Source organism: Esox lucius, chromosome 11 (assembly GCF_011004845.1).
Source record: "Esox lucius isolate fEsoLuc1 chromosome 11, fEsoLuc1.pri, whole genome shotgun sequence".
Taxonomy (NCBI): Eukaryota; Metazoa; Chordata; class Actinopteri; order Esociformes; family Esocidae; genus Esox; species Esox lucius.
In genome coordinates this window covers 18,817,602-18,961,780 of record NC_047579.1, presented here as the reverse complement: position 1 = coordinate 18,961,780, position 144,179 = coordinate 18,817,602, and the positions used below count along the sequence as shown (strand labels likewise).

The 144,179-nt window shown below is 42.6% G+C and overlaps 4 protein-coding genes and 3 long non-coding RNA genes across 14 annotated transcripts in view; 5 read left to right on the top strand and 2 right to left on the bottom strand.

Moving 5' to 3' along the window:
- The window catches only part of eps8l1a (eps8 like 1a), an 18,570-nt gene extending 1,983 nt beyond the window's left edge, over nucleotides 1-16,587 (top strand). For 3 of the 4 annotated variants that reach the window (XM_029123073.2, XM_029123072.2, XM_029123071.2), the window contains exons 2-16: nucleotides 29-128; nucleotides 1,961-2,066; nucleotides 4,147-4,205; nucleotides 4,355-4,493; nucleotides 6,413-6,501; nucleotides 7,579-7,653; nucleotides 9,143-9,291; nucleotides 10,238-10,382; nucleotides 10,487-10,521; nucleotides 10,722-10,830; nucleotides 11,131-11,268; nucleotides 12,177-12,294; nucleotides 14,911-15,076; nucleotides 15,557-15,689; nucleotides 15,976-16,583. In XM_029123073.2, the coding sequence (XP_028978906.2) occupies nucleotides 1,961-2,066; nucleotides 4,147-4,205; nucleotides 4,355-4,493; nucleotides 6,413-6,501; nucleotides 7,579-7,653; nucleotides 9,143-9,291; nucleotides 10,238-10,382; nucleotides 10,487-10,521; nucleotides 10,722-10,830; nucleotides 11,131-11,268; nucleotides 12,177-12,294; nucleotides 14,911-15,076; nucleotides 15,557-15,689; nucleotides 15,976-16,062 (1,548 nt within the window). In that variant the 5' untranslated portion in view covers nucleotides 29-128 and the 3' untranslated portion in view covers nucleotides 16,063-16,583. Of the gene's footprint in view, nucleotides 1-28; nucleotides 129-1,960; nucleotides 2,067-4,146; nucleotides 4,206-4,354; nucleotides 4,494-6,412; nucleotides 6,502-7,578; nucleotides 7,654-9,142; nucleotides 9,292-10,237; nucleotides 10,383-10,486; nucleotides 10,522-10,721; nucleotides 10,831-11,130; nucleotides 11,269-12,176; nucleotides 12,295-14,910; nucleotides 15,077-15,556; nucleotides 15,690-15,975 lie in introns of all 4 variants that reach the window. The other variant, XM_029123074.2, reaches the window with a different exon arrangement.
- Nucleotides 16,588-31,617: 15,030 nt separating this feature from the next.
- Nucleotides 31,618-52,405, bottom strand: LOC109616279. Its single transcript, XR_002197389.2, has 3 exons — nucleotides 52,301-52,405; nucleotides 51,785-51,874; nucleotides 31,618-31,927 (listed from the first exon to the last, which is right to left on the bottom strand). It is a non-coding gene; the product is annotated as an uncharacterized LOC109616279 (long non-coding RNA).
- LOC105029061 (immunoglobulin lambda-1 light chain-like) lies at nucleotides 36,752-77,616 on the top strand. Of its 2 annotated transcripts, none has more exons than XM_029123086.2 (4): nucleotides 36,752-36,917; nucleotides 37,011-37,333; nucleotides 45,529-45,562; nucleotides 46,189-46,693. In XM_029123086.2, the coding sequence occupies exons 1-4, from the start codon at nucleotides 36,878-36,880 to the stop codon at nucleotides 46,512-46,514; spliced, it is 723 nt and encodes a 240-aa protein (XP_028978919.2). In that variant the 5' UTR covers nucleotides 36,752-36,877; the 3' UTR covers nucleotides 46,515-46,693. The 2 variants fall into 2 exon arrangements, with proteins under 2 accessions (XP_028978919.2, XP_028978918.2); XM_029123085.2 differs by lacking the exon at nucleotides 46,189-46,693 and adding an exon at nucleotides 77,287-77,616 and having other exon boundaries at nucleotides 36,768-36,917.
- On the bottom strand, nucleotides 53,469-75,061 carry LOC105029060 (NACHT, LRR and PYD domains-containing protein 12-like). 2 transcript variants are annotated; one of them, XM_029123063.2, is made up of 12 exons: nucleotides 74,996-75,061; nucleotides 73,713-74,000; nucleotides 69,897-70,010; nucleotides 69,607-69,720; nucleotides 67,264-67,310; nucleotides 64,880-66,722; nucleotides 64,446-64,619; nucleotides 60,672-60,845; nucleotides 60,087-60,260; nucleotides 59,745-59,918; nucleotides 57,242-57,288; nucleotides 53,469-54,148 (listed from the first exon to the last, which is right to left on the bottom strand). In XM_029123063.2, exons 2-12 carry the CDS (start codon nucleotides 73,976-73,978, stop codon nucleotides 53,610-53,612), a joined length of 3,666 nt encoding a protein of 1,221 aa, XP_028978896.2. In that variant the 5' UTR covers nucleotides 73,979-74,000; nucleotides 74,996-75,061; the 3' UTR covers nucleotides 53,469-53,609. The 2 variants fall into 2 exon arrangements, with proteins under 2 accessions (XP_028978896.2, XP_034151144.1); XM_034295253.1 differs by lacking the exons at nucleotides 73,713-74,000; nucleotides 74,996-75,061 and adding an exon at nucleotides 70,140-70,171.
- On the top strand, nucleotides 61,762-66,020 carry LOC109616278. 3 transcript variants are annotated; one of them, XR_004576427.1, is made up of 5 exons: nucleotides 61,762-61,922; nucleotides 64,527-64,598; nucleotides 64,954-64,992; nucleotides 65,797-65,837; nucleotides 65,930-66,020. It is a non-coding gene; the product is annotated as an uncharacterized LOC109616278 (long non-coding RNA). The 3 variants fall into 3 exon arrangements; XR_004576426.1 differs by lacking the exons at nucleotides 65,797-65,837; nucleotides 65,930-66,020 and adding exons at nucleotides 65,080-65,132; nucleotides 65,227-65,317; XR_003782492.1 differs by lacking the exons at nucleotides 64,527-64,598; nucleotides 65,797-65,837; nucleotides 65,930-66,020 and adding an exon at nucleotides 65,227-65,317.
- A 3,757-nt stretch (nucleotides 77,617-81,373) lies between the features above and the next one.
- LOC117595247 lies at nucleotides 81,374-97,516 on the top strand. Its single transcript, XR_004576425.1, has 3 exons — nucleotides 81,374-81,499; nucleotides 81,581-81,697; nucleotides 97,477-97,516. It is a non-coding gene; the product is annotated as an uncharacterized LOC117595247 (long non-coding RNA).
- Nucleotides 97,517-139,611: 42,095 nt separating this feature from the next.
- On the top strand, nucleotides 139,612-142,234 carry LOC105029058 (ladderlectin-like). The gene is made up of 6 exons (XM_020050862.1): nucleotides 139,612-139,684; nucleotides 140,452-140,532; nucleotides 140,758-140,876; nucleotides 141,470-141,604; nucleotides 141,822-141,933; nucleotides 142,005-142,234. Exons 2-6 carry the CDS (start codon nucleotides 140,466-140,468, stop codon nucleotides 142,073-142,075), a joined length of 504 nt encoding a protein of 167 aa, XP_019906421.1. The 5' UTR covers nucleotides 139,612-139,684; nucleotides 140,452-140,465; the 3' UTR covers nucleotides 142,076-142,234.
- Nucleotides 142,235-144,179: the final 1,945 nt, after the last annotated feature.

Below are 144,179 nucleotides of genomic sequence, written 5' to 3'. Positions count from 1 at the left end.
TGTTTTTCTTGTTCTTGAATATCTCCAGAAGGTGGGACGAAGTGTTGTGAGGAGCGGAGGATCTGGCAGTGAAACAAGGCTATGTAGACTGTGAACAGAACACTGAAAACACACTGACAACCTGAAAGGTATAGTCTTTATTCATTCTACCTTGTGAATTTCTCTATATGTGTGTGTGTGTGTGTGAGTAAAAACATAGAAATGTATAAGAGTGATTTTGTACGCTTCAAGTATCTATGTTGCAGTTGAATCCTCTTTCTTCATTTCAACACCATAATTAGCAGCTTTGTATGTCTGACAGGATTTCTGGTTGTGTTTCGTTGTTGCAGTGCTGTTTGTGTCTACTCTTTATTTTAATCAGACAATGTAGGCAGTGGGAATGTGTTTGTGTAAGTGTTAATTTGCCAGACAGAGAAAGAGATGAGCACAGACTATGCGCAGCACATTAAAGAAACTGCATTATTTGTTCAATCAGTGTATCATAACAGCGCCTTCTAGTTTACTCAGGAGTTTGCATTGAAATACCTAAAGATAAAGACACCTTATGGCTATGCAAAATCTTCATTAAAATGACAACCGGACAGCTGTAAATTACGCAGATTACATAAAAATATACAGAATTCAAGCTTAACAATTAGTAAAACGCTATGGGTTTGGTCTCAGGTGTTGATGCGCTCAACCTGTTAGTGACACATACTCACACCTCGGAATGCTGAGCCACATTCTGTCATCCAAAGGAACGTGTCACAGTGATGCATACATTTGGCTTCCGTTTTGTACAGTACAACACAGTTGCACTGTAGCTGACCTATCCCTCCCGACCCTCAGGGTGTGTGTGTGTTTGTTTAAAACATCTTACTGTATACTTTTGTATTGAGGTGCTTTTGACCAAATGTGATACAGTGGATTCAACCCCTAAACTAGTGGCTAGAGATCTGCTCTCTATTATACTATCAGTAACATTTTAACCATCTACTAATGTTAACCTGTACCCTAAACCTTAGCAAGCAGCTACTATCCACAGTTTGTTGAAAGTTTGTTGATAGTAGTACTATCTATAGAACATATACAAATGCTAATTTGAACTCTTAAAATAAAGTTTAACCTTAATAGCGCATCTTACAGTTTTCCTAGAATGCTTGAGCACTTTTGTCCATGCGGAATTCACATTTCAAAACAGTTAATAACTCGCTGGTCCAAAAGAAACACATTGTTGACCAGAATGACACATTGAATGTGCAGAATGCACCAAAACAATCAAGACATTACATAGAGTATGAGACACAAAATCAAATACCTCAAAGATACAAATTGTCTAATGAAAAGTTATTTCAATTAATCACAATGGCCCACTAAAATGCTAACTACAACTATCAATAGACCATAGCATGGTTAACCCTCTTTTATAGTTATGTTTCTTTTTTCAAATGTTTTTTAATGAAAGAAGACAGATGCATATTGTCAGTAAAGAGCATGAACATCCAGAAACCAAAAGCTTGACAGTCTTTTTTCCCTTTTGCACATGCCTAAGAAATACCCTCTTCTCCACACTCTCGTTTACTTTTACTAGCGATTTCTTCTACTTTCTAATTGGCTGAGAGCTGGCGTCAAGCGAATAGCAATTCAATAAGATGAAATGATAAGAGTGTGACTCTAGCCATGGGCGGTCGCAGCACGCGGTGAGTTAGTGATCAGAGGTAAAATAAGCTACAAGTGGTCTGAAGGAGTACGATTGCTACGGTGTACTACAGCTACAGATTGCTAAGAGTGTAATCTAGCCAGTGGGCCATTTACAGATCTGAAGAATATGGATGGACATAATAGAGGCTCCTGGAAGTCCTTAGTGATTAACTTCTCACTTTGGCGCCCCTTTCGTCTCTGTTCCCCTTATTCCCTCTCGGTCTCTCTATCTCCTGCCTCTGTCTTTCTGCCTCTGTCTGACCTGATCTCTTCCATACAGATGTCTGGGACACCTCCCCCAGTGCGCCCTAGGAATGCATCAGGTATTCGAGTCATGCCCCATAATAGGCACCGTCATTCTCATGACCTCCCTGAAAATGTCAAAGGTGAACCATGCCCCCTTTGTGTTTGTATGTTTGTGTGCATCTGTGTGTGTGTGTGTGTGTGTGTGTGTATCTGAGAGTCTATATGTGTGCACACATACACTGCCAATTTTGCAGGTTTTCCCACTTACAAAGCATGTAGAGGTCTGTCATTTTTATCATAGGTACACTTCAACTGTGAGAGACGGAATCTAAAACAAAAATCCAGGAAAATCCCATTGTACGATTTTTTTACATTTTATTTGCATTTTATTGCATGACATAAGTATTTGATCACCTACCAACCAGTAAGAATTCTGGCTCTCACAGACCTGTTAGTTTTTCTTTAAGAAGCCCTCCTGTTCTCCACTCATTGCTTATTAATTATGTATTAATTGCACCTGTTTGAACTCGTTACCTGTATAAAAGACACCTGTCCACACACTCAATCAAACAGACTCCAACCTCTTCATGATGGCCAAGACCAGAGAGCTGTGTAAGGACATCAGGGATAAAATTGTAGACCTGCACAAGGCTGGGATGGGCTACAGGACAATAGCAAGCAGCTTGGGGCATCGTGGGGCATCAATGATCATGAGGAAGGTGAGGGATCAGCCCAGAACTACACGGCAGGACCTGGTCAATGACCTGAAGAGAGCTGAAACCACAGTCTCAAAGAAAACCATTAGTAACACACTACGCCGTCATGGATTAAAATCCTGCAGCGCACGCAAGGACCCCCTGCTCAAGCCAGCGCATGTCCAGGTCCGTCTGAAGTTTGCCAATGACCATCTGGATGATCCAGAGGAGGAATGGGAGAAGGTCATGTGGTCTGATGAGACAAAAATAAAGCTTTTTGGTCTAAACTCCACTCGCCGTGTTTGGAGGAAGAAGAAGGATGAGTACAACCCCAAGAACACCATCCCACCCGTGAAGCATGGAGGTGGAAACATCATTCTTTGGGGATGCTTTTCTGCAAAGGGGACAGGACGTCTGCACCATATTGAGGGGAGGATGGATGGGGCCATGTATCGCGAGATCTTGGCCAATAACCTCCTTCCCACAGTAAGAGCATTGAAGATGGGTCATGGCTGGGTCATCCAGCATGACAACGACCTGAAACACACAGCCAGGGTAACTAAGGAGTGGCTCCGTAAGAAGCATCTCAAGGTCCCGGAGTGGCCTAGCCAGTCTCCAGACCTGAACCCAATAGAAAATCTTTGGAGGGAGCTGAAAGTCTGTATTGCCCAGCGACAGCCCCGAAACCTGAAGGATCTGGAGAAGGTCTGTATAGAGGAGTGGGCCAAAATCCCTGCTGCAGTGTGTGCAAACCTGGTCAAGAACTACAGGAAACGTATGATCTCTGTAATTGCAAACAAAGGTTTCTGTACCAAATATTAAGTTCTGCTTTTCTGATGTATCAAATACTTATGTCATGCAATAGAATGCAAATTAATTACTTAAAAATCATACAATGTGATTTTCTGGATTTTTCTGGAATCTGAAGAGTACCTATTATAAAAATTACAGACTTCTACATGCTTTGTAATTGGGAAAACCTGCAAAATTGGCAGTGTATCAAAAACTTGTTCTCCCCACTCTATTTAAGTGTGAGCGTGTATGTGACTGTGAGAAAGTGTGTACTATTACTATAAATGTAAGAGACAGTCCTTGCAAGTGCAGTAACCCATAGCAAAGTGAGAACATTTTGCAGGGCTTGGGCTTAAGGTTAGGGTGTAATGAGATTTATGGTGGATATTGAAAGGGTTTATGTTACGTGTTAAGGATTAAGGTTTGGGTTTTATTAAGAATTATAGCTAGTTTTAGACTTAAGGGTTAGGAAAAATATAATTTTTTATGGGAATACATTTTGGTCCTTAAAATGTCCTCCGAAGTACATTATTAACTATTGTTCAATTGATACATTTTTTTACATTTTGGGGGATTTTCTGTATATTTCTGATAACCTGCATGAACCAAAAATTTAACGCAAACAAAGCTCTTGTAGAAAATTATACTGTTGAAGTGGTAAATGTAATAGCAGTGGTAAAGCAATAGTCTCTGTCTATAGTTAATGTCTATGTTACATTTCATCTCCCATCAGTGAATGGTAGCAGTAGTGTGCCAAAACCCACATCTTCAGTGAATGCAGAGAGAGAAGTGGTAAGTACAGTATCAGTGTGTGGGTTTGTGTATGCATGCATTCAGTGTGGACGTTTGTGTGTACATTTGCGTGTAGTTGTGTGTGTGCCACTTGAATAACACTCCTACATAATAACCACTACATTGATGTAACTGCACTGCGCCTTTAGGAGATCCTGAACCACTGCTTTGACGACATAGAGCGATTCATGGGACGCCTACAGCAAACTGCAGAGGCTCAGAGCATCCTCAACCAGAACGGAACCAGGAAGAAGAGTAGGAAGAGCAAGAAGAAGAAGGAGCAGGACGGTAAGATAGAGGCTATGCAATTCACAATACACCATGGTTCAATGTCATTACCGTCGTTAATATCATTTACGTCGTTACCATAATTTCTCTTCATAATTACCATCATTACTATCATTTACATTATTGCCATCATTGTTCAACATCATTACCATCATTTACATCATTGCCTTCATGGTTGAACATTATTATCTTTACTATCATTTAAATCATTGCCATGATTGTTTACCCTAATTTACCAACATTAATATCCTTTATCTCATTACCAAATAATATAATTGTTTACCATAATTTGCCATAATTACACTTTCGAGACAGATACTCCCTGTGGGAGGTCTGAAGACGATGCCCTCATTGTGTATTGATGGAATTAGCGGTGATATACGTAAGTAGCCAGGTTCTCAAGTCCATCTGGCTCCATATATAAACAGAATCAAATAAAAACTATCCATTTTTGTTTGATAAAGAGTGGCATGTTAGTTACCAGGTAGACATAGTCAGTGAGTGTATACATTTTCCAGGTTAGGAGTCTGGCCAAAATGAGAGTTTCTTATTGCAAGTGTTTATAGAAAACTGTATTTACATATTTAAAATAAAATGATCATGTAAATGTTATTTAGACTAAATTGTTGTCACAACAATTGTTGTAGTCTAAATAGGCTTGTTTTTTGACATAATTTGACATCATTACCATTATTTACATCATTACCACCAATGTTTACCATCATTATGTGGTATGGGTACAACTATACTACATACAATATTTCATTCATCAGTTTTTTGGGGGGATTTAATGGTGATATCCACTATTTACTCACTACCTGTGGGCATTAGCTGAATTACTGCAGCAGTATATTCAAATGAGATTTTCATCAACAAGCTTATAAAAGCAGGTGTAACAATTTTTTATATTGTAAATATTTTCTAAATGATAAACCAGCGATTTAGATGCCATAGTGATTCCCTACATTATTCAGTGCTTGTTCTCTCACCTGTAAATACATTTATTGAACTGGGTAAAGTTTTTGTAACACGGACATTTCACTCGTGCCTTTGCTTGTTTGGGGAGCGATTATCTTGTGCTTAGTGAAGCCGATGGAAGATAGGAACCAAACATTTAGACATTCTTCCCCCTTTAATGTGTAGATTGAAATGAAATAAGAAATGTGGGATGCTACTAAAGCCGTGTTGTAAGGTCAGGGCTTTGTATTCAGTGAGGGACGAATTGTGTATAGGAGAGTGTCATCTAAATTGGATGTGGGAGTTATCAGCAGAAAGTGCAACATCAATATACTGCGTGACTCTAGGGAATCAGATTGGTGGTGTGAATAGCGGACAATACAAACATAAAATCTGAATTTCGTCAGGGGCTCCAACAGCACCCCTACTTCCCTCTACCACGGATGTAGCAACTGCACATTGACCAGTGATGCCCAACGGCACTCATACAGCTCCAGAAGGAATTAAGAGACCACTGCACCTTTCTCTTTCCTTTCCGAAAAAGTCGAATAGGAAGGTTTTGAGTGAGGAACAGAAGGGTTCAAATTAAAAGACCACTGGAAATTGAATGCTTCTGTTCCTCACTCAAAACGTTCCTTTTCAACTTTTTGGAATGGAACAAAAAAGGTGCAGTGGTCTCTTAATGTTTTCCAGAACTGTGTACAGGCCCTTTGTTACTGTCAGCCCTTCACAGTGGCCACTGGTGTCTGAACCGACATTCCCTCATGCTACCACAGGCGGTGCCATCGTGCCGGGACATAATGTCCTCCTGCCCTAGGGTCCCTTAGGCCGTCGCAGGACGAACGGATGTCCAATCCTGGCTAATGCACAACTGAAATCTATCATTGACTCTTTGTTTTATGGTCGGTCCGTGAGAGATGAATCTCCATCAGATCAATTGATCCGTGTCTTCTGTTTTGCAGATGATTTGCTGGCCCTGAAAGCCAGCTGTCCAGCTGATGAGGAGTTTGTTGACATCTTTCAGAAGATCAAATACTCCTTTAGTCTGCTGGTGAGTCAGTTTAGAGGCGTCTGTTTCAGTGCAGTGGAGTCGTTAGGCCTGGGCTTATGGGGGTTAAAACCCAGGTCCCTGGTCTTTTGATTGAATTCCATAAACGTAAGATGACAAGGTCTACTTGTTTTGCGAGCTGACATTAATGCACCTGGATGGTGTTAAGAAATGTGTTTTCTCGCACCACTGGATGCATGGATGACTGTAAGTGTCTATAGATAAAAGCTTAACAGCGTGGCGGTTATGTCTTTTATTGGTAAACGGTTCATAATGGCAAAAAGGAATCTCAAGTGTTTGTTGTATATCGTTAATATATCATGGCTAGGTGGTATCCAGGCACACCATGTATGTGTCGTGCCTATGAACAACTTTTAGCCAGGTCCGTGGTATTATGGCCATATACCACACCCCCTCATGCCTTATTGGTTAGTTATTCGTACGTGTGTAGTGACCTCACGTAGGTACTGATAAGAGCTAAAAAATGTCTCATTGGTTAAGGTGCAATCTTATATCCTTTCTGACCATCTCTCTCTTTCTGCCCTAATCAGTTCCTCCATCTGTCATTACAATCATGCCATTAAATATCCAGTTTCCATTTATTTTAAGAACTTTACCTCCTCAACTTTAGTATTGCTTCTCAAACTTTGCTTAAAGGATACATTTATTGGTTAATTGGTTAAATGACGGTTATTCTCGTGCTTTCAGAAGTCATTGATTGATAATTGTGCTTTCAGGAATCATTGATTGATTCTTGTGCTTTCAGGACTCATTGACCGAGTGATTCTTTACTTTCAGCACTCATTCATTGATTGAATAATTCTTGTGCTTTTGTAACAGAGTTAAGAACATATTATAAACTCACTTCACAGCTAGCTTGAAATGATACCAAAGGGGTACATGTTCACATCATTTGTATAGCTCAAACAGTAAGAACATTGCCAATGAGGGCAGGCAAGTGTGTTGTTAAGCTGCATGTTCATGCCCAATCAGTACAGGATGCTTGACTGTTAGAAACAGCATGTTTGACATTTGTCACAATTTTAGGAATCATTGATTGAGTGATTCTTGTGCTTTCAGGATCGGCTGAAATCATCAATAACAGATCCATCCTCTGAGGAGCTCCTACATCACATCTTCATTCCTCTGGACCTGGTAGGTACTACCTACTACCTGATCCCAGATCTGTATGTGATCTATAGCTGATTTACAGTGGTCCTTGAAAATACATAACCAACAGATCTGGGACCAGCCGTCTAGTTGTTCACCCCCCTAATCAGCACAGCCACAGGCCACCCAACCAACTAGTAACTAGGACACTGATACTGTTTTCTGCCAGTTGTCTGTCTGTGGTCATTCAGTTGTCTGCCAGTTGTCTGTCTGTGGTCATTCAGTTGTCTGTCTGTGGTCATTCTGTTGTCTGCCAGTTGTCTATCTGTGGTCATTCTGTTGTCTGCCAGTTGTCTGTCTGTGGTCATTCTGTTGTCTGCCAGGTGTCTGTCTGTGGTCATTCTGGTGTCTGTCTGTGGTCATTCAGTTGTCTGCCAGGTGTCTGTCTGTGGTCATTCTGTTGTCTGCCAGTTGTCTGTCTGTGGTCATTCTGTTGTCTGCCAGTTGTCTGTCTGTGGTCATTCTGTTGTCTGCCAGTTGTCTGTCTGTGGTCATTCTGTTGTCTGCCAGTTGTCTGTCTGTGGTCATTCTGTTGTCTGCCAGTTGTCTGTCTGTGGTCATTCTGTTGTCTGCCAGTTGTCTGTCTGTGGTCATTCTGTTGTCTGCCAGGTGTCTGTCTGTGGTCATTCTGGTGTCTGCCAGGTGTCTGTCTTTTATCTGTCTTGTAATCCTTTCTCTGTGATTGTTTGTTGATCATTAGTTTTGTTATACATCTCTCCCCCTCTCTTTTTATCCTCCCTCCCTTCCCTGTCTCTCCCTCCCTCCCTTCCCTGTCTCTCCCTCCCTTCCTTCCCTGTCTCTCCCTCCCTCCCTTCCCTGTCTCTCCCTCCCTCCCTTCCCTGTCTCTCCCTCCCTCCCTTCCCTGTCTCTCCCTCCCTCCCTTCCCTGTCTCTCCCTCCCTCCCTCCCTCCCTTCCCTGTCTCTCCCTCCCTCCCTCCCTCCCTTCCCTGTCTCTCCCTCCCTCCCTCCCTCCCTCCCTTCCCTGTCTCTCCCTCCCTCCCTCCCTCCCTTCCCTGTCTCTCCCTCCCTCCCTTCCCTGTCTCTCCCTCCCTTCCCTGTCTCTCCCTCCCTCCCTTCCCTGTCTCTCCCTCCCTCCCTCCCTCCCTCCCTTCCCTGTCTCTCCCTCCCTCCCTCCCTCCCTCCCTCCCTCCCTCCCTCCCTTCCCTGTCTCTCCCTCCCTCCCTTCCCTGTCTCTCCCTCCCTCCCTTCCCTGTCTCTCCCTCCCTCCCTTCCCTGTCTCCCTTCCCTGTCTCTCCCTCCCTCCCTCCCTTCCCTGTCTCTCCCTCCCTCCCTTCCCTGTCTCTCCCTCCCTCCCTCCCTTCCCTGTCTCTCCCTCCCTCCCTCCCTTCCCTGTCTCTCCCTCCCTCCCTTCCCGGTCTCTCCCTCCCTTCCCTGTCTCTCCCTCCCTCCCTCCCTTCCCTGTCTCTCCCTCCCTCCCCTGTCTCTCCCTCCCTCCCCTCTTCTCTAATCTCAGATGGTGAAGACCACCGGTGGACCAGAGATGGGGGGGATTGTGATCAGTCCGGCTCTTACCAGTGGTGCCGTGTCTCTACTGCAGAAGCACTTGACAGATAAAGAAAAGGAGCTTTGGACGTCACTAGGACCTTACTGGACCTTACACCGGTGTGTTTGATGTACTGTCTATGAGTGTCTGTGTTTAATGGTGGTTGTGTGTGTGTGTGTGATGTACTGTCTGAGTGTGTCTGTGTTTAATGGTGGTTGTGTGTGTGTGTGTGTGTGTGTGATGTACTGTCTATGAGTGTCTGTGTTTAATGGTGGTTGTGTGTGTGTGTGTGTGTATGTGTGTGTGATGTACTGTCTGAGTGTGTCTGTGTTTAATGGTGGTTGTGTGTGTGTGTGTGTGATGTACTGTCTCTGTGTGTCTCTGTTTAATGGTGGTTGTGTGTGTGTGTGTGTGTGTGTGTGATATACTGTCTGAGTGTGTCTGAGTGTGTCTGTGTTTAATGGTGGTTGTGTGTGTATGTGTGTGTGATGTACTGTCTGAGTGTGTCTGAGTGTGTCTGTGTTTAATGGTGGTTGTGTGTGTGATGTACTGTCTCTGTGTGTCTGTGTTTAATGGTGGTTGTGTGTGTGTGTGTGATATACTGTCTGAGTGTCCATCCATCCATCCATCTTCTTCCGCTTCATCCGGGGCCGGGTCGCGGGGGCAGCAGTCTAAGCAGAGATGCCCAGACTTCCCTCTCCCCAGACACTTCCTCTAGCTCTTCCGGGGGGACACCGAGGCGTTCCCAGGCCAGCCGGGAGACATAGTCCCTCCAGCGTGTCCTAGGTCTTCCCCGGGGTCTCCTGAGTCTGAGTGTGTCTGTGTTTAATGGTGGTTGTGTGTGTGTGTGTGTGTGTGTGTATGTGTGTGTGATGTACTGTCTCTGAGTGTCTGTGTTTAATGGTGGTTGTGTGTGTGTGTGTGTGTGTGTGTGTGTGTGATGTACTGTCTCTGTGTGTGTCTGTGTTTAATGGTGGTTGTGTGTGTGTGTGATATACTGTCTGAGTGTGTCTGTTTAATGGTGGTTGTGTGTGTGTGTTGACATTGTCACACTGCCTCCCTCAGTTCACAGCTAGATGAGTCCGTCCCTCCATACACACCCGTTTTTCTAGATGGGTGGAAGCCTGACCACTTTGACCTGGGAGGCCAACTTTGGGGGGACCCGGTCGAGTCGCAGCACAAACAGGACGCTCTCCCAAACACAGCAGCGGTACGCTAACGAAATAGTGAAGCATCGGCTAGTAGACGTGTTGGAATGATTTGATCTAGTCTATCTAATTCTAATATTATTGTTGCTTCTTATTCCGCTCTTAGAAGCCTTTGGACCAGACTAATGAGGGACACCCCAGGTCAGTACCCTCCTGAGGCCCTGAATAACTGCTGTTATGCTTGTTGTTTACTGACTTGACACACGTCCCCGCCTCCTCACAACCCATTGGAGGAGAAGGTCAGAGGGGCGGGACAACGAACCATGTCGTCCGATCTGGTTGAGGGTAACCGAGGACACATCATTAGGTTGACCCCAGGACTATGTCTGCTTCCCCTACAGAGATGGCAGTGAGCTCCCTCCTGAGGGCGAGAGAATGTTCACCTGCAGCTACGACTTTGTGGCCAGGAACAGCAGTGAACTCTCGGTGCTGCAGGGAGAAACCCTTGAGGTTAGGATTCTAGAACCTTTCCTTACATTCTAGAAGGTTTGGCAATTACATGACAACATTCAAATAATGTCTGAAACGTAAGAATATTATTCCAAATGGAGCCTGTATCGTATGGGGTCATCTATTTGATCATGGCACAGAGTGTTGACTGGTATCTCAACTCATTAACCCTACTTGTATGCTTCAATATAACCTATACATCGCCAATGACAGAAAATGCACTGTGTGTTTGTATATCAAGTGTATCCCAATTTAGTGCTTTTATTGAGTCTTTTTCTGCGTGCAATCTTTTTCTCTCAGGTGATTGAGTCATCAAAGCGTTGGTGGAAGTGCCGAAATCGATTTGACCAGATTGGGTTTGTGCCCTTCAACATTCTGGAGCCTCTGGCAGGAGGCGGCGATGAGAGCGATAGCTCAAAGGTACTCGTACAGTCCAAGGTAACAGACTCTCTCTCTCACACACACACACACACAATAATGTCGAGATCTTGCTCATTGAAATTGAACACACAGTCTTAAATACTGTTTTTCCGCAGGTCAAGGCACTATTTTCTGGTCTTAGTAAGAAACCAACTCATCCACCTGTATTTCAGACAGTTTTTATAGATCCATTTGGCTAGATAATGAGTCACTTCACTAGTGAATGAGGCTGTAAACTGTGGTGCAAAAAATGAAATTACAATTGTTTTACTAAATATTCCACTCGATTTCGATTAAAATACTTGTATTTGTATATGAATTGTTGGACTTTAAGAAAAAAAGTGTCAAGCAGTTGTTTGGACCAATTTTTTACTGTATTTGACCTAACAGAACAGCATGCTTGTACTTACGATACATTTAAAAGAGAAGAGGAGAAACCTTACTGCTGAAATGACAGGGACAATGACTTGCATCGCTTGTTCTTGTGATGAGAGTATTTCACATCCTTATTGCGATTTCATTCCACCCTTACTGGATCCCATCTACCCCTGATGCTTGCCCCCTAAAGAGGTGAAGGGCTTTCGATGTTTTCATAGGTTATTTACTCAACAAATTTCTCATACAATCTTAGTTAGTGAATGTAAAAAGTTTAGGCAGAACGCTTTGTGAGCAGACACAAGTAACCTGGGGAGAAAGGACACGTTTGGAATGGTAAAGACGAGGTGAGCACTCAGTTCATCCAGTCAACCCAGATTTCTCTACCAACCTGATAAATGGATTTCCGATCCCGCCCACTGGCCTGCTCTGTCCGTGTGAAAAGTACCTTTGTCATGTCAAGTTTGGGTTCCGGTCTGTGATCCGGTGTTTATGAAACCCGGTTCTAACAGACACATGAGTTACTCTGGATTCCTGTCTCTGTTTGACAGAAGGAGCCCCTGGCTCCTCTGAAGCAGTTCTCCTATTCCTTCTCCGGTCCTGAAGGGCCCAACCCCACTGCCGTGCCCCGCCGTCACCCAAGCATGAACATGGAGGTCCGAGACCAAGGTCAGTCTGGACCTGGACAGCATGCAGTCCTTTCTACTAGTCAATGGTTCTTCATGTTGTTGGTTGTTCCGTTCAGGCTCTGAATGAAACAGATTATAACATTGTGAAATGACTGAAACATGACTGAAAATGTGAAACAGAAACAAAACCAGACTGCGGGTATGGATTTTTAGGCTTTAGAGGAACAAACAACCAAATAAGAATCATTGATTAGTAGAACTTATTTTGGTTTATATTGGTTGCTACCAGTCATGCGACCCAGTCATTAAATCTGTTTGTTGCTAGGAGTCCTTATAAAATTCACTCAGTCTGAAATCAATGGGATGTCTAACCCCAAAGCTGTGTAATCCTAACCAGCACTCGGAATGCTGACCTAAATATTTCAAAACAAGCTTTCCCATGACAAGCCTGGTATGTCACATGAGATTGGGTGATATGGCTTGCCCACTCTGAGTCTGTTATGATGTACACAGTATTGTGTGTGTGTGTGTGTGTGTGTTTATGTGTGTGTGGTGTGTGTGTGTGTGATAGAGTGCATGTGTATTTGAGAGAATTGGCTTTTACCAGGCCGTAAAGACGCTAATGAAAATCTAAGCACTTTTGCTGTCATTATATTTTTGCTGCCATTGAATGGGGTATAGAAAGGGAATACATACATTTCCTTTTATATAGATGTGCATAACCTACCCACCTCTAAACTGTGAAATAAACTTAACAATATATAATGAATCTAATGTACTATATCTTGGGATAAAATGTTAAAATGCTGCAAAATTTTAATAATGTGCAAGGGGTAAGTTATCTTTCAGCAGATGCTGTTTCCATTTAATTTAACTACACGCTGCCAAACACTGACATTAACCACACACTATCTCCATTGACATTAATGAGACACTGTCTCCTCTGATATTACTAAACATTGGCCCTCATTTATCAAAAGTGCGTACACCAAATTTCCAGCGTACACCTGGCGTACACCCAAAACCACGGTGACTTTGAGATTTATCAATATGGACGTTGGCGTACGGCACTCTCAAATCCTACGCCAGCTCAGGAGGTGGTGTACGCACGTTTTGTGTTAGTGCGGAAATGTGCAGAAAAAAAAATCCTAACGCACTGACAAACTAAAAGATATGATATATTATGACCCACTGTAAAAAAAAACAACAACATAATTACAAACTTCAGTGTTTATTTTTGTGCAACATGGACTTCAATGTTTAATTTGTGTGACTTTACCAAAGCATTTGATTTATATGTATTCCTTCAGATACGAGCCTGTGCGCTTTACATTACGTTTGAGTGTTAGGCCCGGCAGTTGCGCACGGACTGGGTTCAGTAATAAAAGGCTTTTAATGACCAAAATATAATTCAGACTGACAAAATAATAAAAATGACATTCTTCTTCTTTTAAATAATAATAATAATATTAGAAATAATAATAATAACGACATTGACAGACGGATCGGTGCAGCTTCTGCAGTAATGCAGTCGATGTATTGGTCTGTCGTGGTGAAGAAAGAGCTTTTTTTACCAGTCAATCTACGTTCCTACTCTCACCTATGGTCATGAGCTTTGGGTCATGACCGAAAGGACAAGATCCCGGATACAGGCGGCCGAAATGAGCTTTCTCCGCAGGATGGCTGGGCGATCCCTTAGAGATAGGGTGAGAAGCTCGGTCACCCGGGAGGAGCTCAGAGTAGAGCCGCTGCTCCTACACATCGAGAGGGGTCAGCTGAGGTGGCTTGGGCATCTGTTTCGGATGCCTCCAGAACGCCTTCCTGGGAAGGTGTTCCGGTCCCGTCCCACCGGGAGGAGACCCCGGGGAAGACCTGGGACACGCTGGAGGGACTATGTCTCCCGGCTGGCCTGGGAACGCCTCGGTGTCCCCCCGGAAGAGCTAGAGGAAGTGTCTGGGGAGAGGGAAGTCTGGGCATCCCTGCTTAGACTGCTGCCCCCGCGACCCGGACCCAGATAAGCAGAAGATGATGGATGGATGGAACGACATTCTTCTTCTAAATAACAATAAACGTAATTTATAATAAATATAATAAAATAATAAGACGAATATTACAAATTGTAATGGAATTATTAATGTGAATGAATGGCACTCCACATCACATCATCATCTTTTATTCCGCTTTTTTAAACTGCTTTCTACCTCCCTGGTGATCGTCTCAATCTCCACGTCAGAGAAGTTTCTCTTTTTTGCCGTCTTCCGTGTGTCCATGGCATAAAATGAGGGCGTGGGGGATGCGGAGACTTGAATATATAGGGGCGTGTTATTCTAATGACGATCGTTTTCAGCCGCGGCATTTATCAAGGGAAGGTGTTGCGTACACCTGGATTTTAAAGGTACGCACAGCTTCATAAATCAGGCGGTGAGAGTAGTGTAAGCAAAATCGTAAGCCAACATATACGCCCGTTTCTACGCAAGAATGATAAATGAGGGCCATTGTCTTCGCTGACACTACCAAACATTTTCTTCCATGACACTAGTTAGACATTTAACTACACTGTCTCCACTCACAGTAACTAGCCTTTGTCTCCACCAACATTAACCCGACACTTTCCCCTCTGACATTATCTATGTGTGTGTGATAATCCTGTTCCCAGGCTTTATGGCGAACAATGAGCTTCTCCAGCGGCTAGCCAATGGACGACCGGCATCCGTCCGTCCCCTGGTCATCCCCCGTACCACAGACACCTTGGCCCCGCTGGACTTCCACTCACCTCCTGCTGAGGTGGAGGACTGGCTGAGGGGGAAGGGCTTCACTGAGTCGTAAGTGATGCTAGTTGTGAACTACAGCAGTGGCCCTTATGCCGACTTCACAACCAAGTGGGAGGTGTGGAATTACCAGTTGAGATGTTTTGAATCACGACTACTGTGTCAACTGCCAACTAAAAATGAAGGCATCATGCTTGTGAACACGTTATAATGTTCAGGCTGAATGCTGTCAGTGTTTCTATTCTTATTTCTGGGTGTTCAACAAGGCCTTTCAGGCAGTGGATGTAGATATTATTATTTATTTTTTTATATAAAAAATTCATAAAATGGACCAATAAATACAGGCCGTACTTGAAGTGTCACTTCCTTTTAAGGTTTAAGCATCAGCCAATCAACATGCACTCTATCACCTTGCGCTACGTCAGACATGTTAATCGGCTGATGTTAGAGTGTGAACGGTCATCACACTGTCACATACATTTTATATGAATTTGATATAAAAGTCTGTTTACATCCCCTCTCTCTCCACCTCAGGACAGTCACTCTGCTGGGCAGACTCTCTGGTGCTGAGCTCTTTGCATTGAACAAAGCGGACCTGCGTATGTTTTCACCAGAAGAGGGCGCCAGAGTCTATAGCCAGATGATGGTACAGAAGGCTCTACTGGAGGTACTGGCAAGACACTTTTTACTGGTGACCCCGTTCCAGAAATGAAGTGGTCAGCCGGCAAATGATCCCACACACCATGTTACTATGTTAAAATGACTTCACTGAATGAATGACCATTTTTGTAATTTGGCCAATGTCAAAAGTGGTTCACATTTTTTTATTTGTCAAAAGAATGAGTATGGGCCATCACAGTATTAAATCAACATTATTCTACTTTGCTACGGACAGTGCAAGCTGAAATGTCCATTGCCCATCCTAAAAACCTTCTTCTATTCATCTGTTACAGGATGTGCATAAAGCCACTGAGCTGGAGACCATGATGGAGAAACAGAAGCAGAAGGTGGATTCAGAGTTGGAGAGTGGAACACTGTGACCATCACCAACAAGATACACACAGACTCTGTATCACTGATCCACAGATATCCCTGATTGATGAACGTAAATGCAATAATATCACCATCCTCGATTATAAGGACACAAACTCACTCCATAGGTGTGTATGGATGCTCTGATAAAGATTTGACTTCTGAAGGGTTCCCCGATATTAAATGTTTGTTATATTACCTTGTAAGTAGTTTATGGACATGGTAACACAACTATTCATGCATTGGTTTTGTTTACATAGCCACTGTCACCTAAGGAATACATATCAGGATGGCAGAAGACCAGAACCAAGTCAATAGCCTTTTATAAAAACAACTTTGTATTACTCATTGTCTTATTATTCTGTCTTATATATATGCAGCAAACATAGCTGTGACAAACATAGCTAAGCACATTCTAACTAATCTGTGTAATCAGTTGATTTGACTTTAAAATAATAAATAAGTCATTTGTTTTTTCTGAATATCAATAAGAGCAACACTCACAGAACACTACACTGGGTTCTGTGGTAATGTGGTTTAACTGTAGCCAACACATCAGGATGAGAAACTGAAATCCAACTGGATTTCTGTCAGATATTGGACCATAGAAAAAGAACCCACATCTTGAATGTAATTAAATCATGTTTTGATTAAAGAAAATACGGTGTAGATTGGGTAGGCCTCTTTCAGGAAGAAGAACCATCTAACATCAGTTCGACTGTCATTTGCCAACGAAGACCAAGTGTGATGAATTGTTCTAGCAGACCTTCTAATCTATGGATGGAAGATCAGACTTTCACATGGATATTACACTTTTTATGAACCAAATCCTCCACTGAGATGGGGTGCCGACATTTGAGCTCATCAACCGGCAGCGTATTATGTTTTAGCGTAACGTTTTTACTAAAAAGAATACCCAGACATGTTTATAATCTGTGTGAGGAGCAGGTCCAGACCGTCAGTCTACTACCGTATGTAAACCAAGATAATCGTCCTGTCAGTCGATTATGTTTTATAACCAAGCCGAGTCTATTCAAAGTCAGATCTGGGCTTGACCCTTGTTTGAAATCTGTCACATGCATGCACACACATCCCACCTGACAGAATATTATGGTACGGAGTGTAACCAGGCCTGTGAGGACATGTTGAAAACAAGTAATGGGAACAAAAGCAGGGGGAGAGAGACTGAGTCACATGGGCCATTGCATCAACAAGTTAACATGAACCATGGGAAAATGACAGGGAAATGAAGGACTTGGAAGTGTCAGGAAGGATTTCTCTTGTTCAATGGCACCCCTATGGTAGAATACCATGGAGGAAATCATTGGGCTCAATAAAGACATTGCTACCTGTCTCAGGTTTGTGGATAACAACACTACAGGAACATGCTCATCTTGGAATGGTGAGGCATGACCAGAAGCGAGTGCTTCATGCAAAGATCTGGTGGAACATCTCAGAACTAATTAGGTCAATTGGCAACAGGTCAGTAACATGATTGGATGTAAAAAGAGCCTCCCAGAGAGGATGTGTTTTTCAGAAGTAAAGATGGGGAAGGGTTCACCACTCTGTAAAAAACTGTGCAGGCAAATACTGCGACAATTTAAGAATAACGTTTATCAACATAAGTTTGGGGATCTCATCATCAATTGTACATCATTTCATTGAACGATTCAGAGAAATTTCTGTAGGTAAGGGACAAGGCCGAAAACCAATATTGGATGTCCGTGATCTTCGGGCCCTCAGGCAGCGCCACATTATAAACACATGATTCTGTAGTGGACAGCACTGCATAGGCTCAGGAACATTTCCGAAAAACATTGTGAACACATTATGTCGCTGCATCCGCAAATGCAAGCTAAAACTCTACCACGCAAAGAAACCATATATAAACAAGATCCAGAAACGCTGCCCCCTTCTCTGGGCCCAAGCACATTTAAGATGGACTGTGGCAAAGTGGAAAACTGTCCTGTGGTTTGACGAACTAAAATGTGTAATCATTTTTGGGAATCATGGACGCCACGTCCTCTGGTCTAAAGAGGAAAGGGAACATACGACTTGTTTTCAACACTGTTCAAAAGCCAGCATCCGTGATGGTGGGGATGGGAATGCATGGGTGACTTGCACATCTGTGAAGGCAGAATTTTATTTTAGCGCATTGTTATGCTGCCATCCAGACGACATCTTCTTCAGGGAAGGCCTTGCTTATTTCAGCAAGACAATGCCAAATCATATTCTGCACATATTACAACAGAATTGCTCCATAGTAAAAGAGTCTAGATGCTAAACTGACCTGCCTGCAGTCCAGACTTGTCACCCACTGAAAAAATTTGGCGCATTATGAAATGACAAATATGACAAAGGAGCCCCCGAACTGTTGAGCAGCTGAAATCCTATATCAAGCAAGAATGGGAAAACATTTCACTTTCAGATGGTCTCCTGAGTTCCCAAAAACAACCAAGGTGATGCAACACAGTGGTAAACATGGCGCTGTCCCTACATTTTTGAAACGTGTTGCTAGTATTAAATACAAAATGTATTTTTCCAAAAACAGTAACATTTCTCAGATTTTAAACATTTGACATGTTGTCTTTGTACTATTTTCAATTAAATATAGGAATACATAATTTGCACATTAGTGCATTATGTTTTTTTCCACATTTTCCACAGCGTATTAACTTTTTTGTAAACAGGGTTGAATAAACTGGTCACCAATGCAATTAAATGGGTTCCTGCCAATCAGCATGCAGGATTTGAACCTACCTGTTTCTATTTCACATTATACTCCAGTGAGGAAAGTCAAATTCTGAGGCTGTGTATGTGAGCATGTAGGAAGAGACTTATGGAGATTCTGATTCTATACATAATGCATGAGAGAGCAGAACAGAGCTTGCAGTTGCATGGAAGACCACCAGAGGGCGATATATAATCACCAATAAAGACTAGGAAAAGATCTACATGTACTTTACAATAGACACAGCTATCTGTAGACCACTGGTTTCAGTCCCACCCAAAGACCTGCTGATGGTTTCATATCTACTATCTGTATTCATCAGAGTAATTCACCAGGGACGTGTTCTAGTTCTGATACTGAGTTACAAACAGTGATGTGTTGATCTGTTTCTCCCCCAGGATACATCTGCTTGCTCCCCCCCCCACCCCCCGCCCCTTATTATTTATAGCTTCATGTAAATTGTGTTCTTTTGTAAGTAAATGGAAATATACTCTGATACTCTGCTATTTATTCCCATGTTGATTTAAATCTAAATTATAACAGACAACATAAACCCCCAATTTAAACACCCATTCACAGTTTTTTTTTCAGATGCTTTGGTACAATTCTGTGTACCAAAACTGTGTGGTAATATTTCTTATAGTACAAAAAACAAAACAGATTATCAAAGAAACATGTTTTAACAACTCTAAGTACATCTGACATTGACTGAGTATAAAAACCTAGAAGGACATGTTTCACATTGAAATACATGTATATGTTCATATAAAGTACATGCATAACATTGGATAATAGTTTCTTCTCTATTGTTAAAATAACGTTTACTATCACTATGCTCATTGTTCACAATTGATCATTGCTCAACCATTTGTTGAATATACTGTATGTACTTTACATTGTATTGCCTACTATGTTCAGATTGAAAAGTACAGAATCACCACCCTAAGGCCATAGATTTGTATGTGACCTCTGTGGGATTCAAACCTACAACCTTGGTGTTGGTGGTGTGAGCCACAAAAGATGTACAATATAATGCTCTCATAAACAGGATATGATTGCAGGATATGATTGACATCCATAAACGTTACCACGAATGGTAAATATACACTCACCTAAAGGATTATTAGGAACACCATACTAATTCTGTGTTTGACCCCCTTTCGCCTTCAGAACTGCCTTAATTCTACGTGGCATTGATTCAACAAGGTGCTGAAAGCATTCTTTAGAAATGTTGGCCTTCTCGCCCACAGGACTGCCGCATACTGGATGTTTTTCCATTTTCACACCATTCTTTGTAAACCCTAGAAATGGTTGTGCGTGAAAATCCCAGTAACTGAGCAGATTGTGAAATACTCAGACCGGCCCGTCTGGCACCAACAACCATGCCACGCTCAAAATTGCTTAAATCACCTTTCTTTCCCATTCTGACGTTCAGTTTGGAGTTCAGGAGATTGTCTTGACCAGGACCACACCCCTAAATGCTTTGAAGCAACTGCCATGTGATTGGTTGATTAGATAATTGCATTAATGAGAAATTGAACAGGTGTTCCTAATAATCCTTTAGGTGAGTGTATAACTACAGTTTTTTTCCCGATGCTTTGGTACTATTCACACAATTATATTTCACCACTCTTAGCACAAAGAACACATCATATAATCAAAAATATAGTTTTTTCACAACTTGAAAATAATACAAAGACAACATATCAAATATTGAAATTGCGAAATTCTATAGTTTTTGAGAAAATACATGCCCTATTTGAATTTGATGCCCACAACAAGTTTCAAAACAATTGGGACAGGGGAATGTTTACCATTGTGTTGCATCACCTCTTCTTTTACAGTTTTTCTTGATTGCTCAAACACATTTGTCCACTCTGACATCACAGTTTCAAAACAGTTAACACAGGCTGAAACTGAAGCTCACTAGTCAAAATGACTAATTTTGTCAGCAAAATGCTCCAACACAAACAAAACATAAAAAACATGCAACAAAAGCAAATATTTCCATAACACACCACAACTTATGGTCAAATAAATATATTCTTTCAATCAGCCATTACACAACAGACAGCAAAATGCAAAATACAGCTGTCAGTATGAACCAATTCAACCTTGGTAATTTGTGCTATATGCCTGTGCCAATTGTTGATACTTTACATAGTTATAGTATGTGCCAAATGTCAAACAAGCATATCACAGCATGAATTGTAGCATTGTCTCCAAAGATGATTTTACTACAGATAAAAACACTTGCTACACTCTGCACCTGCACCTTTTTCAGATGCCCTGTTGAAATACTGTAACAAGGCAACCAATGGATACTTATGGGTGGAAATATCCAAAAAACTAAATAGAGTTACTCAGATCTTCACCTTTAGCGTATCCATCCTTGGCAGTCCTCTGCACCTACTGCCAGGGAACCAGCAGTGGTCATACACCTTCCATCTCCAAGCAGAGAAGAAATCCTCCTGGGTTCAGAAAAGGAGAGTACGTAGAGAGGAATCGTATCACCATACGGGCTGTGCGGCAAACCATTCATTCACAAGGCTAGAGTGGCGGAAAGCAACCTTGTCCCAAATGATGACATACAGAGTCATGCCAGGTCTCAACAGCCCTTTGTCTTTGGGTGGAACCAGTCTTTCATTCAGTGCATCCAGAAATGTGATGAGGTGTTCTGTATCGTATGGGCCAATAGTTGGTATGTGGCAAATGACACCATCATTGGCGATGGCAGCACACATGGTGATATTGGCACCCCTCTGACCTGGCACTGTAACAGTGGCCCTCTTCTTTATAATACTTTACAAAGAAGTGTCAGAGTCCAGTAGTACAAAGAGAGTAGTGCAACAAGGTCCCTGAAAGGCAGTACTCAGTGGTGGGCGGACCACCACCTCAGTGCCATCGATGAGAGCCTGGGCTTGATGTAGCCTTTAGACTTCTTGTAATCCCTAGGTTTTCTTTGCATTGATACAGACGTTTGTGCAGCAGTTTGATATTTCTATATTGTAATTACTCAACTACAATTCTGTTTTCTTCTATAATACAGTTGTGCTCAAAAGTTTGCATACCCTGGCAGAAATTGTGTAAGTGTTGGAATTGATTTTGAAAATATGACTGATCAAGCAAAAAATATATGTAAGGATAGTGAACATATGAAGCCATTTATTATCACACATAGTTTGGCTCCTTTTTAAATCATAATGATAACAGAAATCACCCAAATGGCCCTGATCAAGAGTTTACATACCCTTGAATGTTTGGCCTTGTTACAGACACACAAGGTTAAAATGGCAATTAAAGGTGAATTTCCCACATCTGTGGCTTTTGAAATTGCAATTAGTGTCTGTGTATAAATAGTCAATGACTTGGTTAGCTCTCACATGGATGCACTGATCAGGCTAGATACTGAGCCATGGGGAGCAGAAAAGAACTGTCAAAAGACATGCGTAACAAGGTAATGGCACTTTATGAAGATGGAAAATGATATTAGAATATATTTAAAACCTTGCAAATGCCACTCAGTACTGTTCAATCACTTATTAATAAGTGGAAAATTCAGGGATCTCTTGATACCAAGCCAAGGTCAGGTAGACCAAGAAAGATTTCAGCCCAAACTGCCATAAGAATCGTTCGGGATACTAAGAAAATCCAACTGATAACCTCAGGAGAAATACAGGCTGCTTTGGAAAAATATGGTATGGTTGTTTCAAGGAGCACAATACAACGATACTTGAACAAAAATGAGCTGTATGGTCGAGTTTCCAGAAATAAGTCTTTACTGCACTAATGGCACAAAAAAAGTCTGGTTACAAAATGCCCGACAACACCTTGACACCTCTTACAGTTTCTGGCACACTGTAATTTGGAGTGACAAGATTGAACCTCCAGTGGTTACAGCAGAAAAAGTTGAAGGTTCTGGACTGGCCATCACAGTCTCCTGACCTTAATATCATCGAGCCACTCTGGGGAGATCACAAACATACAAGACAACCAAAGACTTTCCATGACCTGGAGGCATTTTGCCAAGACGAATGGGCAGTTATACCACCTGCAAGAATTCGGGGCCTTATAGACAACTATTAAAAAAGACTGCACACTGTCATTGATGCTAAAGGGGGCAACACACAGTATTAAGAACTAAGGGTATGCAGACTTTTGAACAGAGGTCAGTTACTTTTTTTCTTTGTTGGCATGTTGTTTCATGACTATGCAATTCTGTTATGACCAATAGTTGAATGGGAATCCCATAAGAAATAAAAGATGTGTTTTGCCTGCTCACTCATGTTTTCTTTACAAATGGTACATATATTACCAAATTCTCCAAGGTTATGCAAACTTTTGAGCACAACTGCATCTATGAACTCTTTTCTGATGTAGATGGAGATCTTGGTACACCTGCTGTGACCCTGTTCCCTCCATCCACTGAAGACCTCAAGTCCAGTAAAACAACCCTGGTGTGTCTGACTAGTAACCTGTCTGAGAGGTCCAAGAGGTTTGTAGATGTCAGCTGGACTTAAAGTGTCATTCTGACTGTTAACACTGCAGAGTGGGACAAGGATGTCCTGTTCACATGTAAAGTATCATTCGGGTCAACATTCTCTGAGAAAGAGATCAGAAAGTCTAGTTGCAGTGTGTAAAGCTCTAGATAGAGTATGAATGTAGCCGCTATTGGGTAGGCCGTTTCTTTATATTTTATCATTGCTTTATTGTCAAATAGGTGTTGAGAAGGAATTTACATGGATATATGCTGATGTCAAAATGCATTACTCAATAAGAGAAAAATCATTGTAATATCAAATGGTTTTAGCTTTAATACAACTGATTTTCCCAAAATTAAATATTTAAATGATATGTAGGCATTTAATATTTGCCGTATTGTAAGGCTATTGAAAAACTGAACCAGGATAGAAGAGAGGATTATCAGCCAGCAGAGATGATTTAGTTTACTTAAAGAATAAAGAGACATAAGCTATTACTGTGATATAAGTGTAGGAATTCAGAAAAGACACAATACATCATGCAGACTTGCAGAATCTTTGAATAATTTTAGGCAGATGCTAGTAGTAAATGTAGGGTATAATGTGTCAGAATGGTGATTCATGACCCAGGAGGGCGGGACTCCCAGATTGATGTGACAGGTGGGCGGGGCATCCGGTTTGTAGGGTGGGACTTCTGGTGTGACGTATGGACTTCCTGTATGACGTGTGTTAGGGTGGCGTATGCATGTCCGGTGACTTTGTAATTTATTATTACATTGATGTGTCCGTGTTTGATGTTTTACGACTGATGAGCAACCCAGACTAGTGTTATAACAGGGGGGCTATGTTTGATTATTCACAAATGGGCCTTAGGGTTCCGGAATGTTAATTAACAAATGGGCCTTAGGGTTCCGGAATGTTAAATTCCCATGCAATAAACAAGTGTTGTGTCAGTGGTAAGATGAATGGTGTTCAACAAAAGGGTGACAGGGTCAACCCTTTATCTTTATCCACCATACAACCGGTGGGTTTTACAATGTGCGTGTAGCATGGTCTTCCTCCACAAGCACAGAACTACATGTGGGAAGCAATCTTTAAAGATATAAAGAAGGGGTCGGGACTTACGATTAGGAGTTTCAGCCCATTTTAACAAGAGATGGGCCTAAAATCAGATCTCCCCTGTAGCGATGGTCCCTTAATGACCACTAATACAATTAATGCCGACTTAAAACAACAGTTTTTATTACAAAATTCACCATTGCACATACATACACATTGTTTTTATTTTAAACAATATTTTAAACTCCAAACGCGACACAATCAACCTATGCATATTGTCTGGTTGGCCCAGGCCATGACTGTTATTTCAAAACAATAACATTGCTCATGCAATGTTTATGTACTGTACTTTAGTGCTGTGTTGGACCACAAACCGTGAAACACGGTTGCATGAACCACAGTGAATTGTTGACAGGTCAAGATATGTTATTTCAGGTAATCAAAACATCCGTAAAGGCGTCTTTTGAAATTAAAACGGAGATCAACGCAAGATTGTTTTCCTCACATTGGTAGAAATGTTTAATAGGCAACGTTGGTTAAAAAACTGTAGTATTTGCGAATACCGGTTTGTGTTAGTGTTGGTGGATCCTGTGACTTCCGGGTAAGATGTGCTGCATTCTCGTAATGACCAACTTGTGAAAAACAATTTTTGATTGCTGTATTATGGTCTTGTGTTTGTTAAATGTTGAAGAGATTAATGGCGATATGGTGACAATAGCCAGCGAATTAAACCCAGACGTATTTGGTAAACACATTTTTGGGCTTTTTGACATTATTGTTAATCAGCTTTATTTACCCGTATACGCTTGTTAACCCGCTTTGTATTTATTACAGACCGAGTGACCAGCATCAGTGTCAGTTGGACTGGGCGGCTGTGATCTTACACAACCTGAGCAGATACTTTTGTAAGTCTAATTATTTACAGACATTTTCAGTCTAAAATGTTATTAACAATTATGACAATATGCATACAGCTGAACCTTTGTACTCTATTTAACAACCAACAGATTGAGGACCCCTGGTGATGATACAGAGTACATCACCATAAAGGATTCAGTTACGGACACCCAACCTTGTGGCTGCACAGCGTGAGGGGATTCAATGTTTTATTGTTTTCTTTCATGCTTGAAAGCTGAAGGTGGTACATATTTTACCGTCAACTCATCTAAACTGTGATGTATGTTTGAGTTAGAATATTTTAACCTGTAAGTGGATCTGTATTTACACGTTATAATGCTAACAACAGACCAGACACGGAACAACCAACACATAATCAACCGACGTCACCCCAAAATACAAATGAACCAACCATTACTTTGTTAAACAGCAATGCACACAATAATCATCAGATGCACCGAGCTTAGCAGCCCCATTTTCCAAATGATCTAGTTGACACACTTCCGAGATCTCTGATGCAAACTCATTGCACTGATGGTAATATTAGAGTTATACAGTGTAATGTGCTTGACAACGTTGAATTACGACAGTTCATACATTTACATAATACTGGTGAAGTTGGTGATTTTGGTGCATTCTATGCAATCATTATGGCAGGCATGGATACTTTGATTGTTAGTGCTTCAGACTGTACACGGGCCTGGTGATCGTCTGCAGATAGAGTTGATTGGTGAATCTCTGATATCCCCTGTACATGTGACCATGATTAATATAATGAACACACATTTGGTAATTTACTTGAAAGTGTTATGCAGAGTAATGCTGAGATTATGATGGATGAATCACTAGAGCTGGTGGTACAAATTATCAAAAATGTGGTGCCCTGTGACATAAAGCTCAAACACTGTTGATAGAGCAGATTATCAATAAAAAAGGAGGCATTTATATGTGGCTGTGAATAATGATTCTACATGTTTTTCCATTTGTTTGATGGGTATGTTGAACCCAGAGTACACATATCCTGAGGCCCTGGTTAGTGGTCGTGAGTTACATACGGGCGCTGGTTTAGCGTTAGTTGATGGTGTGGCTTTCACAGATATTGTTCGGTTTGAAGAAATGACAGGGTGTAAAATAGTTGTCTTTCATCGAACTCGGGATGGTCACTTTACCAAGTTTCAAAACAGCAAGGATACCCACCCTAGAACCGTCTTTATGTACTTACACATTTCTCTGGCATCATGAATCTGAAGGGTTTTTCTGGGTGTGTCGTGTTTGTGAATGGTGTTATACAGAACTCAACACCGTGGTGATCATGGTTGTAAACATAGCTGTAGTGTCTGTCTTCATGAAAATTGGCATACCCAACCCCAGACTGTAAGCAGATATGTTTTCAGACTTTTGTTATAGACTACATAAACGCTTGAAGCACCACAAAGGTGTGGGTCGTTGGGTTAGTAGGTGTGACCAGAAGAAACACTGTGTCGAATGCGGACGTTATTACAATGTTAGTATTATCAACTATAGAGCGCACAAGTGCAGGGCTAACATGTGTCCCAATTGTAATGTGAATCTGGCGGTTGAAATGAATCAAGAACCGCATTACCACGGTGTGAATACCATGATGGCTAAAGAAAGAGATGAGTTTTTGCAATGGTATGCAAATGTCTCCACAGACCCCTTTGTCATGCAGACCCCTTTGTCACGCTTACTGCGTGAATGATGTGGTCATCTTGAGAGAAGGTTGTATGCGCTACAGACTCGAGTTCCTTGAGTATGGTGGTGTTGACCCATTCCGGTCAATTATGATTGCTTCGGCTTGCATGAAAGTCTTTTGCAACAGATTCCTCACCAAGGACACCATTGCATTGGTCCCCTCAGACAACTACAACCGTTGTCAGAAGAAATTCTCAAACAGCTCAATCCAATGGCTTGAATATGTGGCTTCCAATGAGAATATATCAAAACACCACGCCCTGAACAGGGGTGAAGTTAAAATCGGTACCTACTACATTGAAAGATATGCTGAACGTGATGGGTTGAGCACAGTATTTCTAGGCTGTTTCTGGCACGGTCACCCAAAGTGTCTTTGTTCAGCAAGCATCAATCCGGTGACAAAGATTTAGTATGGGTTGATGCACCAGCAATGGCTGACAAAGCTAGAGGCTTTAAAAGAACAACACAACGTACATGTTCATTACATATGAGATTGTGAGTGGAATCAGCTAAAAAAAACACATCTGCAGATGTCAAAGCTTTCTTGAAGACCTTTGATGCTCCAGAGCGCCTTGACCCTCAGGATGCTCTTTTTGGTGGTCGTACTAATGCGATTCATCTGAAGTTTACGGCTCGAGAAGGGGAGACGATTCAGTATAACGATGTCTGTAGTCTTTACCCATTCTGCAACAAGACAAAGAGATATCCGATTGGGCATCCAGACATAATCTTTCGAGATTTCAAACCACTAGACACCTACTTTGGTATTGTTAAGGCTACAGTGTGTCCACCGAAAGGCCTTTATCACTCCGTTTTACCGCACAGGATCGGCGTTAAACTGTTCAATCCCTGGTGTAGAGTCTCAATACCAGGTAACTGATTGTTCACATACTGATTCAGAAAGATCTTTAACTGGTACCTGGGTTTCTCTTGAGCTGGTAAAGGCTGTTGAGAAAGGTTATCACATTGTGAAAATATTTGTCTGGGATTTCACCAGGACATCAGATTATCTTTTTGCAGATTACATGAGAACATTCCTGAAGCACAAGCAGGAAGCTAGTGGATTCCCACCATCTGTGGTTGACGATGATGCTAAAGACCAGTACATCCATGAATATCATGAAAAGGATGGTGTGCAGCTTGACAAGGAAATCATTGTTGTAAACAGTGCTAGGCGATATTTGGCTAAATTGGCAATGAATAGTCTTTGGGGTAAGATGGGTGAGCGGACTAACCTTATGAACACAATGCTAATTACAGATCCGGAAGAGTTTAGCCACTAGCTTTTTTCCAGTGAAATAGAAGTTGGTTATTTCTCTTTCATCTCAGACACAGTTGCGATGGTACAATGGCGTTTCACAAAACAGACACCAATCAAACCACGTAACGGCAAAATTTGTATTGCCGTGTTCACAACTGCTTTTGCTAGACTCAAGTTGTATTCACTCTTTGAGAAGTTGGATAGACGTGTACTCTACATTCAGTGATCTTTGTCACACGCCTTGGGGATTGGGTGCCCTCACTGGGGCCATTCTTGGGTGATTTGACCAACGAGTTACCGGATGGTGACAGCATCGCTCAATTTGTTAGTGGTGGGCCAAAGACATACAGTTACAAAACTGTTAAAGGTCTGACCTGTCTCAAAGCAAAAGGCATTACACTCAACAGCTACAACACAACCATAGTTAACTTGGAGATGCTAACACGTCTGGTTCATAACTTTGTACAAGGCGAGGGTGATGATGATGACCACGTCCTTGCTAATGCTGATACAATTGAGAGAGATAAAAGAACATTCACATTGAAAAACTGAGTAGTGTCTAAGCGTTTCAGTGTTGTGTACAACAAGCGTGTACTGCTCCCTGATTACAGCACAAGGCCTTACGGGTACTAAATCACATTCTAGGATGGATAGCGGTTTTGACCCACGACTACAACACCCGTTCAGCTGTGTAATTAGTGGCCCCAGTAATTTTGTGAAGATGTTGTTGGATAATGCTGATGTTGTTTTCTCCAAAGAAATTCAGAATATCGTCTGGGTTTATTCATGTTGGCAACCGCTGTATGACAAAATGTTGAAGGTGAGGGAGATAACTTTTTAAAGGTCTACCAACATCGCTGTGTGATGACAATCTGCTTCCGATTCAGAAAACCAAACTTTTAATTATTGACGATTTAATGAAAAGTGCATCAGAGAGTTTGGAGATGGAGAGACTTTTCACACAATATTCACATAACCTGAGTGCAATTTACCTCGTACAAAACATGTTTGTCAAAGGCAAATCTAGTAGAACTATTAACTTGAACAAAAACTACCTCATCTTGTTTAAAAACCCCAGGGACAATCAGCAGATTAGCATTTTAGGCAGACAGATATACCCCGGTTTTTCTCGATTCTTCATGGAGAGTTTGAAAGATGCAGCACATCCGCCTTTTAGTTATTTACTTATTAACTTTAAAGCTACAAGACCAGAAGACCACCGTCTGAGAACAGGATTATTTTCAGGGGATTGGCCTGTCGTGTACGTTCCTAAGAAAGTTTGATCATGTCTAAATGCATTCGTAGAAATTTACCACTTTTGAAGATGTTATTTAAGGCACCGGCAAGTAACAAAAAGTTATTTTAGAATCAGCCTCCACCGACCTCATTCTATCACTCTGTGAAATAGTGCTTAATCTAAGGCATGGAAATATACCCTTAACAGAATCACAGCTCCGAAGAGTAAAGAGACAAAAAGCCAAAATTATATACATGTCTTGAAAGAACACTTTAGTCGCAAGGAAAATAAAAACCATCAACCAATCTGGAGGTTTCCTACTACCGTTACTAAGAGTTGCAGTTCCATTCCTAACAAGTCTAATTGTATCGAGACAGGGTTAAACAACATGGATCATGCTCAGAAAATGTTTCGGGTGCCACAACATCAGTTAGAAAAACTGTAAGAATCCAAAATCACTTTAAGGGGAAAATAAGTTGATTTTAAATTTCATGGCATCAACACATCTCAAAAAAATTGGGACAAGGCCACGTTTAACGCTGTGTGGCATATCCTCTTCTTTTTAAAACAGACTGCAAACGTCTGGGGACTGAGGAGACAAGTTGCTCAAGTTTATGAATAGGAATGTTGTCCCATTCTTGCCTAATAGAGGCTTCTAGTTGCTCAACTGTCATAGGTCTTCTTTGTCGCACCTTCCTCTTTATGATGCGCCAAATGTTTTCTATGGGTGAAAGATCTGGACTGCAGACTGGCAATTTCAGTACCCGGATCCTTCTTCTATGCAGCCATGACATTGTAATTGATGCAGTCTGTGGTCTGGCATTGTCGTGTTGGAAAATGCAAGGTCTTCCCTGAAAGAGACAACTTCTGGATGGGAGCATATGTTGTTCTAGAACTTGGATATAACTGTCAGCATTGATGGTGCCTTTCCAGATGTGTAGGCAGCCCATGCCACACGCACTCATGCAACCCCATACCATCAGAGATGCAGGCTTCTGAACTGAGCGCTGATAACAACTTGGGTTGTCCTTGTCCTCTTTAGTCTGGATGACATGGTGTCCCAGTTTTCCAAAATGAACTTCAAATTTTTATTCGTCTGACCACAGAACACTTTTCCACTTCATTCACATACTATCATTCCTGTATGTGATGCAGTCCCGTCTGAGGGCCCGAAGATCACGGGCATCCAGTATGGTTTTCCAGCCTTGACCCTTATGCACAGAGATTGTTCCAGATTCTCTGAATCTTTGGATGATATTATACACTGTAGATCATGATTACTTCAAACCTTTCTGATATGGCTCCACTATTTTTCGCCGCAGCATTGGGGGAATTGGTGACCCTCTGCCCATCTTGACTTCTGAGAGACACTGCCACTCTGAGAGGCTCTTTTTATACCCAATCATGTTGCCAATTGACATAATAAGTTGAAAATTGGTCCTCCAGCTGTTCCTTATCTGTACATTTAACTTTTCTGGCCTCTTATTGCTACCTGTCCCAACTTTTTTGGAATGTGTAGCTCTCCTGAAATCCAAAATGAGCCAATATTTGGCATGACATTACAAAATGTCTCACTTTCAACATTCGATATGTTATCTGTATTCTATTGTGAATTAAATATAAGTTTATGAGATTTTTTTTACTTACAATTTGTACAGTGTCCCAACTTTTTTGGAATCAGGTTTGTAGTAAACATGACTGAGACTAAGCAAACTGTTGACCAAAATGTTAACCTTGTTGAAGAAATTTTGGATAATGTGCCTGCGAGGCGTAGGAAGAATATTCTTAATAGAATGCACAGGCCTAAAGATGATTGACTTCATGGAATTCAAATGGTGAATTCGTTTTCAAAGGAGAGATAATCAAGGGCTCACACCTGTTGGATCTGGTTAAAAGTGTGACAGCAACCTATAGAATTGCTGACGGTAGAAGGCCGTTCGGGTGGGGGATGTTTTTAGATGCCATTGCATTTCTCAACATGCCTTTTACAACTATTCCATTTGCACTTGTAAGGTGTAAAATCAATTTGTATAAACAAACGTCTGGCGAAACAATGGAAGATTTAGCCATTCCCCCAGCAACTGGTTATCAACCAACCAAAGCTATCTTTGTAGCCCCTACTGCATTTGTGATTCATTGTCAAAGTGTATGTTTTTGTTATAATAGGTGAGAAAGGACCCAAAAGCGAAATGTAATAATGCAATGTCTTTAATAATAAAAGAGTAACAGTCCAGGTGAACAGAAATCCTCTTCTATAAATAACAAACAGAAACTGCCGTCGATACGGGCGTTAGGCAAACTACAGAGATATTCCAGAAACAGAAGCAGGGTACAGCAAAAGGTCCAGGTCTAGCGGCGTATAGTCTCGGGTCTCACAGGATACAGCAGATCCAGACAGGACTCAGGCAGGAAGGGAAACAAACAGGTGAAAGGGAGCGCCTCTTGCATAGGAAACTCACGGAATAATCTGGCAAAGAAGCAGGGAAAAGGAGAGCTAGAAGTAGCAAACACAATCAGGGGGGGGAGAGAAAACAGGTGTGGGAGAATTAGCACGATCACTGGTTGCAATAAGAAACAGCTGAGGGTGAATGAAGGTGCATGTGGTTGTGTGTGTGCGTCATTGGGAGTGTGCGTGTGTGCGCGTGTGTAAGAGCGAGTGTGGCCAGAAGTGGGAGAAAGAAGGATACCAGAACCAGGACAGTTTTACCTTGAATAATTGTTGTATCCTAATAGTAGTCAACCATGACTTGTTGCCAGTTTGACACTTCGATAATGGAGTCAAAGATTGAATAAACAACCAAATTCAGAAAATATACACAGAAAATGTACACAAACATTCAGATTTTTCATAGGGCTTGTTTATACACATGTTAACACAAGAACTGAAGTTACCCATCCTTATACAACAGATTCTTTGCTTTCGTCGCACCATGACGCCACTGCGTCGCATACAGCATCCTCATTAAATTTCTCACTTAATCTCTGTGTGATGTTCGGCTCCAACTTGAGCTCATGCAGAAAGTTCTCAGCGGCCACTTGAACATCGGTCATCAGTGCATGCAACCCCGATGCGTTCAAAGACTTGACCAACACATGTTTCAGTCGCTGTGTTAAAATTGTCTCCACGATGTCATCATAATGGGTCTCAAAAACATTATCAGGTGGATCGAGGCAAGAATGTCTTCTCTGGCTCGGGTGGTCCACTTCATATCTGATGCATGCTTTGTGGAGAATAGCCCCAACAACATTTTCCAGAATCATACCCAATGTTGCTTTGATGATCTTTAAAACTTTTGATGCAAGGTGTTTGTCCCTTTTGTGAGAACTCTTGTTAGCATTTGAAAGGTATGACAGATTAAGAGGTCCTAGCTGATCACCAATCCGGTCAACCAAATGGTAGCTTCTTGTTGGGTATGCTGGTGGAATGCTTCGGGTAATTCATAAATTGCAACCTCTGATAGCTCTGGGCTGAAAATGTATCCACCGACCCGACCATTGTCTAATTCCCATTCCTATGCGAACATATCCTGGTGTAGTTGATGGATTCGGGTTAAACTCGGCATTGTTTTTTTTTTTGCTGGCATGTTGATTGCATCTCTGCTGTCCATTTGTAATTTCTTACCAAATCACTGAGCTGTGTTTAATATGTTAGCTTTCAACAGTGTTTCACCCAAAACATTGATCGCTGCACAATCCGCCATGTTTTGTATTGTGTAGGTAAGTTTACTCAGAAAATACTGAATGACCATCACCGTTGTCTGCATGGTTTAAATACACAGACCATGTCAATCACCCCATAAAACATGAAAGGTTAACCACCACCGGTTGTAGGTCATCTGTTGTAACAGATGACCCCCCCGGGGGGTTTATAGAACTGCTGGACTCTTTCACCCTTTTGTTGAACACCATTCATCTTACCGCTGTCATCAGTCGCTGTAAAACATCAAACACTGACACATCAATGTAATCATAAATTACAAAGTCACCGGACATGCATACGTCACTCCAGAAGTCCCACCCGTATACAGGAAGTCCATACATCACACAAGTCCCACCCTACCGGATGTCCCGCCCACCTTTCACATCAATCTGGAAGTCCCTCCCTCCTCATAAATTACCATTCTGACACATTATACCCTTCATTTACTACTGATGTTTTTTTTCAGATGGACTTATTAAAGGAGTGAGTGAATATGTTTTGTCTCACCCTGTGGGACCACAACACTGGTGAGGCAACAACACTCTAGACCTTCACAGGATCGTCTCTAGATTACTGTGTTACAGTTGTTAACATGTCATGTCATTCTCTGAGGTGTATTGCTATCAAATGTTTCACACCGTGTATTTTTGTTGTAGTTTTGTGAATATTTATAATGACTGAATAAAGATATACATGTACTTTACAACAGACACAGCTGTCTGTAGACCACTGTTTTCAGTCCCACTAAAAGACAAACTGATGGTTTCATATCTTCTATCTGTATTTATCAGTTATTCAGCAGGGACGTGTTCTCACTCTGACACGGAGTTACACAAAGTGATATGTTGCTTAACACCCCTCCCACTCTTTGCCGACCCACCTGCTTTCCTCATCTCATTATATATAGATTCATGCAAATTAAGAGGTTCTCGTCTCCTCTCAGAATGGTGTGTATGTATGTTGATGTGTTAGACAGGGACTTCCCCAGCCTCTCTTGAGACCTTCACATTTCCAGAAGAGTAGACTATTGAACCTCTGTTCCTCTATAGAACCTCTGTTCCTCTATAGAACCGTGGTAATGTGGTTCAGATCAGTTTGTATTAAACTCCAGTTATGGAGGTGGAATATGAGTGATGGACTCACAAACACAACAATAATGAAACCTGCTACTTAGATATAGTTTTGGAGGAAAACAGTATACATTCACTACAGCATGAGTTTGGTAACATTTACTAGAGCATGGATGTCATGTTTATTACTATCAAGAACCCATTCATAATTTGAGCCCCTAGACGAGGACCCCCTATAAAATGTTGTTATCCAATCCAAAGGAACATGTACTGCAAATCTACTCATTATTCCATTTTCATATGTTTTCTAATCTGGGCCAGCTCTAGTCATTTGAGCCCCTAAGTAAATTCATAATCGGGCCCTGTTCACCTGCAGGCAGAAATAAAATTAAATGGGTCGATGACCCCTATTAATGTCCTTCAATGATAAGGCACCACCTTTGGTGTACAGAGTGAGAAAGGCAGTGTAAAGTCTATTTGCATATTGATGAAATATTTGGATTTTCATTGGGATGAATAGGAAAGACAGAAAGATTGGTCAAGATTTAACAACAGAAAATATTTGGTTAATTTTCTCTGAACCCTTTTTGAAAACGTTGGTACTAGAGTTTAGATTATGCCTTGACAATAATGAACTTTGATAATGATGAAGAAACCTTTTGATTAATTGTTGACAGACTCCCTATTGGCCATGGCTGGGGGACTGGCCAACCAATATCTTTGGCGGATGGGGTTGGTTACATGCAGTTACACTCTGTGCACAATTACAGCTGCAATTACAATTATTAGGCACATCGTATTTCTCAAGATTTATTTTATAGTTGAACAATCACAATGCTTTATTTCAATCCAAAATATAATTGAAACTCAAAGCTGAATGTTTCACAAAAGAAAAGTGAGTTTTGATCCTTCTCAGGGGAATATACAGCTCCGGAAATAATTAAGAGACGACTACACATTATATAATTCTGCACATTGTACAAGAAAATGTGAGTTTTGATCTTTCTCAGGGGAATACATAAGTGTGCAGAATTATTAGGCAAAAATTGGTGTACAGAATTATTAGGCAACTAAACTAACAAATAAGTAACACAAAATGACAATTAATTAAAATTAGTGTATTTTCAAAAATACTCAGTGATCAATATAACCACACTGCTGTTCAATAACTGCCATGAGCCTTCCATCCTCCGAGTCTGTCAGTTTCTTGATCTGTTCACGATCAACTTTTGCTGAAGAAGCAACCACAGCCTCCCAAATGCTGTTCAAAGAGATTTATTGTCTTCCCTGACTGTAAATCTCACGTTTGAGAAGGGCCCACAAATGCTCAATAGGATTAAAGTCAGGAGAGGAAGCGGGCCAGGTCATTATTCGGGTGTCTTTGAGGCCCTTGCTTGCTAGCACAGTGGAGTACTTGGATGCATGTGATGGAGCATTGTCCTGCATGAAGATCATGGCCTTCTTGAAAGTTGAAGAATACTTCCTGTACCATTGCTTGAAGAAGATATCTTCCAGAAACTGTCAGTAGGTATGGGAGTTTCAGTTTCAGTCCATCTTCAACCCCAAAAGATCCTACTACCTCATGCATAATGATAGCAGCCCATACCAGTACCCCTCCTCCACCTGGCTGGTGCCTGACTGAAGTGGTGCCCTGGGTCCATTAGTGATCCAGCCACGGGCCCATTCATCTGGTCCATCAAGACTCACTCTCATTTCATCTGTCCATAAAACCTTTGAAAAATCTGTCTTCAGGTATTTCTTTGCACAATCTATACGGTTCAACTTCTGAATCTTATTCAGTGGTGGTCTTCATTCAGTCTTCTTGACCTTGGCCATGTCTCAGCACTTGACAACTTGAACTTCTGGACACTCCAGATAGGTTGTAGTTCTGGAATATGGTGGCACTAGAGGATAATGGGTTCCTGGTAGCTTTGTGTGTCTTTTGCAGTTAATTTGCATCTTTTCTTCCTCATAAATTTTTTGCACCCCAGTTGACTATTCGCAACAAAACATTTGATTGTCTGGTGGTTACGCCTCAATAGTTTAGCTATTTTAAGAGTGTTGCATCCGTCTGAAAGGCATTTTACAACATTTGACTTTTCAGTGTCAGTTAAACCTCTTTTTTGGCCCATTTTACCTGACGTCATGAAGCTGCCTAATAATTTTGCACACCTTGATATAAGGTGTAATTCACTTTCACCACACCCTCCCTCATTACACAAATAAATATCACCTGAAAATGTTTCAATCCAATAAGCATTCAAGTTAATTTGGTTTGGAGTTGGAAAATGTGCGTAGAAATAATGACACGATCAGAATACTCACTTGCCTAATAATTGTGCACGCTGTGTATAATAAATGGCCAAATTGGTTGTATTTGTGTTGTCCTTGTATTGTTTAAGTTTTGTCATGTTAATAAAAACTGGTGACATATGTTATATATAATGATGACCTTCCTCTGGTCCTCCCTGTCTGTCTCCTAATAGGTTACCTATAGAGGCCCCTCCCTCTGGTCCTCCCTGTCTCCTTATAGGTTACCTATAGAGGCCCCTCCCCCTGGTCCCCCCTCCCTGTCTCCTTATAGGTGGGTCCTTCAGTCTCTCCTCTCCTCACACTCCAACCTGTTCATCTCTCATCTGGACAGTAAGGGTTGTTCACATCACACACTGACAACATGCTGGGGACACTCTGCACTCTCATCACTGCTCTAACATGTAAGGAGTCTGACTTACTGGAGGTTTTAATTAATGTTTTATTAATAATGAGTGTGTATGTTTCTCTTCACTACATGTCATCTTATTTCCCAGGTGTCAGTGGTGTGGTTGTAGTGACACAGAAGCCTCCTGTTGTGACATTGAGGAAAGGAGAGATGGTCACTCTGGACTGTAACACAGGGGGTGATGGCAAGATTGCTTTTTGGTATAAACACGTACAAGGAGGAGTTCCACGGTTTGTGTTATATTACCACCATAGCTACAGTTCTGTAAAATACGGTTCTGGTTTCTCCTCTCCTAAATTCACATGTAATCATCAGTCTCAAAGTGATTATCAGTTTATCATCAATAATGTGGAGGAGTCAGACTCAGCAGTGTATTACTGTAAGACATTGGACGGCTCTGCTAATGAGTACGTATCACAGTGATAAACACCATGACAAAAACCTCCTCATCAAATACACTCACTTCTGCTTTATGTTTAACAGACAAGTGAACTGTAGTAAAGAGCAATTGTTTCATTTATTATAATATCAACCTATAAACAAATAAAGTATATAAATTAACTGGAGGTCTGGAGATGGACGGCCCATCAATCACTATATTAAGAGAAAGTGGTGAAAAATATAGAGATTTGGCTTTTTTTTATTTGATCATCATCATCATCATTTGGATTGTGCTTTAGTTCATGTATTTATATGGACCCAATCTAAATACCAGAATGTGATGAAATTCTACAGTGTTTGTCTTTATAGAGTGAATTAGGAGGAGGCATTCAGGAGCGGTGACAGAGACAGATACAGAGAGGCTAAATACAGCTTTGGTAAGGCAGTGAAGGAAGCCAAGTGCCTATATGGAGAGAAACTAAAACAACAGTTCTCAACCAACGAATCTGCTTCTGTTTGGAGACACCTCGAATAAATTAACAACTAGAAGCCTAAACCCCCCCCCCACTCCATTAATGACCTGTAACTTGCCAACAACCTGAATGAGTTCTAATTCAGATTTGGAAGAAAAAATGGCAGTTCTGACAGTATACCTTCTCCCTGTGTGTCCGGCCATTAGCACCAACCCCATTCACCATCACCCATCCCAATCACCCCTACCACTGGGATCCATACACCATAATCCCATTCATCCCCACCTCTGCCAGTACAATGGAACTTGCAACCCTGGAGGGGGATGTTAACAGACTATTAGAGACAGAACCCCCACAAAACAGCAGTGCCTGACGGTGTCTCCCCATCCATCCTAATGCACTATGCAGATCAACATTCTGCTGTGTTTACTGACATTGTTAACGCCCTACTGGTGACATGCTGCAAAACTGAATGTTTCAAATCCTCCACCATCATCCCAGACCCCAAGATGTCAAGGATCACCAGACTTAATGACTACAGACCTGTTGCCTGGACCTGTGGTTATAAAGTCATTTGAGTGCCTTGTACTGTCCCACCTCAAGACCATCACCGACCCTCTACTAGACCCACTGCAGTTTGCCTACAGAGCCAAAAGGTCTGTGGATGATGCGGTCAACATGGCTCTTCACTTCATCCTCCAACATCTGGACTCCCCTGGAACCTACGCCAGAATCCTGTTTGTGGACTTCAAATCTGCATTCAGCACCATAATTCCCGCTTTGCTCAAAGACAAGCTCTCCTAACTGCGAGTGCCCAAGTCCACTTGCAGGTGGATCACAGCCTTCCTGTCCAACAGGAGGCATCACGAGAAGCTGGGGAAGCCCCTGTTTGACCCCCGGACCATCAGCTCCAGCTCCCTTCAAGGCTGTGTCCTGTCCCCCCTAATCTTCTCCCTGTACACAAACAGCTGCACTTCCAGTCACCACTCTGTCAAGCTCCCGAAGTTTGCGGAGGACACCACTCTCATCAGACTTATTGCTGAGAGAGACGAGTCCGCCTACAGGTGGGAGATTGACCATCTGGTGTCCTGGTGCAGTCAGAACAACTTGGAGCTCAACTCCCTAAAGACAGTGGAGATGATAGTGGACTTCAGGAGAAACCCAGCTGCCCTTCCCCCGATCACACTGGATGGCTCTCCATTTAATCAGTGAAAATACATTGGTTAGAGCAATTTCCACAACAGAGGACAGGAACTGAAACATCCCATCCACACAGAGATTCACTCTGTCTACTAACAGATCAGGGACTTTAGAATCAGAAAGAGTTGTATTGCCAAGTAAGTTTAACAAGAAACTACGAATTTGTTCTCGTCCTATGGTGCAGCAATTTTGTACAAAAGAAATAAAAACAAATTAGAACAAGAACAGTAGACTTAAAAAAGTAGTATTAATAAATTAATAAAAAATAAACTACAAAATATGTAAGGTGCAAGAATTGTCCAGTTGAGGTTTGTGTGTGTATGTCGGGAGGACTTGTAGATTTGTCCAGTTGAGGGTTGTGTGTATATGTGAGCAGTTGGCTATAGTCAGCTAGGCTACGAGGGCATGTTCTTGAGGCCTACTGCAGTAGGAAAGAAACTCTTCTTGTGGCGAGAGGTTTTGGTCCTTAGAGACCTCTGCCTTCTGCCAGAGGGTAGAGTTCTGAATAGTAAATTTACAGGGTGAGTGGGATCTGCCCCAATCTTTGCCACTCGCCTCCGCGTTCTGAAGGTCCTGAAGCAGATTGCAGCCGATCACCCTCTCTGCAGACTGTGATGGAGGAGGTCAGGATGGACTCTATGATTCACTGCAGCGTACCAGACTGTGATGGTGGAGGTCAGGATGGACTCTGATTCACTGCAGCGTACCAGACTGTGATAGAGGAGGTCACGATGGACTGTATGATGGCAGTGCTTTTTCAGCTGCCGCAGGAAGTACATCCTTTGCTGAGCTTTGTTTGTTAGCGAGGGGATGGTCAGCTCCCACTTCAGGTCCAGGCAATGGTGGTGCCCAGAAAGCTAAAGGACTCCACAGAGTTAAAGGATAGCTTGCTCCTTGTGTGAAGTCTAGGTAGTAATAGAACAAAAGGAATGTGGTCCTTCTGGGGAAGTAAGATCAGTTGGCTATGTTTGTAAGCGTTTGACACATCTCTCTTATTTGCAAATAATTAATACAACTGTTAGAATGTTCGATCGACACTCTTAAAGGAGTAAGAAACAGAGACAAAATGCTCTTGGCACATTCTAACAGTTTTATTATTATTTGCAAATAAGAGAGACGCGTCAAACGCTTACAAACATAATCATCCGAGGAGTCTCTAAATTAGTACAGTACAATCATCAGTATATAAGGGAGGAAAAGGGTTGTGGTAAGATGCTGCCCATCTGTCTTATGTCAATACAACACATTCCCTTTGTCCTATCACACAAGTCACATGCTGTCCTCCCCCACCTTATCCTTCCTGCCATAATGTTTACTGTTGTGTTTACCTAAAGGGACAACTGACCATACTTCCTAAGCTTCACACAAAGGACAAGCTCTCCTTCCCCCCATAGGTAACTTCCTCCATTCTAAGAGTTCCAACTGAACCCGGACAGACAATAGATGAGTTATACAGATGAGGAGATAAAGAGTAACCATTTAATCTGCTGATACCAGTCAATGATGCCCCCTTGGCAAATACCAGATCCCCCACATTCCTTTTCTAATTTGAATAAGGGGACTCAGTCCTTTAATCAGTGAGAATACATTGGTTAGAGAAATTTCCACAACAGACAGTAATTCAGTTATTTATTGCAGCATTTGATAGTCTATTGTTCATGATGTTATAGACTCAATGTTACAGCTTACAAACTCGGCCTTACAAACTCTCAAAGAAACTTCCGGTCGTCCATAACTTTATAGCCATCGCAGTCCAGAATAAACAACACAATACTGTAAGCCCATTGGCTGCTTACTGTCATGCTTTGACTGAGCGTGACTTTCTGTGTACGGACAAACAGATGTTCTGTTGTTATCTAAATATAACAAGCATAGATTCATACACTTTTACACTCCAATTTTTTTATTCAACATTAATGTAATTGAACTGTACAATTCTAATACAATGAAATGCAGTCTTGACTCCATTACCAAGTATCAGCCTTTATTCTTTAAAACACAAATAACATCTCAGTAGTGATAGAAACACAAACAAAAACTACATTATTTAACCAAACCCAATTCAGTATATAAAATAGAATATTACATTTTATAGTGAGGAATAAACTTGCTTTTTTACATTTTCACCCTAAGCATATGAGATATTGGATTCAAATTCAGCCTTCATGGGACACTGTGTGTTTTACTTAACTTTTAAGTTTACCCATGTGTATCTATTCACTCTACCAATCACCCTGTATCCAGACATTGAGTGCGGAAACCAAATATTTTATCTTTTTGAAAGAAACCTTTAATATTATATTTCATCCGATTAGAAAATTACTATTATATCCCATTACAAATGTCTAATTTCTCCTTTAGTTTAGGTCTCCCCACGTGTTCCAGCTCAGAGCTCAAAATCTCAGTTTGGTGGAGGGCCTCAACCCCATTTTCAAAAGCCTGTGGTGGGCCCCTTCTGAATCGACAGACATGCAGTAGATGCTTTCAGCACTAGTTTACCAAAACAAAAACAGGCTATTTTCTTGGCAGGCACGGTGCCAAGATTGTTTCTCTACTGGTGCTAAGGGGGAGCTTGATCAATACATGGGGGTACTAAGAGAATGGCTGTTAATTAAAATTTACATATTTATTTATTTAAAAATAAATAAATACTACAATTCTTGAGGGGGCCTTAAATGGGGCAATTCAGATTTGTGTCATGGCTAACCCCTAGCCCTGGTGTAGCTCTGTGCCTGTTTCTTGTATGCCTATTACAAAAATGTTATTTACCACCTAAGTAAACTAATTTTTGAATTTGTATTTAATTAAGTATGACTAGTTGTTCCAGGAAAGAGTGATCAGTTCTTTCCCACAAGGTCTAATTGCTTAAGAGTTTTGGTGGGATGCTAATCAATGATTACAAGAGGTCATGTACAGTTCCTTTCATCGTCAGTGAATCTTTGACTCCTGGATCCCAAAAACAGGACATCTTTGCTTGCCGCTGCAAGTGGACAGAATGACTTGTGTTCCAACATCCTTTTTGTCTTGACTTTCTCCCTTATTTGTCTTCGCTCGGCCAACAAACCAACTTTCCTTCTGTCATTCTCAATATTTTTCACATGTGCGACTTTCTTAAAATCCATCCTGTATAGCCAGAACACTTTTTCCCCCTTTCTGTACATTCTGATCACAGGCATTGGTCATATTATTATTTCTTGATGGTGTCCATAACTATCTCAGCTCATGATATATTAATTTCAAAGCATACGGTCAAGGGGTGCAGTCCACATTTACCCCTGTGGTATTTATACAGTACTACTGGAGGATGGCATACAGTGCCACACTATGATCAACGCTGATAGTACGGACTCTCCTTTCCCAAAAATATTCACGTTATTTACGTGGCATAGACAGGGGAATTACTAGGTATTTTTTGACTACCTATGCATTTGCATTTCTTGACTTGTTCGTTATTTGGTGGGGCTTTTCGAACCCACCACAGCACACTTGTTTAACAGAACCATAAGCGCCAAAGACACCAACTTTGGATCCAGCAAAAGAGCCCCAGACCGTCATGCTTCTTCTTTTATGTTTGAGAGTTGGTGTCACAAACCGAGGAACCCTCCTTTCACCTACTCAACACCATAAAACAAATCTGCATGATGAACCGAAGATTTCATATTTGTCCATAAGACCTTCTTCCAGTCTTCTGTCAGTGTCCACTGATGCTTCATGGCCCAGGAAACCCTTTTTCTTATGGCTTTCTTACTGCAGCTCAACCTGTCAAACCTGCAGCTTGAAGTCTTCATAGTTTAAACTGAGACTTGCTTAGTTTGACCAGTGTTAAGCTGTGCTTTGTTTTGTGAAATTCTTAAACTGATGTATTCTTGGTCTTATGCATGTATGAATGAGTTACTACTGTACTGAGTATCCATGTTTAGATAGGTAGAGGAGTGTGAGAGAGGGGATCTGGTGTTTGTCCTAGGGGGCATTCTTGATTTGTAACAGTAGATTATAGGGTTAATCGTAAATCTGTTGTTTGTCCAGATGCTGTGAGTCTTCTCCTACAGTTGAAAGGGTAACCCATGTGGGGGAGGATAGCTTTCCCCTTTAGGTAAACACAACTGTAAACATTATGGTAGGAAGGATAAGGTGGGGGAGGACAGCATGTGACTTGTGTGATAGGACAAAGGGAATGTGTTGCATTGACATAAGACAGATGGGCAGCATCTTACCACAACCCTTTTCCTCCCTTATATACTGATGATTGTCCTGTACTAATTTAGATACTCATCTGACGATTATGTTTGTAAGCGTTTGACGCGTCTCTCTTATTTGCAAATAATTAATAAACTGTTAAATTGTGGCAAGATAATTTTGTCTCTGTTTCTTACTCCTTTAATAGTGTGGATCGATGGAATTACCATCACATCTTGAAGCTGTTGTCCAGTGAGTCACCTATCACACAAGCTGTTGACTCTCAGAAACCTGTCTTCTGATTCTGTTGTGGCTTTGGGTCTGCCAGACCTCTTCCTGTCAGAGTTTCGTTCAGTATCTTTTGATTGTGTAGGAAACTGTCTTCACTGACATGTTGGCTTTGTTTTCTGTTTTTGGTAATGTTAACTTTTTTGACAACCTTTGATGTACAGAGGAAGGCAGGTATAAAGTCTATTTGCATATTGATGAAATAATCTGTTTGTCATTTGGATAAACAGGAAAGACAGGAAGATTTTACAAAATGTATGTTGTTTGAAAATCTCTGTACAAGAGTATTGATGATACATTGGCAATAAAGAACTATGATAATGATGACAACATCTTTTGATTTTTGAGTTTTTGAAGCTGGACACACTCCACCTCAGTACCATCAATGAGAACTGGGGTGTGACTGCAGCCTTTAGACTTCCTCAATAATCCACAATGAGCTCCTTGGTCTTCTTTGCATTGAGGGCCAGGTTGTTGTCAGCGCACCATGCTGCCAGGCACTTGACCTCCACCCTTTAGGCTGACTCATAATTGTCCCTAATCAGGCCTACCACTGTGGTGTCGTCAGTGAACTTGATGATGTTGGAACTGTGTACAGGAACGCAGTCGTGGGTGAAGAGGGAGTACAGGAGGGGACTCAGCACACAGCCTTGTGGAACACCAGTGTTCAGGATCAGGGTGGAGGAGGTGAAGTTGTCTAACCTGATAGACTAGGGTCTGTTGGTTAGGAAGTCCAAAGTCCAGTTGCAGAGAGAGAGGCTGATCCCCAGGTCATGGGGTTTGTTGACCGGCCTAGAGGGGATGACCATGTTGAATGCTGGGCTGAAGTCTATCAACAGCATTCTCACATGGATGTTGGTTTTGCCAGGTGGGTCAGGGCAGAGTGTACCGCTGTGGAGATGGTGCCCTCTGTCGACCTGTTTGACCTGTAGGCCAACTGGTAGGGATCCAGTGTTGGGGGGAGATAGGACTTAAGGTGGGCCAGAACTAGTCTTTCAAAGACGTCTGGGGGGGGGGTTCAGCTTTAATTGCTGGCTCTTTGTTGTCCCTGTCAAAGTGGGCGTAGAACCTGTTTAACTTGTCAGTGAAGGAAACGTCGCCGTGGGGGTGAGGTTCTTTGGCCAGTAGTCTGTGATGGCTTGGATGCCACATGCGTTGAGGGTTTGGAGTTGTTGTTGAAGTGCTCCTCAATCCATGGTTTATGGTCATTTTCAGCCATCTTGAAGCCGCTTTTTAGGTTGGCCCTGGATGAGCTGTAGCTGTATCACCTGTGGACTCCCTTCTATCTCCATGCACCGCCCTATATATGTCAACTCAGTTCTCATGTGTGATTGCGAGGTATTGCCGATTATTCTGCATTCTGAGCGTTTGGTCCTTCTTCAGTATTGGTTTTGTCTCTGATTTTGGAACTTATCTTCTCAGTAAACAACGTTGTCTCCTGCCTGTCCCCTTCTGTACTGTTGCCCTCCGCGGACTGTTTACCTTGTGACTGTGTTTGATTCCTATTGCCTGGCTTCCGACTATGACTCCTGCTCCACGTTTTTGTGCATTTGTTTAATAAACTGCACCTCTGCGCCTGGATCCCCCGACTCTGTATTCATTACAGGTGGAATTTATCGAGTTGAGCATCAAGGATATGGACTTCAAGCGACATCCTACAGCCCATTGTGCTGTAGTTCTTCACCAGAGTCTCAACCAGCTCCACATAGTTTTCGGCCTTGTGATTGCCCAGGAAACCATTTTCTATACTGCTGAGGCATAAGCAATTAGAAAATAACATTTACTGCCCAGGAACAAAAACTATATAAACATTTGTTACAGTGACATTATCATTGTTGTGTTAAGACTGGATTGTAAATAAGGTAACTAATGGATTCATATTGACCAGACACGAATAACAGTATATGATTCTGTACTCAAGGCAGGTTTCACAGACACAAATCAAGCCTAACCTAGGACAAAAAAATTCAAGCTCAGTGGTGTCACAGACTATATGTAAACTGTCTACAAAACTTGTTTCAGTTCCTGTCCTCTCAGTGAGAGTGAGGAGGTTTTTGTACAACCAAGTATACAAACTGATTCATTGTGGTATTCGGACAAGGAACCAAGCTCATTGTCACTGGTAAGAAGGCTACCACCTCTTTCAATCTTATGTTATTTAGTTTTTTGTGGAATTTGGTAATACATCAATTATGCTTAATACATTAAACATGATATTCTCATATTATTATTTACTGTTAATTAGTCCTATTTAGTTGACTCTCATGTGGCATTAATCAGTTAAACATGTATCTACATAAAAGCATAATTTACTATTATACCATGTAGACCAAATCTTTTGTTATAGTTAATCATAAACATACACTTAATTTTCCTCCATTAAATCCAATGTAGAACTGAATATAAAGCCTACACCAACTAAGCTTGCTAGTTTAGTAAGTAATAAGTTTAGTCAGTTTTTCACCACAATCATCACATTAATTAATACATTTTAAACACACAAATCAATTAATAATCTGCAAAGTAATAATGAATTAGTTTGTTACCAACCACAGTTGTTTAAATAACATATGACAATAGAGAGTTTCTTTTCATAATTTCATTACATTTTCAGTTAATTGTTCCTAGCTTTTGAAAAAATGTAATGCTTTCTTTATTTCTATATTTAAATGCTACATATTGTTTAATTATGTTGACAAAAACAAAATGTGGAATTTTTCTTATTTTCTTTCTCATCCATTGTTCCAGACTCTACTCTCCCTCCACCTGTCTTGACCATCCTCTCTCCATCCAGTGATCAGTTGAAGTCCAGTAAAGTCACCCTGGTGTGTCTGGCCAGTCAGATGGCCATGGGCTACGCTGATGTCAGCTGGATCGTGGGGGGGAGTTCAGTCACCGGTAACATCGTTACCAGTACTGCTGTACCACAAGATGACAAGACGTTCCAGCTCAGCAGCTATTTGACCATTGACACGTCAGAATGGAACCAGGACAAAGAGTTTTCATGTAAAGTCACTGTGGGCTCCAAGTCCACTGAGAAATGCATCAGGAAGTCTGAATGCAGCAATGAATAATAAGCATCAATTTTGTATTTTTATTTTTCACATTTTCCCTGCATATACAATACTGTTTCATAAAGAGAGAAATAACTGTACTCATGTAGCATACCATAGACACTGATTAAAAATGTTTAATGATTAACAGATAATGTTTGAGCTTTGCAATATTATTTGGATTTTCAATAAAGAGCATTCAGGAAACCAAGTCTTTGTATTTGTACATGTTGATTAAAGTTAGCAACACTGGATTAAGTTGAATCTGGGAAATATGAAGTTAACTGAATTTGAATGGAGTAGTTCAGACAGAAATCACCATGTATTAGTATAACCATTTATTAGAGAACCCATGCACAGCCCTGTAACTACAATGTCTGCTCCTCTGGGGTAACTCATTGTCATCAAATTCTGTCTATGATACTCCCAACGATAAAATCACTAATATTATTAATAGCATTGATCATACACACTCATGAATGGAGGTACAAAACAAGACCAGTTCTGTACTTATAGGTACACTTTTGAAGAATATTCCCTCAAAGGTACACTTCTGGTCTTTATGGTGACAAAAGAGCACTTTTGACCAACAGAAATGGTAGAAAGAACACGTGTACCATTTCAACCATTGCATTGGACCCGGCAGCATTGAAAACGTGTGTAGGTCATTTGCTGGTACAATTTGATAAGGTACACAAATGGACTGACACTAAAGGGTACCCAATTGTATCTCAAACAGGTACTCCCCCCCAGCGACAAGCATTTGTACCCTTTGAAGTGCACACCGGTACTTCTATTTCTGAGTGTGTAACGTACAGTACTCAGTACCAATCCCCTTGCAAAAGGACACAAAACCAAACAGCGAGAGGGTGGGGTGGTGGCTGGGTTTGCACCCCCATGCTAGTCTGACCATCAGGAAAGTGAGTAACGTGACAATAGACAGTTATAAAACCCGATATCGTGATCAGACGTCAGCTGATGCTAATTTATTCAGGATCCAATCCAGGTTTTGTCAAATGCTAAAACATTACTGGAGATGCCCCTAAGGTTTGACTGCATAGTATTTAAAATCATTAAATGTTTCATTTGTAAGAGCATCCTGAGATTAAAAAGTACTTAGTCATCCAAATAGAAGAGCTGTTGTTGATGGTCACAATATTTTCAAGGCATTATATTCTTTTACCATTTCACTGAATGAGTAATGAAAAAGTATATAACATTATATAACATTACATGTGTTCATACATACAACATAAGTGTTAATAATATATCATACAACAATGTACAGTAACATTGTACTTACAAACCCGTTCTTTATGTGTACTAACTGGAAGACAAGGTATTATTATGATCTGCTGCCACCTTGTGGCTCAAAGACGTGATCAACAGTATCATTGTACATTCTATAGTAGATTTCACTATACTTGCATCATTAAAAGACTATAAACATAAACAGGGTGTGGTAATGCACTTCATATGAGATTATACATTTAATGGTATAACATTACCAGACTACATTACATCCATTATCAACAAGCACCATCAATATCTTATAAATGAAAAGGTAATGATATTGATAGTGTTTAGCAGCTCTGTGTTTAGCAGAAAAACACTCATTAGATCTTGGTTGATCTTGGTCCTAGATGGATGTTTGTCAGAACAAAAAGGTAAACTATTATTAGAGTACAATAATGTTTCCCTGGGGTATCAAATTATCCAAATATGGTGTCACATGATACAAGTGTTTCTGTCAAAAAATGTTGCAGTTCATACAAGCTTTTAATTAGAAAATATTCATCATCAATGCAAAATAGGCCTCAAAATAGGATTTATAATAAAAACAGACTGTCAATAATGTGTTGTACATTCCAGCTTATTTCAGCTTCTACTGAAAACACTCTTTTGCAATATGACTAATTCACAGAGTGCACTCCATGTCAGACTGCCTTGCTGTCCTCAATACTCATGTATTCTGTTTTTTATGTTATTTTGGATTGCAGCAGTCTTAGTCACAAAGGGAATCTTGTGTTTTGGTAGGAATATGGTCTAATTTATAAAAAGATTGTAGAAAGTGTCCTGCTCAAAGAGGGGTTTTCATGTGACTTGGCAAACCTAGATATTAATGTAATGGAGAAATTCCTGGAGAAGGAGTATTCACTCACAGGTGCAGGACACTTAAAAGCAACCCAGTGACAACGGCAGTGCCGTTTTTATATGTAAAAAATTGGTTGGCCACAAACCATTTCCAAATATAGGATACATACCAGTAAAGCTACTTGTTACTGATGTGTTTAATTAACACATCAACAAACAGCGTGGCTCCACAAAACACTTAACGACAGAGCGGCTTGCTTCTACCAGGGGTTGTAATACACATACTGGAGAGAGAGAGAGACCTTCTTGTGTAATTGCTCTCCTCTCTCACACACATGTAAAATTACCACTGTCACATTTACAAACCTAAATTAGGAATGCAACCAAGCTCAGAACCAATGTGCCTACAGGGCCATAAGCGAACAGCAATGAGCTCAACACCACTGAAGGCCACAACAACTTTTTAGGGATACAGATCCATTCTATGACAACAACCTTAATAGATAAGCATGGACACACTGACACTCGTCACCATCTATATCAATCGATCCAGCACAAAAATATGACCAATGCACGGACCAGCAACACAAAGGCAGGATGATAAAATATGCTTTCACTCACCAAGGCTGAGGGTTCACTGAAGAGAAAGGTGGTGGTTCTTTCTCTGGGCAAACTTTTCGATGACTTTGGGAATTAAATCATGTAGCTGCTGAATCAGCTGGCTTTCGATCGAAAACATGGCCAATGTGTTGAGTCGCGGCTGTCCCATGGTATTGCTAGTGAAGGTTTTTACCCTCTTCAAGATGGAAAAGTTCCTCTCTGACTCGGATGTCGTCATAGGTGTTGTTATGATAATTTTCAGCAGAGTGACAGTCTCAGCAAAAGCCTCCTAGGTTGTTCTCATGGATGGATCTTAACAGAGACAGGGCCGTCTTACCAGTGTGAAGCATAGTGTGGCGGTACAGAGTGGTCAGCTCAGACTTAAACTTTTCCTAGTTTCCTAGAGGCCATAGTTTCACCGCACAGTCAAGCTCAGATGTAGGGAATGACACGACAAATTGTGGGAAGAGCGAGCTGTCAACCAGCTTGGCAGAGATCAGGTGGTCACTTTGTGAAAACCTCTGCTCCACCTGGGAGATGACTGTGTCTCATGCCTCTTTCATCACCGACACTGTGTTGGATACTCATGGGCCTGGCTCGTCTGTTCCATCGTGAACGGTGGCAGGCCATTCATCAGTTTGCTTCTGCATATTCTGGACATTCTCCTTGAAACGGATGAGCGCACTGCTAATCCCAGATGCATCAATGCTCCTTTTTTGCAGAGTGTTGTATAAAACATCAACTTCTGGCATGAGGAAGGAAATAAAATCCAGCAGCTGGAGAAAGGCTCGGTCCCAGAGTTTTATTGACAGGCCGTATGCCTCACTTATGGTGGCCTCATCCCATCCTGGTTGTGTGCGTATGTCCTCCATACACAGGAGCAGCGCAGTGCGGTTTTCCAAAACTGCATTGACAGTTCTACCTTTGAAGTTCCATCGTACAGCGGGTGTCCTTGGAATGCAAGTGCCACAACACGTTTTGGAGCGCCAGAGAAAAAGGTGGCAAAAGCAGTTACATCTGCAAAAAACACCTTCAAGAAGCTCATCCTTGCTGAACAAAGTTGCTGCAAGGTCAGGTTCAGCTGGTGAGCATAGCAGTGAACAAACTGTGCATGTGGGTGTGTCTCTTTCATTAGCGTCTGTACCCCTCTTATGTTTCCACTCATTGCAGCCGCATCATCATAAGTCTGAGCAATCAGGTTTTCTCCCAGCTTCAGTGGTTCCAGCACACCCTTGATGCAATTAGAGAGGCCGAGTCCAGTTTTATCTTTGACTTCCACAAAAAACCAAAAACCTCTCTGTCACTATATTGTCAGGCAACATGTAGCGCAACACAACAACCATTTGTGATTTACAGGAGACATCAGTTGTCTGATCTGCCTGTATGGGAACAAATGATGTCTTGTCCACTTGCTTGGCTAAATCCTCCCTGTACACTTACATACAGTCTAACAGTTCGTTTTGTACAGTGCTAGATGTCCCTTTGAAGATGGGCTGAGCGTCATAGTGCCTCTGAAGTCTCGAATCGCCCTCCCATAGTCTCGAAAATGCATCTGAATATTCCAGGATTCAGGGAGTCCACCGACTTGTCGTTCCCCTGCAGTGTGGTTTCACATTTTCCACACAGTTTAATACATGTTATGATCCGACTGAGAACATACCTGTTTTCCTCCACCTGTTTGTTATGCTGCTCAATGAAGCGTCTGTATGCACTGTCAACTTGGGCTGCAACATTTACCCTTCCAAGTAAGCCCAATTTCACAGCATTGTCCAGATGACTCCCGCTGCTCTCATGTTTTACAATCCTCTCAGAAAGATGTTTCAAATCTTTGTAACCTGTCCTCGACCTTGTACCATCTCCACGAAATAGCAGACATGGAAAACAGAGAGTGCCTTCTTTTCTATGCTAACCGTTAGCCACTTTTTCTTCAAAAAACACTCCATGTTAAACCTGCGGTTACTTTTACCAGCAGTTTGAGTGATGACAATATCCCGTGGCTGATGGGCACCAAGTCACTTTACTTCAAGTTTCTCCTCCAAATTAAGGGATTCAAACTGGTACTCGAGGATGAAATGTACAATGTACATTGCATTGTGAGAGAGGGGCTAGCCCCACATTAACGCTTAGCCTATGGCCTACTACTGCAAACTCGAATCGGCAGAACACAGTCTGAAGCAGCAAGGCAAGGACCAATGAACATGAAATAAAATCCTAACACAAATTTTATGCAATTTAGGAAGATGCTATATTCATAGATAATACATTATAGGAAATAATCTTTGAGAAATATGAGTAACATAATTTTGTTGCAGTTCTTTCTGTTGACCCTAATCACCAGTTGCCCCTGGTCACTGGAGATACATATTTGGCAGCAATACTGATAGTTACACATCTAGATGAGGTGAGAATAATTTGTGTTTTAACTGAGTAGTTAGGTAATTAACGTATTCAAGCACACAAACAACAGGTACCTTAACGTGCGTTACTCTGGTGACTGGCCTGATCTGTCTCCTTTCTGCTGAAATAATTTGTTTCGCGCGCAGTGCTCACAGGGTGAGCGACTGTTGTTTCCAAAACGGAATCACAGGGCTACTCACTCTCAGAGGGGATTGATTCCAGTCGTGATGGTTCTCCTTCAGTGGCAGCAGCATCTTCTTTGCCTCTCCCCAAAAACGTCTTGAGAGCATCTGTTGATTGCAAAATAATAAATTCTAAAGTTCAAGTGTTCAGAACAACAAAGATACATCTGACGGCCAGTTCAGATCAATGAGTTGCAACCAGATTAGATGCAACTTACAAAAGAATCCCAGACATTCTAAAAGCACTAGCGCACTTGACTTGGCGATTAGGTAGGTCCCCAGGGGCTTCAAATGCTCTGCAGCTAACCAGTTCACTGCTGCCAATTTCTCTGCCACATTCTAAAAATTATGATCTGAACTGGCCTTTAGGGTTCCACTTCCACCCTTTGTCCACTGAGCAAATGCTATGTATGTACTGCTTCTCTTTGTAGTTCTAACTTGGCTTGTTACTAGCTTAGCTAGTTAGCTAGCTTTGTGCACTACATTTCAAATAGTCTAAACCAGAGACAGATACTTGTCCATAAAAAAACATACCACTATACTTTTTTCTCCTTTCATCCTCATCTTTCTTCTTCTTTCTATAATGTGCCCCAGGTGGCTTTGGTCTTTTTATATTAGAACCGCAGTCAGAAAATTTCAACGGATCGTATGAACATCTACTGGCGCGCTTACTCACCCACCATCCACACCTGGCCCCGCCCTGCCTCACCATCTTTTGAAACTTCAGTATCATCTCACTCATAACAAATAAGTCTTCACTTAATGTATAATTTGTTTTATTTTTATAATAACTAAAACTACAAATGGATTGATTTCCCCCATATATATAAATATATATTTGTTATAATATTTTTTAAAGGGCGTGTGGCACCCCCCATGCAGGTGGCGCCCTAGGCGACCGCCTAGGTTGCCTATGCCTAGAAAGGCCTCTGCTTCTATCATACCCGATGCCATCATCAAAGACTACAGCCACCAAGGTTATGGTCTGTTCACACTGTTGCCGCCGTCTGGTTGACGCTACCGGAGCATTAGGGCACCTCATGCTCTGGAAGAAAGGAGAATTGATATTACACTGCAAATCCTAATGTAGTTCTTTCTCAAATGTTGCTACTAAGTGTAACTCAAGGTTAAAGAAATGTTCCTAATGACTTTAAATGTTTTATCTGACTTTTACAACATTTTTGTAAGTTTAAATGAAAATGTTCACAGCATGCTCTGCTTCTGGTTGAATTGTTTTATTATCTTTGTTTTGTATGTACATTGACTGATTAATTCATCATAGCTACACAAACATCAAACACAAAATTGTAACAATTACATAAAATATCTTCCTGTCAAAACTTCTACTAAGTTCTACTAATGTCTATGGGTTTAAAGTGTGTGAAAGTACTCAGGCTTGGTAGGGTTTGAAATGAAAATGACAGTACCTCACCATGGGTAAAAGCAAATACTGAACTGATGTAGAGGGAGCTAACCAGACACAGATGCAAACAGTAATGACAGAAGCTTAATTAAAAAGTATTAGTGTTGGAAGTTTGCTCATTTAATCTATTGGCATCCAGTGTTAATTGCACTGAATGCAATTAACTACAACAAATATTCTGCTTTCAAAAAACATGTTCATAAAAAAGATTTGTATCCTGTACATATTATATATTTTGTTAGATTTAAATTAATGTATTACATTTTATTGACCATCTCAATTTAAGCAGGAATAATTAAAATCACATTATTAAAATATGTTCATTTTATCTACAGTATATTTCTTTAGTGTAACTGACACAGAGACATTGAATAGACAGGCGCTTTCATAATGCAAGCTTGAATTAACAGACACAGGAGCCTATACTACCTGACAGAGAGACACTGAGGAGCCAGGGCCCACAAAAAACCCTGGGTAGAGTGGCTCAATGAATGTAGAGTGGAATGTGTGTAAGTGTATCAGTGTGTCAGAGGAGACCCTGTAGAAGGACAGAGTGCCGGCTGGCCAGTCCAGATACACTCCTACTCTGTTAGACCAAGAGGAGGAGGGGAGTTCAGGTATGGTAGTTCTCTTATTATTATACCAGGCAGTGTAACTGTTTCCAGAGCAGATCAGACTCCAGGACTTGTCATTGGATCCAAGCCAACTGTCACAACCCCATCCTTTCCTGTTGATTGCTTCATATGTCACTGCTATACCAGCCCCTCCCTCACTCCACTCTAACTCCCAATAATGTCGTCCTGACAGACCCTCTTTGCACAGAACTTGTTCCCAACACTGAAATCTCTCTGGATGATCAGGAAATGGTTGCTTCTCCCCAGATGTCACTGTCTTGTTCTGGTCAGACAGAGAGAGTGTTCTAGCTGCTGTGTTTGGGTCCAGTATAACTTCACAGGCATCTAAAGGGGGAGACCAGAAAACAGTATTAGAGATCACCATCATTATTATCATCATCAGCATTCACTCTTCTCTCACACTCCCCCTCTACCTTACCCCCCTCCTCCCACCTAGCTCTTCTCTATCTACCCTTCATCTACCTAACCCCTCTTTGTCTAACCCCCCTCTGCCTAGACGCTCTCTATCTAACCCCTCTATATCTAGACCCTCTCTTTCTAACCCCACTTTATCTAAAACCCTCTCTACCTAGCCCCTCTCAATTTACCTCCTCTCTATCTACCCCCCTCTACCATACCCCTTTCTTCCTACTCCCCCCACCTAGCTCTTCTCTATCTACCCCCTCTCTGCCTAACCCCTCTATATCTAGACCCTCTCTATCTACCCCTTCTCTACCTAACCCCTCTCTACCTAGCCCCCCTCTATCTAATGCCCCTCTACCTTGCCCCTCTCTATCTACCCCCTTTGTTACATCCTGTACTTCTGCCCTATTCACAGGTGTCCCTTTATGTTCCTGATGGTTGGTCGTTGGTGTGTCCCACCTGTCAGTCATCCGTTTGTTTTTTGATTGCCTGAGGTGAACCAATCAGTGGACACTCCTGATTGCACCACCTCTTCCTCTTTTCCATAACCCAGTCACATCACACATTTTGATACACAGACCTTTATTTCTTCATACACCACATAGTTTAATCATTGTCCATACATCTCCCTCTGTCATGTTTAATGTATGTATTGCTGTACTGTAATGTTTGTTGTTGTCCAGTTGCTGTTTTACCTATGCCGTTTGTTTGCACCTGGTAAAAGGGGATTTTTAGCATGTCGCTCATGGATGTAGACAACGCATAGGGAAACACAGTCTAAAACCACTTTTGTGTTTGACAGTAGTTTTGGTTGTCTGTGTATTGTAGTGCCCCCAGTGGTCAGCAGAGGGGAATGAAGATGGACGGCCGGTACATTGCCAGACGCTGGGTTTGCATCTAGGAGGTGCCAAGTGTAGCCAACACCTGGGTGTCATCTCAACTGTGCATAATGAGGCCAGATTGCCAATCAGATGAGAAGCACCCTATTTAAAACAGGTGCAGACAGATGAGCCCAAGGAACAACAGGCTGTGAGGAACCATGTGCGTGAATGAAGAGGACAGTGAGAAGTGTTTTGTTTATTTTGAGTTCTTTGTATTAACTTAGAACCCCTTAGCGGCCATCCATGGACTTCCTTTAGATTACTGTAGCGGCCACGGAAAACCGTGTTCCTTTAACAATAATAGTTGTGTAAATATCACCAAATCTACCTTATAAAAACCTGTAACTGTATTACCAAGGATGCTGTTATTAATAAGACACTAGAAAAACGGTATGTTGTCATTTGACTTTTTTAAATTTTTATAATTTCTTTACTCAGAATGCTAGCGCCAAAGTGACCACGACTTTAAGTTAGAAGAGGCTGTTTCTGTGTTGTTTGGTGATACGATTTTGGAAAGATCCTTGCTCTTCGAAAGCGATAATGATGTTGAGGTGAGTAATAGATAAACTGCTGATATATGTTTGGTGTTGTCCATATTGAATGCAGTGAAATATTGGCAATACATTTCATTCATAAATAGAAACTGCCATAACTAGACAACTAATTGTCCGGTTCGGTTAATCTGTCAGACCATAGAAAAGTTGTTTGGCCGCAAATATGTGTCTTGCTTTTGAAGTGAATAGCTGTCATTTCCACTAACTTGCAAAGAGTGGAGGCTGTTGTGCTTTACTGTCGTCGTCATCACATAATTATGATGATGATTCCCTGAATCTGCCGAAAGGTGTGCCACATACTTTCACTTACTATCTATTAAGTAATGTGTGGTGAGATTTTTTGTGCTTAGGTTATGATCCCATTAGATGCGAATGATTGCTGTCTCACTCTGGTCAAAAAGAGGCAGTTTCGTTTCAAGCAAACTTAGCGGTTGGTTCTTGTTTCTTCCGATGTCAGTTAGCCTAGGCAATATAGCAATGACCCCAACTGCTTGCGGAAGCTAGCTTACTATCTTGCTCGTCTATGAATTTATTAAAGAAATTGTGTAGTAACAAATGTGTAATGCGTTCGCAGAGGGAGAGGAGGAAGTGTGAGAGGTTGAGTTTTATTACATGCGTTTACACAATAGGAGAAAATAAATTATATTAGAGGATATGCTCTTTAAAACAAAATGAACTTGTAATTTCAATTTGTTCTTAGTTTTTGTGCTATATCTATTTGTTTCAAATGTGTCAGAAAATATGATTTATTTTGAGAATTCTCAGTAATCTACAGCAGCATTATAGAATTATATTGGGGTCTAAATTGTTAAATAAAATCAGTCATCTTCCGATCTGACAATCTGCTGCCTGGTGTTCGCAACCCCCCCACACCTCTCGGGTTGTCACAGTATTTTGTTCTCACTGTTCTTTTTCACTATTATTATTTGTATAGTTAGTAGTGAGCTAAGCGGTTCTTGAGGCAGGCAAGTTCAGTTTAGAGGTTTTTGACCTTTGTTTAAAATAAATGTAATGGACATTTTGTTTGACGGTAGCTTTGGTTGTCTCTTTTTTGTTCTCAATGTTCCTTTACACTATTACACTCAGCATGAAATGTATGTTACAGGTCTCTTTACCATCCACCTTAGACTTCCAAAGCCACAGGATTTGTAACACCCTCTCTCTCCATCCTCCCCTGCTCTCTACCTAGCCCCTCTCCATCTACCCCCCTCTACCTAACCCCGCTCCATCTACCCCCCTCTACCTAACCCCTCTCCATCTACCCCCCTCTACCTAACCCCTCTCCATCTACCCCCCTCTACCTAACCCCTCTCTATCTACCCCCCTCTACCTACCTTTATCTTTTCATTTGTAACTGCTTTATGATTTATTTCAGGGCATGGCTGTAAAAGAGATCTTGGTCTCAGTCAATTTCTCAGTTTAAATGAAGGTTAATAGTAATAATAAAAGTGTTTAAAAATCGATCCTCCTCCATACTTATGAAATACTATCTACCCCCCATTTACACTCCCCTCTATCTACCCCTGTCTCAATCTTCCCCTCCTTTAAACACACACTTATAATAAAATATAATCACTCACATTTTCTGGGTCCTGATTTCATCCTGAACTCTCCACCATGGTCCAGACTGTAAGAAAAGCAGAGGAGCAAATAGTCATTAGGTGTCTGCTAGTGAAACCGATTGTCAACATATTGTGTCTAACAGAATAGCTTCCTCTCTGGCAGGTCGCCTGGACCCACACAGGGCTCAAACCCACAAACTCTGCTTCAAAACCCCCCTTGACAACATTTGAGTTATTCAAAAATACCAGATCATTTTAAAATACATTTATTATTAACCTTTATACAAACATTTGATTTTATTGTCTTAATATATTTTAGAGAATGTTTTTGTAGGGGATTAATTAGACCCTCCAACATCCCCTTTAACAACTCTGCATCGATGTAGGATCTGTTAGCAAGTAGCTAGTGGAGGGGAGTAGATGGCTGATGTCACGATGGATGACTAGCCATAAGATGAATATTAGGGAGAGAATATCATTTTTTGGGCCAGAAGAAACAAATGACTCAGCAGATTATATCGTATTGTTGTAATATGGGAAAGATGTACTTGCAGATCATTGTTAGCTTTCTTTAACTGCTCGTAATCAGTTCATAGGTCTTAAGGTGTGCACAGATCATTAACTTTGGTGTTCCTTTAGGAATTCATCATAGAACCGTTATGACTTGAATAGGCTAGATGTGTTCTCATTGTGTCTATATGGGGGGTCAAGCAACAACCTGTATACCAGGATGTAACATCCCTTCTCAACACATTGTTATGCATCTCTTCTGTTGTACTTTCTGGCATACAATGGGAACACCTCACACCATATGGGAGTCTCAACTAGCAACTGACTTTCTTCCGTGCTGCATGTAAAACAAGTAAAGAGCTCAGCTATGCTTTGTAATCGTTTTTGTGCAATTTATTGCACAGTAGACATTTTAGAGAAGCAATCAAAGATGATAACTGCTATTCTGGTGCCTGTCTAAGTGCCATTGAAGGACCCGGAAAATGTAAAGTCCACTATCTAGTTACCAGTTAAATGATTCTTTCTTAGTAAGTACAGAAATGTTTTCTGGGTTCTTGTATTCTGTCCTAGTAGGCTGTCATTGGAATGTTTATGGTTAACAAATGTTTCTGTAATTAGTGAATGCATGGACAAAAGGGTTGCTTTTAATTGGCCAGCTTGATCCTTGAGATAACACCCCTGTGTCATAGGAAGAGCCCCAGGAAACCGATCAGAACGTGTCACTGATTGATAAAGGGTCTACTCTACAGGACTGGTTTTGTTTTCCTTAGGTCAGCTAATCAAACCCCCACTACTTGAGTTTAGGATATAACCAGAGTGAAGGTGGAAAAGGCTCTCTTGGGTTATTCTTCCTGAACTCTGCATGCTTCTCTGCTCTTGCAATCACCTCAAATCTCCGGAGTACTTTAAGCTTTGATATTTGTACTACAATTGTAATACTCTCTTTATACTTTATACGTCAAAATCCATTTCCACCACCATCCAACCTCAGGTTATTTTCAACAGAGACATTTCCAAAGAACCTTGTTGACTATAAAAATGCAAATATGGCAAATAAACAAACTCCTCTTGAATCCAACCAGTTGTGCAAGAAAGTGTATGATACAATTTGTTTTGGGGGCGTGTGTCAGTCACTGATCCTGGTTGAGATGCCAAACTGAAACCAGAGGGGGGTGGCAGTTGGATGTGCACTGGACTTGCATTTAACTTATTTTATCCCTCCAAAATACTATTAAAAGAAAGAAAAAGGCAAAATGATATCTCCCCAGAAACTGCCTTAAGCTAATACTGTAGGTCCAAGCTGTCTATGAAATACAGTGTTTTATAAACCTTACATTGTAGAATCAGCTTCCCATTTGATTTCCTATTTTCTCAGTCCAGTTATAATAATTAAACAATGGTTTAACATGAACATAGTATAATATCACAAATTACGACTAGATATGGATTCTTCTTATTATTACAAATTAACTAACATGATCAAATAACATGTTGTAGCCTATTAAGAAATGTTGCAGAAAGGTACAAATTGAAAAATCACATCAAACGTAATTCACACCTTTCTAAAATATATTTGTGGGGTGTGGTAGTTGGATGTGAACTGGATGCAGAATGTAGTTCATGTCTTCCTCTTACAAGGACTATAAATTATGTGAACATTAGTGAACACACTCCTTATAATTCAACAGGGTCATTTTTTTAAATGTAACATCAAAAATAAATCTTAGCAATAGGAGAAATGTCTCCATTCATACAGTTTTTGATGAACAAACACTGACAGACCTCCAAGGAGGCATGACAAGAGTTGGAGGTATGGCCACACAATACTACCTATCCCTAAACCTAGGCCTAATTCTAACCCCAAAATGTCAAACCTAAATTTAACACTAATTCTAAGACTAAAACCATATGTTAGTTTTTTCTGAAATATTAACCATTAGCCGGAAGCAATTTCACCATATTTTCAATATAAAAGTAACTTCACACTGATTGTGCCAAATCCTCTACATACTCGAGTTTCTCCATTATCCTGTGTGGATCCTCCAGTCCAGCAGAGAGCAGTCTGACTCCCGAGTCTCCTGGGTGATTGTAGCTTAGGTCCAGCTTCCTCAGGTGGGAGGGGTTTGACCTCAGAGCTGAAGCCAGAGCAGCACAGCCTTCCTCTGTGACCAGACAACCTGACAACCTGAATAGAGAAACACAACAGCTGTCTAGCTTCTATATTTAAGATTATTTAATTGCACTTTCGTAATATCCACTCAGGAAATTCAAAGTACATGTTTTTAGGGTTTCAGACTTTAGGCAGTGTTTATTTTGCGGAACCATTACAAACAATTGATACACCTGTTCTTACCCCAGTGTTTGTAATTTACAGCTGGGATCCTCCAGTCCAGCAGAGAGCAATTTAACTCCAGAGTCCTTCAGGTCATTGTCTTTCAGCTCCAGTTGTTTTAGTTGTGAGTTGGGTGAACGCAGGATGGAGGCCAGATCTGAACAGCAGACCTCTGTCAGACCACAATAACCTAGACTAGAGGGCAGAAGAGGTTGTTTAAATTTTTTTTTAAAACACACATAAGAACTCATACTCCAGATTAGTGATGGCCATTCGAGGCTTCATTACCGTTCTTCTAGCAGCAGGATATTATGCTAGCAGCGCTAACTCAGATGTTCTTTTTCAAAATAAAAGCCATCATTGAAATATATAAGGCAATATAATTAACAATCTAGTCTGTACATTTTATATTTAATGTCCGTTCGAATGTTATTCTTGTCTGTTCTTTTTCACAGACTAGATTGTTAATTATATTGCTGTATACATTTCAATGATGGCTTTTATTGTGATAAAGAAAATCTTAGTGCTGCCAGCATAATATCCTGCTGCAAAAAAAATGCAAATGAAGCATTGAATGGCCATCACTACTCCAGATATTTGACTCACACTAGTGTCTGTATGCTGAAGAGTGGACTGGTTGGCTCAGCACAGAGTAGCTCCACTCCTCTGTCTTTCAGGTGATTGTAGCTGAGGTCCAGTCCCCTCAGGGGGCATTTTTGTGTCTGCAGAGCTGAGGCCAGAGTCTCACAGGATTTATATGTGAGTCCACATCCATCCAGTCTGGGGAGATTACATAATCTGTTAGATATACACTACCATCAAAAGTTTGGGGTCACATAGAAATGTCCTTTTTTTAAAGAAAATAATTTTAAAAGGCTAATTGATCATTAGAAAACAGTTTTGTGATTATGTTATCACTGCTGAAAACGTTTGTGATGATTACAGAAGCAATGAAACTGGCCTTCTTCAGAGCATCTTCAGCATCAGCTTGTGGATTTGATTACAGGATCAAAATGGCCAGAAACAAATAACTTTCTTCTGAAACTCGTGAGTCTATTCTTGTTCTGAGAAATGGAGGCTATTCCATGCAAGAAATTGCTAAGAAACTGAAGATCTTGTACAATGATGACACATACTCCCCTCACAGAATAATGCAAACTGGCTCTAACCAGCATAGAAAGCGGAGTTGGAGGCCCCAATGTACAACTGAGCAAGAGGACAAATACATTAGAGTGTCTAGTTTGAGAAACAGATTCCTCACAGGTCCTCCTAGGCAGAGTTATTCCTCTGTCCTGTGTCGGTATTCTTTTGCACAATAAGGCATCGTATTGCCAATATGCCACAGCTAAGCACTGTACCCTATGATGCATCGTACCTAAGAACAGCTCTTACCCATGGTATATTGGCCATATACCACACCCCCTTCTGTCTCATTGCTAATATATAGTAATCATAACATGACCCATAAAGTAATTTATATTATTTTTGAGGAGTAATTTGGGCTATTGGAAAAAAAAAGTAAGATTAAATAAAAAAGTGTATTTGGCATTAATGCTACTCCCAAAATAATTGTATTTTTTTTTACATCAGTTGTCACAAAGTGCTACAGATACCCAGCCTGAATCAAAAGACCACAAGTACAGTAACAACAAGATATTAATACACAGTGGCTAGGATAATCACCCTATCTTGTTCTACAGGAAGACCAATAAATCCTTTGGCCGATAGGAAGTTTTATTAAATATTGCTATCGGCAGAACTTGGCTCCGATAGTGGCTGATGTCTGTGCAGTCTCTACCGGTCACATGGGACGTACATCACTTTGCGATGAGCGGAGGCTCCATACACGACGTCAAGGTAATGTCATTGTGTACCTGAGATAATTTATATTTAGAAGAAATTTAACTTAAGACATTAAGACCAGTGTTGCCAACTTAGCGACTATGTCGCTAGATTTAGCAACTTTTCAGACCCCCTTAACGATTTTTTTCAAAAAAGCGACTAGCGACAAATCTTGCGACTTTTTGTGGTGTTATTAGAGACTTGTTTTTACTCTTCTCAACGAGCAGCGGGTGCCGCCGTGGGCCCCTCCCCCATCTGAAAGCACTCACAGGCAGCCCAGTCCTCGCACAGCAGTTCCTACGAGCTGTAGTTCTAAACATATTTAGGGTGTTTTTACTCACTTTTTGTCTTTCCTACGACGTTATTCCTCTCCTACAGGCAGCTTCCATCACATGCAGTTGGTGCAGTTCTCTTAATCCATGACCATGATGATATCTCCCCTTGTGTGTCCCTCTAAATGTTTATTTTTTTTCTAGCCTTTTGATTTTGACTTAAATAGCGCCCCCTTTTTGATTTGTTCTTAGTTTTTTTGCTCAGGTGATTATTTCTTGTACATGGAAAACATTTGTAAACACGCATGTATATTTTTTTCCCCAACGAGAGTTTTGTATAAAAAAAAAAAAAGAAAATCCATTAATGATGCTGATGGGAAGTTATGCAAATTAGGCAATGACGTCATTTAGCGACTTTTAGGACAGCCAATAGCGATTTTCCTTACGGAGGAGTTGGCAACACTGATTAAGACACTCTTCCTTGATTTTATAAAACACAAGCGCTGGCATTCAGTGTGCTGCTATAAATGCGTGACAGACTTTAAATTACGTTTTTCAATGTAGACTACATCAGAGATATTTTTCTCAGAAATCAATTCCCCACTCGAGGAAAAAACCTTCAACGCATTATTTCTTAACCTTCAACGCGATAGGTTTAGAAAACGTGGGCTAAACCTTAAGGTCCCGGAGTAAACGTTTTTACAGCTGATTTTAAAGCAAGGCTGGGAAACTGTTTTCCGTTTATTTCTCTTTAGGAAACCCGGGAATATGCACAAACATTAAGGGTTTGTTAGAGTGGCATTATACTGTAAGGGGACACGCAACAGAAGTAATCCTTCCTGGCCAGTGATAAATCACAGAACAGCATCGCCCATTGTAGAACATGATTCTTTCCCAAGATGTAATCCACCAAATCATACTTCAGGATGTTCTGTTATCAATGTATACAAGAGGAGCCGTCTTTCTGGAGAGAATGCAAACAAGCTGTTTCCTCCATTATAATATCAGGCTTCTCAACTGGAATTACTGGCTTTATGGGGAAAACAATTGCAAAAAATATATATAACTCCCACCCACTGAGTTATTTTACATACCAGAATCAGTCAGTTTGATGTTCAGTTCCAGATTTATTTGTATATTTAGATATTAATTACTCTGACTTCAGTTCAATATTTATCCTGTTTCAAATAAAGTTAAAGATTGTTCATTCCCAACTGTCACTTTTTGCCAGACCACGTAAGCGGAGCCGGCCAAGAAGAGCGAATGTCTCTGACTGACTGACAGACTATCCCCCTTGTTAAATAGCGTAGTGGTTAGAGACGTGGACTATTGACCAATAGGTCCCGCGTTTGAGCCTCATCACAGTCAAAACAAATTATGTATTAGGATTTGTTCAGGATAGACAAAAAACTTGCTGATATTCATCAAAATGCTACTCGGAATTTCCTAACAATGTTAGGGAAGACCATCAAGTAATCTTTAAATGTAGAAAAGAACACAAGCAGTGCTTTCAATTGAATTTTTGCCACAGTCTCTCTTAACATGTTCTACGAAGCTTGTGAGCATCATGGAGATAGCAGACAACATATACAAGTTCCTGAGAGTCATACAGTTAAAACCTTTCAAAAGCTAGAGACACATGAGGAGTAATGAACTGGAAAGCAGTTTGAATGTGCCAAACTCTAAATAGAGGACATTGCTGAGTTTATGCGCATAACTCTGGTTCTATGAAGGAAGCTTCAAGCAATCAATAGACATTTTCCATTCCAATGATCTTTCTAAAGAAGATGGTTACATATAATAAGGAATATTTTAATTGTCTGTAAAAAATAAGTTTTTTACAATTATTTTATTGAAATAAGGCCACCCCACTTCAACTCCTCCGCGACCTCACTTTCGCAACTTTGAATTGAATATCTCTGATTTACAGTAACAGAAGGACGAGTGCTGGTGGTTTATGATGTGTGTGTGTGTGTGTAAGTGTGTGAAGTTGTTCAACTGATACAGGTAATCATGTATTAATCTATTGATTAAGTAGCTTGTGCAGGGTTAGGTTTAGTTTAGCGAACAAGGGACATGGACTTCTGGGTTTCCGGTTACCATAAATAAGAGAGAAAAAACTGTGCGCGTGTGTGTGTGTTTGCATACGTGTTTGTGAAGCTGTTCTGGATAAGAGTGTCTGTTAAATGACAACATATAATGGAAAACATTTGTCTATGTGAAGTTAATCAACTGATAAAACTCATATTCCATATAGCTGACTCACATAAGTGTCTGTATGTTGCAAAATGGACTGGTTAGTGCAGGACAGAGTAGCTCAACTCCTCTGTCTTCCACGTGATTATAGCTGAGGTCCAGTTCTGTCAGGGGGGAGTCTGGTGTCTGCAGAGCTGAGGCCAGAGTTTCACAGGATTTATGTGTGAGTCCACAGTCATCCAGTCTGGCAGGAGAGATAATATGTTAGATATTCAATAATTTTGTAATATATTATTAGATTCAGCTTTATTGCAATTGAACAGGTACAAGTACAATACAACAAAATGCAGTTTGCGTCCAATCAGAAGTTCAAATAGAAGTGGGGCAGAAAATGTGCACGTTTTTAGTAAATGTATGTTACAAGTGGAATGTATAGATGTGCAATGATGTGTATTTGCCTTCATGTGCATTATACTGTATACATCAACACATTACAGAACTTACAGTGCTCTCTTGCAGGTTTTCACTACCGGCAGCAACCTCTGATAACCTGCCTCTGTTGTGTTGTATCTCTTCAGATTGAACTCCCCCAAGACCTCCTCTGACATCAACAATAGGTAGGTAATGGCAGAACATTGGTGAGGTTCTAGTTTTGTTCCATAAAGGGTTTCAGATTGCAGTGAGATCTGCCTCTCTTCCACTAGAGAGTTGGCACCAAGTTCATTCAAACAGTGGAACAAGTTGATTATCCTTTCTGGTGAGGATTCCTTCTTGATCATCCCTGAAAGGTACTCTACTGTTCTCTTAACTGTTTCCTCATTACTCTGTGTTGTACTTCCTGTCTGTGTCAGAATCCCTTGTAAGAGATTCTGATTGGACTCCAGTGAGAGACCCAGAAGGAAGCGGAGGAAGAGGTCCAGGTGTCCATTCTCACTCTCCAAGGCATGATTCACTGCTGTCCTGTGTAGCTCAGATAACTCTGACTTCCCCACTTTATTATAATCACTAGAGGGTGAGAAAACATCCTTATTCTTTCCCAGACATGATTCTAGAGAATGTACTGCTGCCAGAAACTCCTGAATGGTCAGATGAACAAAGCTAAAGACCTTCTCTTGGTTCAGCCCAGATTCTTCTTTAAAGATCTCTGTACACAGTGCTGAGTACTCTGATGCCTCTAAGACATCAATGCCACACTCTCTCAGGTCCTCCTCATAGAAGATCAGGTTGCCCTTCTGAAGCTGTTGGAAAGCCAGCTTGGACAACTTCAGGATCATGTCTTTGTCTGACTGAGACAGTTCCTTTGGATTTGTTTCTGTGGATTTGTTGTACTTCATGTTCTTCACACTGACTTGCATGAGCAAGAAGTGTACATTCATCTGGGTGAGAGTTTTAGGAATTGCATCTTTCTCTGCTTCTTTCAGCATTATCTCAAGGACAGTGGCGGATATCCAACAGAAGACTGGTATGTGACACATGATGTGCAGGCTTCTGGATGTTTTTATGTGTTTGATGATTTCTGTTGCCAGATTCTGGTCTGTGATTTTCTTCCTGAAGTACTCCTCCTTCTGTGGCTCACTGAATCCTCGTATCTCTGTAAACTGGTCAACATACTCTGGAGGGATCTGATTGGCTGCTGCAGGTCGTGTGGTTATCCAGAGGAGAGCAGAGGGAAGCAGATTCCCCTCGATAAGGTTTGTCAGCAACACGTCCACTGAGGTTGGTTCTGTGGCATCAAAAATCTTCTTATTGTTTTTGAAGTCTAGAGGAAGTCGACACTCATCCAGACCATCAAAAATGAATACCATTTTGGTTCCACCATCTTCCATTCTGTCAATCTCTTCTGTTTCTGGGAAGTAGTGGGAAAGAAGTGTCATCAGACTATACTGGTCCTTTTTCAGGTTCAGATCACGGAAAGGAAGAGGAAATATGAAGTGAATGTCCTGATTGGCTGTTCCCTCAGCCCAGTCGAGGATGACCTTCTGAACAGAGACTGTTTTTCCAATGCCTGCGATTCCTTTTGTCAGGTTTCTTAAACCTTTCTTTTTCATATAATTGTCTTGTTCTGGTAAATGATTCAGATCCCACTTCAAATGTTTTATTGGCTTAAAGATGTCTCTACATTTGATTGGTGTGTCATGTCTTGTTTGTCTCTTAGATGCCATCTCGATTTGTCTCACTTCGTGTTCATTATTGACTCCTCCACTTCCACCCTCTGTGATGTAGAGCTCTGTGTAGATGTCCTTTAATAGAGTTTGGTTTCCATGGGGTCCAGTTCCTTCACACAGTATTTGATACTTCTGTTTCAGTCTAATTTTAATCTCTTGTTGGACCTTCAGACGTGTTCGACCTATAGGAAAATAAAGACTGATGTTAGTAGCATGAAACTACAACATTAATGTTAGATTCACTGACAACTTATTAATTCTCTTTTGTGTCTCACTCGCTCTCTACGAGGAAAGGGGGAGCAGTTCCTCTAAAATAGATGCACTGCAATATTTCTAACGATTTATTGAGATTAATCAGCTTTATGATGGCCAGCTTGACTTGCATTTACACTTATTTGGTCAGATTCCAAATAAAAAGTCTAGAATCAAGAGTAAACCTTGAAATCTCTTGTGTGAATGGCCTTGCAATGCAAACAAATAGATATACTGCTTAATATGAGAAAATTGTTTGAAAAAAATTTGGACAATAAAAAACGAGGGGCTATTTTCTATTATTTATGGATGAAAGTACAAAACCTATGGTAATACAAAACCCAAAAGCAATGTATAAATGTCCAAATTATTTTGGAGGTGAAACCTGTAGTTCTGCCAGTTCTGATCTAGATTACACTTGGGAGGAGAGAACAAAAAGGTGGGTAAAATAAACTACATAAATATACTCACATTTTTTAAGTCCTGACTTTACTAGAAACTCTCCACCATGGTCTAGACTGTAGGAAAAGCAGAAGACCAGACAGACATTTTGTCTCAAGATATTAGTTGGTATGATGTCTAATGACTCACAAACTGAAGCTGCACTTCAGGCATTTATGAAATTGCTTATTCCGGTAACTGATAACATGCGACTGATAAGAAACAGACAAATAGTTTGGCTGAGGTGGAAAGAATGAGACAATAGGAATGGAAAATATGTCTAGACACAGCAGATTTGCAAAGAATATTGATAAATAATTAAAGTAATAACCAGAAGAAAAACTAAGATTCATTACATAATGATTGATGGTACAACCCTGTTTCCAAAATAGCTGGGACGCTGTGTAAAATATAAAGAAAAACAGAATGCAGTGATGTGTAAATCATTTAAACCTGATATTCAAAAGAAAATAGTACAAAGACAACACATCAAATGTAATTGTTTCTTGAAAAATATATTTTTACTTTGAATGTTATGCCAGCAATACGTTTCAAAAGAGCTGGGACAGGGGCAACAAAAGACTGAAAAAGTTGTAATGGTGAAGAACTAAACCTGGTGGAACATCACACAACTAATTAGGTTAATTAGGAACAGGTCAGAAACATGACTGAGTATGAAAAGTGCATCCCAGAGAGGATAAGCCTTTCAGAAGTAAAGATGGAGAGGGGTTCACCACTCTGAAAGACTGCACAGGCAAACAGTGCAACAGCGTAAGAAAAATATTTCTTAACGTAAAAATTGCAAAGAGTTTGGGGATCTCATCACCTACGGAACATAATATCATTAAAAGATTCAGAGAATCTGGAGAAGTTTCTTTATGCAAGGGACAAGGCTGAAAACCAATATTGGATGCCCGTTAATGTTGAACAATATATACAGGTTTTGGAGCAATATAGAATTTGGTCCAGAAATATTTGGACACTGACACAATTTTCATAATTTTGGCTTTGTATGCCACCACAATGGATTTAAATTAAACAACCAAGATGCAATTCAAGTGCAGACTTTCAGCTTTTATTCAAAGGGTTGAACAAAAATATTGTATGAAAGATTTAGGAATTGCAACCATTTCATACACAGTCCCTTTATTTTAGGGGCTTACATGTAATAGGACAAATTAAGACAATCATAAATAAAATGTAAATGTTTTATTCTTTGTCAGTTTCCTCCTTTGTGATGCTTTGCCAAGCCTTTACTGCAGCTGTCTTCAGTTGTTGTTTGTTCATGGGTCTTTCTGCCTTAAGTTTTGTCTTCAGCAAGTGAAAGGCATACTCAGGATAAAATCAGGTGATTGACTCTGCCATTGCAGAATATTCCACTTTGCTTTCGCAGAATGTTTTGGGTCACTGTCCATATGTAAAGTGAAGCGCTGTCCAAACAACTTTGTTGAATCTGGCTGAATCTGTGTAGACAATCTATCCCTATACACTTCTGAATTTATCCAGCTGCTTCTGTCTTCTGTCACATCATCAGTAAACACTAGTGACCCAGTGCCATTGGAAGCCATGCATGTCCATGCCATCACACTGCCTCCACCATGTTTTACAAATTATGTGGTATGCCTTGGATCATGAGCCGTTCCAAACCTTCTCCATACTTTATTCTTCACATAATTCTGGTACAGGTTGGTCTTAGGTTCATCTGTCCAAAGAATGCTGTTCCAGAACTGGGCTGGGTTTTTAGATGTTTTTTGGCGTTGCCAAATTATGAATGGTTTGCACTTTGTGGTAAACCCACTGTATTTGCATCTGTGAAGTCTTCTTTTTATGGTAGACTTGGATAATGATATGCCTACTTTACCTACTGGAGAGTGTTCTTTACTTGGCTGGATGCTGTGAAGGGGTTTTTCTTTACCATGGAAAGGATCCTATGATCATCCACCACTGCTGTCTTCTGTGGACTTCCAGGCCTTTTTGTGTTGCAGAGCTCACCAGTGCATTCTGTTTTCTCAGAATGTACCAAACTGCTGATTTGGCCACTCTTTCTTTTTTTTGCAGCCTAAGGATGGCTTATTTCACTTGCATTGAGTGCTCCTTTGACCATGTGTTGCCGGTTCACAGCTTTCAAATGTGAATGGCACACCAAATGTCCCAACTTTTTTTTAAAAGCTGCTGGCATCAATTTATTTTTCCAATATAATAACATTTCTTAGTTTCAACATTTGATATGTTCTCTTTGTACTATTTTCAATTAAATATAAGGATAAATGATTTGCACATCATTGCTTTCTGTTTTTATTAGCATTTTACGCAGCTTCCAAACTTTTTTGAAAACGTCATTATCAGGATATACCCTGATCCGTTAGGTGTTACCGTTGGTCAACAGTGAAGTCTCCCTCACTGAGGAGTATTGGCTGTATCATAGACTGGTCACTCTTCATGGACAGACAGCTGGGTACAAGGGAGTCTGGTCTGTTCTGGAAGACTCTGACCAAACCAGAGTCATGTTAGAAAAGTCATAGTAGGAAAAAGTATCATAGTATCCTGCATGTATAGTAAGAAATTATACATTTGAAGTGATATGCAAACAGTTAGATCAGTAACATGAAGTACTTAGAAAACAAGTCAGTAAAAAGAAGAGACTCTAATCCTTTAGTTCTTACCTTTCTTCAGTAGTTAAGTCTTCCTCACTAAAGAGTATTGGCTGTATCATAGACTGGTCACTCTTCATGGACAGACAGCTGGGTACAGGGGCGTCTTGTCTGTTCTGATGGATTCTGAACAAACACACAGTCATGTAACAACAGTTAGCTACAAGTTATATCAGGGGTCTGAAGTTATACACATCTACACCAATACATAGTAGTGTAGAACTCCAAGAGGTTCATTTATCACTCATGACTAACCAGGTCAAGGTCTATGCTGACCAACTGGCTGATGTCTTTACTGATATCTTCAACCTATCGCTACGTCAGTCAGTGGACCCCACCTGCTTCAAAAATCCATCATTCTTCCTGTGCCAAAAAAACAAAAAGTCCTCTGCATGAATAACTACCACCCTGTAGCACTCACACCAATCACCATGAAGTGTTTTGAGCAGTTAGTTAAAACACACATCTCAGACTCCATGCCTGTAACACTTGACCCGTTGCAGTTTGCCTTACAGACAAAACAGATCCACAGAGGACACCATCGCTCTGACCCCCCACTCTGCACTCTCTCATCTGGACAAAAGGAACACATATGTGAGAATGCTGTTCATTGACTATAGCTCAGCCTTCCATCAATTACATCAGCAGTTGTCACAAAGTGCTTTTACAAAAATACCCGGGCTTAAACCCCAAGGACCAAACAACAGTAGTGTTGAATTTCAGTGGCTAGGAAAAACTCCCTAAGAAGGCCAAAATTTAGGAAGAAACCTAGAGAGGAACCAGGCTCAGAGGGGTGACCAGTCCTCTTCTGGCTGTTCCGGGTGAAATATTAAGAGTCAAATTTTAATAATTAATAAATGCATGTGGGCTAAGTCCAGAGTCTATTTAAACTTAGACCAGGTCAGGAGTATGACCAGATGGACAAGGACAGGGAAAACACAGGGGAGGGAGGAGGTGTCAGCACAGTGGCAGCTGAAATCGTCAGGTATCGTCTTGATCTGCAACACAACCAGGAGGAATTTGGACAGGGACAGCAACAGTCCCCCCAAACCAGGTACTCTGCAGGTGTGGACCAGGACCTCATGTACTCCTAAGTTTAAAATGGGAGGAGACTGGAAAAATTCAGAAAATGCATTCCTCATATCAACAACGATTTTTAGTGGAGAAGGAGAACTTACCCTACTCCCCCTGCACAATAATATAGCAGCGTAAGACCTTGGGACTGAGACGGGAAGGGGGGTCCGGCGACACTGTGGCCCTATCTGGGGGACGCCCCGGACAGGGCCCAAAAGGCAGGAAATCAATCCACTCACATTGACAATCATCAACCAAAGGGACACTCACCAACCGCAACCACTCTGAATGAGGGCAGAGTATTGCCAGCAGAGTACAGCCCAATTGCACAAGTGTGTAACAGAGACAACAACAAGCCAGTGACTCCGCCCCCGAAAGGCATTGGAGGGAGGGCATCTCAGTGGTGACGAGAGCCCACCTGGCAAGACAGCAAGGGTGGACATTATCAAGCCTTCTGGTCATCTTCACGCCCCTGGGCCAGGCTACAATTAATCATAGACCATGCTGTAGAGATGAGTCTTTAGTAGACACTTGAAAGTTTGCACTGAGTTTGAATTTCTTACCTTAATTGGCAGATCATTCCACAGTAGTGAAGCTCTATGAGAAAAAGCCCTGCCTCCGGCTGTTTGTTTAGAAATTCTAGGTACAATTAAAAGGCCTGCATCTTGCGATCGTAGCTTACGTGTAGGTATGTATGGCTGGATCATTTCAGTGAGGTAAGTAGGAGCAAGTCCATGTATTGATTTATAGGTTAACAGTAAAACCTAAAAATCAGCCCTAACCCTAACAGGCAGCCAATGTAAGGAGGCTAGTACAGGAGTAATGTGTTAAAATGTTGCAGCACTAATTGAATTTTATTTATTGATTTGTCAGGGTAACCAGAAAGAAGAGCATTGCAGTAATCTAGTCTAGAAGCAACAAAAGCATGGATTCGTTTTTCTGAATCAGTTTTTGATAGAAGGTTTTAGATTTTTCCAATGTTTTGAAGATGAAAATAAGCAACTCTTGAGACATTTTATATGTTCATCAAAGGAAAGGTCAGGGTCAAGGGTAACGCCAAGGTTTCTTACAGTTTTTTGGGATATGACCATTCAGCCGTTGAGGTTCACAGTGATATCTGCTAACAAAGCTCCTTGTTTCTTGGGTCCTGAAACAAGCATTTCTGTTTTTCTTGAGTTTTAAAGCAAGAAGTTCTCTGTCATCCACTTCCTAATATCTGAAACGCATGCTTCCAAAGTAGCTAATTTTAAGGCTTCTCCATGTTTCATCATAATATACAGCTGTGTGTCATCAACATAACAGTGAACATTTACATTGTGATTTCAGATTACATCACCCAGAGGCAGCATATATAGTGAGAACAATAATGGGCCCAGATCCGAGCCTTGAGGAACACCAAAGCATACCTTTGACTTGTCAGAGGATATGCTATCCACACTAACAAACTGATATCTTTCAGATAAATAAGATTTAAACCAGGCTAGAACATGTCCACGTAGCCCAATATGGTTTTCCAGTCTCTCTAAGAGAAGGGAGTGATCAATAGTGTCAAAAGCAGCACTAAGATCAAGATGCAACAGGACGGATTAGGAAGCTTTGTCTGAGGCAATTAGAAGGTCATTTGTTAACTTCTCGAGTACAGTCTCAGTACTATGATGGGGTCTGAAACCGGACTGGAGCATTTCATAAATGTTATTTGTCTTCAGGAAGGCATTCAGTTCTTGGGAAACACATTTTTCTATGATTTTTTAGAGAAACGGGAGGTTCGATATTGGCCTATAATTGTTTAATATGTCGGGATCCAGATTAGATTTAGAAGAGGCTTAATTTCCACTATTTTTAGAGAGTTTGGTACACATCCGGAGGAAAGGGAGCAATTAATTATGTTAAGTAATTCTGTTGGAATCGGGTTTAGCTGACAGTTTGTGGGTTTAGAACTCATTACAAATTGAGTGAATGTGTCGAGCGATAGGGTATCAGAAAAGTGTGTCCCCATTGACACCTGGTCATTGACACCATTGTGCCTCACAAGCTGGTGGTTAAGCTCAGGGATCTGGGTCTGGAACACACTATGTGCAGATGGATCCTGAACTTCCTGATGGGCAGACCCCAGGTGGTGCGGATGGGCAATGCCACCCACAACTGCCTGGCAACTCACATCACCAACACCATCGTTAAGTTTGCTGACAACACCACCACCATAGGCCTGATCTCTGACAACGACGTGTCAGCCTAGAGAGACGAGGTAAGGTCACTGACTTCGTGGTGTCAGGATAACAACCTCCTGCTTAATATCAGCAAAACGAAGGAGATGATTGTTGATCACAGGAAGCGGTGGCGGGGAGACCACGCCCCCATACACATCAATGGGTCTGCAGTAGAGAGAGTTCACAACATCAGGTTCCTACTACTGATGTTGTAAACTCTATTACTGTTACTTTTTAACTTTTAACTACACTGTTGGGAGTAGGAAAAACCAAGCATTTCATTGCCGTAACTTTTTATTGCAAATGAAAAATAAACCTTTGAAATTGAACTTGATCTGTGTGTAAATCATTTCAACTCATAGTGTGGGGTTTATTCACACAAAGGTCAAGGGAACATGCTTAAACATTTATTTGCTGTTTAAGATGTCTAGTCTAGTAATATTTGATGTTATGTCTTAAGCAATAGAATAGCCTAATCATTGAGTTCTTAACTTTGTTCAGTAGTTCTATATATGATGACAATTTCAAACAAATGAAATCCTCTCACCTCACAGGTTCAATGTCTAGCTCATTCTCGCCAGATAGATTCATTTTAGGGGCAGTGGCCCCCTCCTCTCTCCCAGAACAGCTCCTTTTGGGGGCAGTGGCCCCCTCCTCTCTCCCAGAACAGCTCCTTTTGGGGGCAGTGGCCCCCTCCTCTCTCCCAGAACAGCTCCTTTTGGGGGCAGTGGCCCCCTCCTCTCTCCCAGAACAGCTCCTTTTGGGGGCAGTGGCCCCCTCCTCTCTCTCCTCAAGGGTCCCCTCATCTTCCATTCTATCTTTGCACAGAGAAAACCTGTAGAATTATGTAAAAGGTCAGGGAGGAAGAATGAGAGGTTGATTTTTTATGTGTTTACGGAATGGAAGAAAACAAATTATATTATTCTATGTTAAATGTGGATTTACCCAAAAAAATTATGCATTAAACTATTCAAAGTTTTATCCATAAATGTGGATTAAAGAACAGGATGTGCTCTTTAAAATAAATTTAACTTGTAAGTGTAATTTGTTTTGAGTTTTTGTGCTATGTCTGTTTGTTTGAAATGTGTGATAAAATATGATTTATTTAGATAATTCTCAGTAATTTACAGCAGCATTCTAGAATTCTATTTGGGTCTAAAGGGTTAAAATCAACATCCAATGTAAAAGTCTCTGTACAGATTAGTCAGACATGCTTTAATATTTACCTCCAATGTAAAAGTCTCTGTACTGATCAGTCAGACATGCAAAGCATAAAAAACTTAAACATTTCTTTACATTTTTTTTATAAAAATCAATATGATCATGATCATTAATACAAAATGACCCAAATACCAAAATACATAGTAAAATATTAGTATTTATTGTTTTTGACAGAATATTATTTTTGGAAGTATAATTAAAGTGTTCAGCATGGTCAAATAAAATATATAAGAAGCAGTAAGCTACAATATTGAATCACAATACATATGAATCTCAATTACTATTGTATTAACACTTTAGTATCATGATAATATCATATTGTAAGGCCCTTTGATATTACCAGTCCTATAATCTATCATTTGAATGATATCAAAAAATATTGAATAACTGGGAATCAGATGTAGAGTTTAATCCCAACACAGGTCAGTGCTTATTATTGATTAGGCATTACACCACACTACTCTCTTAGCTTGTCTCTTAGCTTGTACAACTGTGCTATTCTGAATGGACATGTCTGATGAACAGTGATTAACAGTCAAAACATTTGTTATTCTATTCAATTATTCAAGTGTATTTGCTATCATCTGTAAAGTAGGGACAAATACTCACTATTCCCTCTTGTTCTGACTTTCTTCTGTTATGTTCCACACCACCAACTGGATCCCAAACCGAAACACTTTTACTTTCCTTTTGAGTCCTGCAGTATATGGGAGGAGCTGAATTCTGCTACTGATTCTCTGCCTCAGGAACAGAAGGACAGCAAACCAGTCATAAAACTTAAATCATGAAAACAAAGCCATAAATATTACACCTGAGGTTCGGTGCAGCACAGTTGATATAGCTGATACACCAAGGTTGTCCACAAGGCACCCAGCAGTGTAGTGGGGCTGTATGTAATATGTCAGACCTGGTCAGAGGAATTACATGTAAACACAAAAAAGCATCAGTGCATTTTTATGATGTCGTGTAGTGTACATTCATGTCACCATTTGGTGTAAAACCACTCTTGAGATATTAAAACAGACTGATATCCTTTACAGTAGGAATCCTTACACATCAAATAAATTCAAAAACTCAACAAGCAACTTCACTTGATTATTGCCTACACCAAACTTATAACACAATAAATATGTTGGAGATTGTGTGGGAATATCTTCTGGGAATGTGAGATAATAGGTGAGTTTTGTGTGCTCAGCAATTAAGGATTTACTTGGATATGAGGTAATCTGTTTTCAACTTTCAGATAGAGACTCGTTAAATGAATAATGTACATTAGAATCCGGTCCCCCAAGGTATTCTTTTTCTTTTTTGTTTTACATGCCATTTACAGATGTGCTCAAACATTTGCATACCCTTGCAGAATTGGTAATATATGGACCATTTGTAAAGAAAACATGAGTGAGCAGGCAAAACATGTCTTTTTTTATGTGCATTCTGGCCCAGGGGTATGAAGATGCCCGGAAATACTTGATACTGTCACCCTTACTCTCTTGCCAGGTGGGCTCTCATCACCACTGGGACGCCCTCCCTCCAATGCCATTCGGGGGCAGGATCACTGGCTTGTTGTTGTCTCCCTGTTGTGCCCATCATGTAGCTTAAGTTGAACTCTGCTGGCAATACTCAGCCCTCATTTCAGGGTGGTTGAGGTTGGTTGGTGTCCCTTTGGTTTAACTTGGCAATGTGGGTGGATTGACTTCCTGCCTGTTAGGCCACAATGTCACTAGACCCCCCTGCCTCAGTCCCAAGGAGGAGTAGGCTCAGTTCTCCTTCTCCACTGTAAATCCATGTAGATCTAAGGAATGCAGTTTTTAAATATTCCCAGTCTCTTGCCCTATTTAAACTTAGGAGAACATGAGGTCTTGTCCCACACCAGGCTTGAAAGACTCATTGCTGTCCCTGTGCAAAGTCCTCCTGGATGTGTTGCAGATCAAGACGATATCCCTGACAATTCCAGCTGCCACTCTGCTTCCCCCCTGCCCCCCGGGTTTTGTCCCTGTCCGTGTCCACCTGGTCATGCTTCTAACTCGGACTAGGTTTAATAGACTCTGGACTCAGCTTACATTTAATTATTATAACTTGTACTCTTCTTATGGGACATTCAACTGTAGGTCATAACAGAATGGCACAATTATAAAACAAAACATGGTAACAAAGAAAATAATTAACTGACCCCTGTTCAAAAGTCTGTTTACCCTTAGTTCTTAATACTGTGTATCAATGCCAGCATGCAGTCTTTTGTAATTGTTGTCATAGGCCCCAAATTCCTTCAGGTGGTATAGCTGCCCATTCATCTAGGCAAAATGCCTCCAGGTCATGCAAAGTCCAGGTCCAGGTCATGCAAAGTCATCAAAGTAATGTTATGGAAATTCTTGTATTAATGTACATTTGAGAAATGTATGCTTTTCTATTACCTGGTATGTGCAGTACAGTGCCAAAAACCTCCTCACCAAATACATTCACTTCTGCTTTGTGTTTGACAGATAAGTGAACTATATGAAACAGCAGCTGAAGTTGTACAGTAGAAATGAATATAAAGCCTACACCAACTTAGCTTGTTAGTTTCTTAAGTAGTGCGTTTAGTCTGTTTTTCACCACAATCATCACATTCAACTTTTAGCCCTCTTCCATTAATTTTAAACACACAAATCAATTTGTAATCTGCAAAGTAAAAATGAATTAGAGTTTGTTACAAACCACAGTTGTTTAAATAACATATGACAATAGAAATAGAGGGTTTCATACTTTCATTTAATTTTCAGTTAATTGTTCATAGCTTAGCTTTTTAAATGCCTCATCTTTTTATTTCGATCTTGTAATGCTACATTTGGTTTAATTATGTTAACAAAAACACAAAATGTGTAATTGTTCTAATTTTCCTTCCACTCATTCCATTGTTCCAGACTCTACTCTCCCTCCACCTGTCTTGACCATCCTCCCTCCATCCAGTGATGAGGTGAAGTCCAGTAAAGTCACCCTGGTGTGTCTGGCCAGTCAGATGGCCATGGGCTACGCTGATGTCAGCTGGACCGTGGGTGGGAGTCCAGTCACCAGTAACATCGTTACCAGTACTGCTGTACCACAAGACAACAAGACGTTCCAGCTCAGCAGCTATTTGACCATTGACACGTCAGAATGGAACCAGGACAAAGAGTTCTCATGTAAAGTCACTGTGGGCTCCAAGTTCACTGAGAAATGCATCAAGAAGTCTGAATGCAGCAATGAATAATAAGTGTCAATTTTGTGTTTTTAGTTTTCCCTGCATATAGAATGCTGTTTTAAAAAGAGAGAAATTACTATACTCATGTAGCATACATGATAGACGCTGTGATTAAAAATGTATAATGATTAACAGATAATGTTTTGGCTATGCTATATTATTTGGATTTTCAATAAAGAGCATTCAGGAAAACAAGTCTTTGTATTTGTGCATGTTAATTAGAATCACACTTAGCAACACTGGATTAGGTTGAATCTGGGAAATATTAATTTAGCAGAATTTGAATAGAGTAAGAGCAATGTTTGACTAACAGACATGGTACAGAGTGAATTAAAACAATAATTAACCAATTTATACCATTTCATCCCCGAGGGGAGGGGCTGCATTGGACCCTGCAGTATTGAAAGTGTGTATAGTTCATTTGCTGGTACAATTTGATAATTTGGTACACAAATGGACTGCCACTACACAGAATTGTATCTCAAAAAGGTACTTCCCCAGTGACAAACATTTGTACCCTTTTAAGTACACACCGGTACTTCTATTTCTGAGTGTGTAACGTACTGTACTCAGTACCAATCCCCCTGGAAACACAGGACCAAACAACGAGAGGGTGGGGTGGTGTCTGGATTTGCACCCCAATGGTAGTCTGACCATCAGCAAATCAGACTGTGTGAGTAACGTGACAATAAATAGACAGGTATGAAAGACGTCAGCTGATGCGTCGCTGTCCAATTACAACTCAGGCTTAACTGGCTATGCTAATTCATTCAGAATCCAAACCAGGTTTGGTCAAATGTAAAAAAAATATTTTATTATTATAGGCATTATTTTCTTTTACCATTTCACTAAATGAGAAATGAAAAAGTATAATAACATTACGTGTTCTTACATGTTAATAATATATCATACTACAATGTACAGTAACATTGTACTTACAAACCCTTTCTTTATGTGTATTAACTGGAAGACAAGATATTATTATGATCTGCTGCCACCTTGTGGCTCAAAGACGTGATCAACAGTATAATTGTAAATTCTATAGTAGATTTCACTATACTTGCATCATTGAAATACTATAAACATAAACAGGGTGTGGTAATGCACTTCATTTGAGATTATACATTTAATGGTATAACATTACCAGACTACATTACATCCATTATCAACAAGCACCATCAATATCTATTAGATGAAGAGGTAATGATATTGATAGTGTTTTAGCAGCTCTGTGTTTGGTAGAAAAACACTGTCTCCCACTGTCAGGTGCCATGATAATGAGATTATCTGTGTTATTCACTTTACATGTGTTACGGTTCAAGGAGGGAGACAGAGGCAGGTGCAGAGATTTGAGGCGTTTCTTTTTAATAAACACAAAAGCAAAGAAAACAAAACGGAGTATACCCAAGAGTTCAGGAGCACATAAAACATGACACGCAGACACGCACAATGACCAACAGGGAGAAAATGGCTGAACTAAATACACAGACTAACGAGGAGAACAGAAACAGGTGGGGGCTAAACACAGGTGAAAGGATTATACTGATTAACTGAACCAAGAACAGGAAAGACCATACAAGGACAGAGACTAACCCCCCCCTCCCCCCAAAGGCACGGACACCCGGACGTGCCAAAACAAACAAAGGGGAGGACGGGCAGTGCACCAAGGCGGAGGCTCCGCCCCAGGACAGGGACCAGGGAGAGGGACAGGCGGAAGCCCCCTCGTGGCGCACCGAACAGGGACCGGTGGAGAACCAGGAGCCGGAGCAGGCAGAGGAGGGCTAGGAACAGGGAGAGGAGGGCTAGGAGCAGGGAGAGCCGGCGGTGGGTCAGGAACCGGCAGAGGGTCAGGGGCCGGCGGAGGGTCAGGTTGGGGCGGCGTAGCGGCCGAGACAGGAGGAGACAGAAAACACGAAGCGGAACGGTCCCCTCAGGCTTACAAAATCAGCAGGGGATCAAATACTTTTTTCCCTCACTGTAACATCACAACAATTTGAAGTTGTTAGATTCTGTCCATTTTTGATCCATGAACAAAATGAATGCAACCAGAAGTCAGGGGAGAATCTTTTTTAAGCATGAGTCCAAGATGTTGATCTTTCATAGGTCTTACATGTTCTCCAATAATTACATAGTTAACACAGTCTTTTATGCTAGTACACATAGGAGGTGGTCAGTGGTCACAGCCAATCATTACACAATCCATTATCCTCCAACACATCCCCTGTAGTATCTGGCTGTCTTCCAATCACATATGTGTATTCTATATCCTAACCTTACATGGCCTGGTAGTGTCCCCTCTTGAGTTCCTGGCTCAAAACGTTTACCAGGTTTTGTTGGGCCCCTCAACAGTGGATACCAACTGCTTGTGATACGGTACCTCATACAGCACAAGATGACAAAGTACCACTCCTCTAACAAGAGAATAGAACTAAAATACATGCGTATAATCAGGTAAAGACAGGCTTCCTCACAATGGTATGTGCCAACCTACGGTCCATGGGTCTATTCATAGAGTCTAAGACAGTCACATGGAAAACTCCTATCAGGAGGTATGGCCAGGATGTGTGGATAGGGTGTGTGGGGCTCATCAATAACAGGCCCAGCACCACATCCCATTTATTGTCCTTTGCTCAGAGTTAGTCAGCACTTAATGTGTTAACGTTCTCATTTCCACAGAAAGTGAAAGTAATGTTGTTTGTTGATCCAGGCTCCATTTTGAAAACAGAAAACACAAAGGGAAAACAAAATAATAAAGTAAGTATTTCAAAAACAAATATTTTCTTAAGGACAGAGTATGAGAATGAATACTGACAACTTATTTGTTAGTGTAGTTTTAAAGTGAATGATTTTGTAACTGCTGATAGCAGCAGCCAAATAATACTGTACAGAAACATATTTTGTGCTAAAAAACGAGTGAATTTGGGTTCTGGTATGAGTAAAATGTGTAGTAGTAGAAAAGGGAAGAATAAACAGCAGTTCTGTCCATGTTTGTTTTTGTATGTCTTTATTCAAGGTAATATATCATTGTTTTCGTTTTGTGTTTGACCCAGATATTGTTTCTGCAGTTTTCGCAATTAAATTCTAGATCCAGGAAGTGTGTTTCTGTGATGACAATTTCTAAAGTCCAAACAGTTTACGAAAATGGTAGGTAAGACAGAGGAAAACTCAGTTGCACAATTAACAGTTTATTCTTGCAAGGAGAGAGTACACAGGTTACCAAGTAACGGTGAATAATCTCTAAATTAATACAGGACAATCATCAGTATTTAAATGGCAAAAAGGGGCATGGCAAGATGCTGCACGGTTGCTGCACGGTCTATGTCAATAAAACACATTCTATCACCACCGTGGTTTTGTTTTAACCAAGGGCCAGGCTGTTATCCATCACCTTAAACCAAGGACTTGTGGGTAATCTTTTTAACTCTAAGGAACACAGCATCTGGAAAGAGAACAGATAAACTGATGGTTTAAACTGATAGACAGATTAATGGATTACCCAATGATCTTCTGAAACCGTCCAATGATGACCACAAGCAAATAACAAATTCCCTTCTCCCAATTCCTTTTCTTATCTAAAGATGGGGACTCAGTACTTCCAACAAGTAAATCCTTTATACATGTATAGGACTAAGTATACCTCGGTGCGAGACATTTCCCTGACAGTTTCCATGATGTGTTTACAGGTCTAAGCAGAGAGAGAAGGAGAGGGTCTAAGCCTCTAAAATGAGTCTGTCTGGGGAGATAAAGGAGAGGGACCCTGCCTCTAAAATTAGTCTGTCTGGGGAGATAAAGGAGAGGGACCCTGCCTCTAAAATTAGTCTGTCTGGGGAGATAAAGGAGAGGGACCCTGCCTCTAAAATGAGTCCCTCTGTGAAACGTGACAGCAAAGACAAAATGTGAGATGAACATTTTAAGATTGATGTTTCCCCATCAGGTTTCAGTGTAGATATGTAATGTTTGTTTCTGTTCTTATGAAGCCCAATCCAACAGGACATAGCAGCCTCCCCTGCACCCAGCTGTGTGTCCATGAAGAGTGACAAGTCAATGCGACAGCCTAACAACTTCAGAGAGGGAGACTTTTCTACTGAACAAAGGTAAAAATAATTAATGGATCATGGCCAGCCATTGTCAACATTGTCTCTAATTTGTTTATCTTGTTCCCCATTAGTTGACGCCATGACATCAGGTAGTCTTCTTCCACTCTGACATTTAAAAAATAAATACATTATAGGCAAGCAAAAGTTCTTAATGTACATACATTTAATCACAATTTTACATAGTTGAGTTGAGTCTGATCATGAAAATGTACCACGATTTTAGAATAAATTATGTACCATGTTTTAGACTTATGACAGCCCTTCCATGCTCCTAAACAACACCATGCTATTAATTTATTCCATGGTATAGATGAAACCCACAAAGGTAAAAATATTATTGGTTGGTGTTATTGTTACATATCAAGCATTATGGACATGTTTTTCTTCATGTCCATGTAGGCCTGTTTTTTAATTTTTTTATTTTAGGTTCCTGTTGTTGCTAACCAGTAAAGTGTGAGAACATGAGATGTTTAAGATTCTTTGTTAAATGGTGAGTGGTGTTGGTCTTGTCTCGACCAGCAGAGGGAGCCACCTCTAGTAGTTGCCTCACATGCTCTTGCAATACTGTGTCTCTCACACTAGCTTACTTTCTAGTCAGTCTGAACTGTACAAATGCTAAAAAAAAACAACAGAAACCATATTAAAATAAATAGAAGGTGAGGAATTTATAAAGAATAGGATATTAAATCCCAATCTAAATTATTGTTTAAAAAAAAAATCACATCAAATTCAAATCTGGTCAGGGACCGTGTAATCAAATGTCAAAAAATAAGATAATGCTTGATTCACAATAAGACCATCATTATCCTGAAAAACAACAATAGTAAAAGCCTTGGTAACAACAACCACATTTATAATAATTGGTAGTATAAACACATACTAATGTAACACAATATTAAATATTGTATCACTACTGTATTCATGTATTTTGTATTTATTCCACTTTAATCTGCACTATCTCTTATTTCTGTTGTTCATTTGTAAGGTTTGAATTGCCTTTGTGTAAGTACGGAAGCCCTGAAGCCCAAGAAGTAAAGAAAAAAATTGGGCCCAGTGACTAAGTTTATCTTGTTTGAATGACTTAGTATCTCGTTTGAATGACTTTGTAAATATATTATGGAAAAATAAAAAGAATTATCATTCAGACGAATGTCGTTTGAACGACTTAGTATCAACTTAGTATCAAAAAAATTAAGTAGTTAAAAAAAACGTCAATATATCTGTTAAAAACGAAAAAAAATATTCAAACGAGATACTAAGTGGTTCAAATGAGATACTAAGTAATTCAAATGAGATAGCTCTTATTATGTTTAATTAGGCCATTATGCAGCAGCATTAAAAGGCCATGTAATGGTTGCTACAGCCCATTGTTCTTTGATTCCGTCCAGTGATGGGCCTATAATTGTTCATTAATTGTTATTTGAAACCGTAAAGAAAGGCAACCTTTGAACTCCAAAGCATTAAGTCAGAACAGTGAGCAATCGGCTGAATAGTAGCATGTTGGCATAAGGTGAGGACGCATCAAGTATGCCATGACAATTTGCTCAAATGATAAAACATTGTATGCAATACAAAACAGGATTGTCCAATAAATATTAAATCCAGGCAACATTACAACAAATACAAGTTGTAGTCTTGTTTAAGTGCTCTAAGTTGAACTTCTTGCATTGTAAAATGAGAAAGCTTTGCTCACAAGTTGTGACCAATAGCAGCTACTATACTAATTCACAGCCTAACAACCCTCCGCTATTCAAAACGAATGTACCGCTTAGATAAACTGTTATTTTTCATATGTTTGTAGTCATAGTAGCCCATCCATCATCACCAGCTCATCCACAGATAATAGGCTGATCTACGCAGATTAATAATCACTGTATTAACCTAACACAAATCCCTATAGAAATAGGTTTGTAATGGTCATTTGATTGTTTTCTGGGCTACCCTCCTAGGCTGCAAATAACAACATCTCGTTTGTGTACTTTAGTGAACCAGAAGCCCCGCAATCGTGATCACAAATTGTGATCACAAATTGTGATCACCTATAGTCCTTCAGGATTTCAGCAGCAGCCCTAACTAATTATACTTGATCTTATTCTGTGGTTTAGAAGTCAACAATACATAAACCAATCACAGACTGTGGTAAAACTACCACCGATTTTATCCCGGAGAATGACAAATGATTAATTAGCCATTTCAGGCTATAATTTATGCTGAAAACTGTCAATCAATAGGTTGATGATCGCCAAACCTGGAAAAATAATGTGTGTGTCATGTGTTTTAATATATAGACTATTTAGAATTGTAGAGTATCCTTGTAAAATGAAAGAGATGGACACCTCTATTGAAAAAGAACAAGTGAAGTAATTGTTTTAATCTTTTCTTGGCACCATATCAAGGTCAAGATTTATGATATACAGTGGTCTACATACCCCTGTTAAAATGCCAGGTTCTTGTGATGTAAAAGAATGAGACAGAGATAAATCATGTCAGAACTTTTTCTACCTTTAATGTGACCTATAACGTGAACAATTCAATTGAAAAACAAACTGAAATCTTTGAGGGTAAAAAATTAAAAATTCACAATAACCTGGTTGCATAAGTGTGCACACCCTTAAACGGCTGTGGGACATGGCTGTCCCCAAATCTTTGGAAATCATTTATATCTGTGTAGATGGTTAGGGTGTTAAATAATGCCAGAATATCTGTAGGGAATGGGACAAAATATCCCTATACACTTCTGAATTCATCCGTCTGCTTCTGTCTTCTGTCACATCATCAATAAACACTAGTGACCCAGTGCCATTGGAAGCCATGCATGTCCATGCCATCACAATGCCTCCACCATGTTTTACAGGTGATGTGGTATACTTCGTAACATGAGCGTTCCAAGCCATCTCCATACTTTCTTCTTCCCATCATTCTGGTTACAGGTGGATTTTTATTTCATCTGTCCAAAGAATGCTGTTCCAGAACTGCGCTGTACTATTTGGATGTTTTTTGCCAATATCTGGCCTTTCTATTCTTGAGGCTTATGCATGGTTTGCACCTTGTGGTGAACCCTCTGTATTTGGAATTTTGAAGTCTTCTCTTTATGGTAGACTTGGAGAATGATATGCCTACCTCTTGGAGAGTGTTCTTCACTTGGCTTGGTGTTGTAAAGAGGTTTTTCTTTATCATGGAATGGATCCTATGAACATCCACAACTGTTGTCTTCTGTGGATGTTCAGGCCTTTTTGTGTTGGAGAGCTCCCCAGTGTGTTGTTGTTTTTTCATCAGAATGTACCAGACTGTTGATTTGTCCTAATATTCCTGCTATCTCTCTGATAGCAGGAATTTGTTGTGTTTTATTTGCAGCCCAAGGATGGCCTGTTTCACTTGCATTGAGAGCTCCTTTGACCATATGTTGTGGGTTCACTGCAACAGCTACCATGTTAATGCCACACCTAAAATCAACTCCAGATCTTTTTACCTGCTTAATTGATGAAGAGGTAATGAAGGAATAGCCCACACCTGTCCATGAAACAGCTTTTGAGTCAATTTTCAAATTACCTTTGGTCCCTTGAAAAAAGGGGGCTACATATTGAAGAGCTGTAATTCCTAATCAACCATAATAACAGAAAATAACAGTGTCCAATTATGTCTGGACCTAACTGTATGATTCAATGCGTTGTCTCATTAGGCCACTAGGCTTTAAATAGCAGTCCATGTACAATGGCCACATCACTCAGAGGTCATTGTACATGGACTGTACATACACTATTACTGATAAAACGATTGTCACAGATATTGATTCCTGACTGTGTTTTTTAGTGCTCCAACTACTCTTTACCTCGTACCAGGCCTTTTTGGTAGTTTTCCATGGCATGTACTTTTGTTGTCATTGTAATTTTATAGTCATTGTTGTTGAGCACCCCTCCTATCCTTTGTTTGCTGAGGCACGTAGCCCACCTGACCTCATTTTACTTGCATCTTTGGAATTACATATTCATCTAAGAATTTCAAAGAAAGAGATACAAACATTCAAATTCATAGGCTGTGCACATACCATCACATTCAGCATATCCATCAACATGGTATACACCAATTTTCATTTCACCTTGGTTTAGAGCACGCTGTGGCGATATATTCTCATCCGAGGCCAGATATTTATGCCATGAGGAGTCTGTTGCAAAAGACTTTCATGAAAGCCGAAGCAATCGTAATTGATCGGAAGGGCTCAACACCACCACACTCCAGGAACTCGAGTCTGTAACGCATACAACCCTCTCTCAAGATTATGACATAATTCACGCAGTAAGCTTTTATTTCATCCTGCATGACAAAGGGGTCTGTGGATACAGTTGCGTACCATTGCAAAAACTCATCTTTTTCTTTAGCCATCATGGTATTCACACCGTAGTAATGCGGTTCTGGATGGGGGCCAACATAATTCTCATTCACCTTGATGTTAAACTTTTAATGAAAGTAGCCTTTTTTCGAATCCTTAAAACCCATAGCACGTGGCAAAGCTGCCAGCTTCAACGGTAGGAAGCAATGCCTTCAATGTATCTCTGAATTAATGTGATGTTTGTAAAAATCATGAGCTTGCTACCATTAGCAATAAGTGTTGCGCCAATACCATTGTTAACAATGTACTGAATCAAGATGTAACCATCAAATCCTTTCGAGTTGTTTGCTATAAAGGTGTAGTCAATGGAATCTGGTTTCCTACATTTCTGGAAAAAAGCTGTGACACAGCCATACTCAGGCGAACACCACTTCTCGTTATAAAAGCTTAATGCACACACAAAAGTTGCAGTGTGTAAACCATTCACAGGATTGGTAATTGTCTCAAAATCATAAAATATATAATGCTGAGTGGTTTCCTTGGGTTAAGATGGTTTTATGAAACATTCATGATTCATCTCAACTGTCAGATCCCCCGCGATCCGGGGCCGGGTCGCGGGGGCAGCAGTCTAAGCAGAGATGCGCAGACTTCCCTCTCCCTAGATAATTCCTCCAGCTCTTCCGGGGGAACACTGAGGCGTTCCCAGGCCAGCCGGGAGACATAGTCCCTCCAGCGTGTCCTAGGTCTTCACCGGGGTCTCCTCCCGGTGGGACGGGACCGGAACACCTTCCCAGGAAGGCCCAAGCCACCTCAGCTGACCCCTCTCGATGTGGAGGAGCAGCAGCTCTACGCTGAAATCCTCCCAAGACTGAGCTTCTCACCCTAAGGGATCGCCCAGCCACCCGGCGGAGAAAGCTCATTTCGGCCGCCTGTATCCGGGATCTTGTCCTTTCGGTCATGACCATAGGTGAGAGTAGGAACGTAGATTGACCGGTAAATCGAGAGCTTCGCCTTGCGGCTCAGCTCTTTCTTCACCACGACAGACCGATACATCGACCGCATTACTGCAGAAGCTGCACCGATCCTTCTGTCAATCTCCCGTTCCATCCTTCCCTCACTCATGAACAAGACCCCTAGAAACTTGAACTCCTCCACCTGAGGCAGGCACTCTCCACCAACCTGAAGTGGGCAAGCCACCCTTTTCTGATTGAGGACCATGGCCTCGGATTTGGAGGTACTGATTCTCATCCCCACTGCTTCACACTCGGCTGCAAACCGTCCCAGTGCATGCTGAAGGTCCTGGTTTGAAGGGGCCAACACGACAACATCATCCGCAAAGAGCAGAGACAAAATCGTGTGGTCCCCAAACTTGACACCCTCCGGCCCCCGGCTGGGCCTAGAAATTCTGTCCATAAAAATTACGAACAGAACCGGCGACAAAGGGCAGCCCTGCCGGAGTCCAACATGCACAGGGAACAAGTCTGACTTACTGCCGGCAATGCGGACCAAGCTCCTGCTTCGGTCGTACAGGGACCTGACAGTCCTTAGCAAAGGACCCAGGACCCCATATTCCCGAAGCACTCTCCACAGGATGCCGCGAAGGACACAGTCGAATGCCTTCTCCAAATCCACAAAACACATGTGGATTGATTGGGCAAACTCCCATGAACCCTCCAACACCCCGTAGAGGGTATAGAGCTGCTCCAGTGTTCCACGGCCCGGACGAAAACCACACTGTTCCTTCTGAATCCAAGGTTCTACTATCGGCCGTATTCTCCTCTCCAGAACCCTGGCATAGACTTTCCCGGGGAGGCTGAGAAGTGTGATCCCCCTATAGTTGGAACACACCCTCCGGTCCCCCTTCTTAAAAAGAGGGACCACCACCCCGGTCTGCCATCTCAAAGGCACTGTCCCCGACCGCCACGCGATGTTGCACAGGCGTGTCAACCAAGACAGCCCCACAACATCCAGAGACTTGAGGTACTCAGGGCGGATCTCATCCACCCCCGGTGCCTTGCCACCGAGGAGTTTCTTGACCACCTCGGTGACTTCAGCCCGGGTGATGGATGAGTCCACCTCTGAGCCCACATCCTCTGCTTCCTCAATGGAAGACGTGACAGCGGGATTGAGGAGATCCTCGAAGTACTCCTTCCACTGCCCGACGACATCCTCAGTTGAGGTCAACAGCTGCCCACCTCTACTGTAAACAGCGTTGGTAGGGCACTGTTTCCCTCTCCTGAGGCACCGGATGGTTTGCCAGAATCTCTTCGAGGCCAGCCGATAGTCCTTCTCCATGGCCTCACCGAACTCCTCCCAGGGCTGAGTTTTTGCCTCCACAACCACCTCCACAGTCCGCTTGGCCTGCCGGTACCCGTCAGCTGCCTCAGGAGTCCCACAAGCCAACCAGGCCTGATAGGACTCCTTCTTCAGCTTGACGGCATCCCTTACTTCCGGTGTCCACCACCGGGTTCGGGGATTGCCGCCTCGACAGGCACCGGAGACCTTATGGCCACAGCTCCGAGTGGCCGCTTCGGCTTCCAGCTCTGCCGGAGGTGGGAGTTAAAGATCTCTCTGACAGGAGACTCGGCCAGACGTTCCCAGCAGACCCTTACAGTACGCTTGGGTCTGCCGATTCTTTCCAGCTTCCTCCCCTGCCATCAGATCCAACTCACCACCAGGTGGTGATCAGTTGACAGCTCCGCCCCTCTCTTCACCCGAGTGTCCAAGACATACGGCCGCAGGTCAGATGAGACGACAACAAAGTCGATCATCGACCTGCGGCCTAGGGTGTCCTGGTGCCACGTGCACTTATGGACACCCTTATGCTTGAACATGGTGTTCGTTATGGACAAACTGTGACTAGCCCAGAAGTCCAATAACTGAACACAGCTCGGGTTCAGATCAGGGGGGCCGTTCCTTCCAATCACGCCCCTCCAGGTGTCACTGTCGTTGCCCTCGTGGGCGTTGAAGTCCCCCAGTAGAACGTTAGAGTCCCCAGTCGGAGCACTTTCCAGCACCCCTCCCAGAGACTCCAAGAAGGTCGGGTACTCTGCACTGCCGTTCGGCCCGTAGGCAAAAACAACAGTGAGAGACCTATCCCAGACCCGTAGGCGCAGGGAAATGACCCTCTCGTTCACCGGGGTAAACTCCAACACATGGCGGCAGAGCTGGGGAGCTATAAGCAAACCCACACCAGCCCGCCGCCTCTCACCATGGGCAACTCCAGAGTGGTGAAGAGTCCATCCTCTCTCAAGGAGTGTGGTTCCAGAGCCCAAGCCGTGCGTAGAGGTGATCCCGACTACCTCTAGTCGGAACCTCTCAACCTCACTCACTATCTCAGGCTCCTTCCCCGCCAGCGAGATGACGTTCCACGTCCCTACAGCTAGTTTCGATGTCCAGGGATCGGGTTTTCTAGGCCCCCGCCTTCGACTGCCGCCCGATCCTCTCCGCACCGGCCCCTTATGGTCCCTCCTGTGGGTGGTGAGCCCACGGGAAGGCGGCCCCACGTCGCTCCTTCGGGCTGAGCCCGGTCGGGCCCCATGGGGAAAGGCCCGGCCACCAGGGGCTCGCGTACATGCCCCAACCCCGGGCCTGGCTCCAGGGTGGGGCCCCGGCTGCGCCATACCGGGCGATGTCACGGACCTCAACATTTTTATCATCAACATAGCTCCTAGGGTCACTCGGGTACTCAAACCCCTCCACCACGTTAAGATGGCAGTTCAAGGAGGGGAAATTCATTGTTTTTTTAGACTATTCTACTGTATATAGTTTGATAACGACCCAGTAGATGAACTGATGCTCTGGCTGGATGGTGATGCTGTGGAGGAGAATGTCCATGCTAATGGGGCCGATTTGTATGCTAATGATGAAAATGGAGTTCAGTGGGTAATGTTAAAAAGAGGAATGGGAGAAGGTCATGTGGTCTGATGAGACATAAATAGAGCTTTTTGGTCTAAACTCCACTCGCCATGTTTGGAGGAAGAAGAAGGATGAGTACAACCCCAAGAACCCCATCCCAATCGTGAAGCATGGAGGTGGAAACATCATTCTTTGGGGATGCTTTTCTGCAAAGACGACTGCACCGTATTGAGGGGAGGATGGATGGGGCCATGTATCGCGAGATCTCGACCAACAACCTCCTTCCCTCAGTAAGAGCATTGAAGATGGGTCATGGCTGGGTCTTCCAGCATGACAACAACCCGAAACACACAGCCAGGGCAACTAAGGAGTGGCTCCGTAAGAAGCATCTCAAGGTCCTGGAGTGGCCTAGCCAGTCTCTAGACCTGAACCCAATAGAAAATCTTTGGAGGGAGCTGAAAGTCTGTATTGTCCAGCGACAGCCCCGAAGCCTGAAGGATCTGCAGAAGGTCTGTATGAAGGAGTGGGCCAAAATCCCTGCTGCAGTGTGTGCAAACCTGGTCAAGAACTACAGGAAACGTATGATCACTGTAATTGCAAAACAAAGGTTACTGTACCAAATATTAAGTTCTGCTTTTCTGATCTATCAAATACTTATGTCTTTTAATAAAATGCAAATTAATTACTTAAAAATCATACAATGTGATTTTCAGTATTTTAGATTCCATCACTCACAGGTGAAGAGCACCTATGATACAAATTACAGACTTCTACATGCTTTGTTAGTGGGAAAACCTGCAAAATTGGCAGTGTATCAAATACTTGTTTTCCCCACTGGAAGTCTGATGAGGTTGGTGTCATCCGGAAACTCCAAGAGCTTGACAGAGTGGTGAATGGAGGTGTAGCTGTTGATGTACAGGGAGAAGAGTAGGGAGAACAGGACACAGCCCTTGGGAGAGCTGCCGCTGATGGTCAGGGAGTCGGACTGGTGCTTCCCCAGCCTTATCTGCTGCTTCCTGTTAGACAGGAAGGCTGTGATCCACCTGCATGTGGACTCGGGCATTCCCAGTTGAAATAACTTGTCCTGGAACAAAGCAGGAATTATGGTGTCGAATGTGGAACTGAAGTCCACAAACAGGATTCCAGTGTAGGTTCCAGGGGAATCCAGATGCTGGAGGATGAAGTGAAGAGCCATGTTGACTGTGTCGTCCACAGACCTGTTGGCACTGTAGGAAAACTGGAGTGAGTCTAGTAGAGGGTCAGTGATGGTCTTGAGGTGGGACAGCACAAGGCCCTCAAAATGACTCCATAACCACAGAGGTCAGGGTGACGGGTCTGTAGTCATTAAGTCCTGTGATCCTTGAATTATTGGGGACTAGGATGATGATGGAGGACTTGAAACAGGCCAGGATGCAGCATGTCTCCAGAAAGCTGATCTGCACAGTGCTTAAGGGTGGATGGGGAGACACCGTCAGGCCCTGCTGCTTTCCAAGGGTTCTGTCTATTGAATAGACTGTTAACGTCCCCCTACAAGATGGAAAGTTCCATTGTAGTGGCAGACTTGCGGATGATTGGGATGTGTTGATGGCTGAACACACAGGTATGTAGTCAGGACTGCCCTTTTGTCTTTCAAATCTGCAGTAGAACTCTTTTACGTCATTGGCAAGTTGCAGGTCCTAAATGGAGGGATTTAGGCTTATAGTTGGTTATCTGTTGGAGACCTCTCCAATCAGATGCAGAGTCGCCAGTCGAAAACGGCTATATTAATTATACAACTACTATCACATTTAATTTATATATATATATATATATATATATATATATATATATATATATATATATATATATATATATATATATATATATATATATATAGCAGTGTAATTCCGACTTGAGCTGGACAGTATGTGTGTGTTGGTGTGTGTGAGTCTAAATCCATCATGCACACATGCTGTGTGAGTCGACTAAGACTGATTTAGATACTCCTTTTGGGCCTACTTTTGTCAGAATCAATGGATGGTCCAGACTTTTCTGAATCAGAAGGGGATGTCTAGCCTAGTGGTCTTCATCACATTTGAAATGTATTACATGAGCCGAACTGTATCTGCAAAATTCCTATCCGAAACACCCACAAGATCCAACAGTTTTTGTAAAATCACCACCCAATCCGAGTCAGATCCAAGGTTGGTTCATATTTGAATCCGAAAATATATCAGACATGAGGGTTATTATACTCTAAATTCTGTCGGATATATAACCCAAATTCATCAAAAAGGCAAAAAATGCCTCCTCTATTCAGATGCAGGCCCACCACATTGTTTTAACTTGTCTGGCAGTGAATGTTAACTCTTCACATGGATCTGTTATACAACTTCGTTTCCAAAAAGGTTTGGACACTGTGTAAAAAATGATTACTACTGTTTTGCATCACCTCTTCTTATAATACTCTGTAAGCATTTGGGGACTGAGGAGACAAGCATTGCTGAACAATATATACCGTTTTTTGTGCAACATATGCTGCCACCCAGACAATGATTTTTCCAGGGAAGTCCTTGCTTATTTCAGCAAGACAATCCCAAACCAGATACTACATGTATACAACATTACAACAGCATGGCTCAGTAGTTAGAGTCCGGGTGCAAAACTGGCCTGCCTGCATTCCAGACCTGTCACCTGGGTTTTAAAATGAATTAGTTTTGAGTTTCCTTTCAGTTATGTGATTTTAAATGTAAAATCCCTCCTATCTATCAAATGTTGGCCCCCTTGTAATAATTGCTGTCCCCAAATGACCCCTCTGTAATAATTACTGTCCCCAAATGACCCCTCTGTAATAATTACTGTCCCCAGATGGCTCCTCTGTTATAATTACTGTCCCCAAATGGCCCCTTTGTAATAATTACTGTCCCCAGAAAGTTCCTCTCTAATAATTACTGTCCCCAAATGGCCCCTCTTTAATAATTACAGTCCCCATATGACTCCTCTGTAATAATTACTGTCCCCAAATGGCCCCTCTGTAATAATTACTGTCCCCAGAAAGTTCCTCTCTAATAATTATTGTCCCATACAGCCCCTCTGTAATAATTACTGTCCCCATATGCCTTCTCTGTAATAATTACTGTCCCCATATGACTCCTCTGTAATAATTACTGTCTCCATACAGCCGTTTGTAATAATTACTGTCCCCACACGGCCCTCTGTGATAATTACTGTCCCCATATGCTCCCACCATTTAAAACATCCTAGAATCTCCACTGATAGTATTCAACAAGCCAGGTGGTCCAGTGATAGTGAGTGGTGCAGATAGACCTGCTTTCAATCCAATCAAGCAAACTCTGCTTCATTTGACTCTGCTTGCACTGTACTCCAGAGAAGTGACACGATGTCCCTAGTTAATATTAACTGCTGACATGAATGTCTTTTATCAAAATATGCAGGTTTAAAACCTTTTAGGAGGGGTTGTGTATGGCATGTTATGGGAGGAGGAATGTGTATGAACACTGGTTAGGGTACTAATAGGGTAAAAATAACACACAGGTGTCTGTATTTAAATAGTGACAGTGATCAGGAACACAGATGAGGGTAATAATAACACACAGGTGTCTGTATTTAAATAGTGACAGTGATCAGGAACACAGATGAGGGTAATAATAACAAACAGGTGTCTGTATTTAAATAGTGACAGTGATCAGGAACACAGATGAGGGTACAAATAACACACAGGTGTCTGTATTTAAATAGTGACAGTGATCAGGAACACAGATGAGGGTAATAATAACACACAGGTGTCTGTATTTAAATAGTGACAGTGATCAGGAACACAGATGAGGGTAATAATAACAAACAGGTGTCTGTATTTAAATAGTGACAGTGATCAGGAACACAGATGAGGGTAATAATAACACACAGGTGTCTGTATTTAAATAGTGACAGTGATCAGGAACACAGATGAGGGTAATAATAACACACAGGTGTCTGTATTTAAATAGTGACAGTGATCAGGAACACAGATGAGGGTAATAATAACACACAGGTGTCTGTATTTAAATAGTGACAGTGATCAGGAACACAGATGAGGGTAATAATAACACACAGGTGTCTGTATTTAAATAGTGACAGTGATCAGGAACACAGATGAGGGTAATAATAACACACAGGTGTCTGTATTTAAATAGTGACAGTGATCAGGAACACAGATGAGGGTAATAATAACAAACAGGTGTCTGTATTTAAATAGTGACAGTGATCAGGAACACAGATGAGGGTACTAATAACAAACAGGTGTCTGTACTGTTTTTTTCAGTCGGTTTGGTACATTTCTCGAATCATTCTTAACATTCACAAAGTCAGTTTCTCAAAACATTTAGTACAAACAGCAGCACACAATGGATAACCTGCAAAAGCCTATAACTTGCTCAAAATCTTTAGTCCATTCCTCAAAAGTAAATCTTTATATCAATGAACCAAAGTCCTTGTGTCATTTTTCACAAACAAGATGCATAGTTGTGTCAAAATGCTTAGTCGTGTTGTCAATAGAAAAATGTACACAGTTTTTTTTTTTATTTACAAAATGGCTACATTATTGATGACAATGATTGAAAATGCACAAGGCTGCACTTTTTCTGTATGGAATTTATACATTTCAACAGTATAAAGTCACACATTCCTTGAGATTAGGATTGCAGGAGATTAAAATTCATGCTTTTACACATTTATGATTCACAGGATTCATATTTATGCTTTTACTTTTGATCTGTCAACAAATTACAGCGTCATTGCGATTCAGAAAGAAAAAACACAAAACTATTTCATAGCACAAAGGAAAAATAAACATGTAAACATATGTAAACATAGAATAGGTTACCAGTTATGTATGATCAGAATGCTATGGGGTCCGGACGTTCCAGCCTGTCGGGCCAAAGATTCTCATTTATATCACAGCGGATATCTTCTCTTGCGATGCAGCGAGGAAAGAATCTTTTTGCGTGTCTAATCCATCTTCTGCAGACATCGGCTGTGATGTCATCACATTCTGCATCCATTGCCGCCATCAGGGTCATTTGAGCATGTGGCTGGCGATCGGAAACCTTCCACCTCCATGCTGAAAAGAACTCCTCTACTGGGTTAAGGAACGGAGAATAGAGTGGGAGGAATTCCATAATCATTCTGTGGTGGGTCACAAACCATTGCCTGATGTTGTTTGAGCGATGAAAACTCACATTATCCCAACGTACCACATTGTTTGGTTACTCCCAGAAGATGCAAAATTTGTTATATATATTTTAATTTTGGAATACAAAGTTACTTCAAATATACACATTGCATGTTCTTTTCTACAGCCAAAGCAGATGTATACAGCTCACGCATACTGTAAAGTTATTACTTTTGTATGCACATATTTTACCTGTACATACTGGTACCGTAGCTCCAGCACTCAGTCACCATTCCCTTCAAATGACACATGGTATATTTGTTTCATGCTCATATGGTTTCTTTTCAGCACCCTGTTGATGGTTGAGATGCTAACAGACTGGATGGTTACCATAAGAGGCAACTGGAATGAGTTGAAAGTAGAATGAGATTACCGATGAAGGAGGACTGGAAGAGGGTCTCATGGCAGTGTAAACCTCTCGTTTCCGATGGTGATGACCTGACCGTCAGAAAGACGTTGTTGTCTTCTGTAATGGCACTCTGAATCTCTTAGTCTAATGGCATTATTTCCTCTGACCACGGTGCAAATAGCCTCCTGCTGTTGGGGTGTGAAAAGGGGCCGTCTCCCACCCCTGTGAGGTAGTCTTGCAGTCCTATGTGGGAAAATACAGCGATGCCAAACACAAGATTAAAGATTTTAGTGTAAAAAAGTATGTAGTATAACAGTGTAGTGCACATTATTGGATTACAAACTTGTTCTGTCTGCAAAATGTTTGAATAATTGAGGACACGGTTGTTCTCCTAACATTCGGCGGCACCCTTCGAGCAGCCTCAGCATTTGTAAGGCCATGATTGAGAACATGGTCCACCAGAGTGTCCCTTATTTCATCTGAAACACGCCTGTCTCCTCAACCTCTCCTCCCTCCTCCTCTGTTCTGCCTCCTCTCGTACCCTTCCACCATGCAGTCTGCTTCCTCCCGGCGTTTCCTTGTTGTCCTTCCATTGTCAGAAATTGTACCACAGTGTTGTGCTCTGTTTGGATATGCTTGACAATTAAAGGTTCATTAGATGCACCTCCAAGCTATTTCATGTAGAGGTTGATCTGGTTCATCATTGGTTGATCCAATGTTTCACACATTCCCCTTCATTAGTGGAAGACAAGATTCGCCTGGGGCAATTTATCAATAATAGACAAATTAATAAACACAATCTGTAAAAACAAAAGTAACGTACTGTAAGGAAAACCTGCTTGACAGATTATGACAATGTGTTCAACCATTCTGCATTTAAAGACTTATTCAACCAATTTATGCCTAGATGTTTTAGGGGGTAAGACTATTCAACAGACATCCAGTATATTATATTTTGATCAACATAACATAAGCAACTGATAATGTACAAAACAGCAGACAGTCCTATGAATGTACACAAGCAATTGCAATTTGTTCAAAAGAATAATAAATTGCTTTTATCTTGTGCACCAGATCATGTGAAGGTTGAACAAATAGTTTTGAGAGTTTCAATTGTGATCTGAGAAATGTACCAAAGCGACTGAGAAAACTGTGGTAACAAACAAGTATCCCTAATCCAAAGGGGGGAGAGAGGGCGTTGGATCTCATTGTCACGGCAAGCCTGCCATGTCAGGACGTGATGGGGAGTTGGGTGTGGTGTGTGGTGTGTTGTGTGTGTGTGTGTGTGTGTGTGTGTGTTTGCCATTACAATTATGATTTGCAGTTTTAAAATGCTTGGGTGCAAAATGTCTCAGCCCTTGAGTGATAATTGCTCTTGTGTCAAGTATGTTTTCACTCACTAGTATAAAGTAGACATCTTTGCTAGCAGTTGCAGTTTTCCACTTTCCAGGTGGTCTATATTACTCAGTCTGAAGGCGGACAATCTGGGGTTGTTTCATACAAATAAGGGATAAAATACTTCCCAAACCTCTAACATAGACTTTTAGTTTTTTGTGACAAACAAACAACTCTTTTTGAACAGCTCTTTTTGGTGGATGTTGGAATCCGAATCTCATTGGTGACTGCAGCAATTCATTTGGCTACAACATTTTTAAATAACAGTTATTTACTGACAAGATATACACATCTTTGTGTTTCATATGCATTACTCCAGTAGGGTAACGTCAGTAGGAAAACAATATCCAAACTAATAAATAGAAGAGTTAAGTTATAAACTACCTCATTATTCATTTTACACTCTAACATACTTCTAGCCTATTTTTTTAGGCCTTTACATTGGAGATTTGCAGTTTTGGTATTTTTGGGGTATATTTAAGTATATTGAATGAAGAGTCCGGTGTCAGGTGTGTGGTTGTTCTGTATCAGGTGTGTGTGTGTTTGTGTTGTAGGTATGTAGTGTGTGTGTGTGCATGTGTGTGTAAGACAGGTTGTGTGTCATTGAATGACAGTCTGCTCCTCTGCTTCTTCCACAGTATGGATCATGGTGGAGAGTGGAGGTTGAAATCAGGACCGAAGAAATGTAAGTGATTTATTGTACAGAACACAAATACAGCTGGTGTGTGTGTGTGTGTTCACATGTATGTACAGTATGTTTGTGTGTACATGCATGTGTGTGTACGTTTGTGCATGTCTGTTTCATTATGCTTGTATGTGTGTTTCTGTGAGTTATGTCTGAGTCTCTTTGTATCCAGTATATGACATTAAAGAAATAAAACATGAATGTATGTGTATGCTAATGATGATATTGTGTAATATTGTGTCTTGGTCTCATCCATCAGATGTCTGTGATCTCACACTGGACCTAAACACAGTAAACAGAAACCTCTTTCTGTCTGAGGAGAACAGAAAGGTGACATTGAAGAGAGAGAAGCAGCCATATCCTGATCACCCAGAGAGATTTGCGATCTGGGAACAGGTGTTGTGTAGAGAGGGTCTGACTGGACGCTGTTACTGGGAGGTAGAGAGGAGTGAAAGGGCTGAGATTGGAGTGACATATAAAGGAATCAACAGGAGAGGAAGGGGTGATGACTGTTGTCTTGGAGACAATGAAAAGTCCTGGACTCTCTACTGTTGTAAGAACCGTTACTATGTCAGGCACAATAAGAAGACAACTATCATACCTGTCACCTCCTCAAACTCCCACAGAGTAGGAGTGTATCTGGACTGGCCAGCCGGCACTCTGTCCTTCTACAGGGTCTCCTCTGACACACTGACCCACCTGTACACATTCAACACCACATTCACTGAGCCCCTCTATCCAGGCTTTAGGGTTGGGTTATTTTCCTTTGTGTCTCTGTGTCAGAGGGTCCCTGTGACAAATACAATGTGATGTTTTTTGGCACTTTGTCAAAACTGCTGATGTAAAAAGGGCTTTATAAATAAATTTGATTGATGGATTTGATTGATGTCACTGGCAATAACTCTCTAGTATTGAGAAAATACATCATATGATTGTAAATGTTCCTGATTAAACACCACTCAAGATGTAACCTGTAAACTAAGGTCATTAATCAATAGAATGAATCACCACACTGGTCTGTAATACCTTCTCATTTAGAAATAATTAATCTGGTTGTTATTGTTTATCACTGGTGTTTGTAAACATTGTTGTCTGTAGAATGTGTATATACTTCATTGTTCACAAAACATTTCTGCTTCTGGAAATGAATTACTATGTCCCAAATTTGACAGAATAAATAAAGGTATTTTAAAACATGAATTCAAGATTTTGTTGAATATTCTATGTGTTTGTGTGTGTGTGGTCAGATGGAATGCTGTAAAAAGTTGACTAAACACAGACTACCAAAGACATTGGATTGATGAGACAGTTGACCGTCCAACAACAGAAACTTAGTCAACCTCCTCCAGTTAACTTAGCTACTAACCATGAAGAGAAGTAAAAAAAAAAGTATTCATACCCATGCCAAATTTGGAGCCATAGTGAATTTGTAATTGACCAATAGGTTTCTTCTGACTGGAAATTACATAAACAAGTGACAAAACATGGTAAGACATTGTGTTGGAGATACAAATGAATAACGTAACTATTTCTGTTTGTAGCCATGACTTGCAGTTGACTAGTAAATGACTAGAGAATTACTGCTGTTCAGCTGTCAACACGGACAGACAACACAGACACCACAAGGGGGGCAACTTGCAGTTATCCTACAAGGAATAGAACTGGGATTGGGCCAAGGACACACTTGCTTTGTAAGTTAACGCCTCTATCTTTTTGGGCGTAGTAGAAGTATAAAAATGATGTTTTGACTGTTGATCCTTAGACATTGTGCAGCGACACTTGTCTCCAGAAACTTCTGTAATAAATGGATATACGATACGGTAATTGACCTGACTCCTGGTGTTTTATTCTCCTTTCCAACAAACCAACTCGGGGAAGTGTTAGACTTCAACAGTTGATTTGCATTTTAATGAGTGAAATAAGTATTCGACCCCTGTACAAAACATGACTTAGTACTTGGTGACAAAACCCTTGTTGCCAATCACAGAGGTCAGACGTTTCTTGCAGTTGGCCACCAGGCCAACATTTTGTCCCACTTCTCTTTGCAGCTCTTCTCCAAGTTATCATTGTATCATTCATGTTCTGTGGTGAGGTCTGTGTGAATAGGGGCGCCTAGGCCTGTGTTCATTGATCTTCCAGTGATGACCTCATGAGGGTAGAGGCCTGTTTTTGCCCTGGGCCTTCCTCTCATGTATGTAAGCACAAGGGGAAGTGCTTTAACCCAGTTCAACCCTGTCTCTTCCCCCAACTTTGAGATTTTCATTTTAACCGTTTGACGCGTACGATCACACCAGTGTGATCAGGCTAGAGTGGTCCCTGAAGCGTACGATCACACCGGTGTGATTAGAACGTCTTGTTTAGAACGCACAATTAGCATGCCTAGCTACAAGTAACGTAACAATGGCTGGTCAGACCGCGCTATTATTTACTCACATTTATCTCAAACAGTGTTTATAACTTTATTTCCTGATTGTAATTGTTTCAAGAACACACTATGATTTTAACCAGGTAGCAAGCATTCAAATCAGGACAAGAAGTGTTACTTATGTACCAACAGACAGCCAACACTAATACACAAAAACTAATTATATTGGCGACTACTATAGAGCATCTTAAGCTGACAACCGATCAAAACCATTGTAAAAACCTTCTAGAAGTTACGTTACCCGTTGTAGGCTTTTTATATAGTTTATTAATTTTCACTGCAGTGAATTACTGGTCACCCTTTGTTAGCTAGCGGTTAGCTGACGTTTGCTAGCGGTTAGCTGATGTTTTCTAGCTAGCTACAGTTATTTATCAACCAACTTTTCCAGCTCTTAGAATTTGAGTCAACGAGAGAAGCTTTCAATGCAATGTATGTAGTGTTCCTTACCTGGCAAGGTGACTATTCAAATGCTGGAGTGAGTTCAAATGCTGTAGTGAGTACTGCGCAAAAAAGTACACGCGCAAAAAAACTCACGCTGGGGGTCGGTAAGGAATATTTGAAACTCACGCATGAAAAGGTTAATAGTTCATTTTTCTCTTTCCACTGCCCCTCCACTCTGCGGGTGGTAGACACAGTGAGTCTTCAGATCAACTCCTAGGTACTCAAGACATCTTCTGAATGGCTCCGTTCACAAAATGTGATCCATTGTCACCCATCTGGGTATGATTTCAGTCAATAATGCCTTAGCAACTGCTGTTGCATCAGCCATCCCAGGCGGGAAAGCCTCAACCCATTTAGGAAACTTGTCAACAAACACAAAACAATATGTATTTCCCTTGCAGGGGTTTAACTCAATAAAATCCATCATCCCATGGTCAAAGGGGCCATCAGAGGGAGGATGGCTGGACTGGGGGACTGCTTGTCCCCTTCCTACATTATATCTGAAACACACTAGGCATTTGGAACAAACATGTTGAGCATAATTCACCCAATGTATACCAGTTCTTATTTACCATATTTACCCCCCCTCCCCCCTTTTAAAGTGTGAATTTTTCCATGTGAGATCACTGCATAGAAATGAAACAGACATTTTGGTAAACAGGGGTTACCATTAGGGCCTATCCAAACCTTATTCACATAGGATGCCCCCGCGTTTTTCCAGGCGGTTCCCTCTTTAGGTGAAGCCTGAGATTGCGCTTCAACAGTCAGAGAGGGAGACCGTAGGGGTCAGATGGGTCATCTGCAGGGCAGAATGAGGTGGCCAAGGGAAACAACATCTCTGCCTGTAGTATGGGCCTCTCATTTACATATGGCCACTTCCTTAGGTAACAAGACAGCTTCCAACAGGTTACGAATAAGTTGGCCATGTTGGATCTGTGTACCAGAAGAAGTAATGAACCCCCACATTTTCCACAATATACCAAAGTCATGTACAACAACAAAAGCATATCTAATCTCTGTGTAAATTGTAAAATTTTGACCCTCAGCAAGGACGCAGCTCGGGTGAAAGCAAACAGCTCCGAAGCCTGAGCAGAGAGATGGTGTGGCAATCTGTGACCCTCAACCACATCATGATCAGTGACAATGGCATAACCTACATTATTGACAGCAGAAGTAGGAGATTTACTAGCAGACCCATCAACATAAAAAACAAAGTCACTATTGGGTAGAGGTTCATCAAGTCATCACGAGGGGTACACTGTTGGTTAATAGCACAGAGGCAGTCGTATGGCTCCCCATCTACCTCCGTGGGAAGGAATGCGGCTGGATTCAAAACAGGACTCCTTACAACAGTGACATGGGGGTAACAACAGTAAAGTGTTATGGTAATGCAGAAACATAGCACCGGACAGATGACTAGTTTTGTGTTCTAACAAAATGGAGGCAACAGAGGAACTCGTAGCTTGAGCGGCTAAACATACACCAGAGGCTGTGATTGCGAAACAGCATCTGCTCCCGCTGCTACAGCCTTCAGACAATAGAGAAGGCCTTGTGCTACAGCCTTCAGACAATAGAGAAGGCCTTGTACCACAGCCTTCAGAAAATAGGGAAGGCCTTGTGCTACAGCCTTCAGAAAGTAGGGAAGACCTTGTGTTACAGCCTTCAGACAATAGGGAAGGCCTTGTGCTACAGCCTTCAGACAATAGGGAAGACCTTGTGCTACAGCCTTCAGACAATAGGGAAGGCCTTGTGCTACAGCCTTCAGACAGTACGGAAGGCCCTGTGCCACAGCGTCCAATTTAGAAGAGAAAAAGGCAATTGGTCTCAACTTGTCACCATGTTTCTGCATTAATAGAGACGACATATAACCATCTTTTTCACACACTGCTTGAATAAACTTCTTTTTTGGATCTGGAAACCCTAAAGTAGGAGAGGTAGCCAGGGCCCATTTATAAGTAGTAAAGGAAGCATCTCCCTCAGGAGTCCACACTACTCTATCATGTGATGCGAGCTTCTGGCCATAGGCCATGTCCTGCAAGGGCTGTACCAAACGAGCATATTCAGGAACCCATTGCCTACAAAAAAACCTGTAATGCCCAGAAAGGACAGAGGTTGAGTTTTAGTGAGTGGTTTTGGGATGTCAGTGATGGTTTCTATTCTGTCTGCAACTGAGACTTTTACCCCCTGCTGTTAGTTTGTGGCTTAGAAAAAGAACTTCCTTCTGGACAAACTGTAGTTTATTCAAACTGGCTTCATGACCTAGCGAGCCAATGTACTGTAACAAAAGCACAGTGTCTTTTTCACACATATCTTTATCAGGGGAATGGACAAGAAGATCAATGTACTGGATAAGGGTGCTGCCATGTTTAAATTGGAACCCTTCCAAGTTATCTTTTAGAGCCAATGACAACACAGCACGAGATTCACAATAACCTTGAGGCAATGTTGTCCACGTATATAATTGGCAGTAGAATTCAAATGCAAACTAATATTGTGAATCCTTGTGCACAGGAATACTCAAAAATGCATTAGCTTGGTCAATCACAGAAAAATACTGACTATTGCCCGGGACTTGGGTCATGATTATATAAAGATCAGGTACAATCGGTGCATGCGCATATACTGCCTCATTAACATTTTCAACCCCTTCGATGTAAATGTAAACTAATATGATTTAATCCATAACTGTATAATCATATAAATCATAACTGCCATAACACAATAATCCCAATTAATTGTGTAACAGGTTATGTGTAATAACAACATGGTAGATTTCTATGCTAGTGAGATACACCAAAGATTGGAAGGCACTGCTGGAAAGACAAGACTCTCAGCTTTCAGCAGACACCCTGGATACACAGATATGACCTACCGTTCTTGTATAAGACTGAATTTAATTAAGTAACTGAGGTACCCCAGATATGTAAAAATGTAACAATACAATTGTATAAAAACAAATACTCAAATGAAAACATCAAAACAACATGATAATAATAAAACACAGAATAATAAAATAGAAGTAGAATAAAAACCTGATAAACGGGAAGTTATAAAAACAGGAAGCTATAAAAGCTGTAAGGCTAAACACTGTGGTTAATTTTAAGTGCTCAGTCATAGGTGCGTGAAAAGAGAAGTGTTTTTAACCTGGATTTAAAAATGGATACGTTTGGGGCATGTCTAAGATCTTCTGGTAGTTTATTCCAGTTTTGTATAGCATACACAACTGGAATAAATGCTGGGTTGTTTAGATGACCCAACTACTGGTTTGCCGGCATTGGGTCATGATATTGGGTTGCTTTTCAGTATGGCAGGATTTGTAAATAGACCCAGCAAGCCAAACATAACCTCTCAAGCGCAGTGGCGCCATTAATTACCCAAATGCTGGGTATTTTCTTAACTCAGTGTTGGGTCAATAATCCTGCCGCATCACGTTAGGATTAGAGGTGACTTCTTTTTCAATGGATTGGAAAGGCAGAGGGACAAGATGTCGTCACCAAAAACAGGTATTTAGTTCTATCCTAAATATTTGTATTCAAATGTTAGTTCAATGTGGATCCAGAAAATTGTTTATTCAACTCATTTAGTAAGCGACCCTATTTATTTAGCGGTTTGTAGCCCAGATTTGCTAAATCTAAGCTACAAACCGTTTATGACTTGTGCTGTGTTGTAAAGTTCACCATCTGTTTTTCTTTATAACCTTAACTAGCTACAGTAGCTATTAGACTAGCGTAACGGACTAGTTATCAATATTATTCCCAGTGAACAAACGCTAGTTAGGCCAGGTTATAGCTCCACCATCTCATCTTAATTTAGCTAGCAAGCACTAATACATTTACTGTATACGGGTCGATTCGAATTTCACAGTTTCGTAGCTAGTTAACGTTACTGTCAGTATTTAGTTAGACATTGTATGTCAACATTATGTGTAGGTAGCTAGCTAGTATTGTAATGGTACTGTAATGTCTCCTCTAATACTGTATGACTAGATGTTCTTTTTCATACCTGTACAGTACCTGTTGAGATAACGTTTGGGCTGTGTGTGTGTGTGTTTAAGTGAGAGGATCAAGGATTATTGGTCAGTCCTCTAACCATATGTTTTCTCTCAGATATTCAATGAATACTTTGGTGGAGGAAACACTCAAAGATTGGAATCTGGAGTCTCACATCTCTAAATTTGAAGGTAAGATTATCATTTTCATTCTTTGTCTTTATGGGTGTAATATGCCAAACTTAACTCCAAGATGTAGCTAATTCACATCAATTGAGTTGAACTGATATGAGAGTGGGTGAACTGGGGTGCACCACCACTTCAAATTGCATCTATATTCTATTAAATGTAATGGTTGCAGTTTCGATTGAAACTTCTAGTACAGGCTGCAGTGTTTTACAGTACACTAAGTATAAATTGCTAATTGTAACATATAATTAACTACAGCAGGGGTTCTTAAACCTTTTCAGCCTGGGACCCAAATTAGAAAAAAACATTTGAGACCTGAGCTCATAAAAACATGACTACTATGTGTAAAGATAAGTACATTTCATTGCCTTTATACCTAACACGTGCATTTGCTGCTCATCTCCTTCCTACTCAGAGATTCAGAGAAACCCATCAAGCATTGCTTCAAATTGTCTATGAGCAAAGCACAATTCTCACACTAGAATATAATTAAAAACATATCAATTAAAACAGAAATTTATCTGAGGTTTTTGTACAAAAATGCTCAAATGCAATCCTCCTAAATTCTGAGAATGCATTCCCGACCTAGCTAGTAGGAAATTCTATGGAAAGTAGTTTTCAGAACAATTTGTGTAAATGTCTCATATTCAGGGTTGTAAATAACTTCACTGAAATATTGTGTATTTGTCTTTCAGATACGAAAGGTGACTTGCCCTGATCGTGCTGTCTCTACTTTTCCTGCACAAACATCTCTAGGGTTTACATGGTCAGAAAAATAGAAAATATCCAGTGAGCAGTAGTTCTCTGGGTAGAAATGTCTTGTTGATGGCAGAGGTCAGAGGAGAATGGCCAGACTGGTTTGAGCTGATAAAAAGGCAACAGTAACTCAAATAACCACTTGTTACAACCAAGGTATGCAGAAGAGCATATCTGAATGCACAACATGCCGAGCCTTGAAGCAGATGGGCTACAGCAGCAGAAGACCACAAGAAAAAGAAAGTTGTATGCAATGTACTTCTGTTCAATTGCTAGCTTTTAGTTGGAAATTCCAAATTTTATTTTTGAATGCTTAAGAAGTGCTATTTATTTATTTAATATGTCAAGCTGTGATTTGGCAAGAGATAATTTTGTTGTGTGTGTGGTTCCAATGTTAGTAACTATTGAAGCCTCAGGTTGACCTTGCAAACAATTATCCATAAATGTATTTAGAAATGATTAATTGTGCTTTTAAAGGATATGGAGGGGATTTGGATGTTTTAAATTTAATTAAGTATTACATCAATAAATGTTTATTAATTTACTGACAATTTGTCATCATTGATTGACCATATAGGTAATAGTCTTTTAACCTTTAAAATGCATTTTGTTAAATAAAATGTAGGATTTAAAACCACAGTAACCCAGCAAGAAAGTAAGAAATAACCCAAAGCTGGGTGGAAATATCCATGAATAACAATAACCCAACCAAAGAGTAGAAAACCCTAACCTGCTGGGTTAAATCATGTAACCCAACATTTTGGGTCATTTAGCTAACCCAGCCCCACTGGGTCAAAATAACCCAGTGCGGGATATGTACTATAGAGACCCAGCATTGTGTGGCAGAAACAACCCAAATTGGGTCAATTTTGACCCAGCATTATTTAGAGTGTAACTGCTAAACGGAGCTTCTCCATGTTTGGTTTGGACTCTGGGCTCTACTAGCTGACCTGTGTCCATGGATCTAAGAGTTCTGCTCGGTTTATATTATTCAAACATATCAGAAATGTATTTGGGGCCTAAAACTTTCAATGATTTATAAACTAAAAGCCCAGAGGTAGCATAAAGAGATTGAACAAAAGCTGTCCAAGAACTGATCCCTGGGGAACTCCACATGTTATAGCCACCCTATCAGATTCATGATTTCCAATGGTGACAAAGTAACACTGGCCATCTGGATAAGATCTGAACCAATTGAGGACTGTCCCAGAGAATCATGTACTACTACCCAATTTTCCAGCCTTTCTGTAAGTGTTCTATGATCTACAGTGTCAAATTCTGCACTGAGATCTAATAGAACAAATGTAAACTAGTAGCAATTTTAAAAAGAGTAGAGGATGGGAAATAAATATGAACACTATGGGTAGAAGTATTGAATATTATAAATATGAGTGTAATATGCCTATGAATGGTACATAAAAAATAATATTGCAATGTAAATTAAATGTACATATAAAGACATCAGAGCATTTGGAATGTTCATGTGTGATCAGTATGATCATAGATCAGTGTTGCTGATTGAGTAGCCTTATGGCCTGAAGGAAGAAAAACAGGGAGTCTGGAAGTGCGTGATCCGATGCTCCGGTAGTGTGAACCAGACGGCAGCTGTGTGAACAGACCATAGCCTTGGTGGCTGTAGTCTTTGATGGTGTTGTCCTTTCCTAAGGCATTGTGTATGGTAAATGCCTTGCACAAGGGAAGATGGCACCTAATGACATGTTCGGCAGACTTCACCACCCTCTGGAGGGACTTGCGATCTGAGCGGCTGCCGTTCCAGGCAGTAGTGCAGCCTGAGAGGATGCTTTCAATTGTACCTCTGTAGAAGTTGTTGAGAGTTTTTACAGACAAAGAATTTGTTCTGAACTGAGAGCATGTCCACGATGTTTCATAGGAACTCTGAGTGCTGAGAATATTGTTAAATACAAGATAAATGATCAATTGTGCAGATAAACAGTAAAGCTCAAACAGATAATCATAAGGGAATGATAAAACATCCAAGCAGGGTTCTGATCGCTCTCTTGCGACTGAGATTTCTGCTGAGTATTTGTGCTTCAAGTGGCTGTTTGAGAAAAGGAAGCCCTGGCTGACACATTCAGATGGCAGTGTTCAGTTAAAGAGTAGGACAAACTCAGGGTTAGTTGGATAAAACCTGCTACTGAGCAGGTTAGTTTCACGGTCAATGTTGCCGTAGTAACTCTGAGAAACTCTGAACTGGCTATTGGAAACTGTAAACCCAGAGCATCCATCAACTCTGAGCCAACTAACTCAAGGTTTTCACTAAACTCGCTTTCTGAAAAACCCCAGTGATCAACAGAATAACTGTAAATTCTATAGTGTAGAAATTGCAGTAGATCACAAAAGACAATTTCTCAATTTGAGCACACGAGTGTGTGTGTCATTTATTTTTTAGCAGAAAAAACACTAAGGACAGTAAATTACATGTGTAACGTATTATGTTTATCACTCCATTAAGAAACATGTTAAGAACAAAGTGCTTAACAACAAAGGTGAATTATGTATGTCACATTCACTACAATAGTGCCTTTCACTGTATTTGCATCATTTAAAGATACTATAAACATACAGTGAGGGGAAATTGTGTCAGTGGTCAAATTCATGTTTCTCCAACACTGCGGACAGGGATGTTATCTCTTCCTGTGAGGTGTATGTGCCATATCCTGACATCAATACAACGAATGTACGTTGGGTTCTAGTACGTGTTTGCTTATGGTGAGGTGTGGTTGGTATAAGTTTGCCTTTTCCCCATGGTCTGCTCATCTAATCAAAGGGACCAAGTACGCCATATACACTCACCTAAAGGATTATTAGGAACACCATACTAATACTGTGTTTGACCCCCTTTCGCCTTCAGAACTGCCTTAATTCTATGTGGCATTGATTTAACAAGGTGCTGAAAGCATTCTTTAGAAATGTTGGCCCATATTGATAGGATAGCATCTTGCAGTTAATGGAGATTTGTGGGATGCACATCCAGGGCACGAAGCTCCCGTTCCACCACATCCCAAACATGCTCTATTGGGTTGAGATCTGGTGACTGTGGGGGCCATTTCAGTACAGTGAACTCATTGTCATGTTCAAGAAACCAATTTGAAATGATTCGAGCTTTGTGACATGGTACATTTTCCTGCTGGAAGTAGCCATCAGAGGATGGGTACATGGTGGTCATAAAGGGATGGACTTGGTCAGAAACAATGCTCAGGTAGGCCGTGGCATTTAAACGATGCCCAATTGGCGCTAAGGGGCCTAAAGTGTGCCAAGAAAACATCCCCCACACCATTACACCACCACCACCAGCCTGCACAGTGGTAACAAGGCATGATGGATCCATGTTCTCATTCTGTTTACGCCAAATTCTGACTCTACCATCTGAATGTCTCAATAGAAATCAAGAATCATCAGACCAGGCAACATTCTTCCAGTCTTCAACTGTCCAATTTTGGTGAGCTCATGCAAATTGTAGCCTCATTTCCCTATTTATAGTGGAGATGAGTGGTACCCGGTGGGGTCTTCTGCTGTTGTAGCCCATCCGGCTCAAGGTTGTGCGTGTTGTGGCTTCACAAATGCTTTGCTGCATACCTCGGTTGTAACGAGTGGTAATTTCAGTCAAAGTTGCTCTTCTATCAGCTTGAATCAGTCGGCCCATTCTCCTCTGACCTCTAGCATCAACAAGGCATTTTCGCCCACAGGACTGCCACATACTGGATGTTTTTCCCTTTTCACACCATTCTTTGTAAACCCTAGAAATGGTTGTGCGTGAAAATCCCAGTAACTGAGCAGATTGTGAAATACTCAGACCGGCCCGTCTGGCACCAACAACCATGCCACGCTCAAAATTGCTTAAATCACCTTTCTTTCCCATTCTGACATTCAGTTTGGAGTTCAGGAGATTGTCTTGACCAGGACCACACCCCTAAATGCATTGAAGCAACTGCCATGTGATTGGTTGATTAGATAATTGCATTAATGAGAAATTGAACAGGTATTCCTAATAATCATTTAGGTTGAGTGTATAATGTATAAGTGTTGTATTGTTGTATTGGAAATAATCAAGTTACCATTCGCCACCAATATTTAACAGCAATGGTTTGTTGGGTGAATTCCACAAAGATAAGAAATAATAGTGGTGGATCAGAGAAGAGCCGCCCAAGGGATTAGCATAAAAGTATGGCCAGAAAACATTATGCAAGATGGTACTGTATAAAAGTGAGTGTCCGAGGTTGGGAAAAGAGTTGTTCTGCAGACCAACTTCATTAAAGTCTATTTTGGATTCACAAACTCCTGAGTCTTTGCATCTTTTTGGCGGGAAAACTGAAGTATTTTCCATGACACAAACACAACATGGTGTTTCACTCTAATCATGGTCATGTTCAGTAGGACAATGTAGTAAAACACTAGCTATAACTCTCTAGTAGTGAGTAAATAATATATAATTGTAAATATTCCTGAAACGCCACAGAAGATGTAAACCTGTAAACTCATTAATAAACAGAAGGTCTGTAAAACTTTCTCATTTAGAAATCATTCATCTGGTTGTTGTTGTTTATCATTGGTGCATTGGTGTAAAATGTTTATTTATTTAACTGTTGACAAAACATTCCTGCTTCTGTAATTGAATTATAATGTTCCAGATTAGCGGCAGGGAAACCCCCGTAGCCACTGCAAGGCAGGGGGCCCCAACATGCCCTGCATAGCAAAAATGCTATGCCTACATATAAAATTGTGACAACTGCGACCTCTGCTGGTTCACCTCCCCCTGCAGTGGGCGGGCCCCAGCGGTCGACGTCACCGGCTTTCTGACACCACCGTCTCATCATACATTTCACCTGTGTCCCGTTTAGTGCACCTGTTCCTCATCATCGCTGTTTCCCCCCGGTATATATGTTCCCTCTGCTCCCCCTGTCTTTGTGTGTGATTGTCTCCGACAGTGTCAAAGAGCTGTGCGACGCTTCGTACCATATATATTGTATATCTCTCCTGGATACCATTAAATATCCTTCTACCACGCCTTCTCCTGCTCCTCCTTGTTCCCACACCCCGAAGCCGTGACAGAATCACACACCAATACTACAACAAGGATATGGAGCCTGAAGGAGCCACAGGCGAGGTCGGTGTTGCGGAGGCAGTTCAAGTACACTCAACAATGCTGGCCAGCCTAGGCGCTGCAATGGACAGCGTACTGAAAGCGGTGCAGCGCTTAGAGCTGAGCCAGCGGAACCCCGCAGCACCGGCCGTCTCTACGCCTCCCCAAGCCACGCCGCCCAACACGGGAGCGATGGCCATTCCGCTACCCAGGGCCTACGACGGGGCGGCGGACCGCTGCCAGGGTTTCCTGCTGCAACTGGACATCGCGCTCCAGGCATTGTATCCTGCGCCGACCGAAGCCCAGAAGATCTCTTCACTCGTCTCCTGCCTGTCCGGGAGAGCCCTGGAGTGGGCCACCGCCGTTTGGAACTTCGAGCAGCCCACCCAGGGCAGCTACGCTGAGTTCACCCGCCGCTTCCGAGTCGTGTTTGACCATCCGCACGAAGGGAGAGAGGCGGGTGAACGACTGTTCCACCTACGGCAGGAGACGAGATCGGCGCAGGAGTTCGCTCTGGAGTTCCGGACCCTGGCAGCGGGATCGGGGTGGAACGAGCGGGCTCTGATCGACCACTACCGGTGTAGCCTACGCGAGGACGTCCGGAGGGAGCTGGCTTGTCGAGACGTGTCCCTCTCCTTTGACCAACTGGCGGACATCTCCATCCGTCTCGACAACCTGCTAGCTGCCCGAGGACGTCCCGGTAGAGGCCCGCCCGTTCCACCCTGCCAACCCGTCACCGCCGTCCCCGTGGAATTGGGGGCGGCTGCACTGCCGGGCAGACGTCGGGGAGGGCAGGTGCGGAATGCCTCCAGGGGGCAACGAGGCCGTAATACTGCACCACGCCGCACCTCCCTCCCTGAGTCAAGAGGCGACAGGCAGGGCACTTCCGCATCACCCCAGGTAGCACATGCACATTCACCACTAACCTCTTCCCTCTCTATGTGCACTGTCCCTGTTAGGTTCCCCGGATTTCCGCTGCTTGCCCGGTGTAAGGCGCTGGTAGACTCAGGCGCAGCCGGGAATTTCATGGATAGGTCTTTTGCCCTACGGTCGCACATACCCCTCCAGGACCTCGACACCCCCCTGCCCGTGAGAGCTTTAGACAGCCGGCCACTAGGGTCCGGTCTGGTCACGAGTTGCACTGTTCCCCTCCTCCTGATTACCGACAGCCGACACAGCGAAACCATTACATTCCACATCATCGACTCTCCCACGTTCCCAGTCGTTTTAGGTTTCCCCTGGTTGTCCCTACACGACCCCTTCATCTCCTGGTCTAGTCGACGTCTGTCGGGGTGGTCGCGGAAGTGCCAGGGTAGGTGTTTGGGTGTTTCCGTTGGCTCGACCTCGGTGGAAAGTCCAGACAGTGCGCCCGCCGTGCCCATTCCCCCCGAATACAGGGACTTGGCTACGGTTTTCTCCAAAGCCAAGGCTGCTGTGTTGCCACCACACCGGCTGGGGGATTGTGCGATAGACCTCGTTGACGGAGCCGCACTCCCGAAGGGTCACGTGTATCCACTGTCCCGCACCGAAACGGAGACTATGAACGCCTACGTTGCGGAAGCGTTGGAACAGGGCTACATCAGGCCCTCCAAGTCACAGGTCTCCTCGAGTTTCTTTTTTGTGAAAAAGAAGGACGGTGGTTTGCGCCCGTGCATCGATTACCGGGCGCTGAACAAGATCACCATTCCGTTCCGCTACCCTCTCCCTTTGATCTCTGCGGAGGTGGAGAGGATGCACGGGGCCCGCTTTTTCACTAAATTAGACCTCAGGAGTGCCTATAACCTGGTGCGTATCCGGGAAGGAGACGAATGGAAAACCGCTTTTAGTACCACGTCTGGCCATTACGAGTATTTAGTGATGCCGTACGGGTTGATGAATGCTCCTTCAGTCTTCCAGTCCTTCGTCAACGACGTATTCCGAGACTTGTTGTGCGAAGGAGTGGTAGTGTATATTGATGACATCTTGATATTCACTGCCACCCGCGCCAAACATGTCTCGTTAGTGCGCAGAGTGCTGGCTCGACTGCTGGAGCATGACCTGTACGTGAAAGCCGAGAAGTGTCTGTTTTTCCAGTCGTCTGTGTCCTTCCTGGGTTATCGCTTTTCCAGCACAGGTGTGGCTATGGAGGAGCCTCACATTGACGCCGTGCGTAATTGGCCGACCCCAACCACGGTTAAGGACGTGCAACGTTTCTTAGGCTTCTCCAATTACTATAGGAGGTTTATCCGGGGCTTTAGCCAGGTAGCGGCTCCGATCACCTCCCTTCTGAAGGGGGGGGCGACCCGGTTGCGGTGGACCGTGGACGCGGAGCGGGCGTTTGTGGAACTGAAACATCGTTTCACCACCGCTCCGGTCCTGGCCCATCCCGACCCGTCGCTCCAGTTCATCGTGGAGGTGGACGCGTCCGATTGTGGGCTCGGTGCCATCCTCTCCCAACGGACGGGGTGTCGTAACACGCTCCGTCCCTGTGCCTTCTTCTCCCAGAAGCTCAGTGCGGCGGAGCGGAACTACGACATTGGTGATCGTGAGCTGCTGGCCGTGGTTCGAGCTCTGTCGGCGTGGAGGCACTGGTTAGAGGGGGCTAAACACCCTTTCCTCGTCTGGACTGACCACCGGAACCTGGAGTACATGCGGGCAGCGAGGAGGCTGACCCCTCGCCAGGCAAGGTGGGCTATGTTCTTCACCCGGTTTGTGTTTACTCTCACCTACAGGCCGGGGAGTAAGAACGTCGGGGCTGACGCGCTGTCCCGCCAGCATGACACGGAGGAGAGGCCAGTGGATGATGCTCCCGTGCTCCCGGAGTCATGCATTGTGGCACCGGTGGTATGGGAACTGGACGCGGACATCGCCGGAGCGCAGCGCGACGAGCCCTCTCCGCCCACATGCCCTGAGGGCCGTACGTATGTGCCGGCGTCTGTCCGCGACCGCCTCATCTACTGGGCGCATACATCTCCCTCCTCCGGTCATCCTGGCATCGGGCCAACAGTGCGCGCCCTGGCCGGTAAGTACTGGTGGCCCACTTTAGCTAAGGACGTCAGGGTATACGTCTCTTCCTGCTCGGTGTGTGCCCAGAGTAAGGCACCCCGGCACCTACCTGTGGGCAAGTTGCACCCCTTGCCCATTCCACAACGGCCATGGTCCCACATTTCTGTTGATTTCTTGACAGATCTCCCCCCTTCCCAGGGCCATACCACCATCCTGGTCGTTGTGGATCGGTTTTCGAAGTCCTGCCGCCTCTTGCCTCTGCCCGGCCTTCCTACTGCCCTACAGACCGCGGAGGCCCTGTTCACACACGTCTTCCGGCACTATGGGGTGCCCGAGGACATCGTGTCTGACCGGGGTCCCCAATTCACGTCTAGGGTGTGGAAGGCATTTATGCAGCACCTGGGGATCTCGGTCAGCCTGACCTCGGGCTACCATCCCCAGTCCAACGGGCAGGTGGAACGGGTCAATCAAGAAGTGGGTAGGTTCCTCCGGTCCTACTGCCAGGACCGGCCGGGGGAGTGGGCAGAGTTTCTGCCGTGGGCAGAATACGCACTGAATTCTCTGCACCACTCCTCCACGGGCGTGACGCCTTTCCAGTGTGTCCTGGGCTACCAGCCGGTCCTGGCGCCGTGGACGCCGAGCCAGACCGGTACCCCTGCGGTGGACGACTGGTTCCGGCGGGCAGCGGGCACATGGGAGGCAGTACAATCCCGCCTCCGGCTCGCTGTCCGCCGTCAAAAGACCAATGCAGACCGCCACCGCGGGGAGGCCCCGGTGTATCGGCCGGGCGACCGGGTCTGGCTCTCGTCCAGGGACCTGCCCCTCCGCCTGCCCTGCCGGAAGCTGGCCCCGCGGTTTGTGGGGCCTTTTAAAGTCCTGAGGAGAGTCAACGAGGTAACATATCGGTTACGCCTTCCCCCCGACTACCGTATTAACCCCTCGTTTCATGTGTCTCTCCTCAGGCCGGTGGTGGATGGTCCCCTCCAGGGGTGTGAGGTGCGGGAGGTGCCCCCTCCCCCTCTGGACATCGAGGGGGCCCCGGCGTACTCTGTCCGCTCCATCATTGACTCGAGGCGCCGGACGGGGGGCCTCCAGTACCTCGTGGAGTGGGAGGGGTACGGCCCGGAGGAGCGGAGCTGGGTTCCGGTGAAGGACGTCCTGGCTCCCGTCCTTGTCCGCGACTTCCATCGGCGTCGGCCGGACCGCCCTGCTCCGCGCCCCCCGGGTCGGCCCCGAGGCCGGCGTCGTCGCGCGGCTGGGGCCGCGCGTCAGGGGGGGGGTACTGTGACAACTGCGACCTCTGCTGGTTCACCTCCCCCTGCAGTGGGCGGGCCCCAGCGGTCGACGTCACCGGCTTTCTGACACCACCGTCTCATCATACATTTCACCTGTGTCCCGTTTAGTGCACCTGTTCCTCATCATCGCTGTTTCCCCCCGGTATATATGTTCCCTCTGCTCCCCCTGTCTTTGTGTGTGATTGTCTCCGACAGTGTCAAAGAGCTGTGCGACGCTTCGTACCATATATATTGTATATCTCTCCTGGATACCATTAAATATCCTTCTACCACGCCTTCTCCTGCTCCTCCTTGTTCCCACACCCCGAAGCCGTGACAAAAATAAAAAAGCAAAAAACTTTGAGGGTGAGAAAATTCTGCTCGTTGAGAGCCCCTGAGTTTCGACTGCCAGGTAAAAGAAGTGAAAGTAGGCTACCGTGAAGTAGGCTACATAACAGATCTTCAGATGTGATCAAAGAAAATCTGAAAGCACATCATCCCAATACGCGCAGACAAAGACCGTGGAGTAGTACCTGGAGACAACACATCAAATGATGAAACTGAGAAGTTTTACCACAGTGTTGCATCACCTCTAATAAACAACTAAAGGTTTATATTTATTTTACTCAATGAGATTGCTTACCTGTAATGACATTAAATAGAATGTGTATGTTCTGTTTGAAAATTTAATAAATCCACATTGTTGTTTTTTGAGCTGTAGATTTATTTTCACAAACCTACTGTTGAAGTCTAACACTTCCCCGAGTTGGTTTGATGGATAGAAGAATAACACACAGGAGTCAGGTCAATTACCGTATCGTATATTCCGTTCATTACAAAAGCTTTTGAAGACAAGTGTCGCCACACAATGTCTGAGATTCAACAGTCACATCAGCATTATTTATACTTCAAACATGCCTAAAAAGTGGAGGCGTTAAGCTAGCCAAGCTAGTGTGCCATTGGTCCAATTTATGTTCTATACCTTATATGTATAAATGCAGCACAAGCATCCTCTTGCCCTTTGTGGTTTTCTGTCTTGTGTCTATTCTGAACTCAGCCCTGTTCCAGACTATGTGTGTGTGTCGTTAACCTGTTTCCTGTTTTGTCAAAGAGAGGCTCAGTCTGCTCTCCTAAGACTTCCTGTTCTCTACTTGTAACATTTCAGTTTCAGCTTATAATACAGACACTTAATATTTTGCCTGAATGCTCACAACATTTTAACAACTTATTCAATAAATATATCTACAATTCCCCCTTTTGATCTCTCCCCGGAGAGATCACCCCTATTCGCCAAGATCCAGTTCTCCCGGGTCATGCTGCTCCAGTAGAGGCATCAGCATCCCTGGTGGCGGTCCTGGAGCCTTCTCAATGGCTGTAGAGATCACTCTCATGGCGAGCCCTCTTATATATGGGATACAACAACACCCACAAGTAACCATTATTGCACAAAATGTAGCAAGCGATAAAAGAACAGACATTATCAAACCTTTCCACTAACCGAACATCAAGGTCATCCATTCCTCCAGCGGATTATCTATCCCAGAATTATTGTGCATAGTTAGCGACCGTCGCACATACCCCCTGGGTGCCTTTTGAGATTCTTACCAGGAGTCGGGTGCCCCCACAATAGTAATACAGGCCAGACCGGGCCCAGGGTCCGATAATACATCTGCTCTGGATCGTAACGTTACACCACTGCGAGGCGATTTCTCCAACGTTCACTACGGGTTTCTGGCTGGTGAAGTGAAAACAAGTATATCCCCCTCCCCCTTTATGGGGAGAGAACGGCCCCGTCCTGGTGTCGTTAGCTATCGGAGGGAACACGCTTGCCAGGGTGGTGCAGTTCACAGGGGAAGCGCTATGTGTAAGAGCTAACATGCACTGATATCCCCAAGGGTCCTCTGAATACAAAGGAGCCGGCTCAGTGTATAGTTGAGGTCGGGCGGCGGCACATGCCACACAGTCCCCTAAATCTTGTTCTTTGGCATTTTGCAACATCCAATCAAGCCAAATATTACTCTCGTGATACCCCGTGGCTCTCTCGATCACCTCTAATGGTTTCATTTTGGTATAGTCAACCTCTACCACTTCCCCAGATTGCACCTTACCTGCTGAGGTGTCCACAGTCCGCGTGGCTGCCACAACTGGAGAGCTAGTGGTCGTCACCCTAATGTTAATCTTAATAATTGCTTTGGTGTCAGTTCCTGCATGCTCCACTCCGAGAACCAAATATATTTTGTCCGCTTCTCTGTAAGGAGAGCTGTCCCAACCTCCGATAGACAGGGTGAGTGGATTCTGGGAGGGGCTAAAATCTCGTTGGGACTTAAACAAGCATTTGGTCCCCGCGGGAGTCCGGGATGCCACTGTCCAGTATACGCTCAGACCTCGTCCCATCCCGGGCACCACCCATCAACCGGCGGACGTCCCCATCCGGCACATGCTGTATTTACTAATGGAGTGTGACACACATACAGGTTGTAATCCCTCCACGAGCCATTATATCTCCCGCAAGCTATGACCGAGCATAAATCAAACGTGAAAGCAGTATGTGACCCTTTGATATAATTCAATTCAATACCCCCTCCATTCTTCAGGCAGGTGTCTTTTTTTTGTGTCACATGCCTTCTCGCTGGGGAAATGGAGACTCGACGCCAACCGGGGAAACCTGTAACAACATACAACACACATATCATTATTCCACCAATGCCCATATACCACTTCATTCTATTATCATCTCCCCAGACCTTTCTCTTTGACCCTGTCATCTTGGTACGAGTGGTAAGAGCCACTCAGTGTCCTAAACCCCCTTTTGTTACAGTATTCTTCAGTTCCTTCCCCTAAGAGTCTATTCCCCTGGCGCCGTCCTTTGTCTCCTTCTCTCGCTCGTAGTCCCGCAGTATCCTGGGGTCCGCTCCTGGCACCGGTCTGGCTGGTTCTGGTCCTCCTTCCGTCCACACTGGGGCAAGCTCCTCCTTCCCGGTTTGGATGAGGTCCGTCAGCGATCTCCCTGGCTCCTGCGCTGGTGTACACTAGCTCCAATGGTACCACGTCTCTCCTTTGTCCCTCAGGCGGACCGCATGGCTCGTTCTCTCCACCACCTGATGAGGACCCGTCCACCTTGGCTCCGACCACTTTCGTTTGATGATCTTCAGCAGCACCCACTCCGCCTGGGGCAGGTTCTGGTCCAGAGGGTGCAGGTTCCTCCGTTCTCCGACTCTGTTGGAAAATTCTGAAACGAGAGCTCGCAATTCATCAAAATACACTCTGTGATCTTTGGGCCACTTTTCCGCTTCCGGGACCGCAGGCCCCGCGACCGCAGGCCCCGCGGTCTCCACGTCAGCAGTTCGTATGGGGTAAACCCAGTGGTCTGATTTAAGGACCATCGAATCGTCATGAGTGCCAGTGGCAGTGCATCTACCCAGTTCAATTTAGTCTGTGCACATATCTTAACCAACTTGTTTTTTTAATTTTGGTTCATCCTTTCTACCTTTCCCTGGGACTGTGGGTGGTATATAGTGCCAAAAGCATGTTTTAGGCCCAAAAAGCTCTCTACCTTCTGTAAATCCCTGTTCTTAAAGTGAGTCCCATTGTCTGACCTGATTTTCTCTGGGAAGCCGTGTCTGGGAATGTACTGGTTCACTAAACACTTGATCACTGTCTGACTGTCCTCCCTTCTTGCCGGCCAGGCTTCTGGCCACCCTGTGAACATGTCCACACACACTAACATGTAACGGCACCCCCGTACAGTTTCCCCCATGTCCGTGTAGTCTATCACTATCTCTTGTCCAGGTCTCGTAGTCATGGGGAACGCCCCCATCTTCGGTTTAATTGTCGGTTTTGGATTGTGGTGAGTGCAGATGGTGCATGTCCTAGTGTAGTTGCGTACCATGTCTACCATAAACGGGTGCCACCAGTGGCACAAGATCCTCAACATCTGCGCTGGCCCTACATGGCCCAAGCCATGGGCTTCTGCAAATGTATCTCCTCGCATGGCTGGTGGAAGTATTACTCTTCCGTCTGGCCCTCTCCAGAGCCCTCTCATCTCTGTTGCTCCTCTCTGTCGCCAAATTGTTTTCTCTTGTGGGGAAGCCCCCTTTTGATGTCTCACTAGCAAGGAGACCTGTGTTCTTACCAGCTGTAGCTTTTCTTTCGACACCTTGAACCCTTTCTCAGCCAGTCTGGTGAGGACCGTCATTGTAGCTTGGATGCAGGCGGCCACCGTCGGAGCCGCCAGCAGCAGGTCGTCTACATACTGGACCAAAGTTACCCCTGTCGGCAGGCAGCATCCCTGCAGCGCTTCTCTCAGTACGTGGTTAAATATGCCAGGGGAAAGCGCGAACCCCTGTGGTAGTCTCGTGTATCGCCATTGTCGACCCCTATGTGTGAAAGAAAAGATATCCCGAAGTTCCTCTGCTAGTGGGAGACAGAAAAAAGCATTAGCCAGGTTAATGCAGGTGAACCATTTTTGATCAGGGTTCAAATTAGTGAGTGCTACATACGGGTTAGGTACCGGTATGGTGGGTGTAAGTAAAATGTCGTTAATGACTCTGAGATCATGGGCCATACAGTATTTCCCTGTCCCTTTCTTTTCTACCGATAGGATAGACGTGTTCCACGCGGAACATGACTCCTCTAACACCCCTGTGGGCCACAAACCATTCAGTGTTACATCCAACCCTTCCTCCGCCTCTGGTTTGTGTGGGTATTGGGGCAGCCATATGGGCTCTCCCGGTCTGATTTTAAAGGTGACTGGTGGGCAATCTGTGAGCCCCACGTCCGTGGGGCCCTTGGACCACAGTGAGTCCGGCAACTCATTAAGTCTTGCCGTGGCTACAGGGTGATCCATCTTTTTCCTCCCATGATCCCGGGTTATCTCCCGTCGCTCTAAATATACCCAATCCGTCCCTGGTGCCTCTAACCGATACGTCTTACAGCTGGGTGAGTACCATACGTTTGGCGTCTGAGGGAGTGTCCAATCAGTGCATTCGACCGCCCTTTTAACCATGGGCCCCAGGTCTTTTGCTTGGTGTTTAGGATGCAGGGCCAGTGACACATGTGGGACGGACTCCTCCGCCATCATGTACCACAGATCCTGCTCCTCTGTCAACTGTACATCTGCCGCTACCCCTTCAGGGCCTACATATATGAATTTAGACCCGATCTGCCACGTGTCCCCACACACTACATCCCCAAACCCCTCTCTATACACCTCGTCGCCCTGTCGATCATAAAATAGGGTTACATGTGGGGGGTCTTGCGGAGGAAAGTACGGCTCGTGGAGGGAGATCCACGGCCTCCACTTGAAGTACTGGGACAAAATGCCCTGTTTGTCCGGCTTTTCCGGTATCAATAGTCCCCAGTATATCTCCGCTATTTCACCCTTCACCGGTTGTACCAGGTACTGCCCTTTGCGTGTGGTTTCAGGTCCGCACACTGCCGACGTCCCGTCTGGTAACGTGACAGTTAGTCCATCTGGAGAACACAAGATATTAGCCCCCAGTTTTATCAAAAAGTCTCTCCCCAATAAGTTCACTAGTGTGTTTGCCGACACCACATACGGATGGCTGAGGGCCTGTTTACCCAGTATCGTTTTAAGAGGAAATGTCATTGACAAAGTATGTCCCACCCCTTCAAACCCCACAACCTCCACTGTCTTGGAGGATAACAGTCCTGTGGCGGGAGGGGCGGTGATAGTGGAAAAAGTGGCACCTGTGTCAACCAGAAAGGGGAAGTCCTTCCCGTCGACATTCAGGGACAGCATAGGGTCTGCCTTTCCCCCGCTGTCCCCTCCCCTCCCTGTAGACCGTCATTCCTGGTCCCACCCTCCCTCATAAGAGAGTGGGTACTGGCCAGGTGCACTAGGTGGTGGGACGGCGTGTGGGTTGGGAACTGGAGCTGCCCCTTGGTTTGGGTATCCTCTGCACCTTGTAGCGTTCTGTGGGCACTCTTTGGACCAGTGGTTCGGGTCACCACACGTAAAGCAGGCCCTGTATGGGACTTGGGCTCCTGGAGCCCCTCTGCCTCTACCCCGCCCCCTCCCCCTACCAAAACCTCCCCTCGGAGTCCCTGGTCAAAAGGGCGCGGTGAATGCCCTCCGGCCACCGTGAGGTTGGGGTGCCCATGTGGGAACAGGGTATAAGTCGGGTGTATCAGGTTCTCTCGAGCCTAGGGCTGCCATCTGTCTGTGTCTCTTTCTCCCTTCATTCACTCTCGCTTTTGTCTCGCCCTGCTGTAAGCGCAACAGTTTCTCTTTCAATTCCTCTATCTGCTTCCCTTTTTCTGACTCCTCGTCCTTAGCTCTCTGCAAATGATGTACTAAATGCCTTTCCCACACATGTGACTCGCTCCTCGGCAAATCTGGGTTAGCCATCAATGCCTCTTTTATTTTCTCAGGAAGTCCCTCTAACATTGCCCTTCTAAACCACTCCTGCTGCAGACCTCCCTTCTCCAGGTGATGCCCAGGGTGTTTGTCTTTTTCCCAAGGTAACTTGGGTACCGGGGCCCCAGCCGGCAAGGGGAATCGTTCCCTCAAAGCTGCGGCTATGCGTCTGACCACTTGACTGAAAGGGGTGTTGTCAGGGTTCCGCCTAGTGGCGGCCCCTTTTTTTATCTCATTCATAGCCTGGGCGGACATGGCTCGGGCAGCTACTGCCCTCCAGTCCCCCAATGCCAACATTTGACCAACTGTGAATTTATCAAATTGTGCCAACCATAGTCCACCTCCCTCTCCCATCGGGGGTAATTTATCTACGAGCGCCTGTACGTCTCCCAACCCCAGTGGATTATACCGTGGTTCGCCGCCTCCCACTCTAAAGAGAGGCAGCTGAAACCCAGAGCAACTAGCTTCCCCTGCTTGACATCACGTATACATTTTATTTTTAGTCTTTTGAGCCGATTCTACATGGTGTAGTTTTTGTTCTGGTGGGGGCGAATGCGGCGGAAGATCTACATCTACGTCACACTTCCCCCAATCTCTGCCACTTGAATCGGCGTCATCGTCTGAGTCAGTCCATCTCCCTACTGCTTTCCCCGTGAGTAACACCCGTCCTCTATGTGAATTTCCTTTTTTCTGCTTATTTTTTGTCTTTCTCACTGTGTCACTCCCATCAGACCCCAACCCCGTGTCCTCACCTAACCTGCCTTTAGCACTGCCTGACCTTTTCTTCCTGATTCCTTTAACCTCACTCTGTTTACTCTCTCCTAGTTTCTTCACCTTCTCACTTCTCTCCTCATACCTCCCATACTCTCTCTCTGCTCTGGACATAAACGGTTTCACTTTCTCCTCAGTGTCTGTCTCGCTCTCTGACTCTGCCTTCCTACTTAACTTCCTCTTATCTTGCTTTCTAGTCAACTGAGGTACAGGCTCGCTGTTCTCTCAATGTCCCTTCTTCTAAGCGCAGCACTGGATACAGTGGTACAGGCGGTGCACTAGGCGACACCGGGTCGTCTTCATATGCTGGGGGTTCTATCTCTCCTCCCTTTTTCTCCTCCTTAATTTTCTGCTCCTTTTTCTCTTTGTTCAAATGTTCTACACCCTGACACCACACTGCTAATTTACACCATTCTTTTTCTATGCTTTTCCATTCTTTTCTAATCTCTCCCTTTTCTTTCTGAGTTGGGTCCATCCTGCCTACAACTGTCAGTACATTTGCCACCTGTATCCCCAATTGTTTCCACTTTCCCTTACCTGGACCCCACGCATCATCATCTACTTCTCTCTCATACTCCCCGTCCATCTCCTTATTAGTGTTTATCTATGTGTGAGATCCTAACTCACACGTTATATTTGAGGTGCCCCTAAGTCCTCTGGCCTTTCACCGGACTGATTGTCAAGTCTCCTGCTTACTATCTCCACCGTCCCCATCGGGAAGTGGGGTGGGGGGGGGGTGGGGTAGTCAACCCCGGAACAATAACCAATTGCCTCGCCCTCCTGAATTTACACCAGTCCCACTATGTTCTTCACAGGTTCACAATTTTGTTCACAGCCAATATGCAGATTTAGATATAACAGGTTCTGCTTACCTTTTTTGTGATGTACCGGTACTGGAACCTGTGAGTCCCGTAGAGGTCAACTGGACCAAGTCGAATTCCTTCTCCTTATTCCATCCTGGACGAGCCCCCAAAATTGTTGAAGTCTAACACTTCCCCGAGTTGGTTTGATGGATAGAAGAATAACACACAGGAGTCAGGTCAATTACCGTATTGTATATTCTGTTTATTACAAAAGCTTTTGGAGACAAGTGTCGCCGCACAATGTCTGAGATTTAACAGTCACATCAGCATTATTTATACTTAAAAAGTGGAGGCATTAAGCTAGCCAAGCAAGTGTGCCATTGGTCCAATTTATGTTCTATACCTTATATGTATAAATGCAGCACAAGCATCCTCTTGCCCTTTGTGGTTTTCTGTGTCTATTCTGAACTCAGCCCTGTTCCAGACTATGTGTGTGTGTCGTTAACCTGTTTCCTGTTTTGTCAAAGAGAGGCTCAGTCTGCTCTCCTAAGACTTCCTGTTCTCTACTTGTAACATTTCAGTTTCAGCTTATAATACAGACACTTAATATTTTGCCTGAATGCTCACAACATTTTAACAACTTATTCAATCAATATATCTACACTACTAATCAATTCTTCTGGCAGAATATTTGCTATGCTTGTTGCAGCTTAGAGTGTAGAACAAATGGTCATTATCATTGTTAGAACACTATCATGAATAGGTACTGTATGAATGACCACCTGCAGTCGTGTATTCATGTATACTGCCATCAAAGATATTGTCGTGCTTTATAAGCACACACAGTTGTGCTTATAAATATGTACAGTTGTGTCTGGAAATATTAGGACACTGACACAATTTTCATAATTCTGGCTCTGTACGCCACCACAATGGATTTGAAATGAAACAGCTGAGATGTAATGGAAGTGCAGACTTTCAGCTTTAATACAAGGGGTTGCAGCTATCATGCATATTATGCATGCTCAAATAGCGTTGAGATCAGGTGATTGACTTGACCAGATGATTTGATATGCTTCAGATCATGAGCCATTCCAAGTTTCTTAGCTTTTTTCATAATTCTGGTACAGGTTGATCTTACTTTCATCTGTCTTAATAATGCTGTTCCAGAACTAGGCTGGCTTTTTTTGATGTATTTTGGCAAAGTCTACTCTGGCCTTTCTATTCTTGAGGCTAACAAATGGTTTGCACCTTGTTGCGAACCCTCTGTATTTGCTCTCGTTAAGTCTTCTCTTTATGGTAGACTTGGAGAATTATATGCCTTCCTCATGGAGAGTGTTCTTCACTTGGCTGGATGTTGTGAAGGGGTTTTTCAATTACCATGGAAGGATCCTATGATCATCCACCACTGTTTTATTTTGTGGACGTTCAGGCCTTTTTGTGTTGCAGACTTCACCAGTGTGTTCTTTTTTTCTCAGAAAGTACTAAGCAGTTGATTTGGTCACTCTTATTGTTCCTGCTATCTCTCTAATGGATTTTCTTTTGCAGCCTAACAATGGCTTGTATCACTTGCATAAAGGGCTCCTTTGACCGCATGTTGTGGGTTCACAGCAACAGTTTCCAAATTCGAAATGCCACACTTGGAATCAACTCCAGACCTTGCTTAATTGATGAAGAAATACCAAAGGAATAGTCCACACCTGTCCATGAAACAGCTTTTGAGTCAATTGTTTAATTACTTTTGTTCCCTTGAAAAAGAGGGGTCTACATATTAAAGAGTAATTCCTAAACCCTTCCTTGAATTTGCATGTGAATACCCTCAAATAACCCCTTTAGACCCCAATAGAATTCTAGAATCCTGCTGTAGATTACTGATCATTATCAAAATAAATATATTTTTTTATAAATATTACAAGTTAACAAATAAATATTACAAGTTAACTTTGTTTAAAAAGCACACCATGTTCTTTGTGGTGTACCCTCTGTATATATGAATGAAAGTGACACCACATCCATGTAAAAATATAATTAATTTTCTCTCAATTTGTAGACAACTTTAGCAAGTAGTTGTTTCTATATGGCTGATCGGTTGAAACAAGAACGAACACCTAAGTTTTCATAATGAAACACTGCAAATCATTTTGGGTGAGATTGAGCACGCAATCATTCAAGGTAGGCACAACTAACATGATCATTAAGTAAGCATCAGGCACACATTTCTCAAGATATTGAAAGTATGTGTCGGCAGATGCAGGACATCATCATGATCCTTTGATGTCTTCAGCAAAGCACAACATTACTGACTCCAATCTTGGCAAGCTAGTGAGTGACAGCTTGTCACCAAACAAGCAAAACACATTTGCCGCCAGACAACTTCTACTAACTGAACCAGACAATTAGTTGTCTAGTTAGCTATTGCAGTTTGCATATATGAATGAAATCTGAAGAAATGTGATAAAACATTCAACTAGTTAGCCGACTACACAGCTAAATACTGCAACGTTTTCAATTACAAGACTGGGCAAACAACTGTTATATACCGGGAAAGTAACTCTGGTTATATGAGTGGACCAGAGCCTCCCAGAAGGCTTAGCTTGTAGTGGTTTACCCTGCCGCTTCCACAGCCGTCACTGAAAATGTATTATGCACATGGCTCAGCCAAATGGGGCATGCCTCCCCCTATAAGTACCAAGCTACCTACACTCACCTCCAGATAATTTTTCCATGCAGGAAATAAATGGGGAAGGCAGGGTCTAAAGTCTAGGGGCTCTGCTCCACTCAACCAGAGTTACATTCCCGATAACTAGCGTTATATGTTGTGGAGCTCCGTCCCTAGAAAGCTTAGCTCCCAGTGGTTTGGCGCGGAGCGAACAAGCCAGGATGTACTCCTTAACAACCTGAGCCGAACGCCGTTTTTCTTCATTAACATATGAATCGGCCCTATTAGCATACACATTCTTCTCCACTGCATCACCATCCAGCCAGAGCATCAGTTCATCTACTGGGTCTTTATCAAACTATACAACAGAAAAGTCAAAAAATTATGGTTAATGAATTTGAAAAAATACAAGAATAACATATAAAACGACAAAAAATAAAAAATACACATAACGATTAGTTCTGAGAACATGGGCTATAGTATTTTTGTTTGTTTATTATGCCATACAAATGTACAAAATGAAAATTACACAACACTTTAATTATTCAAAAATAATTCCATTAGAATTTAGTTTTCATTTTGATCTCATTTTGGTGATGTACAAGGTAAAATAAAAGACCAGTTTGCGAGGGGTGATTAGCGACTGGGTACCATTTGGGTACCAAAGCTAAGTCGGTGATTTTCATGAAATCTTGGTTTAGAAGATTTCATGCAGAAAATAAATGACGTAATATTGGCACAATCATGGATTCAAGTTTAATCAATTTAATTTGCAGTGTTTCAAAAATAAATAACATACATAGGCTAAAGGTAGAGAACACATGAAAACAACACATACAAAAGCATTAGAATATTGCTGAACAAGGAAATATACAACATATGCTAAAAATACTGTGGCACTGAAAAATTACCAACCACCTACGGCAGATACCCTCCCCCTCTGCAACTGGACTTTGGACTTCCTAACCAACAGACCACAGTCTCCTCCTCTACCCTGATATTGAACAATGGTGTTCCAAAAGGCTGAGTGCTAAACCCCCTCCTGTACTCCCTCTTTACCATCGACTGCGTTCCTGTACACAGTTCCAATACCATTGTAAAGTTCGCAGACGACAGCATGGTGGTAGGTGAGCCTACAGGGAGGAGGTCAAGTGCCTGGGGGTATGGTGTGCTGACAAACAACCAGGCCCTGAATGCAAAGAAGACCAAGGAGATCATTGTGGATTACAGGAAGTCTAAAGGCTGCAGTCACGCTCCAGCTCTCATCGATGTCACTGAGGTGGAGTGTGTGCCCAGCATTAAATTCCTGGGTGTCACATCTCCGAGGATCTCTCCTGGACCCTCAACACCTCAGCCCAGGTCAAAAGGCACAGGTCTGTGAGAGCCGGAATTCTTATTGGTTGGTAGGTTATCAAATACAGGTGCTGGTTGTATAATTAGAATATCATCAAAAAGTGTATTTATTTCAGTAATTCCATTCAAAAAGTGAAACTTGTATAATGTATACATTCATTCCACACAGACTGATATATTTCAAGTGTTTAATTCTTTTAATTTTGATGATTGTGACTGACAACTAATGAATACCCCAAAATCATTATCTCAGAAAATTAGAATATTGTGAAAAGGTTCAATATTGAAGACACCTGGTGTCACACTCACCTTGCACAAGGAGGGCAAGACACAAAACGTCATTACTAAAGAGGCTGGTTGTTATGGGTTGGCGGTGTTCTCCTTTCCTATGTGTGGCCCTTTTTCCCCTTTTCCCCCTGTTGTCTCTGTCTGTGTTGTGTTCGTCTGCACCTGAGGCTGTGAGAGGCGTGGCTATGGAGGAACAAGGTCAAGGGCGTGGCCATTCACTCCTGCACAGTTTCCACATAGCTGCAGCTCATTCCATTCCATCATCTCTGCAGTATATCTACCCAGGCTGTTCACTTCTTCGGCGCCAGATCGTTAGTCTACACTTATGATCCTGCTCAAACTGCGGCTGCCTACTACTTACCTGAGTTACCTGCTTTGCTTCTTCCCGCCGAGACCTGTTGAACCATTCTCTGCCGAGTTCCACCCTGCACTGCTCACTCACATTCCCCCTGGATCTCTGTCGGTGAGTCAAGACTGGACATTCTGTGACTACCCACTCTGGTTCTCAGCTCTGCCCTGGATTCCTCTCTGCCTGCCTGCCTGTCTTGCACCTCACTACCATCCAGAAGCTGCACTGCCCAAACTCCCCCTCTTTGCACGATTAAGTTTGACTGTTCAAATAAACATCTCTGATAGCTATCTGACTCTGTGTGTGTTGTCTCTGTGTTTTGGGTCAAATAGCATCCTAACACTGGCTGTTCACAGAGGATTTGTGAAACAAAACCCATTCAAAAATGTGGGGGATATTCACAAAGAGTGGACTGCAGCTGGAATCAGTGCTTCAAGAACCACCACGCACAGACATATGCAAGACATGGGTTTCAGCTGTTGCACTCCTTGGGTCAAGCCACTCTTGAACAAGACACAGTGTAACGTTTCTTAGGTAGGAAGCAGAGGCAAGTGCAATCAACAATAATTTAATGGAAAATAGTCCAAAACAAAGACTTGTCAAGCTTAGAAACGGCACATGAAACAATAATCCACAAACAGTCCTTGAACAACACTGGCTAAATACCATACTAACAAGGCAACTGGAAACACCTGTTCACAGTGCTCTGGTGCTGATAGCACAGAGATAGGTAGAGGACTTGTAGCTTGACTATAACACAGGACAGGACTGAATGTAATAAGAGCAATAACAACAAAACATAACTAGTACTCCGGGGAGGATGAACGGTAGACAGAGGGGATGGCAGGGGTGGTCGTTACATCACCCCCTCTCCAAGGAGCGGCTCCAGCCGCGGAGGAGGGCAGAGTGCGAGGACGACCACGCTGGCGAGGGCCAGGACGGTCGGGATGGCGACGGTGAAAGTCGTGGCACAAGGAAGGATCCAAGACGTCGCAGGCGGGCACCCAACTCCTCTCCTCTGGCCCGAACCCCTCCCAATCGACGAGATACTGCAGGCGCCCCGCACGCCTCCGGGAGTCCAGCAGGTCACGCACAGCATAAGCAGCCTCACCGTCGACATCCAAAGGAGCAGGGGGGTCTGCGCCTCCCCCTGTTGCATCAAGAGGACCCCTTACCGCCGGCCTGAGCAGGGAAACATGGAAAACGGGAGAGAGTTTCATGTGTGCCGGGAGCTGTACCGCAAAGGAAACGTCATTCACCTGCCGCAGGATGGGGAACGGCCCAACGTAACGGGGAGACAACTTTCTGCATGGGGTGTGCAGTTTCATGTCCCTGGTGGAAATCCACACCCTGTCACCAGGCTGGAAGATAGGGGCGTCGCCCCGGCGACGGTCTGCATGTGATTTGAAGCGTCGGACAGCACGCTGGAGGCGTGTGTGGGCAGCGTTCCATAAAGTTTCAGCGCGCCTAAACCACTCATCGACAGCCGGGACCTGCTCAGAACTGCGGTGCCAGGGTGCCAACGCTGGTTGGTAACCAAGAACGCACTGGAAAGGTGTCAGGGCAGTGGAGGAGTGGCGAAGTGAGTTCTGGGCGATTTCAGCCCAGGGTAATACATCTGCCCAATCGCCTGGACAAGAGCTGCAGTATGACCTCAGGAATCGCCCTATTTCCTGGTTGGTCCGTTCCGATTGGCCGTTTGACTGTGGGTGATAACCAGATGTTAGATTGACGGCTACCCCCAGTTTTCCCATGAAAGATTTCCATACACGTGACGTAAATTGAGGACCTCTGTCTGTCACAATCTCTTCGGGCAATCCGTAGATACGGAACACATATGTGAACAATGCTTCCGCTGTTTGCATGGCTGTGGGCAATTTAGGAAACGGAACCAGTCTACAGGCCTTAGAAAAGCGGTCTACAATTACCAGGATGACTGTCGAACCCTTAGATACGGGGAGGTCAGTAATGAAGTCCACAGACAGGTGGGACCAGGGTCTCTGTGGGATAGGTAAGGGCTGCAGCTTACCGTAGGGTAGGTGTCTTGGTGTAGTGCTTTGGGCGCACACCGAACAGGAAGAGACATACTGGCGGACGTCCTGGGGCATCTGGGGCCACCAATATTTTGCCTGTAGCGTGCCCAAGGTGCGCGTAATGCCTGGGTGGCCTGTGGCAGGAGACGTGTGTGCCCAGACCAAAAGCTGATCTCTATAGGTCTCTGGAACATAGAGACGCCCCGGAGGGCAGTTAGGAGGTGGGGGGTGTCTCACCTGTTCCTGTTGTATTTCCGTATCCACCTCCCACTGGATGGGTGCGACGATGCGCGAGGGGGGTATCACTGGCGTCTCCACAACGTGCCTCTCCTCTCCGTCGTGCATGCGCGATAGCGCATCGGCCTTCCCATTTTTTGTGCCTGGTCGGTATGTGACTGTGAAATCGAAGCGGGTTAAGAAAAGAGCCCATCTAGCCTGTCTGGGATTCAACCGCCGGGCCTCCTTCAGATAGGCCAGGTTGCGATGATCTGTCCACACCTGGAACGGACATCGGGCCCCTTCCAGCCAGTGCCTCCAGTGTTTGAGAGCATCCACGATCGCTAGCAATTCTCTGTCTCCCACATCATAGTTTTGTTCCGCTTGGTTGAGTTTCCTGGAATAGAAGGCACAAGGGAACAACTTGGGTGGCGTGCCTTGTCTCTGTGAGAGGACGGCCCCGAGTCCTACTTCGGAGGCATCCGCCTCCACGATGAAAGGAAGATCTGGGTCCGGGTGTTTGAGTATCGGGGCAGTGGCAAAGCGATCCTTCAGAGCGGTGAAGGCCGCCCTTGCCCTGTCATTCCACTTCAAGCGCGGCGAGTTCCCCTTTAACAGACTGGTGAGAGGATTAGCCACCGTGCTGAATGCTCTGATGAAGCGCCGGTAGTAATTAGCAAAACCCAGAAATCGTTGTAACCCTTTTATAGTAGTGGGTACCGGCCAGGTTCTTACCGCCTCCGTTTTGTCAACAGCCATGTCCAGCCCGGTGTCTGTCAGTTGGTAGCCCAGAAAGGCCACAGACGTTTTGTGGAAGAGGCACTTCTCCGCTTTCACATACAGATGATGGCGCAACAGCCGTTTCAGCACCTCTCGTACTTGCTGCACGTGGGAGTCATATGAGGGTGAGTAGATGAGTATATCATCGATGTACACTAGAACACATGAGCAGAGTAAATCCCTGAATATGTCGTTGACAAAAGCTTGGAACACAGAGGGAGCATTCGACAGACCATAGGGCATCACCATGTATTCATAATGACCCGAAGTGGTGCTGAAGGCTGTTTTCCACTCATCCCCCTTTCTGATCCTGATCAGATTGTACGCACTGCGTAGATCTAACTTAGTGAAGTACTTGGCACCGTGTAATCTTTCGATGGAAGATTGTATGAGAGGTAACGGATATTTGTACTTTACCGTGATGTTGTTAAGAGCGCGGTAATCTACACAAGGACGGAGCCCCCCATCCTTCTTCTTGACGAAGAAAAAGCTGGAAGAGACTGGTGAGGTGGAGGGCCTTATGTATCCCTGTGCTAGGGATTCGGCTACATACTTTTCCATGACCTCGGTTTCTGCTATGGAAAGGGGGTAGACCTGGCTCCGTGGATACTCTGCGTCCTGGAGGAGGTCAATGGCACAGTCCCAGGTGCGGTGCGGAGGCAGATGTGAGGCCTTCTTCTTACTGAACACCTCTTGCAGGTCAGTGTATTCCGGTGGTACAACTTCCGATAAGACCACCGCTTCATCAGGACTCTCAATGGAAGTGGACTGTATAGACATGGGCACAGAAAGGCATCTAGAAGCACAGGCGGGTGACCATTGCGACACACATCTATCTTGCCAGGAGATGGTGGGGTTATGTTTCACCAACCAGGGCATACCCAGCACAACAGGATGGGTAGGAGATGGAATAATATACAACCTGAGCCGTTCTGTGTGATGGTCACCCAGTCTAATAGTCAATGGTGTGGTGCGCTCTGTGATCTTACCGCTGCCGATGGGTCTACCATCCACAGCCAATACCGGGATAGGGACAGACAAAGCTTCTACTGGCATGCTCCACGAGCGCACCAGGCCTTCATCAATAAAATTCCCTGCTGCCCCCGAATCTATTAAGGCCGCTATAGGACTCAAGGCGGGGTAGTCAATCAGGGCAACGTTAAAGGTAAGGACGTTTTTGGATAACGTGAGACCAGAGAGAGTGAGTCCTACCGTTGGGGGCGAGGAAGGAGAAGCCTTCTGAGAGCGCTGAGGACCGCGTAGATGATGGCATTGAGAGACCAGGTGTCCGCTTTCCCCGCAGTAAAGGCACAGACCCATAGTCAAGCGGCGTCTCCTCTCTCCTGGTGACAGGCGGGTTGAGTCCATCTCCATGGGCTCGTCGAAGGGGGGGGGTGACTGGGGTTAGAGGAGTGCGGCCTGCAGGTTTCCGACGAGCACGTAACAGACGATCCAAACGGGTGGCCATTGCGATAAGCTGGTCCAGAGTGGCCTCGTCGTCCCTACACGCTAACTCCACTTTAACCTCGTCTCGTAGTCCGTCTCGGAACAGCGAAAGCAGGGCAGTGTCGTTCCAGCCGCTGGCTGATGATAGAGTGCGGAACTCTAGTGCATATTCCGCCGCCGTCCTGCTTCCCTGACGAATATGAAGGAGACGGTCGCCTCGCTCTCTGCCCACCGCTGGATGATCGAAAACCGCCTTGAAGAGCTCCACAAAGTCCCGATAGTTGTCGAGTTCGGGTCCTTCACCTTCCCATAGAGCGGTAGCCCACTCTAGAGCCTTGCCTGTCAACACTGAGACTACAGTAGCAACCCTGGCTCTATCTGATAGACGGGAGCTGGCGCGGTGCGTAAAGTACAGATCACATTGTAGGAGGAAGCTCCTACAACGCTCAGGGTGCCCATCATATCGTTCGGGTAGGGCCAGGTCGGCTCCGCTGTGACTACCAGTAGGCACAACGACAGGAGACTGGGAAGGAGAACTGAGTGAGCCGGTAGCACTGGTAGTGTCCATGCGTCGTAGCCTATGCAAAACCTCATCCATGGCTACCTCTAGGTTAGCCAGCTTGTCGTGGTGTTGACGCAACACCCTGTCTCTTTCTTCAAGAGCCCCAGAAAAATCCTCTTGTTGAGCTGCCTCCATATGGGTGGATTATTCTGTAACGTTTCTTAGGTAGGAAGCAGAGGCAAGTGCAATCAACAATAATTTAATGGAAAATAGTCCAAAACAAAGACTTGTCAAGCTTAGAAACGGCACATGAAACAATAATCCACAAACAGTCCTTGAACAACACTGGCTAAATACCATACTAACAAGGCAACTGGAAACACCTGTTCACAGTGCTCTGGTGCTGATAGCACAGAGATAGGTAGAGGACTTGTAGCTTGACTATAACACAGGACAGGACTGAATGTAATAAGAGCAATAACAACAAAACATAACTAGTACTCCGGGGAGGATGAACGGTAGACAGAGGGGATGGCAGGGGTGGTCGTTACACACAGCGTCAGAAGTGTCTTGTCTGGGCTAAAGACAAAAAGGACTGGACTGCTACTGAGTGGTCCAAAGTTATGTTCTCTGATGAAAGTAAAATTTGCATTTCCTTTGGAAATCAAGGTCCCAGAGTCTGGAGGAAGAGAGGAGAGGCACAGAATCCACGTTGCTTGAAGTCCAGTGTAAAGTTTCCACAGTCAGTGATGGTTTGGGGGGCCATGTCATCTGCTGGTGTTGGTCCACTGTGTTTTCTGAGGTCCAAGGTCAACGCAGCCGTCTACCAGGAAGTTTTAGAGCACTTCATGCTTCCTGCTGCTGACGAACATTATGGAGATGCAGATTTCATTTTCCAACAGGACTTGGTACCTGCCCACAGTTCCAAAGCTAACAGTACCTGGTTTAAAGACCATGGTATCCCTTTTCTTAATTGGCCAGCAAACTCGCCTGACCTTAACCCTATAGAAAATATATGGGGTATTGTGAAGAGGAAGATGCTATACGCCAGACCCAACAATGCAGAAGAGCTGAAGGCCACTATCAGAACAACCTGGGCTCTCATAACACCTGAGCAGTGCCACAGACTGATCGACTCCATGCCACGCCACCTTGCTGCAGTAATTGAGGCGAAAGGAGCCCCAACTAAGTATTGAGTGCTGTACATGCTCATACTTTTCATGTTCATATTTTTCAGTTGGCCAACATTTCTTGGGGATTTTCATTAGTTGTCAGTTATAATCATCACAATTAAAAGAAATAAACATTTGAAATATATCAGTCTGTGTGCAATGAATGAATATAATATACAAGTTTCACTTTTTGAATGGAATTACTGACATAAATCTACTTTTTGATGATATTCTAATTATATGACCAGCACCTGTACTTATGTCATGCAATAAAATGTTTTAGATTCTGTCGCTCACAGTTGAAGTGTACCTATGATGAAAATTACAGACCTCTACATGCTTTGTATAAGTAGGAAAACCTGCAAAATCTGTATAATTCCAGTACATGTTGTTGAGCCTCCCCTAACTAATTAAACAACTTTCAATGCCTACATTCATTATGTGATAGATTTAAGTAGTCACATTTCTCATCAGTAAGTTAAAAAAAGGCCTACCTGCACATTAATGCTGTGGAAAGACTTCCAATTCAGATAATCTCCTTCATTTACTTAAGTAGCTGTGCAAGTAATATGTGTGCCATTATGCTGCCAATCATCCTTGGAAACCCTAACCCTAATATTAATTGATTAGGAATTAGAGCACTCCGGCTGGAAAGGGTTAAAAAAAAACACATATCCGAATTTTCTTCAGTGTTGTGTTTGATGACACGAAAGCCTACTGGCCTGTCATATCTTATTAAAAGGCTGAGAGTCTCCTGATTAAAATGATGTCCCTCTTGAAAGAAATCTAAAATATATATTTTAAGATATTTGTCTCTGAAGACCAGCCTGCTCCTCCATAGAAAATCAAAGAAGCTGAGCTCAGAGCTCCAAAGAGGAAAACCTTTTCTTGGCTAGTATGTGATGGCATGGAGGCTTGTTTGAAAGGGGATGTCCTGGTTAAAATGTCTGACTTTAGAAAATCAGAAAATATACATTTTGAGACATTTGCCTCTGAAGACCGGCATCTCTCTCATGCCATAGGAACCAAGGGGTGGAGATTATGAGAAATGTTTTCGTGACTAGTGAGTTATGGCAGCACACCCAGTTGGCCTGTAAATCCTGTGTTGTGTGGATTGTTTCAGGGGAACTCAGACGGGGTTATTTATCGCGCTGCACTCACATTTATTTTCCCTCGACGAGAGAGAGAGAGAGAGAGAGAGAGAGAGAGATTTTTGAGTTCTAACACACCTTTATTGTATCAAAAACTGGTCTGTCCAATAATCTTTTCCTTACATCAACAAATATTAATTCTTCCCCCAACACCAGACATACTCCACATCCCCATATCTCCACAAAACCCTGTACATCACCCATTCCTTTGAAATACCCATAATCCAGCTTGATCCTCGCTTTTGTCATTGCTTTAAAAAGTCCTTCCACTAGGGGCCCTTCTCCATTTTCAATTCTGAGTGTCCTACTCAAATAAATGGTCATTTTAGCCTGTCCTAACAGAATGTTTAGCAGTTGGCATTTTGCTTTAAACTTCCTGGTGTACGGATAACCAAAAATAAAACAAGCAGCATTGAATACTTCCCCCACTGTTCTGAACAATAATTCCAAAACAAGAAAAGCCGTTCAAGCCTGGGACATTTCAAAAAGCAATGAAATATAGTTTCCCTAGTTACAAAAAGGACATTGACTTGATCTCAATGGATTAATAACAGCCACAAAAGCATTTACTGCTACAACCCCATGTACCACCCTCCCATGTACCACTGCAGATCCTCAGCCCACTTGGTCAGTGGAGGTTTGTACAGGGCATTCCATGCTGGCTGGACCTCCGGTAGGAGATCAAGTTTGACCCTCCATGGGGTATCAGCAAAACGAAGGAGATGATTGTTCACAACATCCGGTTCCTTGGTGTCAACATCAGTGATGACTTGACCTGGTCTCATCACTCTTACATCGTTGTGAAGGAGGCCAGGAAACAGCTCTTCTTCTTATGCCGATTAAGGAGATTTGGCATGGATTCCAGGATACTCTCCAACTTCTAGAGATGCACTATCGAGAGTATCCTATCCGGCTGTGTCACCGCCTGGTATGGCAGCTGCACCGCCCTCGACCGTAAAGCACTTCAGAGGGTGATTAAAACAGCAGACAGCATCACAAGGTCTTACCTGCCATCCCTGAAAGATCTCTACACAGAGAGGTGTAGGAAGAGAAGGGATCATTCCAGATCCCAGCCACCCATACCACGGAATGTTTACCAAGCTGCCGTCAGGCAGAAGGTACAGGAGCATTCCGTCCCAAACAGGCTACGGGACGGCTTCTTTCCACAGGATGTAAGGCTGCTCAATTCAGGAACCCCTCCTCCCTTCCATCCATAGTCCCATGCACACCTGTCACTTTATATCATATTCATCTGCCAATTATATCATGCACACCTGTCACTTTTACATTGCACTACAGTTGTATAGTTGTATAGTTATTATTATTGAGATGTGTTTTGTATAGTGTTATACAAAACCAAGCATTTCATTGTCTTAACTTGTTATTGCAAATGAAAATAAACCATTGAAATTCTATCCAATCCCAGCCCTTCTATGCAATCACAGCCCATCCCAGCCCTTCCACCTTATGCAGCAGAGCTTCCATCACCAGCCTCCAGATCACATCCTTTCCATAGAGTATTTTTTTGACGCGTTGAAGATGGAAAGCAGCGGTCCTACTGGTCAGGTGAATTGTCCGTCCTCTTTCTTAGGCAGAAAGAGTATGTTTTGTGTTTTGCTCCTGAGGTCTTGTCCAGAGACAGAGCGGAGGCAGTGCCTTATTCTACTCTGACCCTTCTATTTCCAAGCCCAAAAAAGAACCTAGATGAAGCATCCATTTCAGAAATATTCTGAAACCTCGATCTCACCAAAGCCCCCCATGCTCTGATATCCAGTAGATCAGCCAAAGATGCCATTTTTGATTTGTGTTAATATGACCTTGTTCTCCAGTACACTCAGCAATATACTGTAGGTCAAATATTTCCTTCTCCAAAGCTTTAAGTGACAGATGGTCTGTCTGGTGACATTGAAAGTGTACTGGACACTTGAATTGTTGAATTTGGACTTGACCCAAATCCCACCAATGCTGAAGGGAGCTGAAAAGAGCTTTCTAAAATCACCATCTCTCCCAAAAAAAACAAGAAACACTTCCTAAAATGAGTATCACCCAACAATGAACTATTAAAATGCCAATAGGCACTCCTGGGTTTTACAGAATTGATAAACAGTACAGCCGTCACTAAACTGTGATCTGAAAAACCTACTGGGGTTATATAACAATCTTTAAAAACTTGAGAGTGATGCTGTCTAACCTAGCTAGAGAGATGGAGTAGTCTCTTACATATGCCCAAGAATAAGGAGTAAAATCCTTAGAAAACAGAATAGCTACGCCTGCACTCGTGGTAGTCATGTGACTGAGGACCACCCGACCCTCCCACTCTCTCTGCCATTCCACCACATTATCCAGATAACTATGCGTTTCCTGTGCAAACCCCACATCTACACCCAACATCTTCAGTCATAAAACATTGCCCTTTCACCACTGACGTTCAAAGAGGATATTATAAAGTCATTCATTATTGAAATAAAAATTTAAAACAAATCGCAAAATAAAACAAAAAACATGCTCATGACTGCGGCATTTCGATTTCATTTGCAAATTGTTGGTTCTTCAACTTGCAGAATGGATAAAAACATTACGATCAGGAAAATGTTCTTCCACCTGCACATTCTTCTTCCCCTTTGTACTCACTAAAAACTTTTGAATCATATCTAGAGTGTAACCACCCTCCAAGCCCTTCTCACTCTGTATAGACGAATCAGAATAGCCCCCCTTACTATCAGAAGTAGACGATTAATCAGCTGTGCTAACTACATTTTCACCATTGTTTTCCATCGATCGTTTAGTTTTTAATTTCTACCTTGTCAGCTTCCGCTTAGATTATGAAAGACGTATCATCTTCCCCAATTTTCGCTTGGTAGCAGGTATTTTAAAAACAGCCTCATCGTCCATAGTTGGTAAACCCTCCTCCAATAATACTGACTCAGCGACTGCAGTAGCGGTCGTTCTGGTAACCTCCTCAGTCTCCTTTTCAGTACCTGACCTATTTAAATTATCATCTTTTTCCACTACTCCACTGGGCCCTGCCCCAAAAACCTGCTCCCATTCATGTCTGTGTCCTGCCCCACATTCAGCCGGGTTAACATTCCACCAGGCAGGACTGTGTCCTTCTCCGGACAGGACTGCACTAGATGTCCCTCGCTCCCACATCCAAAACATTTCAACGAGTCAGTTGACGCAAAAATTACATAATCAAATCCCTCTATCTGGAATCTAAAAATGATGTACATATCAACACAATCGTCTTTCAAAATCATATAGACCTGTCTCCTATGCAAAACAGCATGTAACATTAAGAAAGCTTCTTGAACGCCAAGACCAATTGACCAAGCTGTGACAGTTCCCTTACCAACATGGCATCACTAAGAAAAGGTGGCACATTAGAAAGGGTTTCCTTCCTCGCCGAATTGACCAAAGGGAAAATAATTGGATATGTGTCCTTAAGCACTACACCCAGTTCCACTAGCGTATGTACTTTATCTACACTGTCCAAAAACAAAACAATAGCACCATTCATTCACAAGGCTGATTCCAAAGCTGATGTAACCAAAGCGATCCACAACCAAAGTGCACTCTTCCAACAAGCAGGCCATCATGGGTGCAATCTTCACCCTATGCCTCCTGGTGAGTTGCTCAAAATCAAACCCCCCTCCACCCTGAGTAGCCATATCAACCAGATTAAAGCTGGCTGACGCCCTCACCTTTTCAACTAACTACACCCAAGAAAGCAAAAGACTATTGGTGACAGTGCAACTTAATGATAAATAATATGAATTTGCGAACATCCAAAGACAAACCGTAGCAAAGCAGTTTGAAAACCAGTCACTGTTAAAACCACGCCAGACACATTCACTCCCAGCATTGCACAGAGAAAGAGAGAGAGAGGGAGAGAGAGTTGATAGATTTGATTGCGATTTGGTTGTGATTTGATGGTGCGAACATTGCTCACTATTTACCTGCTGGAGAGGTAAAAGCAAATGCAATGAGAAACATTGTTTTTTATCAGTCAACAAATTAAAACAGCTAGAAACAAATAGATTCAAATATTCTACAAATAAGACAGAGAAAAGCATTTCAACAGTTGGTTTTGCACACACCTTCGCTGAATTACTGTTTACCATAAACACACCTTCCCTTGGATATAAGCACAAATATTCTGTTCTAAATCAACATCATTTTAAATATTCATTCCAATGAATTTTTACTTAGGGATATTTATTTTCCTTCTTTCAATTGCTGCAACTATTACATGCAAATACATCTAGTTTCCACAGTCACAGATAAAAAACCCTTTCTCAGGATTTTATCACATTATTATTTGCTTTTACAAAACATCCCTTCATTCTACAGTGTTGTCTCATGAGGGTGTGGAGCATTTCTAAATGTAGGGGAGATGCTTTGACCTCAAAACCTGTCAGAGGCAAACAATCTATAGAATCAGGGCCGTACATAGACCTTTTGAGGGGCATGTGGTGAAAAGGTTCTCTAACAGAAAGGTTTTACCTGAAAAAATGTATGCTGGACCTCAGTGTGGGCAGTGGAACCACTGAAAAGGTCACTGTTAAATGATGGGTCTTGAAGGGGCAAGGCAGCATGATGGGTCAGGGCTGTTTTGGCAGCAAAAGGGGGACCTACACAACATTAGGCAGGTGGTCATAATGTCAAGGCTGATCGGAGTATGTCTGCTTGCAAGGGACAGGAGTGAGCCATGAGAAAAATTGTTTTGTTAAGTCAAAAGTGATAGAAGCAAAATGATTATTGATTCTAAGAATACGCTTTGAATGAATACACACAAAGAATACACAATGTATAGATGTGTAAGCATGCTCACTGACAGTAATGCTTTGAGGAGAGGATCAACATCCTGTTTGCACAGGATCTAGTTTTGTTTGACATTTTCCTCGTCAACAGCTCCAGGGCTGCAAATAATACTCTGAACAAACATTTTACATTTTGTGTTAATTGATGCCTGGAAGGTGTCTCTGAAAAACATATTTAAAGAAGAGGGATGATTAGAATTTAACTGCCTGGAGACAGAGATCGACTGTAGACCTTTGAACATCCAAGAAGACGCAAAGCTTTAAGTGTATTTTGCAGAAGGTGAGAACAGCTCTTCATTTAATACTGAAAAATACATTCCCAAGTGGATTGCTCTAGTTGTTCTGGTCAACAATGGTGCACTATATGGAGTGAATTGGGCGCCATGGGCGAGAATAGACTTCATAGAAAAAGAAACTTCATAGAAAGATTGACAGTCTCAAAAATATGGCATGGGCAGCATTCCAAATGTCAAATATAGTGCACTACACAGGGAATAGAGTACAGCTCAGGAACTATCCACATTCATGTGTAGTATGGGAAGCTGCTGCATGTGGTTGAAGAGCTGGTACCTGTTATTTCTTAGCCCAGTTTCACAAAATCTTTACAAAAGGTACATCACCTGAGTTTGAAGTTATGAACGTTTTGTTTGTCGCACACACATTTAATCAGGTGTTGCCCCAGGCATGACAAAATATTTGTGTAACATCTCATGAAAAATGCTACTGGCTTAATGAAGTGACTCTAACACCTGACACAAAGCTTGAAAGAAATTAGGTCCACACAAGTATAAATTACTCATTTACAATTATTTGAAATAGAACATAATCATTTATAATCATATATTCCAAAAGGGAGTCAGCAAAAACAACAGTCCCATGTTGACCTTGGAGTGTGTATTTGTGTGTGTGTGTTTGTGTATAAAATATAGATAACTGTGTATTTGTTAAGTATCAGCTCCAATATTAAGTTTAGTTGGGAGGTTCCAGAAAATAGTGTGTGCACTGCAGTCTCATACCTGTCTATGATGGTCTCTCTCTCTGGATAAGCTTCGACAAGGGCGATGTTGAAGCTTATTCTTCTCAGCGCTGTAGTTGCTCTGGGAGAATTCTCTGCTCTGGACAATGCAAGTAAGACGGAGTATACCTCACACTTAATTATTTCTTAATTTGTTCATGAATCAAATCGGTTTTCTGTTTTATAACTGAGGTGTGGTGTGTGCGTGTTTGTGTGCGTGTGTGTGTTGACAGAGTGAGCTAGTAAATTTGTTTTTAGAATCCAAGGAGATTTGTAGATCATCAGTTAATCTAGAATTGCCTTTAAAGGTGAACATGCCCTCTGTCTGCTCCTTTCAGATGCAGTCAAGGAGCAGGAGAATTGGAGATGTGATAGAGCATGCCCCTCTGGTTGGACCAAGTACAATTCACATTGTTACTTCTACGTCAGCACTAAGAGGACATGGTCCCAAGCTGAGGTGTCAAGCATTGAAAGCAAACAGTTTGTTTTGTTTTGAATTAGCATAGTCAGTTCAGACAGGAAACCTGAGTGGTCATTAGCCAGCGATGTATCAGCTGATGTCGAGGATCCCTCCTATCACAATATCAGATTTCACTGTTTAATTGTCAAGTTACCCATTTGGTTCTGATGTGCACTGGTCTCACTAGCATGCTGGTGCAAACCCACCCACCACCCCTGCCTAGACCTGTTTGGTTTCTTTTGTGGGGGGATCAGCACTGTGTACCTTGCTCATTGCCTATGTGTATTGCTATTAATTAGATTATGGTGTTGATATTGTCATTTGCAGTATCGTATACACGTTAAAATTGTTGTGCATTGTTCTCCAATAAATGGTTCAACTAATACGTAGCATTTTCTCTCTGAATTATGTTAACAATCACTACTCTCCACGTTTTACATATGGAGCCACCACAAAAATTGTTCCATAAGCCTGGAATATGATTATCATTACATGTGATGGCAGATATGTTATTGTGATTCTCCAGAGTGGACTACTAACTAATTCTTACATTATAAAATGCCTCTGTCCCTGTGTACCTCTTTCTCTAGCAAAACTGTCTGTCCCTTGAAGGAAACCTGGTGTCTATTCTCAGTGCTGGTGAGAATGAGGCTGTCAAGGACCTGGTGTTTAGAGCCACTCATTCTTACCCTTGGACCTGGATTGGAGGATCTGATACTAATGAGGTAAAGCAAGGAAGGACCACTCCTGTTCTTTGCCCAATACTCGCAGATTAATTGGATCTTCAGTCATCAATTTAAGGGGCATCAGTAATCTCCAACGAACAAATCAGATGATACAGGTCAACTGAAAATAATATCAACTGCACTATGCGCTGACACATTTAACAAGGATAAAAACTTGGTATTTCTTTGATACTGAGATGGTATTTATTTCCTACAGAACAGGGTGTGGTTCTGGAGTGATGGAGCCAAATTTGATTACAGTAACTGGGCAAGTGGAGAGCCCAATAATCAGGCAGGCGCAGAGCATTGTATTCAAACTGATTATGAAGGTACAGTAAGCCCACTATAATTAACAGTTGTGTGTACATCTTGAGAATGACTCGTTTTTCTGTTTCTCAAGGAGCTGGATACTGGAACGATTTACCCTGTGAATCACAATTGCCTTCTGTGTGCAAGCTCAGACACCATTAAATCCAACAAGACATCAACAAATGCAACTCAACTCTGTCAAATATGAACACTTTTTATGGTGAAGTCTAACACTTTTTGAAGTTGATTACTTGCTGTAAAAGGAAATTTACAAAATGTTGGTTTTGAGTTTTGATGTAAATAAAACTAGTGAATGCATTATGTGTGCCTCAAAATGGCACTGTCTTGCCATCTTTACAATTATATTGTTGTGTTTGGATCATGTTCTGTCTTGTGTTGATGTAGACAGCCAGTCATTTGAAGGGCTTGACCTTCTCCACCTCAGCACCATCCATGAAAATAGAGATGTGCAGCTCATTGGTCTTTCCGAAATTCAGTTTTTTTTGCTTTGCACCACCCTGCCAGGTTGATGAGCTCATCGATGTAGGCCATCTCAAAAAAAATTATTCCTTGTCCAGCTATAAATTATGTTCAACTTATAAATGCTTCATAATGCCTTTAAACTCAATTCATAAGTAATATACAAATGTTTCATCTATTGCTAGGGAAGCCCACGATATGTCGGTTCAAAACAGCAATAATGCATCTTAGGTGGTAGAAAAAAAACATTGCCACAGTCATTAAAAGATTTAGACAGATTGCAGTGCTGTCATTAGCTGGCATTGTCCATCAAAAATAGCTAGCAATGCTGACATTAGCCAGCAGACCATCCCAGGGTGACCACCTATTCAACCGGTGAGAAGACTTATGGCGTGAGGGTAGAAGCTGTCTTGGAGCCTGTTCGACTAAGAACAGTATGCTGAAATGTACATTATGCTGAAGTGTACAGAAAATACACAAACACAATAATTGCTCAGTTCTGCACTGTAATTCACCAAGACTTAACATGTAGTCAGAGAAGAAGTAGGGACAGGTCTGCCCCTTAACTTGATTCCCCCCCGGATCTTAAGCACTTTTAAAAATGTATGGCAATGTCTTGCAAGTACAAGATACATGACACCAAACAATCAAGCAATATAAGACGTTATACTGTCATGTGTAAAATAGATTGTGGACGCCTGACAAAATGGATGCTGATACAATACTACCAACATAAAATAACCTCTATATTATTAATGCAATTCCCATGACAATAAGCAAGGTATGTAGTACTGATCCCCACTCCATAAGGAACACAAAACCGAACAGGTGGAGGCAGGGGTGGTGGTTGGGCGTGCCCCCACATGCTAGTACAAACGTCAACATCTGACTGAGTGAGTAACCTGATGGCTAAATAGACAGGCATACAATATGACAGGTGATAGGAGCGACCCTGCATCAGCTGATGCTTTGCTGACTAATTACCACTCAGGTTTCCTGGCTGAACTGGCTACGCTAATTTCAGACAGAATACACCATGTAGTTTAACCTTTATTATAGAACTTAAGCACAGCCCAGTACATGCAGTGTCTTGGCATTAGGTCTGGCTCTTCAGGGTAACTCATTGCCATCACATGATCGTGTATACGATACTACCACAATAACATAACCTTTATATTATTAATGCATTTCCCATGACAATGAGCAAGGTATGCAGTACTGACCCCCCAACACTGCAAAAACACTGACAGACACCACCTCGTAGCGGAGTGTGAAACACATACATGGGTTCTACTGAGTAGTTATTCTCACATAAAACCCCATAGGGTGCCTCGCAGAAGCAAGATGGACCAGCCATCTTGTTTATTTAGCAGCGCATCACCCATACATCACTCTCTGAAAATATTGCTCCCACCTAATCATCACCCGGCAGAGTGAGAGGCACTAGCCATCTTGATGGAGGAATACCCTACTTGATGACCCCAGCTGAAGTCGGTCCAACAACGCCTGACAAGCACATGTGCTTGCACACAACCCTGCAGAACCGTTGCCACGAGTAACACGTGACCCGCAACAATCAGTACACCCCCGCCTCCCAACTCCCAAATCATTATCTATGATTACAAAGAAACTGGCCCACAGGTCCCTGAATCAGCAGTCGCAAGACCTTGACATACACCCCCCTGAAACACAGAAGCAAGCAACAACAAATATGCACAGTGGCCAGGAAAAACTCCCTAGTAATTTCAAACCTAGGAAGAAACCAAAAGAGGAGCCGGACTCCGAG

Coding starts and splice junctions, on each gene's coding strand:
- LOC105029061 (XM_029123085.2), top strand. CDS start 36,878: ATGCTGGGGACACTCTGCACTCTCATCACTGCTCTAACAT. Junction 36,918..37,010: donor TCTCATCACTGCTCTAACAT/GTAAGGAGTCTG, acceptor CTTATTTCCCAG/GTGTCAGTGGTGTGGTTGTA. Junction 45,563..77,286: donor AACCAAGCTCATTGTCACTG/GTAAGAAGGCTA, acceptor CCATTGTTCCAG/ACTCTACTCTCCCTCCACCT.
- LOC105029060 (XM_029123063.2), bottom strand. CDS start 73,978: ATGGAAGATGAGGGGACCCTTGAGGAGAGAGAGGAGGGGGCCACTGCC. Junction 70,011..73,712: donor CTAGACATTGAACCTGTGAG/GTGAGAGGATTT, acceptor GTGTTTGTTCAG/AATCCATCAGAACAGACAAG. Junction 59,919..60,086: donor TGTAAATTACAAACACTGGG/GTAAGAACAGGT, acceptor TTCTCTATTCAG/GTTGTCAGGTTGTCTGGTCA.
- LOC105029058 (XM_020050862.1), top strand. CDS start 140,466: ATGTTGAAGCTTATTCTTCTCAGCGCTGTAGTTGCTCTGGGAGAATTC. Junction 140,533..140,757: donor CTCTGCTCTGGACAATGCAA/GTAAGACGGAGT, acceptor TGCTCCTTTCAG/ATGCAGTCAAGGAGCAGGAG. Junction 141,605..141,821: donor GAGGATCTGATACTAATGAG/GTAAAGCAAGGA, acceptor TATTTCCTACAG/AACAGGGTGTGGTTCTGGAG.